We start from the raw sequence: 144,179 nt of genomic DNA on the forward strand, positions 1-144,179 counted from the left end.
CTTCTTTTCGTTCTTGAGAAGCTTCAGTTTGAAGACTGCCTCCTCAAAAAGTATAGAATAACAAAAAGGCGAGAAGAGAAGCACAATCGGATTTCAATGGAATGCCGAATGTCTTGAAATAAGTTCTACAGAACATTGCAAAATGTTTTAAATGCAACATGAAGCATCTTCACGATGTCTGTTTCAGAGAACTTTTTGTTATATTGGAAATTATAAGTTTCCCGTCTTAAAACAGGATATTTTAGACTGTGTGTAATGAAGCAAAGTTGTACTTATTCTTTCAATCTGTCGATAACTTAGAAATTAGAAATACTTGTGTAATTGGTTACAATGTCAAAATAAAAACAAAATATAACAGGTTGTAGGATTTTTTTCTAAGAATCAACATCTCATTTTAACCGAGCATAGAGTATGTAGTTCATTGTTATTCTTGGCTTATTGATAAAATAGATGTTGGTAACCAACAAAACGATTCGGCAGACCAAGCAATATAATGTTTTGTTCATGTAAGATGAGTGTAATTAAGGCCTATAATCAATAAAATTAGTTCAAGTTCATATCTGTATCTTGTCGTTTAACTACATCTTGATATTGCAGTTTTAACGTCTGTGAATCTAAACTAATGAAATTGAGAATGGAAATGGGGAATGCGTCAAAGAGACAACAACCCTACCAAAGAGCAGAAAACAGCCGAAGGCCACCAATGGGTCTTCAACACAGCGAGAAAATCCCGAACCCGGTGAATACATTTCACAAATAATTAAATAAGCAAATAAAAAAATTATAAGAATATTCGCCTTTTATTTTATTTTCCAACACCTATACCTATACCCCCGCCTACTTTGAGGGCCGTGTAGTAACAATAATCTAAGTTCACTCCTGTTCCACTGATGGTAGTATGTGATGGCGAGTTATGGACGAAAATATGTTGCTTTGTTGGGTAAAGAAATTGCTGTTCCTTAAACTCCATACCATCTACACGTTGACAACCATGTGTATATTTCAATAGATAGAATGGCTTGGCTGTTGGCAAGTATATTGGATTTAAATATGAACCATCCGATCTGTAAAATTTCAAAAAAAATTACTCTAAAACTTTCTAAAATTACAGAATGATTGTTGTGCTTTTAATTGGTTGACATGAACTATAATATGAGAGGAAACGATAATTGTGAAAATGATTACTATTTTAAAAGTTTTGAATACTCAAGTTTATTGAGTACAATCTGTATCTACTATTTCCAGGTACAAAAGATTTCTGTTAGGCATAATAGTGTTAAAATGAAAAAGACTTGGAACAAAAAACATCAACAGCAATAGCTATCTATGGTCAACCAAGTATGGTTGACTTTAACCCTTAGCTTTGATAGAAATAACAAAATATATAACTATCAAACATATAGATAGCAATCTATATCCAGTAATTCAGATCAGCAGCGAGTCAAAGACCATTAGTCAGAACAATGATCGAAATGAAACAAGCAATTTTTGTAGAATTATACAGTCAGAATTAAATAAGTTTGCCGTTCATTGTAAAAATCCATGTCAACATATATTTTTTTTTACATTTTAAATGTCCTCATAATGTAGTACAATAACATACACGCTGGGACTATTAGTACAATAGTCCCAGATACACGGTACAAATGTTACTGTTAATGTGATTTGTAACTATCTGTAATTGTTCACATACCCCTGTTGGAGTCTTGAGAAATTAATAGTTTCAAAGTTTCTCACAAATAACAATGCTTTAAATTGGTCAACATACTATTGAGTGAGGAACATGTTCATGCGAGTTTTCCCGGTCTAGCTCCTTGTAAACAAACATGTATTTTGAAAAATTTTGCTCAACGACAGTATCAAATCATACAAGTTTTTTTTTTATGAATATCGATTTTTTTTTCGTGTGTTTATGAATGAATATTTCAAAATTTTAGGTAATGATAATTTCTCTTCTAAATATAACTGCTCAATTTTTTAAAATGTTTATTATTATATATTAACAATAGCTAATAAAGAGTTCATGGTTGACCCAATAGAAAAACAACCTTAACAAATGAATTCATCTCGAATGAGTCAAAGTATATCTTGTGCACTTTTCCCTGTTCTTTTCATGTCTTTATAAATCATTGGATGCTCCACACTTTTGGTGCATATGTCTTCCCAAACATATGGTCCCGAGCGTACCTGACGACCGTTATTGCAGAAGCGAATATAGCGCATTATGAAAACAGGATCATACGTTGAATTTCAACAACATACTGTATTTTATTTGTTCTATTGGCAACATGTCTTTAAACCTATAATATGAACATTTAAAAACCATTTATATTTACCTGCAGCAATACTTGAATTGAGGACCAGTTTTATATTCTACATGTGGAGTAACACCAACGGTTGCAGGATGAACTCTGTCCTGATATCTGATGGAAGATGAAGTAAACCCTGTTCAAATGTAAAAAACGGATTTTAACCCACAAACGAATTATGGAGCAAGGAAATTAAGACAAATTGGGGGTCAACGTTAAAGTCTGTTTACATACAAATTGCATATAATATAATTATTGTCATTTAGTTTGAGGCTTTACAAAATTGACTGAAAACTAAACTATTGAAGAATTTTTTGTTGATTTAAAAACAAATCAGTTTGAATGTATGATTATAAATTAGAGAGAAACACTGCATTTCTCGTCATATTAAAATTATTTCAAACATTACCTTTATATCCTTACGATTAATATACATGATTAAAGTTAGTGTTGGAAAAGAGAGGCGAAAGATACCAAAGGAACATTCAAACTCATCAGTCGAAAATAAATATACAACGCCATGGCAAAAAAGAAAACAAAAAACAAAAGAAAAACAACAGTACACAAAACACAACATAGAAAACAAAAAACTGAGCATGAACACGATCCCACTAAAACCCAGGGGTGATCTCAGGTGCCTCGGAAAGGGGAAAACCTGTTTTCCCCTTGAATACAAGCAACCATGCTATAGGGAGACATCGAAACGACATAGTACTACTGGAACAACTGTTTATGAGCATTTTGCATTCTTTCCGATGATTGTGTTAATGTATGGAACAAATGGATTGAATTTACGCTATTTCAAATTCGGTCGAATTTATCCCGGAAGAGCTTTCCTTTGACTTCAGGTGAGATTTTAATGTCTGTATTATGTAAGGTCACTAGAGCACGTCATTAGGATGAATCGAGATCCGATGTATCTAAATTTAAAGAACACATCACAACAAAAACAGAATCTTTTTTCTTTATGGCTCAAGTGGACGTTTGCAATGTTCTAGACTGAGTTGCTAAACACGTTAGATAAAGTTATCCGGTAGATAAACAGCTTATCCAGAGGTTAAGTTTTAGCCTATGGTTAATTCTTATTGCTCAAAACTTAACTATTGATTAAATCTCTTTACCTACATGATAAATATAAACGACAAAATCAACCATCTTACTTATCATTCATTGGATAAATACAACAGTGGCTGCAAGATTTGTCTAATATGTTTGCAGAGACATGACAAACAAAGAGTTAATCGCCATTAAGACCTAAATTATGATGACAGGGAATTTAGTATTAGATTTAGATTTTTTAAAGAGAGTGTGGAATATATAAAAAAATATCATTGAATCAGACTTGTGCAGACCAACGTTGAGGCGGTATGCTATAAGTCCAAGTGCAAAAGGCTTTACGGTATTATGCAACTGCTACTCCAATGGGCTACTACATATCTAGTGTGTCTAGGGCAGTCAGAGATGTCTCCAGCTCCTTTTGAAAAATTGGTTGCAATTCCTTTAAATGACCTTCCACTAACGTTAAATGACCTTCCACTAACGAGGGAAAAAAACAGAATTAAACAGGGTTTTACGAGGTAGCAAATTTTTCTGGTGTTATTGGAACAATTGAAGGCACTCATATCAAATTTCAATCAGCACCTGGTGGAAATTAAATATACTTATATCAATAGAAAAGGGATACATTCCATCAACGTTCAAGCTGTTAATGATAACCCAGATAATTTGTTTCAAAATTATAATTGACAGTGGGTTGGTTTCTGTGGATAAAATGTATTCCTCATTACTGAACTGTGATAGGGAATATGTTCACTTACACATCTTTTTATATACCTGCTTTCCATGTACATGTATACATAGTGATAGGAAAGGCCGTTCTTATGTCCCATAATTTGTTTCCGCAACTAACCCTGAAACGCTTGACAGAATTGTGAATCTTAATCACATAATATACTTTTGTACCTCTTTTTTTCATTTCTTTGAATGATTTAGGATTTACTTTAGGTTGACATAGACATAGCCATGTCTGCACACTATGGTTCACATTTGGGTGAACCCTTTTAGTATCCGCAATTCCTCATCATCCCCTTATTACAATGTATTAAAAACCTCCTCATAATCTTGACCATGTAATGCTTTTATGTACCTCATATTTTATTTATTGATCAGAATCATGTTTGAGGTTGTCATTGCTTTATTTAGGAGATGTCCATTTTGTATCCCCAACTCCTACTAAACCCCTTATTACAGTTTATTGAAACCATTTCACAATATTATCCATATATACAGTTTTTGCGTTTTCCTTAAGCAAACCATGTTCACGCTACAGTACACATTTTTATTCTGCTCTTCTCCTAAACCCCTATTCAGAATTTGATGAAATTCCTCAGAATCTTTGCCATATAATGCGAAAATACACCAGCCTTTTTGTTCTTCGTTTCAATTATTTTTTGGTTTTCCTTTTCCACAGTATGGACATTTCAAAGGTCGGTATTTTTTTAGCTTTTGCATACATTACCTCCAGTTATTCTTATCATGTGTAGTATGTTTGATGGACAGATTACTTCATTATTTCCCCCTTATACTTCTTGTTTAACGTTAAATATGAACGATTTAAAAGTCACAGATGCGTTTTGTATGACAGTGAAAGATTCAAAGAATTTTTGTATTGCAGTGAACTGTTTAAACTATTTTGGTAAATGCCCATCTTAACTTACCAGTAGGACAATCAGAATCTTGCTGAAATAAACAATAGTCTCCCTTACTCCATATTAACTCATCTTGTGATTCAGTTCGTTCCTTGGCACAGTAATTCAGCGTAAAGGAGGTTTGTTCAACGTCGCCTGTATGAATATTTCTTAGATTCAAAAATGTATGCTAAACATATTACTATTTTGAAATCTTCTTACATCATACATACACTTCTAAAGTAAAAATCAAATAAAGAGTATATAAGTACTAAATATAACGACAAAATCCAAAACACTAAAATATTGAATGTAGGCAACAATCTCAACAAAAAGACTGTCAGTTGGAAAGTTCCACATTTCAAAAATGTCTACTTTATTCTATTAGTTGTTGGAATCAGTGTGGTTCTTTATAAATATGATTTCCACGAGATATGAAAATAGTATTTGGTATTTGTAATCACCTCGTTCAACACAGAAGTACTTTTTTTTGGTGGGGGGGGGGGGGGGGGGGCGATAGTGATGACAATATAAATTTCAGGAATTGTAGTCGATGACATTAAAGTAATCTTTGCGAATTGGATATCTTTAGATAAAAATATATTCTTTAGGGTGCATTTAAATCGGATATCTAACAATATGTTCTGCTGGTTCGAATTGCATTTAAAAGAAAAATCCCAAAAATACTAAACTCCGAGGAAAATTCAAAACGGAAAGTCCGTAATCAAATGGCAAAATCAAAAGCTCAAACACATCAAACGAATGGATAACAACTGTCATATTCCTGACTTAGTACAGGCATTTTCTTATGTAGAAAATGGTGGATTAAACCTGGTTATTTACTTAGCTAAGCCTTTCACTTGTATGACAGTCGCATAAAATTCCATTATATTGACAACGATGTGTAAACAAAACAAACAGACATAATAGGTAAAAATGTCAAAAATAGGGGTACAGCAGTCAACATTGTGTTATAACTTAATCACTATAAAAACAAACAAATATGTAAACAAACATTTTACCATGGCACAATAACAATGACGGAATGTATAAGTACAGAGCCACGTCATTTGTAATAAAGAAACACATAAGGCATATATAAGACAAAGCATATTAGCAAAAATGAAAACAAGAATACAAAAATTATCATAGAACAATAACACAATGACGGGAAGTATAAGTACAGAGCCACGTCATATGTAAAATTATATGAGACGATAACATACTTCTTTATGACTCCACTTAAAGATTAATTCTGTTTTTCACTTTCACTGTCAGTAATGATACATTGAAAAATATATTTTTTTCTCAACTATCTGATAACCTAATTTTATTCTTATCAAAATATATATTAAAATATATACCAACCTTCAAACGAGCTCATTGCTGACATCTGTGCACCCGTCATATTTACCATGATTCGGCCTTCTGACCATTTGAAAAGTCCAGGACACCCTGAGGTTGGTTTTTGAAGTGAGTAAGTTCCTTTTGGCCAAAGAAGTGGTATCTCTAACCTGCCATCTGAATGTTTAGACAAAAATTTTATCATAATGTGTAGAATAGCCATCTATTACAAAGGTTTTTATGGGAATAGGAAATACTGGGAACTCTTTAAGTTGTAGTGAAGCCAACAACATAATAATCAGTGTGGTATATATTTTAACATTAATTCATTCTTAGAATAAAAACAATAGCGGAAAATTTGTAGAAGCAAAAAGGGTAAAAATTATTGTTATCAAAATGAGTCAACTGTGGAATTCGACTTGTCCACACAGTTCCTCTCGTACTTAATAAGAAAAAGATCTTGGGGCCACTTTCCATGGCTAAATCTTAGTTTAGAACGTGATTACAATTTATTTTATTAATTAGAATACCTTGTACATCAAAATCTCACTTGACTAGGAACAGACGAGCATGAGTGACAGGAAATATCGAATCTCGAACAAAGATCACGTATGAGACAAAATAGTGATACAATAACGAAAACAGATATTTGCATACATACCAGGAGGCAGTTTTGCACTTTTACGGTAAGGATAAAATTTTAAAGCTGTGACCATATTTGCCTGCCATTTTGGCAACAAAGACATAGCCTACAAAAAATATGGTCAAAATTACAAATACCTTGTTTGTAAGTAAAAACAAATTACAATAGTTTGCCTACACTTACTGATAATTTGATCACTTTTAAAAATCGACTATTATATTATTTGTTTGTGCGTTTCTCTGTTATGAATGTTCTTGCGTGTGTTTGTGCTGTGTTTCTGTCACGTAGTGTTGTCATTTTAGCGATAATTTTTAACATTGTCATAAATCGAGAGTTGCGGCTAGCCATTAAACCAGGTTCAACCCATGAGTTTTTTTTAAATGTCCTATACCAAGTCAGGAATATGGCAGTTGTTATCAAATAGTTCGTTTTCATGTGTGTTGATGTTTGTTTTTGTTGCACTTCGGCGTTCCGGTTGTTCCTTTGTTTTCCTCTTATATTTGATGTGTTTCCCTTGGTTTTGGTTTCTCTCAATCGATTTATGACGTTTTAACACCGGTATACTTCTGTTGCCTTTATTGAAGGGAAACTTTATTCGTTGGTAAGCATTGATTTTTCTACCACTTATTGCATTTATAAACTCAATTTGGCGATATTACACACTAGGTCAATTGGAAAGCTATGTAATCAAACAACAACGTTATCTCCAAAATAAGGTATAGACAGTTTATGAGAATTTATTTTTCTTTATCGAAAAAACTTTTTGTGTCAGCTGTGATATGGTGTCCTAACGGTATATTTACTAACATCATTTCCACAAACACCTTGTGAAATGTAGTATGACATGTAAAACCAGTATTTAGAATCTAACATGCTGTCAATTGTAACCATACTCATCTCAACCTCGTCATTATACATTGGATTACCCACACCAAAAGCGTCGTGGTATTGACCTTAAAATATACACAGATATGCCAAGATTATCACATAGATACAAGTATTGAACATAATTATACAATGTAAAATTAACTATTTACAATGTTTCTTTTTCGTGATATCTGCTAATTAGAAACATTTACAAATGTTTGTCATTGCAGACTCTTTGTGTGAATGATTGTGGAGATAATGAATCGTGTTTGTAAAATGTTTTAGTTTTAATTAGCAATCGCCTATTCTGCAATGACTCTCATTGAAGATTAACTTTCTTTTTCGATATCAATGCAGCAACAAATATCTGTATTTCAAAATATATTGGACAAACGTGTTCAACAAGATACAAGTCAAGACCCGAAAGAAATGTAAATATACAAAAATATATACAAAATTTCAAATTAAGTCAAACGCTTCAAGCGACTTCTGGAATACTTTTCAACTTTGCACAATATTTTTCATAAATCAAGATTTTCGCCCTAATGGAGCAAACAAATCATTGCAGATTCCTCAATTGGGAGATATATCGATGCTTATCTTTAATTTAATATGTTATCATTTAAAGAAATAAAAGAAGAATGTGTCTGAGGACACGAATGGCCTTGCTCCAACTTTGTCATTTTCCAAGTTAAAAAGATACATAACTCTTGAACGATAAATGACTCACTGCCCAAATTCAAACCTTGTCTGTGTGTTGTTGTTTTTACCATTGTGTATATGTTTCACGAAATTTGGATGAGGAAAACCTAAGACAGAGTTATAAAGGAGCATATCTCTTGAACAGTAAATGACTCACTGCACAAACTCAAACTCTGTCTGTGAGTCTTGGTTCTTAACATTACGTATGCATTATAAAATTTGCACGAGGCAAACTAAAGTTAGTGTGCGGACAAAAAACTGGGACGGACGGACGGAAAGACGGGCATAAGGTAACACTTAATGCCCCCGTTGCCTACGGATGGTTCATAAAAATTTAACACTGATTTAACGTCGGATTTCATTGTTAATATACGTTTGCATGGTTAGACATGAAATTGTCGTATATAAAATGTATAAAACGTTCGGCGTTTTATTCTGGCTTAGTATGTTTAAATATTTATCAAGACGTTCACACACAGACCCATTTTATGCAACTAAGTTAACCGTCAATAGTATTTTAATTTTACAATTAAAAAAATGTTGGAATTCTATATACACGGCAATATTTTTTGGGGAAAAATTATGTTTAGTTTGCTTAATTTGATGTCAGTCCTACTCAGTTTCGACTTACACATGGACACCATAATGAAAGAATAAATGTAAGGAAATGATACACAAGTTATAACATATAAAATCAATTAATCATTATGATTACCAATTAAATATCTATATTCTGGTCTATATTTGAACATATTTAAGTTTACAGTTAACACGTCGAGGGTTCCATTTGTACTTCGTAAAACATCTTGCGACACCTAAAATATAGAGTTTGTAAAACTTAAAAAAACAAGAAGGTATCATATGGGAGTACAATGGACAAAAATACAAGGTACGGGTAAGTTTTTAGTCATGTATATAAATCCTTGGTCACGAGAGTTCGTGTTGTTTCTTATTTATCTTTACTGTTGAAAATATCTTTTGGTTGTACAAGTCTTTGTTTACTCCTTGTTTTTTATTGTTATTGTCTTCATCACTCGAAATCATGTTACTCTTAATCAACATACTAAACATTCATATATATCTAAATAAATTATATACATAACTAGCAATAAAAATCGCAAGTCAATGACCAGCTGAAAGAACTAGAAAACCACTCTCCACAAAGACACATTGACAACTAAACACTGAACAGCCAGTTTAAAATTTCAGAAAAGTTCATCTTAATATATATACAACAAGAGTGCACACGCTGAAATGTCTCGCCTTCTTTACTAATCATTGATATTATGTTGATAGTCCTAAATATAAAGCTTTATTACAACTGCCACATAAACTTAACATTAACCAAGTAAACTAAACATTGACCAATGAACCATGAAAATGAGGTCAAGGTCAGATAAACCATGCAAGGCAGGCATGTACAGCTAACAAATCTTCCATACAACAAATATAGTTGACCTATTGCTTATAGTTTAAGAAAAACAGACCAAAACACAAAAACTTAACACTGAGCAATGAACCTTGAAAATGAGGTCAAGGTCAAATAAAATCTGCGTGACTGACATATAGATCATAAAATATTTCCATACACCAAATATAGTTGAAATATTGCATATATAGTATTAGAAAAAAAGACCAAAACTCAAAAACTTAACTTTTGACCACTGAACCATGAAAATGAGGTCAAGGTCAGATGACACCTGCCAGCTAGACATGTACACCTTACAATCATTCCATACACCAAATATAGTAGACCTATTGCATACAGTATAAGAAAAACAGACCAAAACACAAAACTTAACTATAACCACTGAACCATGAAAATGGGGTCAAGGTCAGATGACACCTGCCAGCTAGACATGTACACCTTACAATCATTCCATACACCACATATAGTTGACCTATAACTTATAGTATCTGAGAAGAGGACCAAAAAAGAGCAACTTAACATTGACCAATGAACCATGAAAATGAGGTCAAGGACAAATGACACCTGCCAGACAGACATGTACACCTTACAATCATTCCATACACCAAATATAGTTGACCTATTGCTTATAGTATTAGAAAAACAGACCAAAACACAAAAACTTAACATTGACCAATGAACCATGAAAATGAGGTCAAGGACAAATGACACCTGCCAGTCAGACATGTACACCTTACAATCATTCCATACACCAAATATAGTTGACCTATTGCTTATAGTATTAGAAAAACAGACCAAAACACAAAAACTTAACATTGACCAATGAACCATGAAAATAGGTCAAGGACAAATGACACCTGCCAGACAGACATGTACACCTTACAATCATTCCATACACCAAATATAGTTGACCAATGGCTTATAGTATTAGAAAAACAGACCAAAACACAAAAACTTCACATTGACCAATGAACCGTGAAAATGAGGTCAAGGTCAGATGAAACCTGCCAGACTGACATGTATCCCTTATAATCATTCCATACACCACATATAGCTGACCTACTGCTTGTAGTATCTGAGAAACGGACCTAATCACGTAACTTTAACCTTGATCACTGATCCATGAAATGAGGCTGAGGTTAGGTGAACCCTGTCTGATGGACATGTAGACGTTGCAAGGAACCCATATACCAAATATAGTTATCCTATTACTCATAATAAGTGAGAAATTTACATAACAAAAAAAAATAAACTTTTTTTTCAAGCAGTCGCTGAACCATGAAAATAAGGTCAAGGACATTGGACATATGACAGACGGAAAGTTCGTAACATAAGGTATCTGCATACAAAGTATGAAGCATCCAGGTCTTCTACCTTCTGAAATATAAAGCTTTATACAAATAGTTTACGCCGCCGTCGCCGCCGCCGCCGCCGCCGGATAGTAATACCTATGTCTCACTTTCTGCGACTTTCGTCGCAGGCGAGACAAAAATCGATATTCCAAGTCTAAGACATCCATTTTATATCAATCAATATCTAAAAATACCACATTTTCAATACTAAATCAACAACAACATGCACACATATCACCTTAAATTAGGATAGAGCGAAGCAGTCCACAGCTTTTTAGACAGCTCAAACTTGTTGTTATTTTACTTTTACAAAGGTCTCCATCGTTAATTGATTTGGGCATTCCTGATGATGGTGAATCTAGTACAGCGCTTCAGACGTACAATAGAGTTATATTAATTTACAAGCAGTGGGTTAATACCACAGTTGATGGACTGTTCGTCCCTGAGGGTATCATAAACTCAGTAGCCAGTGCTTGAAATAAAAACTTTTCTTAAATTTTCCGATGATACCTTAAGAAATTTTAAAGACACTTAGATTCAAACTTCCTCAAGCAAAGTTGACTTTAGAGGAACTTGACTAATGTTTTATGTTCTTGTTGGTCATAAAGCCCTTCGCGTGCTTAGGACTTGTACATCCTTGGCTTGAAAATATTTGGATTTGAGCGTTCCTGAAGAAGGTAAATCATGAAAAGCTCTTCCGTCGCATGAAATTTTGATTGTTATTTTCATTTTACTTATTAGACTTATATTGATTTATGACTTTATGATGGGAGCATGTATACTTCACCAAGAACTTTTTCCTCTGAAACTTTTATCGTGATGTCCTATTTTAGCTTATACGCTTTGTATATATGCCATTTTGTTTTATCCAGTCATCTGGCGGACATTCATTTTAACAACTGCTGTCTTCTTTTCATTAACGTGCCTCCACTAATCAGGAATCTCAAAATCTATGTTTTGATTTTGTTTGTCTTGAAACAATTTAGTGTTGATGTCTAAAATCGTCTATATTGAATTCAGTCACAAACCCTCTAGTCTTGGCTGGATTCAGATTTTTGCACGCAGATTGCGGTTAGTTCATCCTTTAAAATCGTCATTGTCTACTTTTCTAGTGAAATTTCGTACGGTCGATTGATTTCTTACTGTCGTCTTCCAATTATTCATATTAATCATGATAAAAACTACACTATAAAAATAAGTGGTATGCAATGATAGCCAGTGAGACAACTATCCACCAAATTTCAAATGAAGTGGATGTAAGCAGTTAGCTAGTCTGGTGTAAAAACATTAAGTAGAGGAACAAAATGTTAATTCTTTTGATTAATCAATTGTATTTAAAAAAAGCCTTTGAACTGCGAATTTTCCTTTAAACAAAACATAAATATTTCCTGTTGCAAGAAATTAACTATTGAAGAGTCTTTAAATTAATCATTCTTCCGGATTTAGATTTTTACACATACGTCACTATTGACGAACGTTAATCCAGACACATGTGTCATTTTTATTGTTAACCCGAATAATATAGCACATATGCAATAATTTTCTAGTGGTTTGTTACCTGATAGTGTTTGTAGATACTGATATAATTGTTTGTTCCTTTGATTGGGCTATTCCAGAAATATTCTGTCCCCCCCCTATGGAAGACATAAGATGTAAAAAAAAAAATCCATGGAAATATTTTTCACCATTACCAAAATTTTCTGGAATTCCAGATTTTAAACGCATTAAAAAACTTAAATATACTGGAATTTTTTTCATGATGCTGTCAATTTGTCTGGAAATTTTTGTGTAAAGATTAGAAGCAATACCTATGGAAGACATCGATATTATTTCTTTTGTCTGGAATTTATCTGTGTTTTTCTAAATGTGCCAAAAAAACTGGAATTTCATACTTAGTATGTAACATATATGCAGCCATAACCAAAAGAAGTGTGTTTAAAAGTTAAGCGCAAACAAATCCCCGACTAGAAGAACTGTTAGCCAATATGTTTACCAGTGTATATAAATTCTTGTCATTGCAGACAAATACACCACTATCCCAGGAGAATTTGGATCCAGCGCACAAGTTTTTTTTAACCTCGCTGCATATATTTTCTATAAATATATACATGTATATATCTGTCCCAAGTCAGAAGCCTGTAATTTAAGTGGTTGTCACTTATTACTTTATTTCATATTTGTTTTTCATTTATTGTTTTGTATATCAATTTGGCCATTAGTTTTTCTCGTCTGTATTGTTTCACACTGAGTCATTTTCAGGCCCATTCTAGCTTACTATGCTGTGTGAGCCTAGGCTCCATGTTGAAGGTTGTACTTATAGGTTTCATATAACAAGTGAGAATTGAAATTATATCGCTTGATTTCAACTGGAGTTATTTAATTTCAATATAATAATAAACTAGCCTGTGGCGAGTTTATTATTAGTAATTAAATTAAATAACAAGAGTTGATATCAAGCGATATCCAATTTTCTCAAGTTGTTAAACCTATTTCTCTTATGGTCAACACTCTCAAAGTGTAAAATTAAAAATATGTAGTTTTACATTATTACAAATTTTTAATGTTAATTAGGTGAAAATGTCTAAACAATGGGATTAAAAGCACAAACAGCAAGTTAATAGCTGGTTAGAATGCATATGGGAAAATTAATAGAGAGATAATTGATTTGACCACTATTGGATACATTTACAACTGTTGTTATAACCACATCAAAAGATTCTGACCTCTGATTTGTTTCAGACACTTGTGATATAAATAGGCAAGTTGAAAACTTGACCTTCATCTAAATTTCCAGATTTTATCATATATAATGAAGCTTGAAATAGTGACCATGGTGACCTTTTTAGCAGCTCATCCCTGCCACTAAATAAATAGTAATTGAAATTGGATTTCCTGTTTGAAAATGCAAATTATTGCTAAAGTTCACTTATGAATGCAATAATCATTCCATAAATCTTCAAAGATGAACCCTTCGAAAAATACTGGTGTTTTAGATATGAAATGCTTTTGAAAGAATACTGAAAAATTCCAATATCTTCATAAAAACTCAAACCACCCAATTTTTAAAAGAAAAAGAACAAAGTTGAAAATAGATGTAATCATGGAAATGTATCATTCATTACATATTATCATTCTCAAGCAGAAAAACTTCAAAAAGTATTCAGGAAATACTGGCATCTTTTTAAAACAGATTCTACAATAGATGCCAGATCCCATAAAAACCTATCAATAGGATTCAAAAGAAATAGAACATTGGTGAATTAGTGAAATGAGCTATAAAATTATTTGTATGAACATCACAGTTCCTATAAAATATTTTACTGTGCAGAACTAATTAATGACCATCATCATGTAAACCACACAAGTAAACTGATATTCTTAGGACAAAATTCTTACCATGAAACACTTAATTCAACATTAAATTCTATTGAAATAGGTTGAAATAGTTAGAAAATCAAAAAATCAAAATTCAAATTTAAATTAACAAATCAAAAAACTATAATTATTATTATTATTATTATACAGTATTTATAACAGCGATTTATATAATATTAAAATTACCCTAAGCGCTTTACAACATATATCATTTCACATATATAAGTATTAACAATAAAATATGAAAGCCCATGTTATAAAATCCTAAACAAACAGATTTTGAAAATATTGCATATAAAACTATACTATGAAATTTACTGATAAACAATAAAATTTATATAAAATGGGCATGGTAAAATTACCATAATAATAAATAAAAAAAGATATTAAATTTTTTTTAATAACTTTAAACAGTAATAAAAAAGAAATAAATGAAAAACAAAAACAAAAGGGGTGGTCTCTGATGAAGGTTTCCCTTTAATTATAAATACAATTCCGGAAAAAACCAAAACATTGCTACATAGCACAGTATCCATGAAAGGCCAGAGATATGATTTGCACCAAAATGTGTGGATATTGGATCAAATTCTATGAAATTATCCCTAATCACAGAAAATGATACTTGGATGTTTAAGACACCCCCCACCCCCCTAAATACACGTCTGCATATGACCGTGTTTATCTCTTCAATTTAAATTGTTGCAAGATATGTTTTTATCAATCAAAATTTGTTCAGGGTTCTATTTCTTGATTTACAAGAATGCTTCTGTCTAAGTTTTGTAAAATTCCACAAAGGTTTGACAAAAGTTATTCAAAATCTTTCACTTACCTAAATGTTGACTGTAATAATATTTATTAGTAAATTATGGAAGAATGGGTGGAAAATTCAAAATTTTACTCTTCATGTCGGGTATTTATCAAGTATGAAGAAACTAATCATCAGTAATATACAGAAGAGATAACAAAAAAAACCCAACTATTTTTTTCTTAATTGCAATGTTTTTGTCAAGAAGATATGATCGAAACTTTTGTCCTTGTTCTTGAAATTCTATAGTTATTGATGTCTTAATACTTTAACCCAATACTATATCTAAATAATAACTTCAAAAATGCCATTTATCTGTAAAATATAAAAAATTAAACAAATATTTTAAAATTTTACTCTTGATCTTGAAGAAGCTATTTATATCATTCCAGGGGCCTTAGTGCCCAAGAGGTCTTAGTATTCTAACTGCTGTATATTTAGCCTGTCAACTATGAGGTTTTGAATCCCGCACATGGCAGGTGCCCTCAACTCCAATCCTTATTGACTATGATTGTTAGTTTTCCTACCGAATGTCATGGTTCCGTCTAAAATGGAAGTGGCCGCATTTGTGTTCAGTCTCAATATTTAGATGTATGTTGTATTTGATGATAATACATAACATATATAAAGGGTTGAGAATGAACAGGAATGCGGCCACTTTCATTTTTAACTAAAAAACATCTGAAAAGTGACACTTTATGGCATATTTGATAGATTTTTCATATATATAAGCTTGAATTTTGCCGTCTTTAATGACTTAATCAGTTGAAATCTTTCATTAATCAGTTGAAATCTTTCACATCAACTAATTGAATCGACTGAAGAAGACACTTATGTGTTTAAAAAGTGCCCAAAATCTTTCATCAGATGTACCTGAAATTTGAGGCCAAAATTGGCCCTTACTGGAACTTCTCCTTTAAATGTTGATGACACTAGAGAGAAGGATTGCAATGTCTAGCTTGGGGAACTCTAGTTGCAGGCTTGACAAATAGTAAATTGTAAAACAGGATGACTTAAGAATGTCAGTTTTTTTGTGTAATGAATTTTTATAAACTTTTTAAATTTCAAAACTCATATCAAATTTTACATCATTGTTAAGAGAATACATTTTCAGATTATTCAATTGGTAGGAGAGCATTGCATTCAATATCCTCTAAAGTTTCATTCCAGTACACAATAAAAATATTTTTGAAAATAGGTTAATTCTTCAAACATCAGTCATTTCTTATTTTTTTATTTTTCTTATCTTAGTAAGTTATATGCTTTCATATGAAAATAAAACACTAAACACAAATAATCAATTTATAAAAGTTCACATTGCCTTGCATTAATTTAAAAAAAAAAAGGGGGGATCTTCTGTGTGTAAATTCAAAAGTCAATAGACAGTTTGCATTTGATTCTGATCATGCTGATAGCAATCTATTTATGTGTAACAGTATTTTGCAATCCATAGTAGAGTCATAGTACACAGTTGGTCATTTCTGGTCATTCATCTACAATATTGTGGTAATTAGACAATTTCCTGCTGTGAAGACAAACAAGTGTGTTTGAATAAAGGATGTATCAATTAGCTGTTTATTGGTAAATGTTCTGGCTATTTAGAAGTAACCCAAAATCTGGCATTTGTTTATGATATAGGACAAACCCTAAATTTCATTCTAAAATTTAGGAGATGTCAAATTGCACAATTTATTGGTGTTAATTAATGGTGAAAAATACAGATTAAATTCTAAATATATAATTAGGTTGAAATTATCATCTACTTGATTACATCATAAGTCTGAAACTAATCAGATGTCAGTATTTATTTTTGATGTGTTTAAAAAGGTCATTTAAAGGCATCAAATATTTGTCAAACCAAATTTTCTTTGTTTTTATCTTCCCATGTGATATAATTTTCCACTGAGTGATGCTAATCATAGATGCTATTAATCCAATCATTTTGAAATTTGCACCTGATTAACATTCAACAGTTTTGTATACATGAAACAATTCAAGATAAAAATCGTAAGTTGCACATCTGTAAATAAAGACAATGCAATTTCCCATAGGAACCCCCTTTACAGCTCAAACTGTGCCACTTTCACTATGAAGTTTTGTAACAAAAATTATATCCTAGAATGGAAAGTTGTTGATATGCACAACTATTTTATTCAAAAGTCTAACCATAGGGATCTGCGGCATATTTTCAACATTTACATGTCCAGAACTTCTAAGAGTTTGAACTTATACTTATAAAATTCACTACTGCTCCCCCCTTTCCCTTCATTTTGGGTCTTCCTCAGAATTCAAGTTGGCCGCTACCTATAAATATCTACCTATACTGGTAACATTCCCAAGTTATGTCTCTATGTCAGAGATAAAACATATAGATCATATCTAGGAACTAGTACATATACAAAACAAAATATCTATGAATATGATATACAAATGTATCCCCCAAAAGAGGCAGTCTGTGAAACAGCTGCTTTTACAAAGTGCAACCTACAAAATGAAATTCCATAGTATCAATATCTTTTATTCTCTAAACTTCTAATGCTGTATCAGACTTTTGTCCCCCTCCCCAGAAATGTACATATACATAGGGAATAAATCAGAACTCTTGTGTTTTAAACCTGGAAATTATGGGTCACAAAATATTTCTGTTCTGGAAAATCTTAATGACTACCAGTAAAAATTATATGGAAATTATTCGTCCCTTTTGAAAATACATGGAATTTCATGTGCACTAACAGACAAAAAGTTTGGAATTTTTTGGTCCAGACAGAAAATTTGTTTGGAATTTTAGAAAATATCAAGAAAAAAAAATCTGGAATTCCAATGTCTTCCATAGGGGGGGACAGACTATTTCTGGAATAGCCCATTTTGTAGTGTCTGCTGGTATCAACGACTGAAACTTTGTGATCTAATGTGCGAAGTATCAAACATATCGTCTTCTAGGAAGACAATCAGAAACGGTCTGTTGGCGACTTAGACTTAATTTTGAATGTTGCTTTATATACAAATATATTATAAACGGAAAAGCAACTAGCCTTTTTCTGCAACTCTGTTTATCTATGATAATTATGGAAATAAAGTCACACAACTTACATTTGCCAGAAGGTAACTAAAGTATTTGTCCAGGGTTGTCAGATATCTATATGTAATCTTCTTTCCTACTTCTACTTCTGTTATCATGTGCTGTTATATAATTTTTTTAATGAAATATGATTAAGAATTCTCAACTTCAAACAATTACAAAAGGAATAAGGGCTTAATTAAACAAGTATGTACCTCACAATATTATGGTGAAACCATGAATATCGAATTGAGCTCAACAATTTGATTGCTGATTTTGCAAATTTATGTCGATCCATCAACGGAATTTAAACTCAAGCTGTTAACGGATAGCAGTCTTCCAGTGCCTTTTACCATTCAATTCGATCAACTGGGTTGTTCCAAAGTATAGCTTTTTCAGTCGGATGATGCCTAACCTCGTCTGTCTATTCTGCGATTGTAAGGATATACAATGTCACGTCTGTTCAATGCATCTTTCCTTTTTACTTGCGTGAACTCTATGATATTTCTCGATTGATAGCTCAGATAATATAGATGCACACAGCCAGTCTCATTATAAGTACGTCTTACGTCATACCTTATTCCACACAATGTAATCAAAGTGCTTGTGAGCACTGAAGAGTAATTGTTTGCATTTTGCAATTTTGTGAATTTAAAAAAAAAATTATTAAAGAGAGGGACGAGAGATACCAGAGGGACAGTCAAACTCATAGATCGAAAACAAACTGACAACGCCATAACCAAAAATAAAAAGACAAACAGACAAATAATAGTACAGATGACACAACATAGAAAACTAAAGACTAAGCAACACGAACCCCACCAAAAACTGGGGGTGATCTCAGGTGCTCCGGAAGGGTAAGCAGATCCTGCTCCACATGTGGCACCCGTCGTGTGGCTTATGTTATTACAAATCCGGTAAATAGTCTAATTCGATAAGTTACATTCGTGAAAAAGGAAGGGTATTGTAGTTACGATATAAGGAACATATCCGATATCATCTGTGAAACGGTTATTCCATAACGGTCATCCGTAAAATTTACGAAGGGATGATTTCAACTTCACCATTTGGAACTCTTGGTTTAATAGCTTCCTTGTGAGCAGCAATCCTCTATCAAGGAAATCATGATAGGAAACACAAGCCCGGGAATATCGTATCATTTGGGAGCTGTATACTCCGTATGCAGGCGCTGCTGGAATGTTGCTACATAGAAATGGAAAGTTCACAATTGGGAAGCTGAAATCATCTCTTTTGTCATAAAGTTTTGTTTTCAACCGACCTTCATTGTCAATTTCTAGATGTAAGTCAAGATATGAGGCAGACTTAACTGTATCTGTAGTATCCTTTATCTCTAGTTCGATGGGATAGATTCGTTCAACATAGTTACCAAATTTTGTATTATTTAGTGAGAGAACATGATCTATATAGCGGAACGTAAAGTTAAAGGATATTGCTAACTTCTTATCTTTCTTCCTAAGAAGTTCCTGTATGAAGTCAGCCTCATTATAATTAAGAAACAAGTCGGCAAGAAGAGGGGCACAATTGGTTCCTATTGGAATTCCGACAGTCTGTTGAAAAACACGTCCTCCAAACGTAACAAATATGTTGTCAATCAAGAAATCAAGCATCTTGATAATGTCAATTTCAGAGAATTTTTTATTCAATCAGAGTGATTCTTTACACAGTAGGATTTATCCCTCCCCAAGACAAGATACTTGTATCTACGTTCACAATTCTTTTTAATGAAACAAAGTAATACCAACTCTTTCAATTTGTCTTTTATTTTGGAATGGGGAATACTTGTGTAAAGTGTAGAAAAGTCAAATGTTTTAATACTATTGCAAGATGAGAGAGTCTTAGATTGTATGTACTCTAAAAGATCTTTGGAATTTTTTAGTATCCACATCTGATTCACACCACCTCTAGAATAGGCAGTTTCACAATAACTTTGGAGCCCGGCTTTAATTGCTGATAAAATAGATGTTAATAATTCAGAAAGATGTTTCGTGGAGCACTTGGAAGACCCAGGAATATACCGTTGTTTGTAAGGACACTTATGTAGTTTAGGTATCCAATACAGTACGTAGCGTGGATATTGATAGGGCCATTTAGTTTCTTAATTCGGATTTGTATCAACGACCTCACAGCCTTAATCTATTCGGAAAGAGTATCTACGTCTTCTTTCTCGTGTTTAGCCCATTGCCTGGCATAATCCTCGACTGACTGAATGCATCAGTTTTTTGAAGTTGTATTTCCAATTGATGGATTTAGGATCACGATATTTCGGACCTTTGGATAACAAATTTCGCAGGGAAGTGTTATTGACAATGTTGAGGTCTCCGGTAATAACGTGGCCAGCCGGATTATATGTGAATTGGGAACTAGCAAAGGTGCAATCAGGAGGTTTAGACTTGAAGTCGTCAATGTTGAGATCCTGCAAAACGTGTTTGTAATTGAAAATTTTAGTTGCAATTGGTTTGGTATAGGTATAAGAAATTATTGGTACAGACTGATCTTTAAAATAAGGAGGTATTTTCGACTGAACTTATCTGTGATGAAGGATATTGCCTAAGTTGACGCCATCGAGACCTTTGTTGTTTGAAAGGGGTAATGAATACAGTTTCGTGCGAATGTGATGAATACCTAACGGCTTTTGTATAAATAGCAACAAGTCATTAATAGAGACATCATGCAAAGTAGGTAATGTATAATGACGATGACCATGACTGCGTCTACGTCGAGGAGAAGAGTTTTATAGCTAAACAAATTATAAATTTGAGTTGGAGGTATCTTCATAATTGTGCAATATGCAGTTGAAACTATTTCTATACCAGATTCATATTACGTAATTTTGTTTTAAAAAAAGTTTTCTTCACAAGTACGGTAATTCAAATACACATCACATTGTAAGTTGAATATCTAAGTAGAACATATTATTTATAGATTACATGAAATTGACTAGGATATATAAGAATGATCACTTCACTGCACTATATTGTTTGAACTAGAAGTGATAAACCACGCAAGATATAGATATCAAGTCAGTACCATCAGATTTCTATTTAAAAGGCCGTTGGTATTAAATGCAACAGACTAATCAGAATTCTGATAAGAAGGACATTGGTATTAAACGCGACAGTTTTTATGAGAATTTTGTTAAGAAGGGTATTGGTTTAAGATGCGACATTCTTATCAGATTTCTGTTATGGAGGCATTATTATTAGATGCGAAAGTTCTATTTAAATCATGTAAAGGACACTCAGAACATTGACATGTTTTTCAACAGATTTTCAGATAAGACATGTTTGCCTACTTTTATCAGAATTTTAGTGAGTGCCTGCGTCTTATATATCCCAGTGAACTTGAGATTATGGATACTACCGAAACTAGAAGCTCTGCTTCTTATCTTGACCTTTTACTCAATATCGACACAGTAGGACGACTTCAAACTAGAATGTTGTTTTCAACTATCCAATCGTCAACTCCCATTTCTCATAAGTTACGCATACTCTACTTGATCATGTATCGTGTATATTGACACTTTTTTTTTTATCTCATTAACAGCGGTGTGCTCTTGACAAAAACTCATCCAACATGGTTTTAAGGAAAACGACTGAAATCGACACTACATACGTTGTACGGTCATCATCACGAATTGGTCGCCTGATACGATGCGACTCCGTAGAGACATGGTTTCACGGTCCTATATCTATAAATAACATTATGGTCGTCTGATATGTAAACTTCGATTGTGTCCTGTTCCCGATTGTGAAAATTTGACTGAGTGCAAATTCACATGGCAGGTGATGCATGTATAGCACGAGACGCTTACTATGTCCATACACCCGGTCTCGCTCCTCTTGGAGTTCGTGCGATTCCCTCGATCAGTATTTGTTTACATTGATTTGTGACTTTTTAATTGATTTATTAGATTTGAACATTGGTAATCTAAAAAACTGTTACATCTAATCCAATGTAAATTATTCTCGACTTGAGTCTTTTCGAAATGTTGTCCATATTATAACAATGGTGTGAAAGTTGAAAGTGAAATTCAATACATTTCAAAGACTTACCGTTCCCCATTCTTCAATGAACCTTAAGTAATTTGGTAACTGATATTTTTCAGGCAGTGAACATACAGAAGCTGCAAACTCACGAGTGACTGACAGATGATCGGATTGGGCAAGATGAGAACGCAAACGCGCGTGACCCATGTCGCACATTGTTGTATAGTCCTGGTACATATAGTTCAATGGTTGTGTTAGTTGGTGTGAAGCTGTGTTATATCCTAAGGAAGAAAACATTAATTAAACACGTTCGTTTTATTTTAAAATTTTTAAAAGAATAAAGACTATATAATTATATATACATGCAGATAGTCCGCATTATATAACTGTCAATATTGCTTTAACAAAATATGTGTCGTATTGAGTAATTGAAACATATGTCTGGTTAATATATGATAAAAGCTTATTTCGTTTCATTTGGATTGAGTACTTGGTATTGATACTTAGATATATATTATTGAAATAATTCCCGAATTCTCAGAGGGAGAATCACATACAGACCGACGTAAAAAATATATTTAAGATAAGTAGCAAACTTGTACTTAAAATTAGATAAAAGTAAATTCTGTCTTGTTTATATATTTTCATATTTTCTTTTTTAGTTCATAAGAATCGAGAACTTGACATTGAAATTAAGACATATATTCTTGAAGAAATAAGGCAATTATCGGGATAGATGTGGATCCAGATTGTATATTGAAGATAAGTTACAAACCTGTACTTAAAGTAAAAGCATATGGTTTCAGTGCAGCATCCGTAGGACCTAAAATAAGCATTATATGATAAAAGCATTAATATATCAATCAAACACACCGAATTTTGAATATTTAGTACTTAAACACGTTCTCATTTACTATCCTTGATTGGAGCACTCCCAATAAAGTTTTTTAAGCTACAAAATCTAAAGGGCATTAAAATAAAAGTAATTGTAATAAATGGTGCTTAAAGTCATATGAAACGATTGACTGGTGAAAAATAATGTTAATCCAATTCTTGAACCAATGCATGCATATATCATAAACTTAGTCTTTTGTGCACGATTTTATCATTTTTCACGTATCCACATCGTATTATCGTAAAAAAAAAATATTTCACTTGGTCAGTGTTGTTGTGAAAATATGGCAGCTAATTAATGGTCGTGTTTTGAAACCGAAGTTTACCGATTGTCACCTTTGTAAACCATCAACAAAGAAGCATGAATATTCAGGTAAGCATGTGTATAACATGTACAATAAGATAGAGTTTATTTGGATGACGGAGCGATGTTTACGTTTGTTGACTCTCTCTGCCAATTTGGTTTTCCTCATCGCACTTGCGTAATTGCGATCTCCGAATTTTTACGAGAAAGGTCACGCTGAGGGAACTGCATACGGAAAGCTTGTCGGCGAATTGTTGGCTGGAAGCAAACAATTAAAAAAAAAGTCTTCTTAATTTGGACAAATTCAAGAATTTTCTTCAGAAAAAAGTTTATGTATATAAGTTTTATAATAAAAACTAGCCATTTAGTAATAAAAAAACATACGCATATTTTTTTTTAAATTTGAAGTTTCATATGACTTTAAATGATAGCTAGGAAACAGTTTACTAAAAGACTGTTAGTTTTAAGTATAATGAAAAGAAGTAAGAAAATATCTCAATTTTTCAAAAGCTAAAAATCAAATTTGTTTTATTTTCAAATAAACGCATTTAAATGTTTGATAGTCTATATGATATTAACAGGCTTTTGAACTTCTTACCAGAAGTAGTGATTGCTCCGAACAATCTATTTTGATATTGCTTTGGATTATATATAAGGTTGTAGGAATGAGAAGATTGGCACGAATCTCTGTGTTCTATTTCTATCTGTACTGGATTATTTCCAGGGCTCACTGTCAGAATTTTTTGAGTTAATTTAAGTCCTGGGTCATCTCCTAAACTTGTCCATGACTCGCCGTCTGGGTTGCCCTAAAAATATACACAATGATGCAACTTCAGATTTGTATCAAACTTTTGTATTTAAAGATGGATGCCACATATTCAGCGTTTGATATTTTTTCGTTTAGGGAGACAAAATGACGTGTAAATGGACTCGGTTTTTTTAATATATTATATGTCATATCGTGAAATCCTGACGTAATTCTTTTTAGGAACAAACGGAGAAATACGATGATTTTATACTTCTGAAAAACAATTTAACGTTCAGCAAAATAAACTTTTATTGGAGCGTAAAAAACTTTTCAAATTCTGAAAAAAAATATATACTTCGCCTGTTGGATATTGTTATAATTTTTTCTATTATTAAAACCGGATAACGAAATGGATACAAGTGGATCCAGAGACAAGAAATCAATGTTAAATTAAGAATATTAGATCATTAGAGCGCCGTATTCTTATACATTTCGTAAATGGGGAAAACACAATTTGTTTCAGATGTCTTTGATGGTTTTACATTTTTACTTCGACAAGCTGTAATTTCGAATTCATTGAAAAGCAAGGGTGACAGGGATAAAGATATATGGTTAAATCGATCTCTCCTGTTCGACCCTAAAATGCCAGTTCAGCTGTGAAGAGTATATAAATTTGCAATCGTCCAGTCAGAAAAAGACCGTTAAATCTGAATCCCATATCGGGAAAGTGCAAGCTCTCTACACATTTTTGAGGGGTCCGTAGATGACCTGTTGCGAAATGTATCATGTGTATGGCGCTATTGAATTTCTTTTTTAAATTTCAAGTCAAAACTATTGTTAATCTCAGAAAGCTAAAATCATCATGGATTTTAAGCACCTACAGGGATATATTTATGAGGACAAAATAGAATAAATTAAACACACTCATACACAAATACATACCTTATATTTATTTGCGTACGTAAATTTTGCTTACACCTGGAACTTCTTTTTAATACCTTTTCGATATTCCAAAAATTGACGGTATGCCTTGCATGTGGATATGTGAGATAATACACAGAAAACAAACAAAACTTCATAACTACCAAATATATATTAATAATATTTTTTTTCTAATCATTATTACCTTTAATAAATCGTACCCTGCTCCTATAAAATGGATAACTTGCGGATGATGAACCGGAAACTGAGGAAGCATGGGATATCTACCACCACCACCTCCTTGAGTAACAACGGTCTGTTGATTATTGGTTCCATTATTAGTACTGTTTCCGGTAAATATTGATTGCGAAGGAAATTGGGAGGACACAAGACCAAAGTATGCGACCAACAGCAATGCCGGAACATTCATTTTCTTGAAATATATATATATAATAGTGATTTTAGATAATTTGTATACAAGTTGTAAACAAAACCCTAGAATCATTAAGGACGGCGTAATCTTTAACAATTTGGAAGAAATCATTGATTTTATTTATAATGTACAAATTAGGTTTTAGTGAAAATGAAATAGAACGGCATTTTCGAAGATCATAAGTTTTTTATACCTAAAACGAACTACGACAATATCAAAATGAAATCGTCTAAAAAGAAAATTGCACATTAAATGTATTCAAGTTGACACAATTATCAAAATGTATTGAATGATTCTTCAGGTAGTCTTTTGGTTTTTTTTTAAAGGGGTCACAGTGTAAAAGAGTACATTTCCCCCAAACAAATTTACAGGAAAAATGTAGTCTATATCAAAATATAAATAATTTTGTCGAGGATTGATACAAAAAATCATAATTGTTATCTTACCTGAACCATAGTGACTATAACAGCAAGACAAAACTAGCCAAAGTGAACTAGCTGTCTGATAAGGTGAAACGTGACAAATCGTCAGATAGAATTCTTGAACCATGATTGAAAAGGTCGAAAACGCGATTTAAAACTTTCTACAGATATATTTCACAATCGAAAGTTCCAGGTCATTTAATTGATTGCGTAGCATAGAAAGGAAAATGTGAATCAAAACTGATTTGATACTAAATTTATTCCTGCTTTTTTTTTCAACAAAACCACCATTTGGTAAAACAAAAAAAACCATCCTATTACATCCAGTAGGATAATGTGAGTTATGTGGTTTAAAAATAGTATTTTTATAGATAATGTTCTATCAACTCTCGATTTTCCTTTCAAAAGAAGGTCAATGTACTTTTATAATTATGTATGTGTACGTCTAAACAGTAAAAACTCTACGACAGTTCTATCCATTGGATCACCAGTGAAGGTGATACACGGCTGAAAACACATATTATATTCATAATTACTCTAAATATCAGCACAACAATGTTAAATCTGCAAATTTGCAAATTCAAAATTTTGTTCTTCCCTCGCCGGGATTCGAACTCATGCTATTGGGATATCGAGACAACACCGCCTGCACTATGTCCAGCGCTCTAGACCACTCGGCCAAATAGACTGAACTAAAAATTCAGCTTTCGGTGGCCAGTGTTACCTTTCCTCGTCAGTAGAATCTAGAGTTGTAACACAGTGCATGATATATTAGGCATTTAGATGGAATTGATTGCAGATTAGCTAAATTATCTGTCCTAAAGGATCGTAAGATGCAGTCACAGAAATAATTATTTGATAAGTACGTCTAACTCTACGACAGATCCATCCATTGGATCACCAGTGAAGGTGATACACGACTGAAAACACATATTATATATGTATATAAACACATATTATATATATATATATATATATATATATATATATATATATATATATATATATATATATATAAACGCCTCAAAAGTGTACAAAACAACACCAATAATAAAAAAAGGAAACTTTAAATGTAATTATCTATAAATATTTCGGATAACAGATAGCCTTCATCAGTATGATTATGATGTTAAATGAATCATATCAGTCTATTCTGATTTAACTATAACAATCTTGAATTTTATACATTAAATCCGAACACAAAAATGCTTGTACATTTCTAAAATTTCAAAGTTGACGTAGGTTATATAGGTATTTACAACACAGACTGCATAGATATGCTTCTAATAAAAATAGTAATGGGCGATATGAACTTGTACATTTCTAAAATTTTAAAGGTGATATATATCAAAAATATGCATTATATATATCACAGGAAGAACACATTAGTCGTTTCGTCTTTTGCCGTGGTGTTGTCAGTTTCTATTTCACTTATAAGTTTTTGGATATCTCCTCGGTATCTGCTGCTTCTATTTCATACGTCTAGTCTTCATTGCAAAAAATTAGCGAAGACTTGCAACAAATTTTATGAAACACTGTATGTCAAAGGATTTGATAATCAAACATATAAAGTAGGCAAGCATTATATCAAGATGTTTGGACTTATTAAAAGTAAGATTGAAATGCCCGGTGATGAAAATTGATAAACTGCAATTATAAATTTTCCAATACAATCCTACCTGAAATGAAAGTCGTATAAAAATAATTCGAAATGTTCTTATGAATAATGTCCATAACTAGGAAAATAAATAAGCGAATACATTTGAAATACGTTTTTACAATTTTAACTGCATCGGCATAGTATGGGATTGTTTTGTTAGGTGTATTCACATCATGTATAGTCTTTTCCAACTAAAGTAATCATCCTGACCAATATGTATACTGAAATGATTGCCGAAACATTCAAAATATAAAACATTTAGTAATTCTTAAAAAAAGGGGTTCAAACTAAATTACTGGGTAAAAATAAAGTGGTAGGGCCATTTTCCGCATTTATTGGTTGCACTCGCAGGATCAAAAATCTAAAATTTGTCAAATCCTTCATAATTTAGTTGGTAAAGAGTCTATACTAATACTAATAGTTGATGTTTATTTTTTATTACATATTTCAGAAGAGAAAAAAAAGCCATTCAGTACTACATGTTGCTATTAGAGCATTTCGATACAAAATTGCAAATTAACATATTTTGTAAAACTTTAATTGCATCGAAGGATGCCTTGAAATGTGACCAAAATGAAATATTTTGTATCCGAAAGACAATTTATAACTTTACTTCCAGCATGCTTTGGCTTTGGTGACGAATGTTCATCTTACCTACTCAAAATTTGCCAATCTCTGTCACAATTTGCGGTTTTTGGATAGTACGCACATGGAGCTTTGTATTGTTACGTATAACGATTGTAAGACTTTTTGAAAATTGCTTTGGTATGAAATACGTTCAGGTGAACTTGAACTTGACCCTACCTTTTTAATTGAACTGTTATGGCTTCTCTTTGGGATCCTTTTGTAAATCTTTTAAGTTGCCGTAGCTTATCTTGATGAATACATATCTGTTTTCATTTCTTAACCTTTGGCTACTAGTTTAATGCAATTCGGTATACGTTTAATGTTTAATGTTATAAATAGTGCGGAAGGATGTTGGAACGATACCGGGTCGGGTCAAACCAAAAGACTTTAACGTTGGTAATTGCTGCTTCTCTGCTAATTATTATTATAATATAATTATATTAAGGAGTAAGAACAAAGCAAAGACTTGTCTGCCCCAATTAAGAATCGGACACGTCTTCCTGTGGACTGTTACATGCACCTTGTGAACTAGCACGTAAATAAATGTTGTTCAGCGAATCGGTCTTGTGCAAAACAGATTATTTTTCTCATGTCGCCTTATTTGTTCTCGTCTTGAATATGCATTTTTAAAATTTGCCACTGGACGTTAAACAGCCAACCATCATTATCATAATAACCTTATAGTTGTACACAGTATCATATAAATATTATTAATACAATTTGGAAACAATTTTAAATTTCAATTACTAAGCTTAACAATGTAATTATGTTTGGTAATGCTAGATAGAATGGCTCCAGAGAGCGTGTTTTATTATTTTATGGTAAATTTGTCCATTCTGTCAACATCAACCAAATATCAATTATGGTTTTCTTACAAAATTTTGATATTTATTTGTTAGAAAACTTCGTCAGTTGTGTGTAAACCTTATTTAAAAAAAAACCGTATATGCACCTTTAATGCTTACCCACAATATTCCTTTAACGTTCAGTAATGGTCACAAAAAGTGAAAATCAAGACCATCTTGGAACAGTTGAGCTTACTTGGAACAGTTGAGCTTATTTTTTTTATATTAAAACGAGCCAGAATTTCTCTCCAGGCACTCAACAAGTTTATATAAAAATAAGAAAATTTGTGCTGTTATTGCCAATGAGACAAATATCCACCAAAGTTAAAATGAAGTGGATGTAAGCGATGAAAGGCAACCGTATGGCCTTCAACAACGGGGAGAAAAACCCATACCGTATAGTTGGCTATAATAGGCCCAAACATGAAAAATTATACAATTCAATTAAGCCTCAGGCCTAATTTATGACAAAACAATTTACGAAAACCATGCAAATATGACAGACATGAACCAACGACAACCACTGAAATACAGGCTCCCAACATGGGACAGGCACATGTAGAATGTGGCGGGGTTCACCATAAATGCCCAAAGGATCGCAGATTACGCTTCTTTTGAACTTACCAAAAATGAGAAGCTTTTCAGTATAAAATCTATGCTGTTCAGATTATCAAAGAAAATGCAACTAAAGCAAAGATGGCACAACATATGTATTTTTGCAACAACCTAAATTTAAAATATAAAATATAGCTCCTTTTGGGTACCAATTAAGACAACAAAGTAAGAGGGGACTCTGCTATATCAAAATCGCAAATGATCATCATTCACGAAGTTGAGGAAACGGGTACGTTGGAATGGATGATCTCGCGGAATTTTATGACATTTTGCATAACTACAGCATGAGCGACTGCACGTGAACATCGACACTTTCTGAGATTTAGAAGATAAAATGTTCGGAAAATAGTACAAATGTACAGAATACAAGTAAGAATCGTAAAACAGTTCAGCAATTGTGATTTAAAACTTGTTTTTTTTCTTGAAATCCTGTCCTACGAATTTTCTTTAAAAATGATGTTATTGCTACTGGAATTTCCGTTTCATTGATATAAAATTTACAGGTCACCGCATTCGTTTTTTGAAAATGAATACTGGTAGTTGAATCTTTTATAAAGCATCGAAAAATCGCCTAAAAGGCAAAAAGAAAGATGAAGTAGCTGGTTATGTTATTTTTCGACGTTTAAAGATATTACAGAGACTTGGATGATTTATACAGCAAAAAAACGAATTCGGTGACCCCCTTTAACTTTCAAATTTATAAAACAGAAATTTAAGTGGCAATAACTTATCAATTTTAGAGAAAATTCGTAGGACAAGTTTTGAGAAAAGGTAATTTAAAGTCAATGTTTTCAATATTTTTCTATATTTACGTACATCCAAGAGTTCCAAATGGTGAAGTTGAAGTCATCCCTTCGTAAATTTTACGGACGCCATCACGAGTTGGTTGACCGTTATGGAATAACCGTTTCACAGATGATATCGGAAATGTTCTTTATGTCGTAACTACAATACCCCGGCTCCTTTTCACGAATGTGACTTACCGAATTAGACTATTTACCGGATTTGTAATAACATAAGCAACACGACGGGTGCCACATGTGGAGCAGGATCTGCTTACCCTTCCGGAGCACCTGAGATCACCCCCAGTTTTTGGTGGGGTTCGTGTTGCTTAGTCTTTGGTTTTCTATGTTGTGTCATCTGTACTATTATTTGTCTGTTTGTCTTTTTATTTTTGGCCATGGCGTTGTCAGTTTGTTTTCGATCTATGAGTTTGACTGTCCCTCTGGTATCTTTCGTCCCTCTTCTATACATTTGTACTCCTTTCTACAAAATATATTCAATTTGCTATATACTAGTATCCGAAAGTATATTATTTTCCGATATTCATATGCAGTTCCACATGATTAAATTGTTTGTAAATTTTCCCTGTATCTATTATAGTTTCTACAAAAACACAAAAAAAATGAATAAAATAATTCGCCTATAATGGGTCAATTGACTGAAGTCCATGTACTTACTTGTAGATCATATTTTGTTGAAAAGACTTTTACTATGGAAAGATTTTCTTGATCTACTATATTAGTTTTCTAAAAAAAAATGCAAACAGGCAAAAAATCATCATTTAAAGGCAATAACTCTATAAGGGGTCATTTGACGATTTCTGCCAAATTGACTTATTTGTAGATCTTACATTTTAATTCTTTAAATTTCTCTTTAACTATTAATGTTTTCAACATAATAACAGAAATGTCATAAGGAACATGCAGGTAAATTTTGGTATAATTTGGCCTAGTAGTTCCAGAGGAAAAGATTTTTTTTAAAGTTTACAACAAAATTTAGTGAAATATGTCTTTCAAGGGCAATAACTCCTTTAGGGGTCATTTGACGATTTCTGCCAAGTTGACTTATATGTAGATATTATTGTTCTGGACATTTTCAGTTAAAATTTCTATCTGATATAGTTTTCAAGATAATAACAAAAACTGCAAATTTTGCAAAACAAATGACATTTCAGGGGCAATAACTCAAAAAAGGGTTGTCTAAATTCCGCAGGAGATAGGCCTTGACCTACTGACCAATATCACCCATGTCAGATTTGCATTAACTGCTTAGTTTTTGAGATATTAGCCGAAAACTTGGGAATTTACCAAAATTTGACATTTTAGGGGCAATAACTTCAAAATGAATAAACACTGGACACTTTTAATTTGCAAAACACTCATTTGCAAATCCGCCGCCGCCTCTCCTTAGAGCTACAGTGTCGTGTATATAACCAAAATGTGCGGAATTACATGGGATTCAATAAATTCATTGCTTTTCTGCTGTTATTATTATATCTATTTTGTAATTTGATTTAGAAAAACATGGGATTTTCAATATCCCATGGGATAAGGCAAATCCCATGGGATTGACCATTATCCCATGGGATTTTGGTTAAATCCCATAGGATTTTTTTGGGTCCCATGGGATAATTGTAGTCCCATGGGATATTTGTTGTCCCATGGGACAAAAAAAATCCCATGGGACTATAATTATCCCATGGGATTTTTAATATCCCATGGGACAAAATAAAATCCTATGATTCAAATTATAAATATACAGTAAATAAATGTGTATGTTACAATGAATTCTGTTTGGTAGTAAATTGTTTTAAGATGAATCTTTTTAGTTGAATATCTTTTTTTTTCTTGGAAATGTTAATACAATTATATTGTTCTATAACTGTTCAAAACTAAACTTTTAAACAACAAAGCAGATAATGTAAGTATCAATATATATTTATTTATGAATTCTAGAATACTTTTTTGAAACACAATTTTTTCCCATTTGAAATCAATGAAAACTCTTTTAATAGGCTTAACATACTAGTAGCTTTTTACATAAATCTATTTTTTTTCAGGATATCCCTCCACCCAAAAAATTAATAGTTTCTTATCATCCAGCATTGTGTGATTGTAATGTATAGTCCACTTTTTTGCCATTCAGCACAGAACATTGTCATTATTGTGGTTTTAATATCTTTAGATATTTAATAGAACTTCAATTCATTGGCTGAGTGATGAAAATAATAACTGATCTGACTTTTGTCTTTGAATTTATTTTGGTCTTGTTTCTGTGTTTTCTCCTTTTATTCTCAGTGATGAATTTCAATCCTTCTGAAAAAGAACCAATAAAATCCGAAGTTATGGATAATAAAAAATTGTTTGCATACATGTAGCAAGAACATATGATTTTCAATAAAAATAGCTATGCGGTATGGATTTTACTGATTGTTGAAGGTTGTCCAGTGTCATCAGTTGCTAACCTCCTACATCCTTTGGTCTCTGATGGAAAGTTGTCAAATTAGCAATATACCACATCTTCCTATTCTAATTAAGGAATGACTGTAATATTTTTTCTGTCTATGAAGAAATAACATAAAATGTGGTGCACACTGAATAACCCTCGTAGCGAGTTATTCTAAAGTGTGCACCACATTTTTTATGTTTTTTCGAATAGACAGAAAAAATATTACAGTCATTTCTTATAATTTAATTCTAAATTCCATTTTAAACCGCCCGAGTAAACCATGAAAAAACGTTGATGACGTCACGGTCACATGACAAAATTATGTCTATGAGCTGATAAACAAAACAACGTCAGCCAATTAGAAGACGCGTTACATCCAAAATTAAATTATTATTATATAACAATCAATTTATGTATTCTTCTTTATAACATTTGGGTATTTTCCCCAGTTATATATATATAGATCAATGTTAAAACTTTAGGCAATTACAATAAAATTCCATTTTTCACAAGAATTTGCAATATATTATACAGAAAGCCAACAATAGAAACAGCACTTCTTTAAGCTTCTGAAGTTCTGAAAGAGTTCCACTTGTGTTTTATTTCAATTAGAAAATACATTGAACTCTTTGGACATGTTGGAAATTATAACATTGATACAAAAAATTATATTGTTTTTTTTTTCTTATTTTTGTGTTGTTCGGTTGCTGTCTCATTTTTATATATGGTTATACATATATCCTAAATCTTCTTTTTTATATACTTAATCATTAATACACAATGTAGTAAAAATGGGATATTTTTTATTTTGATAATCTCAAAACATTATTATTCTATCAAATAACTTATTTCCAAGTTCACAAAACACCAATGTGTCAGATATTAATTTTAAGACATGTATAAACATGATCAACAAGCAGTTGAAACAAGGAATTATTTGGATCTGGAATAATTTTGAATTCTGGAAAATTGATGAGTAATTTATAACAGAAACTAAATAGGGTTAGCCATGCACGCATGGCTAAGGGGGGTTAGTTAGTTCATACTGAAAAGATAGTGAAATTAAAATTAACCTTAGCCATGTGCGCATGGCTAACCCTATTTAGTTGGGTTAGTTTTCATCATACATTTCTAATCAATTTTCCAGAAGTCATAATTATTCCAGATTCAAATAATTCCTTGTTTTGACAGGATGTCATGCAAAAATCTCACTAATATTAAACTTTCACAAAAACTCCATACTCAGCGAGTACTATTAAAGTTCTTAGTACAGGACAAATTCCTAGTACAGGACACAATGCCTGGCAAACACTAGCATGTGTCAATGTCTAGTCAATCATGTAATCAGGCTCAAAATCTTAGTTTGGCACTGAATTTAAAAATTCACCACATAATGCACATGTGTATGAAATTCAACTTCATGGTAAGCTATGTACCTTAACCTAAAACTTTAACCTAAGAATGTACTATAATTTCACATTATGACATTTCTATGTTCAGTGATCCATAAAATCAGGGTAAAAACAGTAAATGTGGTGTTTAATGTATACACAAGAGTGCACATGCTGAAATGTTGCGCCTTCTTTACTAATCATTGATATCATGTTGATAGTCCTAAATATAAAGCTTTACTACAACTATCACATAAACTCAACATGATCCAAGAAAATGAATTCAAGGTCATATAAACCTGACAAGAAATATATGCACACCTTACAATCATTCAAATTACTAAACAGTCAGGGGCATTACTTAAATAAGTAACAATTAAAATTACCTATACAAGTAATGTTGAAAACGAGGCTATTTTAAATATTACTTATATAAGTAACTTTTCTGAATATTATTTTTATAGGTGTCCAATTATACAGATTTTAGTAGCTTTAACAAATTTTCACAGTCATCTGGTTATTTTTCCCATGAAATATAAAATCTAATCCTTCTGAAACACAAATTAACTTTCTGACGCACTTATCTTTCATACTGACGCTTCTGGGTCAAAGATTGGTCTCATGGGACTATTAAATTATCATTTTCCTCCAAAATCTTGAAGGTAGACTGATATAAATAGATAGATACTTGTGAATTAATTAAGACTTGAAGTTATTTATAACTTGTAACCAAAATCAATTACATATGTTCCTTTAATAAGTGTTATTACTATTTTTTTCAAAAATGTATAAAATAACTTATTCAAGTAATATTTTTGTCATTATTTTTAAAGTAACCCTTTATCTCTATACTCCTCTCAAATCTAATAAATTCTTTATTTTATGATATAAAATGATGTAAAAATTCATGAAAACTACATTTAGTCTATGCTTCTATTGAAATTTAAAATAACTCTATTAAGTAATTTTATTATTTTTAAAAACAAAAATTACTTATATAAGTAACTTAAAAAAAATAACTTGTTTAAGTAACGCCCCTGACTGCTAAATACAGTTGAACTACCGGTATTGCTTATAGTTTCTAAGAAGCAGACTTAACCAAGAAAACTAAACATTGACCAATGAACCATGGAAATGAGGTGAAGATCAGATGAACCATGCCAGGCAGACATGTACAGCTTACAATCCTTCCATACAACACATATAGTTGACCTATTGCTTATAGATTAAGAAAAACAGACCAAAACACAAAAACTTAACACTGAGCAATGAACCGTGAAAATAAGGTCAAGGTCAAATTAAACCTGCAGGACTGACATGTACATCATAAAATGTTTCCATACACCAAATATAGTTGACCTATTGCATTTAGTATTAGAAAAAAAGACCAAAACTCAAAAATTTAACTTTGACTACTGAACCATGAAAATGAGGTTATGGTCAGATGACACCTGCCAGCTAGACATGTACACCTTACAATCATTCCATACACCAAATATAGTAGACCTATTGCATACAGTTTAAGAAAAAACAGACCAAAACACAAAAACTTAACTATAACCAATGAACCATGAAAATGAGGTCAAGGTCAGATGACACCTGCCAGTTGGTCATGTACACCTTACAGTCCTTCCATACACCGAATATACTAGACCTATTGCTTATAGTATCTGAGATATGGACTTGACCACCAAAACTTAACCTTAAATATAAAAAAGAAGATGTGGTATGATTGCCAATGAGACAACAACTCTCCACAAGAGACCAAATGACACAGAAATTAACAACTATAGGTCACCGCATGGCCTTCAACAATGAGCAAAGCCCATACCGCACAGTCAGCTATAAAAGGCCCCGAAATGACAATGTAAAACAATTCAAACGAAAAACTAACGGCTTATTTATGTACAAAAAATGAACGAAAAACAAATATGTAACACATAAACAAACGACAACCACTGATTTACAGGCTCCTGACTTGGGACAGGCACATACATACAGAATGTGGCGGGGTTAAACATGTTAGCGGGATCCAAACCCTCCCCCTAACCTGGGACAGTGGTGTAACAGTACAACATAAGAACGAACAATAATAAAATGCTCCGCTGAGGCGCAGCTTGATACGACCGCAGAGGTCGAACCCTGAACAGTTGGGGCAAGTATGGACACAACATTCAAGCTTGATACAGCTCTGAATTTGGATTGTGATTAAATATTTGACACAGAATGAATGTGGTCTAAGAAGTTAAAAAATTTTAATTTACCTATTCAAACCATATCATTATTATTTGCTTTTATATATAAATCAGAAATAACCAATTTAAAATGGAAAATTTTAAAGAAAAAAAAAAGGAAAAAAAATCCCCCCCCCAAAATTTTTTGAACCCCCTTATGATTCATCACCCCAAAACTCAATAACAGCCTTCCCTTTGTGGTATGGTACCTTGTAGTACAATTTCAGAAAGATCCATACACTTACACTTAAGTTATTGTCATGAAACTAGAAAAATGCTTGTTTTTTGGCCCCTAATTCCTAAAATTTTGAGGCAATTACCCCCCAAAATCAATCCCAGCATTCCCTTCGTGATATGGAACCTTGTGGTACAATGTCAGAGAGATCCATACACTAACACACAAGTTATGTCTGGAAGTTACAAAAATGCTTATTTTTGGCCCCTAATTCCTTAACTGTTGGTACCATAACCCCCAAAATCAATCCCAACCTTTCTTTTGTGGTATTGAACCTAATGGTAAAATTTCATAGAGATCCATTCACTTAAACTAAAGTTAGAGTGCAAAAACCAATGTGTCTTCGGACGACAACGATGCCAACGTCATACCAATATACGACCGCAAAATTTTTATTGTGGTCGTATAAAAATCAGTTGAAAGAGGCTTAACTCATCAGATGGATAAAAATACAAATACTACAAATACAAGTGGACGTGGCCGGGTACTTGTACATCCGAACAACAAAAAGACACTAAGTACAGATCTGAGAGTACTCGCAGTTACTGACAGCTAGTACAAAGCCACTAACAACTAATAAAAAAAATCATGCATCTAAGACTAAGTTCTTGTTCACTGATCTATGAAATGAGGTCTAGGTCAAGTGAAAACTCTCTGACGAGCATGAGGACCTTGCAAGGTACGCACATACCAAATATAGTTATCCTATTACTCATAATATGAGAGAAATTAACATTACAAAAAATCTGAACTTTTTTTTCAAGTAGTCACTGAACCATGAAAATGAGGTCAAGGACAATGGACATGTTTCAGACAGAATTTGTATCATGAGGCATCTATATACAAAGTATGAAGCATCCAGGTCTTCCACCTTCTAAAATATAAAGCTTTTTGGAAGTTAGCTAACGCCCACGGGGGGGGTCTCAACATGGGATTTTGGGTACAGTTGTGCAGCTGGAATTTAAAAAACACCCCCAATTCATATATTGAATAATTGTGAAATCCCTACCTATACATATATTTCACAGCGAAATCATAACCCATTAAGTGAAGATCGTTGCACAACAAACTGAAAAATTATGACCCATTGATATATTTCCTCGGTAAAATTGCACCCCATTGATATATTTGATGCATCAAAAAAGGGACCCTTCCAGCGGCACATATGTATATACCTTAATATAGGAAGAGCCCCCCCCCCCGTGCTAACCCCACCGCCGTAGCCGCCACCGGATCACTATCCCTATGTCGAGCTTTCTGCGACAAAAGTTGCAGGCTCGACAAAAATACATGAACATTTTAAAGTACTAAATTTTGAGTATATACATGTAAAACCACAAGTTACTAACTGAAGTTCATGGTGAACTGTAACCAACTGGAGGCTGTGTCGCTCACCTTGGTTTATGTGCATATTAAACAAAGGACACAGATGGATTCATGACAAAATTGTGTTTTGGTGATGATGTGTTTGTAGATCTTACTTTACTGAACATTCTTGCTCCTTACTATTTTCTCTATCTTTAATGAACTTGGCCCGCTAGTGACAGTGGAAAATATTTTGTAAAAATTTACAAAAATTTACAAAATTTATGAAAATTGTAAAAAATTGACTATAAAGGGCAATAACTCCTTAAGGGGTCAATTGACAATTTTGGTCATGTTGACTTATTTGTAGATCTAACTTTGCTGTACATTATTGCTGTTTACAGTTTATCTCTATCTATATTAATATTCAAGATAATAACCAAAAGCTGCAAAATTTTCCTAAAATTACCAATTCAGGGGCAGCAACCCAACAACGTGTTGCCTGATTGGTCTGTAAATTTCAGGGCAGATAGATCTTGACCTAATGAACAATTTTATCCTCATCAGATTTGCTCTAAATGCTTTGGTTTCAGAGATATGAGCCAAAAACTGCATTTTACCCTAGGCCGGCCTATGTACTAATTTTTTAGCCATGTCAGCCATCTTGGTTCGCGGGCGGAGTCATCGGACACATTTTTAAAACTAAATACCCTAATGATGATTGTGGACAAGTTTGGTTAAATTTGTCTTAGAAGTTTCAGAGGAGAAGATTTTTGTAAAAGATTACAAAAATTTACGAAAAATGGTTAAAAATTTACTATAAAGAGCAATAACTCCTTAAGGGGTCAACTGACCATTTTGATCAAGTTGACTTATTTGTAGATCTTACATTGCTGAACATTATTGCTGTTTACAGTTTATCTCTATCTATAATAATATTCAAGATAATAACCAAAAACGGCAAAATTTCCTTAAAATTACCAATTCAGGGGCAGCAACCCAACGACGGTAGATCTTGACCTGATAAACAATTTTACCCCATGTCAGATTTACTCTAAATGCTTTGGTTTCAGAGATATAAGCCAAAATCTATATTTTACCCCTATGTTCTATTTTTAGCCATGGCGGCCATCTTGGTTGGTTGGCTGGGTCACCGGACACATTTTTTAAACTAGATACCCTAATAATGATTGTGGCCAAGTTTGGTCAAATTTGGCCCAGTAGTTTCAGAGGAGAAGATTTTTGTAAAAGTAAACGAAGACGGACGACGACGACGGACGACGGACGCCAATTGATGAGAAAAGCTCACTTGGCCCTTTGGGCCAGGTGAGCTAAAAACTTTAAGTGAATACAATTTAGAGAAAGACAGATGGATGCACAAACACTATCATAACAGAGCATAAAACTTACCAAACAAGATGTTTTACATTTATCCTTCAGAAGCAGGAAAACTGAAGTGTTTCTTTTCTTTCTCTGCCCTCCATGATATAAACTCCAAATTCATTCATGCAAAATATGAAAATCTGCAAAAGTAGGACCTTGTACCGCAGCTTATCCACATTTTGACTTTTGAACTGCATTGTTCTTTTCATCTTGCTGGCAACCTAAACATAAAAAAAAATGATAAACACATAATTCTGGATTAACTTTGTGTATTTATTTTTGTTGGTACAAACAATTTTTTCCAACTTTAAACTAAATCTGCCTCTGCTTTAAAAAACAACTGAAAACCATGTATTTATCTTAATTGAAAACAATTTCTTGAGTTTTTCTCATTTGTATCACCCTGTTATTATATATAAATTTTATTTTTGTCCCTTTTTAAAAATAGGAATGGTTTAAATTCCTCAATAATCATGATAATCTAGTCAGTCAATTAAAAATGTATGAATAAATTATTCAACCTGTATACTATTAATATCAATATATTTCATTTTTGATAAAAACTAGGCTCTGTGTTGAAGACCATACCTTGACCTACAATGGTTTACTTTTATAAATTGTGTGACTTGGATGGAGAGTTGTCTCATTGGCACTCATACCACATCTTCCTATATCTACAAACAGATTCTATGGGCGAGCAGACATTATACCATGGAGGTGGTTTTAAAAAAAGCATACGACTTAGATGTACCATAAGCATGGAAAAACAATTCAGCAGTCAGTTTCACAAAAAAACTTACAAATAATATTGATAGTAATTAAGTCATGTACAATACAGTATACTTACGATAAATTGTAAGTTTTTTTTTTTGTAAAACCGACTCAAGAATACTTATAATCAATCTTAGTTGTAAGTATTAAGTATTATTCATATTTTGGATAATTTGTTGGTTTATTTTATGAATATACAGGTGGCAGATCCAGAACTTTTCATAAGGGAGGGCCGGCTCCAGTCATGCTTCAGTGATCCCTATATAATCAACCAAATTTTTCCCAAGAAAGCCCTCCCCCCCCCCCCTCCCCCCCGGATCAGCCTATGATATATGTTTATATATCTCTCTGATATGCCATTTCAAATCAAATGTGTATTAAATAAAACTTTACACTAGAAAAGTAATGGATAGTTACTCATTTGGGAAACTTACAAGTTCACAGCATGCCGGTGCCTGTGACTGTGTTCAAAGTGGTGGGTTTTCACCCTCGTTGTATTGCGGAATAACGATTTAGGCAAATTGAGAAAAACATCATGTCTGTGGTTGATAATAGTGTGTTTTCTATACCTTCTTATTTAATATTTTTCCAATTTTGAGTACTGACGGCAAGTGTTGTGACCAATGTCTTGAGACCAATGTGCTATTTACAAGTGCGATCGAGAAATGCAGGGGAAAGAAACTTATCAATTGTGTTTATTCTTAAGACAAAACTGAGCCGCCGTAAAAATGAACCGTGTCGAGGAGGTTACTGACACGTAATAGGGCAGAGACATATTTACACATATGTGTATATATGTCTCTGTAATAGGGTCATCCCTCGAGAACATTAACTATAGTACATTGATAGTTTACTATGCAGTCATGCAGTATCCAGAAAAAAAAACCGTATGGATGCTTAGTGGTTTCGGCTGACTACTAATACGTGCACTTTGTCTAAAAAATATCCCGGCAGCGTTAAAGTTAAGCTTTCGGTAGTTTATTTTATCCTATTTCTGTCTAAATACATTATTTATCACAAAACAAAAACTTGCTAAATATTTTTTTATGAAGTCCTCACCAGTTGCGGACCCAACAAATGTCATAAGGAGGCACTAACTGTCATGCATAAAGAGGGGGCCCGCTTCAGTGATTCTCTAAATAATCAACCATTTTTTTTTCAAAAAAGGGGCGGTCCCCCATGCCCTCACCTTAATCCACCTCTAAACCCTTCCCACTTCGTATCCTTGAATTCAGATTCAAGATCTCTCTGACTAAAGTAAGTAAGTAAGTCACATTTGCTTATATCAGGTTTTTGAATTGAACTGGCGGATAGTTGTTTCATTACCAATCGTACCACACCTCCTTATTTGTATATATACGAAAGCTTTATTCATATTTTTTGGTGTATTGATGAATGTGTAAAGATGCAGCAATTGTAATACATTTTAAAATACAGCACAAGAGATGCAGATTATATAAAACCAATCTCACTATACAAATCCTTGATAAGACTTATAAGTCGAAGACATACTGACAAACGCCATGGCAAAAACTTAAAAACGACCAAATGACGTACAACAGTCTATAAAACTTGACTATAGCATTTAAAACACATAAGAAGCACCCAGACAGCCAAACAGAAATTAAAAGAATAAATAATTTGTTAAGATTTTCAACTAGGCCTACAGCTATATTTTCTTATCGTGTAACAGTAGGCTAAACATAGGTTCTGGTATTATGTGATAAGTCATTTTTTCATGCAGACCTAGTTTTATTGATACCTTGAACTTAAAGTGGTTTTATGCATATCAGCCCAGATTGTGTGTGTAATTTTATTGAACAATTCAACAATACACGTTCTAAACAGGTTAAATTCAATTTAAAAATTTACAAATTCAGATCTACTGGCATTCAACACCCAATTACTTACTTGCTGTATATTGCTAACTTTGATTGTATATTGTCAATCCCTCCACATCGTGAATACGCCATGCGAGGTGTTGGATAAGTTTGATACAGGGTGGCGGCTTCGAAGCGTAGAAAAAAATCCAGGTGAATGAAAGTGTAAAATTTTGTTGTTGAAAGTTTAAGTACTAAATTCCTAAATTTGTACTTTACTCCGTTCTACGGGTAACATGGTTGTTTGATATGAAAATAGGATAAAAAGCATCCGGAAAAATTAATTATCACGTTATAAGTATTCGTAAATGGATATGAAAAAACTTAACAAGGAATAAGTATTGGTAAACGGACAGAAAGTCGCAGGACAAAGGTTTAAATTAATTATTTTACAATTGTTTAAATATATGAGAGAAAGTTCTTGACGAATTGATTTTATTTATAGATAAATGTATTTAGTTGAGGAAATGATTAATTCGCCTTCAAATAGTTTTTTTTATCAATAACTTATAAAAAGGAGATATTTTTGACAGCATGACTTCAGTTAATTACCAAACCACTTTGGCAGATTGTTTTCTTAACAATCATTGTTCATATTAATATTCAAAAATAAATTTTGTTTACAACTCCGTTTACTTTTAAAAATGTTTCAGAAAATACTGAAACGTTTTTAAAATTAAGTTTATTCAAAGAAAAAAATATCCCAAAACTGAATCGTGACTTTTTACTTGTTACTTTTTGTTGTACGTTCTAAGTGTCAATCCTAGCAAACACAAATTAGGAAATAAAATCGATTACAATGTAATTTTATAGAAGGAAAAAGGGGGGTTAATGAACAAATTATTACTATACACTCACATACTTCTAAAAAGATTTGCATATGTAAGCTGTCTATAGATAATGTTAAATTATTTCAGGAGTTTCAATTAATTTAGGAGAAAAAAGTTTTAGTTTTCAACGCCTACTACTACAAAAAATAGTGATTCTTTTTGTAGATTTGGTACTTCAGTTTCGACTCAAAATTTCCTATTGTAATTGTTAGATGCCAAATATTTAGGAGAAGATTGTATTTGTACTTTATGTAATTGTGGTGATATTGGCGACGCGATTCATTATATTATAGCAAGGATTTGTAAAAATCCTTGATTATAGAATGTTCGGCAATAGACGAAAATAGACAAACCCTATTTAAACGGGGTTTTGATCTCCAAGGACACCACATTTTACATCGAATAAGATCTATATTTGTTAACGTTTTCACATGAAATAACTTGAATTGAAAATTTCCCGACTATGTGAAGATTTCTTATATTTCTAAATGGCTTCAATTATTACATACAAAACGAAAAATTTATTTAACTTTTTTTGTAAAAACAATATTCATGTATTTTTATAATTTTTCCAAGGAAACGTGTTTTTTTTTTTGTTGTTTGCAAAGTTTACTTGTATGTGTTTATAACCATCACCAATCAGTCCTAATTATCAAAGATCAAATGTCGTAATCAAAATGATGATTGGTATTGAATATGATCATCGGTCATGCATGACGTATCCCAAATAACTTCTTTAATGTTGGTTTGATTTTATCAAAACCAAAATTATAAGATCAAATATTAAATTACCCTCAACGCTCACTATAACATATATACATGTCCTGAGTGACTTTTTATGTCCTGTCTGCACTCAGGAGGTCCTGAGCGGTTTTAAGACGTACCGTTAAATTATAGGCATATATTTGAACTGAGACTACTATAGTAGTCTCAGATTTGAAGCTGTTCTTAATTATGTACATTATCTATACGTATACATGTATCAGACAAAAAGCCTTTCCAATGAACTTAGTTCTAGTTATCTTAGTTCCTAGTCAAAGGCACTTGTCTCAGAAAAAAAATTTCCTATATACTTTTAATGTTATATTAAGCAGGGACTTTCTATACTAAGTTTGTATAGAAAGTCCCTGTATTAAGGTATATAGGAAACAAAATTCTGAGACAAGTGCCTGTGGTCCTAGTGTGAAATAAATCCAATGGGAATTGGCCTTTTTAAACACATCTATATATACGTTTTCTCAAGGGTTTGTACATGTAAAGTGAAATTATGTTTACTCAATGCGTAGTTACATAAGTTTATTTGCTACTTTTTTCTTCTTTATTTTATATAAAATGATTTTTTTTTTTTAATTTTAACATTTTTTTCTTCGAAAGAATTGTAGTGTTGCAATAGGGAATGGACACAGATACTTAACAACATTTAACGAAAAAAAATTTGTGTAATGTCATCAATCTGTATTACACATAGACAGGATGTTCTCTTGAAAACTATGATATTTCTAATAGGTTATACACACCCCAGGGTACACGCACTGTCGTAATGGAAAATTACTGCATGCTTTAATTACCTGTAATCAGCCATTCAACAAATCAGTTGACTGACCATGTCATTACAGTTTAAAAGTTTTTCCTCAGATCAAAACGGAATATTCATTTTAACTTTAAAATTTAAAACTTTAAAAAGTATACTTTGATATAATTATGACGTAAAAGAATTTAACAATTTAATAATCGGATTTTTCCAAAGATTAAGATACAATTATATTTATTATTCTGGGACTGACAGATATATCACAGGCACTTGTCTCAGAATTTTTTTCCTATATACTTTTATTAAAGTATATAGGATTTTTTTTTCTGAGACAAGTGCCTGTGAGATATATACATGCATAAGTCCCAGACATATATAATTGTAAATCAAAATGATTTACATAATTACTGGGAAATAATATAATGTTTCAGTTATGTTGATGTCACAAATACACATGAATTATTTGATGATGCATGCTGGAATTTCTTATCTAACTGCATGACGGTGACCACAAACATATATATATATCCATTTACTGATTCTATAATTTATTGAGAAAAAAAATCAGAAGGGAAGTCAGAGGGAAGTGAAACAAATATTTAAAGCTTTTATTAAAAATTGTTGGGAAAACAATAAAATACGACACTGAGTTTTGAAAAAAAAGTTTATGATTGGTCTTAATTTTTTTTTTAATAAAGATAGAAACAATTTTTTGTCCAAAGAAAAAAAAAACAATGCCCCCTTTTTAGCCAAACCGACACACGCCGATGAATGAAGAATTCCAAGTAGGGTCACAAGGTCACATTTTAAAACTTTTTCAGTCGCCCAGTCTCAAAAAGCAATTTTGACTGACATTGTTTTTAGTCGAATTATGTTTTTGCAGGTCAGGTTGCAAAGTGGCAGGTCGGATTTGACAATGTCAAGTTGACAACGGCCCTAAAAAATATCCGAAAAAACGTTGAATCAAACGATATGAACCTACTCAGTTTTATATTATAAGACTGACACACACCAGTGTGCTAACTGTGCTGGGTGAGGTGCTGTAACTTGATATACATGTATCATTAAGTTACAGAACTATTAGGATTTGCCTGCCTTTTTACAGGGACTTTCTATACTAACTGTTAGTATAGACTGCCCCTGGCTTGAAAGTATGGTTCTCTGCTCATCAACGGGTGCGTGATTAGCAAATCAAATATCTTGTAGCAGTAAAATACCTCCGGGGGGGGGGGGAGGGGCACTTCAATACTTAATTGATAGGGGGTGTCGCTGGGGTTCTGTTACCCCACCCTTTTCATATAATTTAGATCTTAAAAATGTATACCTTTTCATATATTGCGTGGGTAAAATTGTAACCTTTTCCCATATTGGTTGGTTTTCGTGGGGTGTGTTGGAAAAGTGGAATATTCAAGGCTAAGATTCTGTATGTAATGTTTACTTACGGCGAGACTTTCGGCTGTGAAAAAATGACAGGGCTTTTCATATACAAGTAATTGGAACTTTATCGACCTTATCATATATTTCTGATAGTTTTCCCCACCTATTCCCATATTTTCAAGCTGGAAAAAGTGACCTATTCCAGCGGCACGTCCTATCACCTTGTATATAGGAAGTGCCCCCCCCCCCCCACGAGTAAAATACACAAATGTATAATACCTTAATTCAGGAGCACAGTCTGTCTTTACCGTAAATAACTTCGAGATTAATATGTAAGTTTACTTTGCTAATCGATGTTCCTGTAATTCAGATTTAAATTTATTTGTGAGACCCCCGTCACTATTTATATTCACTCAAAGAAAGGGGTTCTCCGTTACTGGGAAAATCCAAGGACGTATTGTGTTAGTTATACGTCCTTGGAAAATCTTATCTGATTCAGGATCAATTTATCGGTTACACTCCCCTATCACCAGTGATTCTTTGTGAACTGCATTCTGAAAAAGGTATACTGTTGACTATCAATTTGCATGATTAGTTACAGATGTCGACTCGGACTACTGCAAAAGACAATAATTAAGTTCACTGATTTAGATTGAATAGTGGTTCGGTTAATCCCCTCTTCCCCAAACAAGTAAGAATTAGGTTACATCTTTTGGTAGTCCAAATAATTATGACGTCTAGCAAGGATTTGTATATTTTTAATTTTTTTATGTCCACGCCGTAGCGGTGGGGGCATTAAGTTTTACCCTTGTCCGTCTGTACGTACATACGTCCGTACGTCTCAAAATTGGTTTCCGTTCTCTAACTTGAGTTTGCCTCAACCAATTGTTAAAGTTAACTTATACACAATGCTTATTACCACAAAAAACAGATCAAGTTTGAATTTTGGTGGTGTCACTTTAACCGTTCTAGAGTTATGCCCCTTTATAAATGGAAAAATTTCAAAATTTTTAGTTTCTGTTCTCTAACTTAAGTTTGCCTCAACCAAATGTTATAAAACTTATACACAATGCTTATTACCACAAAACACAGATCAAGGTTGAATTTTGGTGGCGTCACTTTAACTGTTCTAGAGTTATGCCCCTTTATAAATGGAAAAATTGCAAAATTTTTATTTTCTTCTAAATATCGAGTAATTTTTAAAATTGAAATTATCTTCCTTTGTCCATTATTATAGTTGAATCAACTACAATCAATGCTTTATACAATGCAATGTTTAATTTTGACTTCCACTGATAAAACACAGATCAAGTTGAATTTGGGTAGTGTCACTTTAACCATTATTGAGTTATGCCCCTTTATAAATTGAAAGATTGCAAATTTTTAGTTTCCATTCTGTAACTTAAGTTTGCCCCAACCAAACATTATGAAACCTATACCCAATATTCATTACCACAAAACTAAGATCAAGTACAAATTTTTTGTTTCCGTTTTCTAACTTTAGTTTGCCTCAACCAAATGTTATGAAACTTATACACAATGCTTATTACTACATAATACAGATTAAGTACGAAATTTGGTGGCGACACTTTTACTATTCTTGAGTAATGTCCCTTTATAAACATAAAAATTGCTGAATTTTTCGTTTCCGTTCTCTAACTTTAGTTTGTCTCAACCAAATGTTATAAAACTTATACACAACCGTTCTAGAGTTATGCGTGTTTACAAATAGAAAAATTGCTGAAATTTTAGTTTCTGTTCTCTACTTAAGTTAGCCTCAACCAAATGTTATGAGACTTACACACAATGCTTATTACCACAAAACTCAGATCAAGTTCAAATTTGGGTACCGTTCTTCAGTTATGTCCCTTTATATTTTTCTATCTATCTATCTTCATATTTCCGCACTCAGTCACAACTTTGACTATTACGTGCCCAGAAAAAAGTTAAAATAGCTTTGCAAGACGTCATAGTTATTTGGACTAATCTTTTGGCAAATATGGTCATACCACAGGGGTTTGTTACAATTTGCCGGCTTTTCTATCCTTACGAACCCTGAAAAACTTACCAGGTCAGGTGATAAACAATCTGTCTCCCCTTTTTATCCCACCGGAAAATCAAAAGGTTGTCTCCTTACACCTACATGACAAAAACATATACAAATATGGTATCATTGCCAATGTGACGGCTCTTCACAGAAACTAAAAACGTAGAAGTTAACAACTATATAGGTCACCGTACAGATTTCAACAATGGGCTAAAAAGCCAAACTGCGTAATAAGCTACAAAAGGCTAAAATAGATAGGCAATATCTGACAAGGGTAGAAATGTTCAGAATGTTGAAAAAAAAATCTACTGTCCATTTGCATCAAAACTGGCAGCTGACTCATAGGAGTTGTTGCCTTAAATACAGATTTTAACCATTTTTTTTTTTCTTCATATTTCTTGAATTTGCCTTTTTATCTCGAAAACTGTAATAATTAAAGAGAAACTTAAATCTTATTAAAAAGTTATTGCTTTTCAATGATGATTTTGATCCAGTTTTTGCAAAAACTTGGAAACTTTAAATCTTGGGTAAACTCCTTATATTATACTGCCTGGTCTCGTGGTAGCGTGTTCACCTCACGTGCAGAAGGTTGTTTATTTTGAACCCAACCGGATAAAACCAAAGACTTTAAAGTTGGTATTTGCTGCTTCTCCCCTAAGCACGCAGTATTATTAAGGAGTAAGAGCAAATACTGGTTTGTTCAGAGTCAGAATAATGTGTCAAGGTAAGGTGACATGTCTCTCTGAGGACTAGTGTAAGAGATAAATTGTCTGGTCAGACAAATATAACTGGTATAAAAAGTCCATGGATACAGAATTTACTAGTATATTTAGTCTGATGTCAGTAATTTATGTCCCCAGACTAATTTTCCTAGTCCATGACATCACTATTCCTAGGTAAAAATGTCCAGTTTTTCTAATACTGTATGCAACATGTCAACTATATTTGGTGTATGAAAATTTTTAAGGATGTACATGTTAGTCTGGCATGTTTTATTCGACCTTGACCTCATTTTTATGGTTCATTGCTCAGTGTTATTTTTTTGTTTTTTGGTCAGTTTTTCTATTTTCTTATTTTCAAATTAGCAATAGGTCAACTATATTTGGTGTATGGAATGATTGTAAGGTGCATATGTCTGACTGAGAAGTTTCATCTTACCTTGACTTTATTTTCATAGTACATTGGACAATGTTTAGTTTTTGTGTTTTTTTTCGGATACTGTAAGCAATAACATGAATAAGGCCCCTATATTTGGTGAATGGAATGATTGTGAGATGCACATGTCTGTCTGGCATGTTTTATATGACCTTGACCTCATTTTCATGTTTCATTGGTCAATGAAAAGTTTGCATTGTTTTGTCAGTTTATCATATGCTTTTAGCAACAGGTAAATTATATTTGGCGGATGTAACGATTGTAAGGTGTGCATGTCTGTCTGGCAGATTCATATAACCATGATCGCATTTTATGGTTTTTTGGTCAATGCTAAGTTTTCTTGTTTTTTTATACGACCGCAAAATTTTTTGCGGTCATATATTGGTATGACATTGGCGTTGTCTTCATCCGAAGACACATTGGTTTTCGCACTCTAACTTTAGTTTAAGTGAATGGATCTCTATGAAATTTTACCATAAGGATTGATTTTGGGGGTTATGGTACCAACAGTTAAGGAATTAGGGGCCAAAAAGGGGCCAAAAATAAGCATTTTTGTAACTTCCAGACATAACTTGTGTGTTAGTGTATGGATCTCTCTGACATTGTACCACAAGGTTCCATATCACAAAGGGAAGGCTGGGATTGATTTTGGGGGGTAATTGCCTCAAAATTTTAGGAATTAGGGGCCAAAAAAGGGGCAAAAAACAAGCATTTTTCTAGTTTCATGACAATAACTTGTGTGTAAGTGTATGGATCTTTCTGAAATTGTACTACAAGGTTCCATATCACAAAGGGAAAGCTGGAATTGAGTTTGGGGGTAATTGCCCAAAACGTTTAGGAATAAGGGGCCAAAAAGGGACAAAAAATAAGCATTTTTCTAGTTTCCAGACAATAACTTGTGTTCAAGTGTAAGGATCTCTCTGAAATTGTACTGCAAGGTACCATACCACAAAGGGAAGGCTGGGATTGATTTTGGGGCAATTGCGGTAAAATTTTAGGAATTAGGGGCCAAAAAATGGGCAAAAAACAAGAATTTTTCTAGTTTCATGACAATAACTTGTGTGTAAGTGTATGGATCATTCTGAAATTGTACTACAAGGTTCCATATCACAAAGGGAAAGCTGGAATTGAGTTTGGGGGTAATTGCCCAAAATGTTTATTAAAAAGGGGCCAAAAATAAGCATTTTTCTAGTTTCCAGACAATAACTTGTGTTCAAGTGTATGGATCTCTCTGAAATTGTACTGCAAGGTACCATATCACAAAGGGAAGGCTGGGATTGATTTTGGGGGTAATTGCCTCAAAATTTTATGAATAAGGGACCAAAAAGGGGCAAAAAACAAGCATTTTTCTAGTTTCAGGACAATAACTTGTGTGTAAGTGTATGGATCTTTATGAAATTGTACTACAAGGTTTCATATCATAAAGGGAAAGCTGGGTTTGAGTTTGGGGGTAATTGCCCTAAACGTTTCGGAATTTGGGGCCAAAAAGGGGCCAAAAAAACGAGCATTTTTCTAGTTTCCAGACAATAACTTGTGTATAAGTGTATGGATCTCTCTGAAATTGTACTGCAAGGTACCATACCACAAAGGGAAGGCTGGGATTGAGTTTGGGGTGATGAATCATAAGGGGGTTCAAAAAATTTGGGGGGGGGGGATTTTTTTTCCCCTTTTTTCCTTTTTTTTTTCTTTAAATTTTCCATTTTAAATTGGTTATTTCTGATTTATATATAAAAGCAAATAATAATGATATGGTTTGAATAGGTAAATTAAAATTTTTTAAGTTCTTAGACCACATTCATTCTGTGTCAGAAACCTATGCTGTGTCAAATATTTAATCACAATCCAAATTCAGTGCTGTATCAAGCTTGAATGTTGTGTCCATACTTGCCCCAACTGTTCAGGGTTCGACCTCTGCGGTCGTATCAAGCTGCGCCCAGCGGAGCATTTTATTCATTTTATCAGATATTATAAGCATATGTCTACTTGTTGGTGTATGGAATGACTGCAATGTGTCATATAAAAATAAGAAGATGTCTGTCTGCCAAGTTTAATATTACTGTGACCTCATTTTCATAGAATATTGATAATATCAAGAAAAAAATGATGAGCAAGACAAGATACAAATGATCCAAAATTGTCAGTTGCCTACTCATTATGTAATAGTAGTTATTGTCATTAAATGATAATGTTTACCCTTTTATGTGTAGGGCAAGGACATTAAAGATAAAGGGAAACTATAAACAAAAGAAATTATCAACAAAAATAGATTTACAGACGTCAACAAAGCCTAAATTGTAAGTCCACTTCTATAAAAGTTATTGCCCTTGAATAATGATTATTATGAAAATAAGATGTGGTATGATAAATGAGAAAACTATCCACCAGAGTTCAATTAAGTGGATGTAAGCAATGTAATTACTTATTAGAGGCTAATGATGACCTGTAAATAATGACAGGAAAAATATGGCAGGGTTGATATAAAAATAAGAAGCGGTACGATTGCCAATGAGACTTTTCTCCAATAGAGATCAAATGACATTAAATTTAACAAAATTAGTTCACTGTACAGCCTTCGACAATGAGCAAACCCTATACTGCATAGTAATCCATAAAAGGCCATGAAATAACAAATGTAAAACAATTCAATAAGGGCATGGCGTCATTTAAAAAGGGCATGGTGTCTATCCATGCTAAACATGCTTGGGTGAAACACCACAAAGGTGAAAGCTAAGTGCCTTATTTTTGCACAAAACAATAAACATAAAACAAATATGATATATAGCAACAATTGACAACCACTGAATAATAGACCCCTGACTTGGGACAGACACTTACAAAATGTGGCATGGTTTAACATGTTTGCTGGCGCCAAATCCTCCTCTAATTAAGGACAGTGGTGTAAGTGTCAGTTCAATATAAAAACTATAAAATCAGTTGTAAAGGGTTTTTTTTCTGCTCTTGGGTCAGGTTATTTTGATACATTCCCGTTTTCATTCTCAATTTTATTAACTCATTAGAATGCAACAAAGCAGAAAAACAGCTACCAAAAACACAGACCGGATGTGGCTGGAAATTTATTCTTTCCCTTTAACAAAAAAGACTCAACATACAGATCTATTAGTACTCACAGTTACTGACCGCTAATTCAAAGCAAATATCAACTAATAAAATAAACATTTAGTGAGCACCCAACCCACCCCTAACCTTGGACAGTGGTTTTAATAACAGCACAACATTTGAACAAACTGTAAACATTTGTTGCAATTGGCTTAACTCAAAAGACTGCAACAAGGCACAAAAAACAACTAATATGAAAACCATAGACACAAAGCACTGAAATAAGAGTTCTTACAATTTTAAATATTCAAATGAAATTTTTATCAAAATGTACATAAACATGATAAAATAGCCATTTTATTGCTGTATTTCTCTTCATTTATAATTTTTGAGTTTTGTGTATTTGTAGGTCAGACATCTTGGTTTTCATGATCATCATTCAACAGTTCAATACTGAACAGCAAACTTAAAGTTGATATTTTTCTACATAGTGTGACTTTTTTATTAATTTGAAATGGAATGTGTTTTTTTCCTACATAAGAAAGAGGAAATTTCAACATAATGACTATAAACAAAAAGGAGTCATATCATCATGATCATAGATGCTCAAGAACTTAATCATGTAAATGCAACAACGTAATTATCAATTGAAAGAAGGGAGGAATGAAAAAATATATTAGTATTTTGTTGTCCAAATGAACTTGCTTTGTCCACTCATTTAAATCGCTCCATCCAATAAAGATGTACGGAGGAAGATTTTTGAAGAACAGATTGCAAAAATGTTTTGTCTAAGAATTGTAGGAATATTCTAGTGGATGAAATAATTTATTTACTTGACTCTTATATAGTGGACTGAATAATTGTTCATAGCAAGCTGAAACAAGAAAACTAAAACTTAACAGGAAAAGTGTTTATTTTATAAATTTACAAATATAAATGTAATATTATGAACAGCACAAAGGAATAAGATTCAAATCGTTTGCATATTCATGTATTGCAATGGAACTATAACAAAGAAAACTTTACCTCATGAAAAGAGTAAACTATTAACTGTGCTTTGTCAATTTATTCAGTCAGAATATGAAATATTTTTTTCAGTTCTATTTTTCATAATAAAACAAAGAAGACAAAGATTTCAAATCAATATTTTTTTCTTTTATTAAGACGTCATCATTTTATTTCAGTTAAAGGATTTTATTTTTTTACTTTAAATATTATTATATTTCCAAAATAATAATAATCTTTATTGTCATATAAACAAATTAAAAACATGTTTGTGACAAAATGAAAAAAAACCAAAATACACTCATATATATATTATAAACTTTTTACTTCCAAACAGAATTCATTTTAACATACGCATTACTGTATATTTATAATTTGAATTCCATAGGATTATATTTTGTCCCATGGGATATTAAAAATCCCATGGGATAGTAAAAATCCCATGGGATAATTATAGTCCCATGGGACAACAAATATCCCATGGGACTACAATTATCCCATGGGACCCAAAAAAATCCTATGGGATTTAACCAAAATCCCATGGGATAATGGTCAATCCCATGGGATTTGCCTTATCCCATGGGATATTGAAAATCCCATGGGATTTGCCTTATCCCATGGGATATTGAAAATCCCATGTTTTTCTAAATCAAATTACAAAATATATATAATAATAACAGCAGAAAAGCAATGAAATTATTGAATCCCATGTAATTCCGCACATTTTGGTTATTTACATGACACTGTAGGTCTAAGGAGAGGCGGCGGCGGATTTGCAAATGAGTGTTTTGCAAATTAAAAGTGTCCAGTGTTAATAGCTCGATTTTTCATCGGTCAGAGACTCAACGGATGGGTTGCAATACTCATGATGCTTTGTTAGTCGTGTATTTTTTTTAAATTTTAGTTCATTATATGTTTTTGAGTTTAGTGTGACGTCCATTTTCACTGAACTAGTACACATTTTGTTTAGGGTCAGCTGAAGCCCACCTCTGGATGCGGAATTTCTTGCTGTGTTGAAGACCCATTGGTGGCCTTCGGCTGTTTTCTGCCCTTTGGTCGGGTTGTTGTCTCTTTGACACATTCTCCACTTCCATTCTCAATTTTATTCATATGGTTTCTTATTTGAAAGGCCATATAGAATCATGTGCAAAACAGTGTAGCCGAGACCATTGATTGGCGCGCTAAAATATCCCATTGACTGGGTCAGATTAGGTGAACGTTCGTCTGTAACGCCCACAACTCACGACGTATTGTTTATAGACATTTAAACTGTGGGGTCACCAAAGGGTCTCAACGCCTAAATAAAATAATTCAAAAAACTAATCAGGAATAACCTTTGTGTTTTGATTTATATTGAATACTTAAACGTTCTTTACTTGTGTTTTTGTTATGTTTTGATAATGAATTTTTATGATATCGGACGTTCTTTCAGCAAAAAAGGATTTAACTGGCTTTAAAAGTTACAATGGATGTGTTGATTATTATCTTTTTTTCGGACGTCAAAGCGATTTAACAATTGCGGTTGTCCAATTATGTCATCTTTTAACTTTTATCTGGTCAAAATTTTATTTTAGAACGAATGCATGATCAACTTTAAAAAGTGTGCAAACACAAAACATATAGACAAAATATACTTCTTTCCTGTCTTTTTCGTACTTGCAAGTTATTAGACAGTAAAAAGGCTATTTGGATCAAGCCTTGTGAAATTTGCATTTACGTTTTTGAATAGGTACACTGAAATGCAGTCAAGTTTAGCGATTGATAATTCATTGATAACATTCTGGCGTATCACAAACAACTTGTAACGTCTCATTTCATTGGCCGAAAGATTTAAATACAACAACAATTGTAGTGTGCACGTGAATTGACACAGGTGACCGACAATGGAATGTACTACGTTACTACGAACGTAAAAAACAATGATTTTTCGGGTCGAAATAATTAAATAAGTATTTTGTGAATTTCAAATAGTGTGGTCGAAATATTATACTAAAAATTTGTGTTAAGTAATATTCTTTATGCATGCAGCACTTGTACCGCACTATGAAAAATATAAGGATAAAATAAAATACATGTGCCGCTTTTATACGGATGAATGTATGAACCACTTTAATTTCTTTCATATTGACGCTAGGTTATTATCCTGACAATGTCGTAGTTACTTATAATAAGGATCTCATAATACTGATCCGTTTCAAATTTATGATGGGTTGCACATTCCTCTTTTATTGTTTTCATGCTATAAAACGAAAATAAAGTAGCTAAGCGTTTGGTCATTCAGAAATGACGTGTCATAAACGAGCAAATTGTCCCCGAAAGATCGTATCATGTGTGCACGTGAATATAGATGGACTATGCAATGTACTATCATGGTCACCACGAAATTCAAATGAATTCAGTGAAGGCATGTTGGTGTAAAAAGGTTTGAAATGTTTCATCGGCGAAGATTTTATTTTGCATGTGTGGAACTAAAAAATAAATAAATACTTGTGAGAAATGTCGTAGTTTATAAGGAACTATATAAATGTACTGTTTTCGATTTTAATTGGTTGAAAATTTATCCTTTAATTTCATACCGTAAGAATAGAGCTTTGCATAACATTGTTGAACTATCCGCCAAAGTAACGTGTGGCATGCGTGCGTATTAAAATGAAATACAAAAATGGAGTCACCTTTTATCAATACATTTAGTGAATAACCACACTGTTTAAAACTGATTGTTTTCTATGCCACTATTTAAATATTTACAATATATAATTTTCAACCGAGGATAGCAAAACAGTTAATTATAAATTAAGAAAGTATATCGCTGGAGTTTATAAAGTACCTTTCCTTCCACTGTGCCATGGTTTGCCATCTCCATTTTTTCTCTAAACAAAGCATGGCTGGTTACATGTTCTGAATTTACTTAGAATTTCGGGTTTTTTTTTCAAAATCAAGTAAACTAAATCAGAAAAAAAATCACACTATCCTAAAACTTATGAAAGAATATGAATAATGAACATGACAGTTTATAACACAAACCCATTTACTATAAAAATCGAGCAATATCTTTAGTATGTAATTTGGTTATTTTTATAGTTAAGTACGGTTTCATTTCAAGTAAAACGTTAATTCATCAAGTCCATTGAATAAAAGATAAGGCAGGGCGAGCAACTTGACAAAAAAAAGGCAGGATGACGATTAATGTAAAAAAAATCAGGATAAACTAATAAATATAGTCAGGACCTAACAGACTGAAAAATATAAAGACAGGACAGAGATAACAACTAAAAAAAATGCAGGACAAAATGTTTCATCCAAGTCCCCCACCCCCAATCAAAATAAAATGGTAGCTCCCTTAATCCAGAACCAATTGAGAGGAGACAGTTGAATTAAATATTTCGACGTGACTGTTAAGATTAAAGTTTAAAATTTTACATGCACATGTATAAAAGCTAGAATTGCCATGGGATAATCAAGAACACAATCATGTACGTGAATACGACGTTGGAAGTTTTTTAACGACCTTGACCGGCTACGTGAATACTGATCAGTCCATTCATCTTTATAGTACGCGTGTTCTATTTTCGCAGGTGTGAGGTCGAAGGTTTGAATTGACCAATGAAAACGATCGTTCCTTAACGAGTTAATCTAATAAAGTTTGTTTGACTGATTATGTTGCACGACCTTTCGCTAAGCTTGGCCGCAGTTCAGTATAAAATGTATAGTTTGATGATCTTTTCTGCTAACTACTATACTTGTGAAAAACCCTTGGCAACAGAAACATATTCAGCTTTTTTTTTAATCGACCCAATTTACATAGTAAAGGACGACTTCGTACATTTTATGATCGCAAATAAAATATGTATATAATATACTGTGCACTGTAGTTCGTATATATACTGAGACCCTTTGGCAACCCCACAGTTTAAATGTTTATATAAATACGTGAGTTGTGGGCGTTACAGACGAACGTTCAACTAATCTGACCCAGTCAATGGGATATTTTAGCGCGCCAATCAATGGTCTCGGCTACACTGTTTTGCACATGATTCTAAATAGAAGTGAAACTTTTTTGATATTCCTTATGGTACAAAAAATGTACATCCATTTGAATGTAGATCTGGCAGCAAGACAAAGTGTTTCCAGTATATATAATATCCCCAACTTTGCAGAGAGTTATAACTATTATAAACATATAGTAGACCTTTTACAATTCTTGTTGAACATGTTGAAGACAAAATTGTAAATTATACAGGTTTTTGTTGTTTTTGTTGAAGTCTTCATAAAACAACATCTTTAAACAAAATAAACTAATTTGTATCTGAAAGACAATATGTATAAATTTAATTCTGTTTTAGTTATAAAGAATGTCGTTCTAATGTGTTGTGTGGATAATTACCAAAATTTTGCCGAAGTCTCAAAATTACAGGTTTTATTCATCCATAGCAATGTATAAAATTGATAAAATTTGAAACTACACAAAAAAGTCATATGATATCTCTATATTAAAATGTGAATTTAAGTAAGATGGAAGGACTCCTAGCAAATGGTCCCTGTATAAACAAATCAAGGGAAATTAGTTCTACTGCTTTGTAAGTAGACTACCTCCTCCTTTGTCTTCTGATGGTTAGTTGTCTCATTGGCAATCATATCTCACCTCCTTATTTTTTTATACCAATCAACATTTGAAAGAGCAATCCAATAACAATATTATGAATAAATGAAAATATATTTACTTCATACATTAAAATAACACATTAGTTTATAACTAGTTTTCATACTTGGTAGATGGTATGAATACATTAGACACTTTAACATAACTATGTTCTTTTTCATCAGTTTTGCCATTTTCTGTTGAGTTGGATGTGATATCCTTATTATCAACTTCATCATCTTTAATTCCAACAACTACTTCATATGTATTTGATTCTTCAGATGATACTTGGTAAAGAGTTCCAGATTTAGGGTCAAGGTATTGAAAAGTGGTTTCACTATTTTGCATGTCACTATACACTTCTAATGGAAGTTCTACTTTAGATTCTTCTGTGTTTTGGTCTACATATATATATATTTCATTTTCAGTATTTGAGCTTTCCTGTGCAGACTGATGAGTTGGACTGACAGCAATTTCTCCTGATTCTTTATCTACATCATTTACGACGACTTCATCATCAACAGTCCTGAAGATAGTCGAACATGGAGGATTACTTCGTGTTCGCATAACAGATGGACTTTCATTTAATTCTGAGTTATTTTGTTTCACATTTTCAATTTGTTTGCTCTCTTGAATAATTCTACCTAAATCTTTAATCTGATTGGTTGATATTTCTGTTTGAATGTCAGTTTGTGCAGCATATGATTGCACTGGTGTAGATTTCATTATTTCTTCTTCTATATGTTCACCAAAATTCTCACTTTCAGTCTCGGTACATAAAATAAGTTTGTTGATCAGGACTGATTGTTTTTCATTACCAGGGTGTTTATTCTTGAAGTGTCTGTTCAACTGTTTCTTTTTTTCATAAGCATTGGGACATTCATTACATTTAAAAGGGAGATTTTTGTTATGAGTTTCCAAATGTTTCTTCAGCTCATAAGAAAAGGCAAATTTCTTATCACATACTGTACAAATGTGTGGTTTGTCTTTAACATGTGAGGACTGAATGTGTCTTGACAACTCATATCTTTCATAAAATGTTTTTGGGCAACTGTTGCATTGGAACACTTGCCCTGAATGGAACCTTGCTTTATGTCTTTTGAGATAATCATTTCTAGAAAAGTTCTCTGTACATTCATCACATTTATATGGTTTCTCGTTAGTATGTATATGCCTGTGTAAATTTAAACTATAATTATTACGGAATCTCTTCCCACAATCATCACACTTTATTGGTTTATTTTCTTCCTCCTCGTGAATTTGCCTGTGAGTTGTTAATTGCTGCAATGTTGCAAATTTCTCTCCACATAAATTACATCTGTGTGGTTTATCTCCCTTGTGTATTTCTAAATGTTTCAGTAAATAGAGTTCCTGTTCAAAATTCATGCAACAAAAATCACAGATAAAGGGATATCTAGCATGAACCGAAGAATGGGAGTCTCTTTCAGTTTCAGGTAAAATTTTCTTACATCTGTCACACTGAAATGAAACCACTTGTTTTATCTCAAACTTGTCTTTATTATATAATTTTTGCAATTTTTCAGGATTACGTTTTGTTGATGAAGTCCAATCTAGGTTATGTGTTCTGTAATGTTCTTTTAAGGATTCTTCTGCTACAAAGCATTGATTGCATACAGCACATACATTTTCTGTATGAGGGGATATCTGAGCATCCAACTGGGTATCTGATTTTTCTTCCATAAACTCAGTTTCACTGCCTATTCTTCTGTTTCTCTCTTCTGTTATTTCTCCTGCCAGATCTACTCCATCGTTGTGTTTCATTTCTTTTTCTTGTTCCCTGATCTTGTCCTTATGTTTAGTCATGATATGTGTACGTAAGCTAGATATCCAACTAAACTCAACTTTACACACTCTACATTTATAAGGTTTTTTATCACTGTGGACAACCTTGTGACGTTTCAGAAGGTATTCATGAAGGAATGGTTTATTACAAATCTTGCAATAAAAGACATCTTCACCTCGATGTTCTTTGAGATGTATCAAGAGTTGTGATTTGCTACTAAAGCTATTACTACACTGATCACAAAGGAACTGACTCATAGCAGACTTTACTGGCATGCCTAAACAGTTGTGGTTCTTTAATAGTGATTCTTTGATGAATGTTTTTAAGCATTTCTCACATTGTATTCTTTTTGATTTATCATGTGATAAAAGATGACACTTATAATTTTCTTTTAAATGAAACCCCTTCCTACAAATATCACACTCAAATTCTTTCTTTACAGCATGTTTTTTTACATGTTTTCTGTAATAGTAAATGACAGCAAATGATCTGTTACAGTGTTCACATTTATAGGGCTTATTGTCACTATGAATTCTCATATGTATATCCAGCTTACTTTTACGGAAAAACTTCTTTTTACAGATAGAACATTCAAACTCTTTCTTTCCAGTGTGAGTCAAGATATGATTTTTCAAAACCGATTTTTCACGAAATGCTTTCTTACAGATATTACATACAAAAGGCTTAGTATTTGTGTGAATCCTCATATGAGATCTTAGTTTAGTTCCAACATAGAACTTCTGACTACATATGTGACATGAAAATCTTCTATCATTGTTATGGATTCGTTTATGAGCTGATAAGTTACAACTTTTCTTAAACGATGCTGAACATATGTCACATCTGTATTTTCTCTCTTTGTCTGTCAAATTCTTTTCGTCGCTTACTTTTGTTCGCAATATCTTGTTTGCAGCTTTAAGCATTTCATGATACTCATCTGCTTTCAGTTTATCTTTGTCCAAACTACCAGCTATAAAATTTTTATTCAACAAATCATTCACACCTGGTGTCTCTTCTTTACTTGTATTAGCATCACTAACCAGTGGCATACTGTAAGTATTTTTCTTAGAAGGAATGTCTGAAAGATTGTCTGCTTTGATGCTTGAATGAACGAAATACTTTATATTTCCTATTGTATCATGTTCATTTGTTGAAGTTAATATCTCTGTGCTTGGTAAATTAGCATCTTCTGATTGTTCTACAAGAATGAATTTCAGAGGAGCACCATTGACTTTTATTTCCCCTTCTTCATTTGACAGTAAATGATCTAATGTATTTATACCTTTTCCATGATTCCTTAAGGTCTCTATAAGTTTTTCAAGATTTAATGTAGGTTGTTGTTGTTTTGTGTATGTTTGTGTATTAGTTTGAACATTTTTCATTATTTGAGAGTTGTTTTCTTGTTTCAAATGCTGTTGGGATATGCCAACTCCAGTAACAGTTTCTTGTAGAAAATGAACAGCTTGTTCAAGTTTATTTTCCTCTTCTCTGTATTGTTCTTCTGGTTTAACAATGTTTTCTTCAAATGGTATTACAACTTGAGTTATGTTTTCTGCAATAAACTGTTTGTTTTGAATGGGTGTAGTTTGAAATGAATTGTTTGGTTCCGAAAAGGTTTCTGATGAAATGATATTCTGAACATTAGAAAGAATTGTTTGATTGCCCAAATATTGATCAGGTATTAGAGTGTTTTCTAAATTTGTTGCATCTATTGATTCAGCAATAAACATTCCTTCTTCTTGTACAATATCATTGGCTTGTGATTGATTGAATAGTGAAATATTCCTTAAGTGTTTGCTATCTGTTTTAGCTTTCTTAGGGATCACGTTCTTGTGTTTCCCAGCAGTATGAATTACCTTTTTCATTTTGGAGTAGGTTTTTGATAAAATTTCCCAGCTTGCTTCTTCTACTGGTTGCTCAGCAAATTTACTTGGGGTAATGACCTTTGTCCATCGCAATAAGTTCTTTGAATTAATAGTAAAGTCATTTTTCTTTAAGCTTTCCATTTTCATTAACTGTTCTGTATTTATGTTAGAAATATCTTGCACTGAAGGGTATTGACCACTGCCATCATTGTCTTGTGGCAGTTTAAGCAGACCATACAGCCCATCATCATCATCTTCTTCTTCTTCTTCTTCATAATGTGCATTGACTAATTCTGTTTGACACTCAATCTCCCTTTGTTCCGAGTATGTTGGTTTTGAATGGTTTTCTTCACTCATTTCTTCATCTGTCAAAAAGATATAAAATGTGTTTTAAGTAATTATAATCTCAAACCAAAGACATACTTTCATGACAACATAATACATCTATATTTAAATAAACTGTCAACATAGAGAAATGTCTCGACTTCTTGTTATTTTGATAGTAAAATGCAAATGTTGAAATTAAAATAGCAATACTTTTACATGGAAGATATGCAAAATATTCAAAGTCTATAAACCATGACTGAAGGTACAAGGCCAAATAATCTCTATGGAAATGAGATGTGCAAATGATAATACACATGCATACCAAATATCATTGGCCTATCACTAGTGGTTCCCCATAAACTGACCTAATCACAAACTAATACAATGTACACTAAACAAAGGTTTCAAAGTCAACAGACCATGACTGAGGGGCGGGGCCAAATAATCTCCATGGAAATGAGATGTGCCAATGACAATACAACTGTGTACCAAATATCATTGACCTATCACTAGTGGTTCCCTATAAACTGTCCTAATCACAAACAATTGCATGTAAACTAAGCAAAAATTTCAACAGACCTTGACTGACAATGACTGAGGGGGTTGGACCAAATAATCTCCATGGAAATATGATGTGCCAATGCAATATCATTTGCTCCCTTAAATAGACCCAGTAACAAAGTTAAAAAAATAAATGTGGATAGTGGACACATGTGGACACAGATGATGCCCCCGCTTGCATATCATATAGTTATAAAGGGACATAACTGAAGAACGGTAAAAGTTACGCTACCCAAATTTGAACTTGATCTGAGTTTTGTGGTAATAAGCATTGTGTGTAAGTCTCATAACATTTAAGTTAGAGAACGGAAACCAATTTTGGGACGTACGTACGTACAGACGGACAAGGGTAAAACTTAATGCCCCCACCGCTACGGCAGGGGCATAAAAATTGTTGACACTGCTGTTGGAAACAACAGTCCCAAGTCTCAATTTTGTGACTTCTTGAAGTCCATGCTAAATGAAACTTTATTGTTTGCTTAGTTAAGAAATGCTTTCAATGAGATTGGCAAATAATTGGTGCATAAACTCAGAATGATGTCAAATTAAACAGTTAGAATGTATATTTGGAAAAATTTCCTAGTGTCCCCAAAAATATTTTTATATAGTCCATAGTAAAAGCACAAACAATTTTGAATGGAAAGATTTGATTGGATGCCAAAGATCTTACATGCTGCAAAAAATAATTTTATTACAGTTGTGTGAATGATCTGATTTAAATCAGTTTGTCATTCTGTATGACTAGTACTAATACTTTCAAAATTAAGTTGTACTAAATGTGATTCTAAAAATAAATTATACCAATAAATAAATGGTTTTGAAAACTTAAAATGTACCACTTTATTACAAAAGTGTGAAAATTCATTCAAACCTCATTATTAAAACGGAAAAACAGGAATTTTACTTTTACAAAATTTACTTCTGGATACTATCTTATGATCATAAACAACATAAACAAGCTTCTGCCAAGTTTGGTAGAAACCCAGGATAGTTTAAGAAACCACAGAGTGAATATTTGTGGACGCCACCGACAACTACGCTGACGGAATGTAGGATTGCTATGTCTCGCTTTTTCGACTAAAGTCGAAGGCTCAACAATAAGGAGTCTAGTTAAAGGGAGATAACTTAATTTATCTAAAAATACTACTATACATTGAACAATAAAATTCCCTGTCCAGATATAAGAAGATAAAATCAAAGATATCAATGCACAGTACAGTTAGTAACAGTACATTATTCACCATTAATAAATCAAACCTTTTGAAGAAACCATCACATTTAAGTTTTTTCAGGAATTTGTAATCATATAATTCTGTGAAAGACTTGGACGTTGAAATAATTAAGTATTAAGTGGCAATCTGTGTAAGAATCAGGCAGTGATAAAAACATGACAAACAAAAACTCGCTCAAGTTCACATTAATTTAAGTAAAAATGTATAATGGTGCAAGAATATAACATTCGTTTCCTTTTCCTGTTCTGGTATTTCAAGATATAATTTGGTTGAAATGCACTAGAAATTAATGATTAAGGAGAGCTAACCAAATAATTTGCTATCATTCTAACCAAAAGTTATCTAGCAATTTCTTGAATTACCAGACACACAGAAAAGAAGGACCTACCATTTCTATCTCAGGATTAGGGTGTCTTCAAAATAGGATGTTTAGGTCAGTGGGTTTTTTTTCGGCCATGTTTTGAAATTCTTCTAAATTACCTGATTCTTACAAAGACTGGCACTTAAACATTTTATGCTTTATATCTTCAAGCCAATAACGTGTGTAATCGTATCTACATTCCTATATGTGATAATGGAATATTCAGCATGCAGTTAACAGATGCAGATCCAGGATTTTGAAACAGTGGGGGGACAACAAACTACATTTTGTAGGTTATGTTTGGAGTAGCTAGGACATGTAAAAAGTGTATGCATTTACCATAGCTCCATAAAACACCCCCTTAATCAAAATCTGGTAAATAAGTTTTAGCATGAGTGGTGAACTATTAATTTCATGTATATCAACTTATACTAAGAGCACTCCATCATTTTATGAGGGTGTAGATGGGGTTTACAGAATAGAGAATAATGGGCAAAAAATATAAAGAATAGAGAAAAATGGACCAAAAAAATAAAGAATAGAGATAAAGAGGTGCTAATATAAAAAAAAATAGAGAATAATGGGCAAAAAGTATAAAGAACAGAGAAAAATGGCCTAAAAGAATACAAAATTGAAGGACCCCGATCCAGACCCTCTTCGGTATATGTGTAAGAATTATGGGTGCTTGAAAGCGAAGCTCCTGCTAGAGGAGGAAGTTACATACTAGGTAAGGTATCAACAAGTTATAAGACATAACTGATTCTTACAAAATTTATTTTAAATGTTTCTAGGCTTGTAAAACATTCTGACATTCATGACAAAATTGACATTATTTTAGAAAACATTTTTATCTGGATCATATAAATTTCCAGATGATATCGGAATATCAAACAGAGTTGTCCCTCTTTTACTGGCTATAGTATCCCCCCCCCTTTTTTTTTGAATAATCTGTATGAACGGTTTGCATCCATATGATGTATCTACCTATCGCTTATACGTTGTTTTTCGCGATTTTTACTGATTTATATGCTTTTAATCGGGCATGTAATAATGAATAAAATGGATATGTGTTTGTTCCCTGATAGTGATACAGGGCAAGATTTTTTTCACATTCGTATGCATCAAAACGAAAGTTCTATATTGAATTGGTCTATGTTGCTTGTTTCCTCAACTTTGAAAACGCTGTTAAGTTGTATTATTATATAAAGAAAATGCATTAATTACGAACACAAAAATTATCCTACGACCAAACACGTCAGCCTTGTCGTTCAAAATTATCTCCCTTTGCTTTCCTCCTGACTTACTTTTGCCTTTCGTGTGCAGTATTTAAAGCAATCGACGAAGCATCGACGTAAGTATATTATAAGACGTAATGTATGTTAATGGGATACTTACTCCAGTGGAATAAGAGTCTTGTAACAGCGAATAATCTACACATGTAAGATTGACAGTATTTCGCAAAGTAAAAGTAAACGCTTTTCCGGTTTCACAATGAACAACATCCGGATGTATTTTTATATTGTGCCCAGGCAGTTCTTGAACTGTCGAATGATTTATGAGAGTCTGAATTGCCTTCATCTCTTTATTCTTTATTTTGTATGACATTTTTCTCTATTTTTGTTCAATTTTGCTATTTTTCTCTCACATGGTATTCTTTACATTTCAGCACCCCATTATTCTCTATTCTTTATTTATTTTTAGCCTATTCTTCTCTATCATCTTTATTTCGTTTTGCATCCTTTATTCTGCACCTTTTGTCCATTATTCTCTATTCTGTAAGCCCCATCCAGACCTACATTTATATATACAAGTTCTAAGGGAAATATAATGAAAGACAACACATATAAAAAGTTCCCCGTCCACAAATCCGAACGGTTACACAGAATCGTGTCCATGAACTAGATTCCTTAATAATATCTGGGACCAATATCTAAATATATTTATGTATTAGACCCAAATAAAATAAGTTCCAAATGCAATATATATTCTGGAATATTCTGGAAAAAAATATTACAGCATTTGATCCTTACGGAATAAACCATTTAAGATGCATCATCTCTACACTACAAAGCATGCAAAGCGTAACAGTTTATAAGTAGTAGTTCACAAAATAAAATCTCATATATGCATTTGATACGGTACATTTATAATGATATCTTTTAGATTCCATTTTTTGAAAATCTATAGAGCAGAGAATGTCGATTTTTTTTATCAATTTAATATGTAGGTTCATTTTTTTGTCCTCTTACGTAAAACCATCGATATAATAAAAACTTCTTCAGAACTTATGTAGGATGTAGTTGCCAGCAAAAAAGAAGCCAAGGTAAAGTGTTTCATTTTCTTCACAAATACTTCGAAATGACAATAAACATTGAAAATAGTTATAATTGTGTAAATGCTTTATTTATTTATTACTTTTACCCGGTTTCAACTTATAAAACTTATGAAGCCAGAGGCGGATTTTTATATCTATTTCTTTTCTCAGTTTTTCAAGTGCCACAGCTAACGTTGCTATGGTCTCCAGCCTTTTCAAAATCCTTGATCCGCAACTGGAAGTTAATTAATAATATATTTTAAATCTACCATGCATGCAAACCTATTTTACGACTTCTTTGGACTTCTATGATAAATATTGTGTCTGGTCTTTCCTGTTTATAGATATAAGAAGATGTGGTATGAGTGCCAGGCGCGTAGCAACCCGTACGCAAAAACGCAGTTGCGTACACATCGAAAATTTTACAAAAATACAAATATGGTAAATCTAGTAAAAATAAAACTAAAGTAATAAATTAAATTAAAAACTATTTTACAAATTAAACATGTTAATAATCACTTTGTAGCTATATTCCATTCCTGAAATTACTTTTCATTTACGAAACCAGCATCATGATTATATGTTGCTGATGCAAACAATTAAAATGGTCCTCGAGGTGTCAGAAAACAATTCTATGCCTCCTGACCCAGTCCTGACATCTTTTCTGAAGATTTCAAAATAACTGGCGAAATAAAATATGACGTTATAAAGAGACCATGAACACCGATTCATTCTCATGGTTTTCCTGTGAGGTATGTATAGTCTTAATTACATACGTCGTCATAACAGATTTTTTTAAACAGTCCAGTCAGACTTAAGTTTAACAGGGTTGGTAAAGGGTAATTTTCGTGCATCGTGCTTGCCGTTTTTTTTAAATTTAAATTGACGATCAACGAGTTTTTACTTTTTTTATTTGTACGTTCAGTTGTGCAAGACGGGTGTCTCGTTCAAAGTGTTCCCCTAACTTAGTTATACGTGCTTCGAGATTAAAAGTGCTTATTTTCCATGCTTCGAGATTTAAAGTCCTTGTTTTTCCGTGCTTGGTAAAATTAAAAGACTATCGTTTTGGAAGTTAATAAAAAGAAATCGGAAATAATTTGATCATTTTCCTTATAGATTTCGGGACTTAAAACGTAAACATTATATATTTGCCAGTTAAAGGTTTCCAACCTATGACATGCGTTCGTTATATAGTACTTTTTTTATCAACGTTCATGGACGAAATTATTTCACGTTCACTGTGAAATTGTTTTTACTTCTTTGTATTTAACGTTTTTTCCATGCAAATACCACCCTTTACCACCCCTTTTTCCTTAACTAACTAGCAACGAATATCAATTTTAATTTAATTTAATCAAGCTCAACCCACTACACATTAGAAAATCCAAATTCCTAAGCCAACAGTACTTTTGTTTTTCTCTAATCAATATTCATTTTTTTTTTCAAAAGTTGACTTGTTACTCATGAAAATAAGATTTCGGTGAGGTCATTTTAAGTCCCAGGAAATTGCGAGAATGCAGGATTTTACCATTTACCCAGAGCTTCTGGGGGCCTTCAGCGCCCCCCAAACCCCTTACAGTTTCACTTCCTCCTCCGGCATTGAGTACACATCATATTGGCCTAGCTACACCCCTGTACAATGTGTAAATGTTACCCTTTTCATGTGTTATATAAATAACGTTTCCTAGCTAATAATTAAACTGCTACTATTTTATATAGAAAAGAACATAATTATCTATATATACATATATTCGATATATATACATTACAACATTTACCCTGTTTAAACAGGAGGCAAACAATTTGCAGAAATTTAACTTAATGCATTACATAAAATGTTCTTGAAAAAAATTGCGGAAATGTAATATAAATTTATATAAAGTAATGCTGATATGTGCATGGAAGCGTAAAACGCCGGCATTTGGAATATGCCCACTTAGTCCCATGACACATATTCCAAAAACCGGACTCTTAAAAAACAGTATTTATATATTTATTTAATGCACTTCATTATATCTTAAATTATAGGTTGCTGAGGTCCACAGAGCAGCATATCTTTTTTTAACCAAATGGCAACTGCCCCTTCTAGTAGTATATTTAAAATATCTATAGGGGATATTAAGGAGGATACCGTCTCATCCTGCTCTGCGGTAGTTTTTGATTGGGACAATACTTTGAAGCAGTACAATCCCGAAAGACGTACCTTACAGACTGGAGTTGACAAGAATATACTCCTAAAGTGGAAAAATGACTTAAAATGCCAATTATTTATTATAAGTGCGATCAGACCATCAAAGATGAATATGGAAACAATTCTTATTGAAGTAGAAAGACTTGGACTAACTGATGTTTTTATTGAAAAGTCAGACGACTTTCAAATTGTGCCGAACAAATATGCAAGGAAAGGAAACGTTATCATTTGTGGATATGACAAAGCAGAAACATTTTTGGATATATTTTATGACAGGAAGGATTTTACAGATGTAGATAAAGGTGATATGTTAGATTCAGGACCGCGTGGAAACATAAATGTAGAAAGTGACATCAATGACATTGAAACAGATGGTCACGTGATAGTGGATACCATGGCTTCAACTAGGACAGACACGCCAGTTATATTCTTTGACGACGAAGAGGTCAATATAAATAACTTTTCACAATTAGTGAAGAACAGTGTTTGTTATAATGTTATTTAAATTATTCTAAAAACTTTTATCAAATTATTGGATAGATGATTATTTTTACTCTTTTCATGTTTTTTTCATTACCTTTTAAACGTGTTACCCATTGATATATTTATTAAAGTCTACCTCAGTTGCTTTGTTTAGAACAAACTACGTGTATTTAATATAAGGAACATTTTATTGGGCATGTGGGAGTCTGGATGTATTTTGTTCCTGTATGTGCCAAGCGTTGTTTTCTATCATTTGCATATATTGAATGTAATGACTGATGATATGATAAAAAGACCAGACCCATCATACATAGGAAAAAACGGAAAAAAATATCGACTGAAGATAATAGCTTCGCACTGTGATGCGAAGTAATACATTTTGTGCGTCCGAAGCGGTTTCTGTATTTACCTTACAATCTGGAACACTCAACCTTAATATTTAAAAGCCAGGGATGTATTAATAAATAGAAACGTTAGGAGCTATATGACCGAAAGGACCTAAAAGATAAGACAAATTTATCTAAAGTTAACTTAGCATGAGAGAATTCAACCTTAATTTCTAAATATTTTTTAGTTTGTCATCAGAGATTTAAACAAAAAATGTTAAACATCATGTCAGTACATAAGCAGACTACTGAGCTGATGATTCTCTCGGAGAATAACGGTTAACCAGCAGTGGTATCGACCCAGCGCTAAAACATGAAAATAACACTATATAAAGATAAGGAGATATGGTATGATTGCCAATGAGACAACTATCCACCAAAGTGCAAAAGAAGTGGATGTAAGCAATTATGGGCAAACGTACGGCCTTCAACAAGAAGAAAAACCCATACCGTATAGTCGGCTATTAAAGGCACCGACATGAAAAATATGAAACAATTCAATTGAGAAAACTAACGACCTAATTCATAACAAAACAATTCACGAAAAACAAATATGACAGACATGAACCAACGACAACCACTGAACCACAGGCTCCTGACTTGGGATAGGCAAATAAAGAATATGGCTGGGTTTAACATGTTTGTGAGCGCTCAACCCCCTCCCCTAACCTGGGAAAGTGGTGTTACAACACAAGATAAGAACAAAACTATAAAAATCAGTTGAAAAGGGCTAAACTCATCAAATCGATACAAAGCAGAAAAACATCAAAACAAAAAATTACACAGACCGGACGTCGCAGAGTATTTATACATCCCTCATCCCTAACAACAAAAAAGACACACAGTACATATATGAGAGTACTCGCAGTTACTGAAAGCCAATAAAAACTGATAAAGAAAAATCATGTATCTAAGACTAAAATATCAATCAGTACACATCCAACATCCACTGGATTTTGTGTAAAGTCGCCATTAACAGTCAGAGAAAAACATGACATCGTGCAATGCCAAAATATAGGTATCGACAGATTGTAGTACCGTGAAAGTGCTTTTAATAGGCTGAAGCAGCTATTCGCATATCGGGCGACGCAGGGGACAATTACCATGTTGGGGCACCTTTATTTGTCTCATCTTGGTCGATTTTTAAGATTTTACTTATATGCATCGCATATACAATAGAAATGAATCGCCCTACAGTGAAAATGAAAGTCTAGTATCATTATTCGACAGTAAACATGAATCGCATAACGAAAACAGCATAGTGGAATTTGATTCAATATCAACAAGCTGAATAACAAAACATGTTTTAAGTTAAACAACATTATTAATTATGTTTAACTTGTGAGGTACATTTTTCTGCAAATGAAACTTAACTGCTACTTTAAAATCTCTTGCACGCTCTGTTCGTGAACTATTCTTAATATTTATCTATTTGTGTATCAATTTTGCACCTGGATGGCTGTAGGCGCGATGAAAACCCATCCGCATCTCATACCTATATCATGAATTCATAAAAACCGTACACATTATATATTATTTCTTATTTTATTCAAAAATCTTGAATTTGTCGTCTGTTTATTTATCTAATGATGCATTAAATCATCCAATTATAAAGATCCAAGGATTCTTTTGGGCAGTGAAGAGGAAAATATTCATATACATTTGCATCCCAACTAGACTTGAATTTGTATGGCGAAACCCATGCTATAGAGAGGGAATCTGCTTGGCTGTGCATAATATATAAATTCGATGCAACTTTTCTGTCCCTATCCAACATACCTTCATTTCAAGCAACAGTAAAAATTCCTCTCCTTTCTCTGGTTAATCTATTGCAGAGATTAGCTCTTTGATTTATTATCAATTTGTTCTCGTCTTAAATATGCTTGAAATATTTGCTACTGAATGCAAACAAACAACAATCAGCCAATAAAAAACATGCTTATTTTTCTCTGCTTGATATAACAAACTTCTGTTTTGAATCTAGATTTTCTAAAATTTCGTTTCTAAACTTTTTTCTATTGTATAAAGTACAATTTGTACTTCTGTCATTATGACAAGAAGATCATAAAATTACACTACATAGTGAGTACATACTTTACGTAGTTTCACTAAAAATAATACAAACTTACAGCTCGTTTTGGAGGATAAACAAAATTTTACCAAATAATTAATCATTTTCTTTGCAATATATTGTGTTTTTGGTCAAATGCATCTCAATGATAAGTATTTTTTTTTTCAATAAATTACCTGAAACTGAACAGACCATTTGTTGAATTTTGTTTCAAAATTTCAGTCATTTTACAAAATGAATAGGTATTTTTAGTCATTTTATATAATGCCTGTCAAGATTAGGCATTTTATAAATTGCCTGAAAATTCAGTCGTTTTACAAAATGCCTAAATTAAGAAAACGTCTGTAACATATCTATGGAAGAATTTAATAAAAGTTTTAAGTAATTTGTGGTTACGAAGTCCCTGACTTAATAATTTACCAGGAATACATAGATTACGCTCATTTAAATCCAAAACGTCACTCGAGATCCAGATACGTGCACAGCGAACGAGTTGTGATACATAAACACCGTAAGACGGTGCCTGTATCGTATAAACCTGAGGTTACGATGGTGCTTGAGTTTTTGATAAATAAAAATGAAGGTTCATAGTAGGAAAATTGAATTCATCTCTTTTGTTGTAAAGTTGAGTCCTCAACCAACCTTCACTGCTGATTGGACACTGGATGATGTTTTACGGAACGTTGAAGTGAGAGACTAAAAAAAGATAAATGGACCAAAAGTAAAATCAATATTTATACTTAAAGAGTCTGATTCTGTATAATTAATCTATTGCTGCCAAATTTAAATGTCTAAATTAAGATGAATACATGGACTTATCTCCAATGAATAATGATTTTCGGGGTTTTATATTCATCAGTTCAATACTTAATTTCGGATAACCCAGAAGATGTATTGCCGACTCACTAGGTCATACCATAGAAACACTGAAATTATCGCTAATAAAGGTAAATTCCATGTTATATATATAGTAGCTTGACATGCAGAATTAATATCGTTTTATTCAAAATAGATTGATGTAGGTGGTAACATACATAAAATTTAATATCAGTATATTTCGACCAAAAGGTCAGATATTTATTCAAGCTTAGTTATAATATAAAAATCCGCATACATTATTCAAATCCTGTCAATTTGTCGACATTATTATTCGACCATTGTATCTATAAGGCGACATTATGACATTATTAAACCATGAACAAAAATTAAGCAAATCGGATTTAGTTTGACAGATGTTGTGACAGAAGGAAAAGAAAACTACAGGGTAATACAGTGTAATATGGACTTTAGAGATGCAGGGATTTTTGTAAGTACCTACTATTTATATTTTTTTTTCATTTATTTGTACATAGTTTACATGCAGTCAATGCTAGAAAGCTTGGTTGTGATGATCAAATGCAATAAACCCTCTATAATTAAATGCACTAAAAGTTTTAATTGCGTAGAATATGTTGATGAAAAATGACACTTTGTTAATTTCGTAAGGCCAAAGCGCTTTTCTGGATTTCCCACCACCTGGAACGCTCAAAACAATATAACATTTGAAACCCAGGGATTTATAAATACGTTAAAACGTTAGGAGCTATATGAGGGGTAGGATTGGACCAGAAGGGGGTCTATATTTCTGTATGCTGTAACTTTTTAGGTCATTTTTCTCTATTCCGTAAAAAATATGCCAATTCTGTAAAATTCTTGTGTTTGGGTTCTTCCTATGCAAATTTCCTGTTATACCATAATTTTTACATGATAGTTCTTCTTCTTGTCTGTATCAACCTACATTAGATTGTAATTATTGACAAGTGATGGTTGCTTGTGTGTACTCTGGGAGATGTGCCTTGATAAAACTAACCCTCAACTCGACGGCACACTCAGAATGTTATAAAGGGGAAACAGTATTTATACCGCAGAGCGGAGCGAGTCAACAGTTTTTGGGGTGATTTTATGCTAAAAAATGATATAGCGGCTTTTTCAGTCATAACTGGCGGGTGTTGGCCTACTTGTATATTTGTATATTTGTTCTGAAAATAGAATTCTCTGAAATATCTCAAGATATCATGAAATCGAGTTATGGAGGTCATGAACTAGATTTTATCCGTGATAGCCTAACTGTCCTAAAAAATATCTATTGTTTGGGAAAAGATTTAAAGGTATTTAACAGTTATTAGTAGTGAAAAAAATGTTATGCACCATCATTTATCAGACACGAATTTGGTAAAAATTATTGCATTTAAGGAGATTCTGAAATATTTCAGGACTTCCATAATGCAAATTCAGGATATCCATACATTATTGATGACCTCCCAAAATTTGATTTCAAGATATCCTGAAAGATTAAAGAACCTCCACAATTGGATTCAGGAATAATGGAGTTTTTTAATCGAATTCCAGAGGTCCTGAAATATTGTAGGATATCATGAAATCGAATTATGGAGATCCTGAAATCGAATCATGGAGGTTCTGAAACATTTCAGGATATTGTCTTTGATTTTGGAGTACATTTTGTTATTTGCAACAACAAATTAGGATCTTCTATTTTGGTTAAATCCGTGTCTCATAATTATAATGATAGAGAGACAGAACTTACCAAAGGGGTATTATATTCATAAGATGAAACAAACTGACAATGTCATGGCATGAAAACGAAAAACAACCAAAAGACAAACAAGTTTACAAAAAAACAAAAGAAAACTAAGAACATTACTGAGCAACACAAAACCCAACAAAAACTGGGGGTGATCTCATGTGCTCCGAGAGAGAGGATAAACAGTCTTTCTTTCGTATCATTTTATAACATTTAAAATACTCCAAAAAGAGTCAGTCAAAAGCAATTGAAGTTATATAACGAAAAAGATCAAACCCGGGGACAATTAAAAAGAACAATGTCAAACAAGGGACAAATTAACGGTAATGACTAGAAACCTAAATTAGACTTACAAGACTTAGTGATAACATTTTATATGGGGTATATGATGTCATAAATACTTTATACGACTTCTACACTAACATTTATTCAAATAGAAAACTCTTGAAAAACAATTTTTCTCACAAGTATACTTATTTATCAGAATTATAGCCTTAAAGAAATCAACTGCATATACTCTAATTTTTCTTTTACAGTACATTTTATACCCCCACCCCTGTTTCAATTTTTAAAGAATTTGAAAACAAGACTTTAATTATTGCCAGCTTACCCTATGTGCATGTTTTCTGACATGAAATGTCTAGAACCTGTTTGAAACTATTCTGATAAAATATTGAAAGCATTTCAGAATACTATAAAGGTAAAGTTTAGTAGCTAATCATTCTAACATTCAAGATTATATAATATCCAATTCTGCCTCTGTCTCCAGTCCACATCTTACTGTATACCTATTTGTCAAAAAAAATTCACAATTTCTGCCTCAAATGGTCAGTTAAGAAATCTTGTCACAACAATATCATCTCTAACCATGTATCTAACATAGTTTAGCTAGTATATGAACTAGAAGTGTTTAAACAAAGCCATATCTGCAAAAGTTGTATGTATGAAGTTACCAGTCTGATGTATGAATTCATTAAAAGTTTTATAGAACTGACAGCTAACATCTGTTGTTTGCATAACTTCAAAGCAGAGTTATTGTTTTCTACGCAAAAGACCTTTAAAATAATAAAAGCAAAGCATTTACAGGTTAAATTATCTGTTTTATAATCCAGGTGGTAGACATTTTTCTCTGTTTTTTTGCCACTGGGGCCTCAAATTTGCTAAATTATTCTGCTGTTTCTGCAAATAGGGAATATTTAGTACATATTTAAGATAGAACATACTATTGTTAGTTTTATTGAGGTATTTTTGTATTTCTAGTTTTAATTCTTTTATGCCGCGGTCACAAAAAAGCACATTCAGGTGTTACGGCTTACTTTTGGGTTATCGACAGGATGAAGATACCCCAACAACAGTATTCATCAAGGATCTATGAGTTTCAATGACTGTGAAGAGTAAATATAAGCACTTCTAAACCATTTAAATTACAAATATGCATATATTATGAATTTATTTTGCATTCAGGGCTTTAAGTAAATTATGCATACTGTAAACTGTGAATTTATGCCGAGTCGTCATAGTTAAGGCCCAGGTTTTCTCAATCTTCATGAAATATTTATAAAACTTTATATTTGAGTTAATTTCATTCAAATCTCTGAGATAAACGAGATTTGGTGAAATTCTATATGTTCTCTTATTTCACCCAATATAGGTAGCACTTCTGTAAATATGGACAATGCAATTTCCCATAGGAACTCCCTTTGCGGTTAAAACTGTGCCACTTTTACTATGAAGTTTCGTAAAAAATTATATCCTAGAACGGAAAGTTGATATGCACTACTATTTTTTTTCAAAGGTCAAAACATAGGGCTGTGCGTCATATTTTCAACATTTATATGCCCCGAACTTCAAGGAGTTTAAACTTATACTAAAATTCTGTTCTACCCCTACCTTCACTTTGGGTCTACCTCAGATTTCAATTTTCGCCGCTACCATGTGTTTTTATACTGGTAACATTCCCAAGTGACGTCTCTATGAGATGAAACATAGAGATCATAACTGGGAACCAGTACGTAAACAAAACAAAATAATTATGAATATTATATATCTCCCCAAACTGAGAGGCGTGGCTTGTGAAACAGCTGTATTTACAAAGTGCAACCTACAGATACGATCAGATACCTATATCAGCGTTTTACTTTTGTTGCAAAATATCAAAATATTACATCCCTCCCCACCCCACCCCAAAAACAAAATCAGAGACAATATCATCCGTCAATGAGCATCCGTCTTCCAGCTATTCCAATAAATTTTCATTTAAGATTGTAAAAATGTATAATGAATTGTTGATCTTACAAATATGACTCCAGTATGCTGAAAATGGTTATGCTAGATCTTTTAATGCCACAGTAAGTGAGGGATTTTGCGGGGGTTTTTTTTTTGCTTTTTTATTTATTGAAAAACTGACGGAGGAACATGCCAACGAAAGAGACATTTTGTCTGCAATTCCCATCTATTGCAGTGCTTTTTGATGTCAATGGTTATCCTGGTCTGAACGCAGTCACACACTGTTTTATCCGTGTTGTAAAATGTAATCATTGCTGACACAATGCAGGAGAAGGATGTAGGGAAAATGATACTTCGAGATTTTTTTTAACTTGTGTTTTCGCGGAATAATTATCGATTCTTATGAAAGTATATAATTGGCATAGCTAAGATCAATGAAACAGTTCCGATTACGATCATTTCGACAAATCACACAAGGTCATTTTTGCCTGTGGAATGATTGTAGTCAAAACTAGATTTATTAAATGTAAGCATATCAAACTAAGGTGGTATGATTGCGTATGAGATAATATCAATAAAAACCGAAGGACAAAGATGTGGCACACTATAATGCTTCTTTTATCTTTTTTAATTTCCTTGTTTTTCTTCAATGCCCAAATGTTAAATTGGCAGTGACTCTAGAGGAGATAATGAAAAACCATTGATTCGATCACGGCAGGTCGAAAAAAGCTGAAAAAACATCGCATGTAACAACCAAGGACTTCCACAATATCATATTCATAAAAGTCATGCAACATCTACATGAAATATTTGCCACTGGACCTGAAGCAAACAATACTCAATTATTCGTCATTTTTCATTACAGCACAATGACTGTGTAGGTACAGATAATATCTTTGGTAAGCTTGCTTGCTATCTGAACAATGAAATCATTATTAACTAAGGTACTACCTTCCATTGGGTGGAGTCAATTTCTATAGTATTATAGTTAAGTAGAGAGCCAATCAAAAGTAAGGACAGTGAAACACATTGTGAAATGAGTCGAGTTTTCTACTTTTCTTAAGTTTATATCCCTATTCTCTGTTATTTTCCATTATCTTCTGAAATTTTGTTTTGAAGATGAATGATTTAACATATTTGTACCAAACATTTAAAATTTTACTCTTGGTTTATAAATACCATTGAAAGTACAACATCTAACAAAAGATAAATTTTGCAAGAAGAAAATGAGCCACTCGTTCTCATGTTGAGATGGAATATGTCCGTCATTTGATTTTATGAGGTAAACAATAGAAACCCTTTAAATATCTTCTCATGACAAGAACGAAAAGTGGCGAAACTGAACTTCCAACAACGAGCGATGATTTCTAATCATATAATACTTTTGCAATGGATTTTTTTTAAATACAAGTGTGGGGAAGTTCTCAAACCTCTTTCCCAACTTAGTTTATTTTGGCACCTTCTGGAGGAATGAAAAAAAGTGCACTGCTAAATCCAGTTAAGTTTTAAATTTTCTAAAACATACAATGCATTAGAAGTTTATTTATCTAGGGCATGCTATGCCTTAAAACTTTTCCAGATGCGCAGGTTTGTCTGTACTCAGAGTAAATTTTGAAGTGAAAATGCAGCCATTTTAGCCAAAGGGTCCACATGAACCTTAAATCACTGCATAGTATTCAATTAACATATATGTGTATACTTGAGCTTTCCCGTATGAAATTATAAGGCGTATTACGCCTGGAAATAAGGCGGAAACCAGGCGTAAGTGGTACTTACGTGTCTAGATCCAGGCGTAAGGGAGCAGGAAACGTAAATTTGTAGTCCTTACGGGCGTAGAAAAAAGTGGTAAACCTGGCGTAAATTGAAATAAGCAAGGCGTAAATTTTCTTACGGGCGTAAAACTGTTGGTATGGCGTAAATCATAATACCCATAATGCTTTGTTTAAAGGATCATGGGAATTTTTTTCAAAATTTGGCTCTTTGGTTTTAGTTTGCAAGAGTTGGACTTATGGCAGCTTCATATGTTCAGGGATAATTAGCTTGTTTTGTGCTTTTTGAAAGAATTTGAAATTGGAAATGTGGAATCAAATTGATTAATAAAATTGTGAAAAAATGGAAAGTAAAACATGGTAAATAATAATTATGTGAGTATATTACCTAAGTTATTAAGTTTAAAGTTCTAACAGTAATTTTGCAATCCCAAAACCTTTATCCTTGGATAATAACATTAAAATCTTTTACATGAAGTTAAATTGCAGTATTATCATTATATTTTAAAGGACATTAATTTATAAAAAACTTAGTTAATTAAAATGCTTAAGTTTTATTTCAAGAAAAATTAATTGTCATAATTCTTTTTTAAACTTTAAACTTATTTGAGCCAGTGGCAGTGTCTGTCTAAAATGTATTCATTTATTTATTAGCTTCTTCAATGGTTAATATTTCCAGTTTTATGTCAAACAATGAGAAATTAAAGCAACAGTACGGAAGTTTGTATTAAATACACAGCTAGGGTAATACACTGATTTGAAATAAGTGTAGTATTATGTAAGGATATTACGCCTGGTTTATTTATTGACCAGGCGTACTCATTTGCATATTACGCCTGGTTTTCTCTGGACCAGGCGTACTCATTTAAATATTACGCCTAATTTTACGCCTGGTTTCCGCCTCAGTTACGCTTGGTTTCCGCCTGGTTTACGCCTGGTTGAAGCCTGGACATGCATTCCTAAACACTGCAATGACGCCCGGATAAAGTATGATTTTTACGCCTGGTTTCCGTGTCATATACGGGCGTCACAGTTCGTACAGGTTAGAATGATCGAAAATGGAAGAAAACAAAAATGAATTGCAAAATGTTTACATTTGTTTTTTTATATAAGGCTTAATTTTATCTAATTCTGATGTATATCTAAAATTTGTTGTTTACTTAAGACTTAGAATAATTCTATTCTGAGTATAATTGAATTAATACATGTAATTCGAAAAGCAAAGTAAAATATCAATTTCAGAATGTCAAATACTACAGAGTTTTCAAGAACCAAAACTTTAATTTATAATTTCAGCTATTGACTTTATGAGGCTCATCTTTTTGCGTATAAATTGAAAAAAATGACAAATTAAGCAGGCAACAAAGTGTGTCTTTCAGATGAAGAACAGCAATAAAAGCACTGTTCCTTTGCCTTTGGTATTGCCAATTGCATGTAAGGATTTTGTGTTGAGGGTTAATAATGTATTATACACCATGTTCCTTCTTTTCCAGTCGATAATTATTCAGATTTGAGGAATAAGATACATATAAATTGAAGTTTGTTCGTTTTGTTTTACATTGAATAATTCATGTGCTATGGGAGCAGTTTGGGCCATATATGATTGACTAATTTAGCCAGTCAAACATACGTATTATCTTTCGATCTCGAGAGGAATGGACATGGGGTCTGTATTTTGATTAGGTTGTTTTACGTTATTTAAAAGTGTGCACCACATTTATGAGGTTATTTCGAATAGACAAAAAAACTATTACAGTCTTTCATTATAATTTAATTCTAAATTCCATTTCTAAGGAGTAAATCATGAAAATACGTGGATGACGTCACGGTCACATGATAAACTTATGTCTATGAGCTAATAGACAAAAAACTTTCAGACAATCAGAAGACGTGTTACATCCAACATTAAATTATTGCTAAATAAAGTAATTAGTTCCAATCGAAATTGTCTTCAGAAAAAAAAAACCTAAGGTTTCGCCTGATCGTACTTCTTTCTGTCGTCTATAGAACAAAATTTTAAAATTGATCAAATTTCAAGATTTGAACAATTTCATAATTCCGGGCATAACATAATTTCAAACTTTCAAGTCAAAAGAACAGAAAAAAAAGGTTTCCAGGAAACTGAAAAAAAAAACCCAACATTTAAACTGGTTTTTTTTCTTTCGCACGTTGCCAAGCTATTTTGTACATGCGATCATTTTTCTAATCGTTGTTTTATTTTCAACAATAGAGAATTTAAGATTTAAATAGTAGTTTTTTTCCGTTTATCATGATTTTTAAAGGAAACTTTTATTACATTTTAAATGAAAATTGTGTAAATGATTATTCATTAACTAGTCTTTTTTTAATTTGTATTGATGGTCTAATGCCTCATTTACATATGTCCTACATATCTTGATCATATATTTAGAAAGATAAATTGCATCCGAGATCGCACTATGTATTAAATCGACTAATTTTATCATTTTTTACTGTCCCCCTTTATTTATCGATGGGCATTCCACTCCCTTTCGTAAATACTAAATTGAATATGATGTACATGCACGAAGAAGTTTGTCTGACGTGAAAATACGTAGTCAAATATCCTACGGCTTCATTTACAAACACAGTGCACTGATTCTTTATAATACCTGGTAAAAGTATTATAAAGAATCAGTGCACTGTGTTTGAAAATTGTTTTCGAAGAAAGACCAATATTACAATAAAAAACATATTTAGAGTACGTCGACATTCCGCTGCATGATAATTTATTTTATGAGAAGTCCTAGTAATGGACTTCTGCTAGTATCCAACCAACTGTTCTATCGCACATAGATTGATATACGGTGATGCTTGAAACATTGTAATTTACAAAACAAGTTGCTTTTTAAAAAAAAAAAGACAATACGTGAACCTTAGAACTTTTTTATTCTTATTATTAATTCAACTGAATAAGAAATTATATATCAGTGTTATCTTGGCCATGTGTGTGGAGGATAATATTTTCTTTTTATTGTAAATCTTTACAATTTTGGCATGTTGAGAGAAGTGTTAAATATAAAGCAAGGAGAGAAAAAAAAAGATTCCCAGACGTATAATTTCTTAAAGAATAATAATAATTCAAAACATGGAGGACACATGTACCTCCTTCCAAAAATTCATAAAATTAATCTAGAAATAAGTAATGAGGCATTGCGAACTGGTCAGCTAGCAGGACACATTAATGTTCGTTACCGACCAATCATGAATAAGTGTAACTCTCCCGCGAGAGATATACTTACTTGATTTAATTATAAATATAAAAAAGAAGATGTGGTATGATTGCCAATGAGACGACTCTCCACAAGAGACCAAATGACACAGAAATTAACAACTATAGGTTACCGTACGGCCTTCAACAATGAGCAAAGCCCATACCGCATAGTCAGCAATAAAAGGCCCCGAAATGACAAATGTAAAACAATTCAAACGAGAAAACTAACGGCCTAATTTATGTACAAAAAATGGACGAAAAACAAATATGTAACACATCAACAAACGACAACCACTGAATTACAGGCTCCTGACTTGGGACAGGCACATACATACAGAATGTGGCGGGTTTAAACATGTAAGCGGGATCCCAACCCTCCCCCTAACCTGGGACATTGGTGTAACAGTACAAAATAAGAACGATCTATAAAAATCAGTTGAAAAAAGCTTAACTCATCAGATGGATACAAACAGAAATACTACACAGATCTGCATATGTCTGCCCTATTCATTAAAATCTTAGATAAGTTCCAATGGAGAGAAAACATCCTACAAATTACACTGTCAATAGGGATGACGGTTTTATGGTCTTCACAGGCAAATTAGAGCAAGGTGAAGATTTCTTTAACCTTGCAAACGAAATTGACTATCTACTTAAGTTCTGATATGAGGTGTCGACATCTAGTATGGCCTATTTAGAGGGTGGTAAAGGGTTATTTTCGTGCAACTTTTTGGCCTTTTTATTTCACGTGTTTCCGTGTTTCGACGTTTTATTTCTCGTTTTCTCGTGTTTGGTTCGATGTGCGTGCTTCGTGTTTTGCAATAATTATTTTCTGTGTTTCGTGTCGGTACTCTTATTTTCTCGTGCTTGTCCCGCATTTGATTAAAAAGTAAACCGGGACTAATTCAAAGTCAGCCCAAATATTGTTTTAAATTATAAACTAATTAACTGGTCCCAAGATATTTATTAATAGCCTATTGTATTATATAATAAATCGGATGCAACTAACGGACGCTAAAAGGTGACCACATGCAGGGTCGCCATGTCCATTTATAATGACTGCATGATCCCCAAGAACGGATGAGTAATAACGTTTGGTACTTTTTTCCTTAATATTTACGATTTTATTCCTTGGCTTCGTTTTTCCAGAGTTTTTTTTCCGTGCAACGTTTTTGCGATTTGTTATTTCACGTGTTTCCGTGTTCAGACCCTCCCTTTTACCAGATGTTTGATACCATGGGTCGTTATAATTAAATCTTGACCATTTAACTTTCACTTGTTTATCAAACGGTACAACTGTCAACTTTGCTCAAGTCAGTAAAACCTTGCAATGCATAAAATGTAGCTTTACAATAAATATACATGTTTGAAAAGGATCTATAGATTGTTTATCTTATATCAGATAAGTGAATTAGCGATCTTCGAAAATTCTTTATTGCCAAGTTTTAAATCATCTTAGATACACAGCATGGAGGTTGCAGGAAGCTAATCCAGATAAGATGAATAGGTGTTCCGAATTAACAATAATTTAGCTTCCGAATATTCCTCCATAGACTATATTTCTAACTAATAAATATGCGTGAACCCTCAGGGGTGACATTGCCATGGTATAGGACACTGTTGTTATCTGTATATATATCTGTATATCAACATCAAAGAGTAATGTACTTTATTGTCGGAGTTGTGGAATACTGATTCAAAATAATGTTGATTTCGACAATGAGCTTTGTTACAGCGGAGAAAAAGTTGAGTGTTTTTTGTATATGATGTGGAAATAACGTTATCTGTGCACTCGACATTGTGTGATATGAAACGCCGTATCTGTCTTATATGCTTAATTTTATGCTAGTATTATGATACTTTGTCATTTATTTATATGATGATACTTTGTCATTTATTTATATGATGATACTTTGTCATTATATATATATATATATATAACTGCTGATACTTTGTCATTATATATACATATATGCTGATACTTTGTCATTATATGATAATACTTTGTCATTATATATGTGCTGATATGGAACGCCATAGCTGTCTTATGTGTCTTTTTTATTGCTTTTCTATTATACGATGGTGGTTTTCTATTATACGAAGGTGCTTTTCTATTATACGAAGGTGCTTTTCTATTATACGAAGGTGCTTTTCTATTATACGAAGGTGGTTTTCTATTATACGAAGGTGGTTTTCTATTATACGAAGGTGCTTTTCTATTATACGATGGTGCTTTTCTATTATACGAAGGTGGTTTTCTATTATACGAAGGTGCTTTTCTATTATACGATGGCGCTTTTCTCTTATACGAAGGTGCTTTTCTATTATACGATGGTGCTTTTTTATTATAATAAGGTGCTTTTTTATTATGTGATGGTGGTTCCCGTGATTAACCGGAAGTGTGGAGTTTATTTGAAAAAAGGGACGGACCAATTGCTAATGAAATATGAAAAAAAAATTAAATCAAGAAAATCAATTAAGTCTTTAAAAGTTTTTAGGGATTATTATATTTGAAACAAAGAAAATAATTAAACATAAATGATTTATATAAGTGAATTTGTCAATATACCGGAATTCTACCACCTGCTAAACCGGCATTGTTTTAGACGATACATATTGAAAAATGGCGGGATCTACGAGCATGTTGTTAGATTTTGGATATCAGGCTATACTATGGAAATTCAATGTACCATTTCAATTTTCTATAAAGGTATTTTACCTCAAATAACATTGATTTGTGTCAAAAACCTGTGTTATGTCAACCTTTAATATTGTGTCCCGGGATTGACCTATGAGCTCGTATCAGACTGTGCTGGGCGAAGCACTTTGTTTGTATTGTATTTACTTTCAATGCATCAGAGTTTGATTAGAGTTAATGACAGTTGAACAAGAGCTACTTGTTGTATTAAAAAATATGTTGTTCAAATATTAAAATGAAATAGTTAGTTCAACATTTTAAGTAGATTTTGTATCGCTTAATGGAGTCAAAAAGCGAGACATAGGTATGCTGTTTCCGGCGGCGTCAACAATGTATTAGTTTGTGATTAGGTCTAGTTTATGGTGAAGCACTAGTGATAAGTTAAAGATATTTGGTATGCAGTTGTATTAGTATTGACACATCTCATTACCATGGAGATTATTGGCCATGCCCCCTCAGTTATGGTCTATTGACTCTGAAATTATTCCTAAGAATCATGTATTAGTTTGTGATTAGGTCAATTATTGGGGGAACCAATAGTGGTAAGTTAATGATACTTGGTAAGCAGTTGTATAAGCATTGGCATATCGTATTTCCATGGAGATTATTTTGCCCGTCCCCTCAGTCATTGTCTATTGACTGAATTTTTCGTTTAGTTTTTATGGAGCCTGTGACTTTTGTCACAGAAAGCTCGACATATGGATAGTGATCCGGCGGCGTTAGCTAACTTCTTAAAAGCTTTATATTTTAGGTGGAAGACCTGGATTGTTCATACTTTGTATATAGATGCTCAATGATATTAAGTTTCCGTCTGTCACATGGCCAATGTCCTTGACCCCATTTTCATGTTTCAGTGACTGCTTGAAAAAAAAGTTATGATTTTTTGTAATGTTAATTTCTCTCATATTATGAGTAATAGGATAACTTTATTTGGTATGTGCGTACCTTGTAAGGTCCTCATGCCAGTCAGACAGTTTTCACTTGACCTCAACCTCATTTCATGGATCAGTGAACAAGGTTAAGTTTTGGTGTTGAAGTCTTTATCACAGATACTTTAAGCAGTAGGTCCAGTATTTTTGGCGTATGAAATGATTGTAAGGTGTACATGTCCATCTGGCAGGTGTCATCTGACCTTGACCTCATTTTCATGGTTCAGTGGTTTTAATTAAGCTTTTGTGTTTTGGTTATTTTTTCGTATACTATAAGCAATAGGTCAACTATATTTAGTGTATGGAATAATTGTAAGGTGTACATTTATTTCTTGTTTGGTTTATATTACCTTGACCTGATTTTTATACTCATGTTTATGTGATAGTTAGGCTTTCTATTTAGGACTATCAACATATTATCAATGTTAAGTAAAGAAGGCGAGACATTTCAGTGTGTGTACTCTTGTCATGTATTAGTTTGTGATTAGGTCAGTTTATGGGGAACCACTAATGGTAAGTTAATGATAATAGGTATGCAGTTGTATAAGCATTGGCATATGTCATTTCCATGGAGATTATTTGGTCCCGCCCCCTCAGTCATGGTCTATTGACTTTGAATTTTTTGCTTAATAGACCAGTTTCACATAAGCGACTTATCAACCCTGATCTCGAAATCATATGCGCGTTTTAGTTTAAATCCCGCGATAATTAACGATATCATACGTGACGGGGGGGCTATCCAATTTATTCTTATATTTGGCAACACAATAATAAATACCGATAATACACATCTCTCTCTCTCTCTTGGTGTGTGCTGGAGGCAGGGAGCGCACCTAAGCATGTAAACAGCGGAGGTTAGTACAGTGCAGAGAAATGTCAATTGTTTAACTTTCCAAATACGTCTTGTTATCAAAAAGTGAAAATTAATGACCATATTATAATTAATGCCACCCAGACGAAAGAAACGAAAACGTAAAAGCAGTACACCAAAGAAACTGGAACATACAAGTATTAATTTGTGCGAAAGCCTACATTTTGACCCGGAAAATATGGCGGACAGTAGTAACATAAGTAACAATGAAAACAGTGATCAACATGAACAAAATGAACAAAATGAACAAAATGACTCTGTAGATATACATTGTGATCCCGTAGATCTAACTAGTAGTTCACAGAAAAAACAAATTAATACAGTCAATCAAAACCAACATGCAGCAATGCAACAAGATACATCACCTCCACCGATGCCGCCACCCCCCTTTTTCTTAAACCAATCAATGAAGCCGCCTCCACTAAATCAACAAATGCTCGGATTTCCAACAGCAGCACCAGCCCCACCTTGGGTATACCAAATCCTTATGATGTTAAACAATATCTCAAATTCTTTAAGTGGTATGTCAACCGAGGTGAAAAGCCTATCTGTGCGTGTAACTTAGCTCGAAAACTCTATGGATAATTTCTCCAAAGATACGGTAGAAAATGTTAAGACGGTTAATTCAAAAATTGAAGATTTGAAACGTGAAAACGATGCAATAAAGATAGAAAATAAAAAACTTTTTGACACAATTACAGATCTTCGATGTCGTGGATACATTGACAATTTATTGTTTCACGGAATTCCTGAGACCAAGGATGATACGTCCGAAAATTGTATTGATATTGTAGCGAGTATTTGTGATGACAAACTAGAATTAAATGATATTAAACATACAATTACAAAAGCACATCGTCTTGGACAGAAGAACGCGGGACAGTCAAGACCTATCATTGTTCGATTTAAGGACTCAAATTCACGTAGTCAAGTTCGGTCGAATAGTTACAAGTTGAAAAATACTAATATTGGAATTAGCCAACAGTACCCAAAAGACGTAAACGACCGCCGGAAACGCCTTGTACCGATTTATAAGGAAGCGAAATTGCAAAAAAAGAAAGCCGCCCTTATTAATGATAAACTTTACATTGACGGGGAAAGAGTTTTTGCGGAAGAAACCGTGAATGACATCGGGGGCAACACTGAAGTCAAAGGCGTATGGAACTAGGAACGACTAGAGAATGACAAAACTGTTTCCTCCACCAAAATCTTATCTTGGAACATAAACGGTGGTCTAGGTGAAAAACTTGAAAACGAACAATTTGTTAACTTTCTGAATACATATGATATAGTGTTTTTAAGTGAATGTTGGGTGAAGAAACAATTCAATTTTACTATGGACCAATTCAGTTGTCCAGTAATTGTACCGCGTATGCGTTCGAAAAGTACTCAAGGTGGCGGAATGGTTTTCCTGTATAAGAAACATTTAGAACTGAAAATCTCTGTATGTGAAATTATACAAGACTCTATAATAGTTATTAAAATCGACAAATCAATTTTTTTGAAAAATGATGAAGATAGATACCTAGTATTTGTATATATTCCGCCGTATAAATCGATTTTCTACAAACAGTACGATGTAAATGATTTGTTTGAAGATCTTGAATCCGTCTTAGAAAATTACTCAACAAAAGGAATAAGTTTTATTTGTGGGGACACTAATAGTCGGACAAGCACTTATGACGATTACATAAAAGAAGACAACTTGCCGGATTCTCTTGTTGACCTTACCTCATATTCAGCCGATTCACAACTTTCCCTTAGAGTAAATCCTGACTTGAAAATTAACACATGGGGTTTAAAATTACTTTCTTTGTGCAGATCATCTGGATTTCGAATTGTTAATGGACGCCATAGCGAAGGCTACGCAAACGGTTATACATACTGTGGTGCGAACGGAACTAGTGTCAATGACTATCTTATTACACAGGAACAAAATTTTGAATTGATTCGTAAGTTTATTGTATGTAGTTTTACGACATTTTCGGACCATGCTCCACTACACTTCGAATTTGACTCCGTACAAGCAACAACAGTAAATAACAGATATAATTGTATACCAGAAAATGAAGTATTAACAGTGATTAAGTGGAAAGACGAAAATAAATCCGAGATTCGTGACGCTTTCCGTGTGAATCATGATCTACTTAACTCGTGCTTTGAAAATCGTGACTTATCATCCGATGCCGATATAGACAAATGTGTAGAAAGTTTTTCGGAAGCGGTTGTGGTTATTGCTGAACCTTTTTGTAAAGTTACCACAAGACATAAATCTGAACACAAAAACGCAAAGCTGAATTTTGATAAACCGTGGTTTTCAGATGAGTTGAAAACTTTACGTCGAAATTACATCAGGGCATTGAATGCGTTTAACAGCAACAGTTCTACATATAATCATAAAACATTAAATGAGTGCAAGAAAACATACAAATTAAAGGAACGTTATCTGAAACGCCAATACATGAAACAAGAAGGTGACATGCTTAGTGTAATCCGCAAAACAAACCCAAAATTATTTTATGCAAAGTTTAAGCCAAAAAAGAAAACACTTAAAAGTAATCTGAAATTAGACGATTTCTATAAGCACTTCAAAAATCTTGGATTGGAAATGAATTTAGATTCGGACAATGAATCAACTGAAGAAAGTAATTGTTGTGTTTTCGATGAACTAGATGCTGAAATAACAAACAATGAAGTTGAGAAGGTTATTAATTTATTGAAGCGAAGTAAAAGCCATGGTCTTGACCTCTTGCTTAACGAATATTTCATCGAACTTTGCGACTTTTTGCTTCCATTTATAGTAGAGTTATTTAACGCTGTTCTCGAGAATGGACACTTTCCAAAGTCTTGGTGCGAAGCAATAGTCATACCGGTTTATAAAAATAAAGGGAACATAAATTTTACTAATAATTACAGAGGAATAAGCCTCTTGAGCAATTTAGCCAAATTGTTTACAGCTGTTTTAAACCAAAGACTGCTAAAGTGGGCATGTGAAAACGACATTATCAGCCACGCACAATTTGGATTTAGACAGAGTCATGGCACGGCTGATGCAATTTTTGTATTGCATTCTCTTATGAATAGGACTTTATCTGACAAGAAACGACCATACTGCTGTTTTGTGGACTACAAGTGTGCGTTTGATAGTATAAATCGTACAAAACTATGGATGAAGCTTTCACGTGTAGGAATCCGTGGAAAGTTATTGACAGTTGTGCGCTCTATGTACGAAGTAACAAAGTCTTGTGTTCGTTTTAACGGTTCGTACTCTGAATTTTTTTAATGTCAAATCGGTTTACCACAAGGCGAGGTTTTATCGCCTATATTCTTCTCCTTATATGTGAATGACTGTGAAATGTCCTTTTTAATCGATGGATGCATTCCGCTTGAGATGCGAGATTTAAGTCTTTTTCTTCTAATGTATGCGAATGATATGGTGCTATTTTCGGAAACCGTTCAAGGTCTGCAGTCAATGCTGAATTCATTAAAACTATACACCGTGAAAAACGATTTAACAGTTAACATTGACAAAACTAAGGTAGTTGTGTTTCGAAACGGAGGTGTAATTAAGGATTGTGAGAGATGGTTCTACAATAATGAGAGTTTAGAGACGGTCAATGACTTTTGTTACTTAGGAATTAATTTAAAATTCAATGGAAAATTTCTATTTACACAGAAGAAGTTGGCTGAACAAGGTCGAAAATCAATGTTTGCCATGTTATCTACGTCAAGAAATTACCATTTAAATACTCAAACTCTCCTGTCTCTATTTGATGTGTACGTAGGTAGTGTAATTTCTTATGCATGCGAAGTCTGGGGATTTTATAAAGGTGATGGTGTCGAAAAAGTCCACTTGCATTTTTGCAAAAGACAACTTGGTGTTAAACAATCTACAAATTCTGCGATGATATACATGGAACTAGGAAGACTTCCAATGATCGTTAAATGGAAAATCCAAATTTTTAAATATTGGTTCGAAATTCTGTCAACAGATAACTGTATTTTAAGCTCCGTATATAAAGAAATGTGTATCGATATTGATCGAAAACGTTCAAAATTTGTAAATTGGGCAACGTTAATCAGAGATGAACTGAACAATATTGGACTTGGAGATATGTGGATTAAACAATGAGAACTCGTATTTGAGATTGATTTCCCTCTAATTAAACAACGACTTTTAGATATTAAAAAACAGGAGATGTATTCGTTACTTGATAGCAGTAGCAAGTGTCGTATCTATAAATACATTATAAACAGTTTTCATTTACAATTTTATTTGACAAAATATATTCCTGTTGTGTACCGAAGAGCTCTTTTAAAAATAAGACTTTCTTCGCATTCATTAGCAGTAGAAACTGGACGCTACCAAAGTATTGAGTTGTCACGTCGTATATGTACAATTTGCTGTCAGTGTATTGAAGACGAATTCCATTTCATCTTAGTGTGTCCGAAATATAAGGAACTTAGAGTAAAATTCATTAAGAAATATTACTGGTCTAGACCAAGTGTGTTTAAATTTATTGAACTTTTAAGTTTAAAGAACATCAAACAGTTAACCAATTTAGGAAAATACATTTTTACTGCATTTAAAATTAGAGACAATATTACATGAACATTCTCTGTCTGTTTACTTGTGTACTTTGTGTGAAAATTTGTATTGACACCGATGAACTGTAAAGTTCAAGGTAATAAAGAATAGAAAAGGTAAACAGATGATACCACTGAGTACACTGTATGTTTTTCACGGGAAACGTATAGCTATTATGTATTGTACATGTACAGGGATTTTAAACGTGTAGAAAGACATTCGCATTAGATTTTTGTAACAAATGATGTAGTTTTTTTCAATATTAATTCTTTTTATACAGATGTCATTACTTAAATTGATTAATCAGCATGCGTTCATGTATACATTTACTTCCTCATAACATATTGTATTTCAACGCTCTAACATTTTGAGTGTCTCTAAGAACAGGTACTAGTAATTCAATTATATATTCTTTAGAACATGTATTTGGTTTTATAATTAGAAAATGTGGACATATCCTTCGGACGTAGTACTAGTAAAATCCTTGTTATGTAAAAATTATCTGTTTACTTATTCTGATTAATAATGAAAGAATTTACAATAAGATATCATTATCAGTTATTGAATATCCTGCTTTACCATAAAATAAGATCAAATTGCTGAATGACCCCCTCCTGAATTATTAAAATATATCTAGTTGCATAAACCGTAATATCTCAGTGTAAATTAGGTACATGTATCTTATAAACAGAAATAGGGTTTACATTTTTAACATCTATATTAGGGGATGACCATTTGATTTTCGGGGGGGGGGGGGGGTATTTTAGACAAATGACAAATGAATATCCTGTCCTAGTAAGAGCTGAAAATAAATACCCACGGCAAGTTGAAAAAGAAAAATCTTCATCACAAAATGCAGGAAATAATTGAGAACAAAAGTTAAATAAATTTTCGCGCAGCCAAAAGAAAAAATAGAATGCGTAGCAACTGGGACATTAAATCGTGGTTGACAGTATAATATTCCCAGGTAGCAAAACAGATGACGATGAATATTCAATTCGAAAAAATCCTTCTGGCTTCCGTCACAATATCAAATGGTCGTCCCCTTTTCAGCAACTGTATGTAGAAAAGGGTACGTTATTATCAAATGTCACCTGGTGAGATTGTACAAGGTAAAACTAGGATTCCACATGGCTAAGGTGTTAATTGACTTCTTAATTTATCAGTGACCTAATATATTGATATGAAGTGACCCCCGCTTATTTTTCTAATTTATTCTTCCCGCTAAGTGAACGACCTCAGCGGGAATCCAAGCATTTCTTCGGGACAATTAAATTAAGGTACAAAGTCAGGCGGCATATTAGATCGTCGATTACTAAAACCTACAACACAACAGTAGTCCGTTTAAAAATCTTTTAATGTGTCATTGTTAATAAAGTTGTCTCGTCAATATATATTTTGATTCAAAAGATGCTCGTGTACATATAAACGCAAACACTTAATCAGGTGATTGTTTTCCCAGGTCTGCATGGTCACTGCTCTGCATCAACCGTATGCCCCCAGTCGATGAATTCTCGGGAATTATCGCATGAGTTCATAGTTTGGCTAATTAGGTTAGACATGCGCAGTTAAATGTGAAACTGGTGTATTAAATGTATTTGTTTGTGATAAGGTCAGTTTATGGGGAACCACTAGTGATAAGTTAATGACAATTGGTATGCAGTTGTATAAGCACTGGCATATGTCATTTCCATGGAGATTATTTAGCCCCGCCCCTCTGTCATGGTCTATTGACTTAAACTTTTGCTTAGTTTTCATGCATTAGTTTGTTATTAGGTTGGTTTATCGGGAACCACTAGTGGTAGGTCAATGATATTTGGTATGCAGTTGTCATAACATTTGTACATCTCATTACCACAAAGATTATTTGACCTTGCCCCCTCAGTTATGGTTCATTGACTTTGAAATTTTGCTTAGTTTACATGTATTAGTTTGTGTTTAAGTTTGTTTAAGGGGAATTATGATAAGTCAATGGTATTTGGTATTAGCATTGGCACATCTCATGGGCCTTTTTGAATCAACTTGTAGTTTGCCACAGAAACATTTTCCAATCCTTTGTCAGACCTAACTTTATCGGGTATCCCATACTTTGCAACACCGGAGAAGAAACAACCCTAAACTGTTCTTGATGTGTTGTTGTCGGTACATTTTAAAAATGTTATCAATCGACTTAACTCGTCAATGCCACCTACAATAACAAATTTCCACCGGACAAGTTTATGATGTGTATCTTTGTGCCAGAGGTGATTTGGACCCATTACATTGTAAACACACCTATGAAGCCTACCAGTACGTCTCGCCTGTACACCGGCGGTATCTAATCGATGCATACACTCCCTCAGTCTCCATCTCTGTACTCTTATGCCTTTTAATAGAAGCATCTGTTGCAATAGTGTTTCGCCACATAATGGAAACTCTTTTATTATTTGTCCAAGTGTTAAGTCTAAATCACTGTCATCAATTTGTGTAAAATTCATTTTGCTTAATCCGAACTGTGACATTCTTCGGTAAATGGTGCTTTCAGACACGGACAACAATTTAGAAATGTCTGATATTTTAAATCCATTTTTTAGAACAGACTTTGGAATATCAAATTTCGAAGGGCCGCATTCAGAGTTTATTTTATTAGGGGCAGACGTTCGCCAGTCTTCACGCTTAACCACAAGTCCTACGGCATTGGCTTGTAAAATTGCTTTCAGACTTGTACAATTCTTCTCTACAAGCCAACAGAATCCAACTAAAATTTAAAAAAAATTGAGCTACTGGCTTGTGGACTCAAAAGTTAAGCGTGAAGGCTGCGTTCCATATTTTACACATTCAGTTCTTAACTTCATCATATCTGCCCTTCTAGTTACACCTAATATTTCCATTTCATGTGTCAAAAGCCTACATACAATGTCTGGAGTGATTTTCTCTCTCTCAAAGTTTGGAAATGCTTGCTGCAAGTTTAATTTCTGTAAAACGTTTAACATTTTAGTATTCACAGCCATGGCCGCCATGTTGGTTCGGTGAGATTCAAATACACGCCACGCTTCCGATTAATCACGGGAACCACCATCACATAATAAAAAAGCACCTTATTATAATAAAAAAGCACCATCGTATAATAGAAAAGCACCTTCGTATAATACAAAAGCAACATCGTATAATACAAAAGCACCATCGTATAATAGAAAAGCACCTTCGTATAATAGAAAACCACTTTCGTATAATAGAAAAGCACCATCGTATAATAGAAAAGCACCTTCGTATAATAGAAAACCACCTTCGTATAATAGAAAAGCACCTTCGTATAATAGAAAACCACCATCGTATAATAGAAAAGCACCTTCGTATAATAGAAAAGCACCATCGTATAATAGAAAAGCACCTTCGTATAATAGAAAACCACCTTCGTATAATAGAAAAGCACCATCGTATAATAGAAAAGCACCTTGGTTTAATAGAAAAGCAATAAAAAAGACACATAAGACAGCTATGGCGTTCCATATGCTGATACTTTGTTTGTCGTTATATGAGGATACTTTGTCATCTCATGCTGGTACTTTGTCATTATATCATAATACTATGTAATTATATGTGTGCTGATACTTTACCATTATAATTTTTATGATGATATTTTGTCATTATATGATGATACTTTGTCATTATATGCTGATACTTTGTCATTATATGCTGATACTTTGTCGTTATATGATGATGATTTGACATTGTATGCTGATAGTTCGTCATTATATGATGATAGTTCGTTATATGATGATACTTTGTCATTATATGCTGATACTTTGTCATTATATGCATTATATGCTGATAGTTCTTCATCATGTGCTGATAGTTCGTCATTATATCCTGATGGTTGATCATTATATGATGATAGTTCTTTATATGATGATACTTTGTCATTATATGCTGATAATTTGTCATTTATTTAATTGATGATAGTTCTTCATTAGATACTGATAGTTCGTCATTATCCTGATGGTTCATCATTATATGATGATAGTTCGTTATATGATGATACTTTGTCATTATATGCTGAAAGTTTGTCATTATATGATGATACTTTGTCATTATGTGCTGATAGTTCGTTCGTCATTATATGATGATAGTTCTTTATATGCTGATACTTTGTCGTTATATGATGATGATTTGACATTGTATGCTGATAGTTCGTCATTATATGATGATAGTTCGTTATATGATGATACTTTGTCATTATATGCTGATACTTTGTCATTATATGCATTATATGCTGATAGTTCTTCATCATGTGCTGATAGTTCGTCATTATATCCTGATGGTTGATCATTATATGATGATAGTTCTTTATATGATGATACTTTGTCATTATATGCTGATAATTTGTCATTTATTTAATTGATGATAGTTCTTCATTAGATACTGATAGTTCGTCATTATCCTGATGGTTCATCATTATATGATGATAGTTCGTTATATGATGATACTTTGTCATTATATGCTGAAAGTTTGTCATTATATGCTGAAAGTTTGTCATTATATGATGATACTTTGTCATTATGTGCTGATAGTTCGTTCGTCATTATATGATGATAAGTCCTGATATGATGATACTTCGTCATTATATGCTGATAGTTTGTCATTATATGGTGATACTTTGTAATTATATACTGATACTTTGTCATTATATGCTGATGGTTCATCATTATATGATGATAGTTCTTTATATGATGATACTTTGTCAGTATATGCTGATAGTTTCGTTCGTCATTATATGCTGATAGTTTCGTTCGTCATTATATGCTGATAATTCGTCATTATATTTTGATAGTTCGTCATTACCTGCTGACAGTTCGTCATTATATCCTTATGGTTCGTCATTACATGTATATGATGATAGTTCTTTATGTGATTGTACTTTGTCATTATATGCTGATACTTTGTCATTTCGACTAAGTCCAAAACTGACTTATAGGTGATGTCAGGTGGTAAAAAATTGGTACCTTATTTGTGTAATCAAATCCTCCTGTAATAAGGCAAAACACGTAGAGCACTTTTTTACACTCTTAAAAGAGAGGCGAAAGACGCCAAAAGAACATTCAAACTCATAAGTTGAAAATAAACTGACAACGTCATGGCATAAAAAGAAATAAGACAAAAAAGACAAACAACAGTACACAAAACACAACATAGAAAACTAAAGACTGAGAAACATGAACCCCACCATAAATTGGGGGTGATCTCAGGTGTTCTTGTGGGGTAAGCAGATCCTCCTCCACATGTGGCACCCGTCGTTTTGATCATGTAAGTACAAACAAACCCGGTTATATGTCTTATTCGATAAGTCACATTCGGGGAAAAGAGGACGGGAATGTGATTACGACAATTAGAATATATCCGTCGTCATCTGTGGAACTCTTGGTCTAATAGCTTCCTTGTAAGTATTAAATGAGCTGCGTCGGACAAAAATCGACCTTATGCAAATGAATATCAGTACAGTTGTTAACCCATTTCGTATTGGAAAAATCTCTATGCAAAATCTGTAACTGTTTGAAAATTGGATAGATATAAGAACTCCATGAAACAGACCAAAATTCGTTTTTTTTCTTATTTGAATGTTCCAAAATCAATCAGTCTTACACATGTACATGTATACGTGCACTTGCATAAGGTCGATTTCTATCCGACTCCGCTCAAATGTTGTATTCATTTTGCTTGCAGAGTTTTTGGTTTGATAAAAAAAATTGCCAAAGGTAGAGGAGATATTATTCATGGAGGGATGAACACTAGTGTCCCTAAATTATGCAGGTATCGTGGTGTAGTGTCGATGTCATATATATTCACAGTATATATAAACATATGCTATAGGTGTACGAAATAAACTCCATGTTGCCTCTTATTTACACAGTTCTACCATTGTGCCTTGAAGATATATTATTTTACAGACAGTATGTGCGACAGTCTCATCTATCGATTATTAAATTTTTCTCGTTAAAATATCACGAGAGGGGGTTCTAGAAATTATCGCTATTTGGTATATTTTTTCTTTGATCTCTTTTTGTGGCAATTTTTCATATCATGCTACTCGCTTTATATAAAAAAAACTATTGCTAGAAATTAAGGGAGCATATATCGTTGTCAATGTCAACATAAACGACGTCTTGGGCAAAATACCGACAAACAGATTATCAAGCTGAGAAACACCCTCTCGTTTGAAAAACCATCGATAATCTATAACAGTTTTTTCTCTCTTTAGGCAGGTGGACATTATTTATATACTGTAGAAGATATACAGTATATAACAAGTTAACGAGCAAAGAATTTAAGGGTCAGTTCGTTGATCTCCGTTTAAGAACAAACCTTCCAGTAATTTTTACCGGTAAACATACATGGAGTTATGTACATTTGTACCCAATAAATCAAAACTATGTCACTTAACACTTGTTCTTAATGGTGACCAATTAGTAATTAATTTGAATATGTACTTGGGACATATAGTTTGTAGGTGTTGACCAATCAAACTCTATTTATAAACAAACAAGAACATAAAAATAAAGTTAGTCTGTAAGACATATTATTATTTTTATAAAGATCTCGATATTACGTTGATATTTATGTAATACAGCCGCCATTATAACTGACGTACATTTTTTTGTTCAAGGCGTACTTTTGCTCTCATCAATGCTCTAACCGTGTCACAACAATTCAATGTTTGTGAGGTCAGCGGTTTCTAGATGTGTAATACCTAAATGAAAGTGTGGTAATAATATATTCAACTTTATAATTCCTTGCGTTCGCTTTGCTTTCAATGTCGACAGACCATAGACATTAGCGTCATCCTTTTTATCCCATTCAACTTTCTGTAGTCAACAATCTAAAGTTGTCAATAAAATTATAATAAAAAAACAAAAAAAAACAACATTTTTACAAGATTTTCTTTTTATTGATTTACCTTTATCAGTACCGTTCTAGCCCAAAACTTTGAAAGCCAAGGGTATACGACTATACTTGAAAACGTGAAAAGCTATATGATCAAAAATGACATAAAAGATAGCATATTTGCCCGAGGAAGTTTGAATACAACTGTATGATTCATTAGTCCCTTTGGATATATAACAAATGTTAGTAAATTTTAAGTAGTCAGTTTAAGGTAGACGTTTTTATCAGTCTTTTTGGTAAGTTTAATTTATTGTAATTCAGTTTATATACTAGTATGTCAATATTTTCTAATAACTGAAAATGATTTTTGCTCCCCATGTAGATGTTTAAAAAGTGTGGGACATCAACTTTGATGACCATACACAGCTTGTTCTCAAATTAATCAAATTTATTTATATAATGTAAATAAGAAGATGTGGTATGAGTGCCAATGAGACAACTCTCCATCCAAGTCACAATGTATAACAAGTAAAAAAAATGTAGGTCAAAGTACGGTCTTCAACGTGGAGCCTTGGAAGCAGAAATATTAAGACTCGTGCCAGTATTTGTTTTTAAATTGATATATATATCCTTTAAAATTTAAACTGTAAACCGTAACTCGAAAACAGACAACACTATGACCAAAAGCAAAACTTGAGAACGAATTCAAAACACCAAATATTAGCCATACGAACCTCACCCACTCTGATTGGTAAGTAGTTTATCTGATCCGCTAGTGTTACTCATAGCAAATACACATTCTGTAACTCGGTCTTATCATAATTTATAATCCGAAGTCTTTTGGTAAGGTTGATTTATTTGAAGAAATCAGGTGTAATAGAAATAGCGATAAAGCATAATACTTGTATGTATTTAATACTTTTGGATACATAACAACAAATTAGGGGGTCAGTGCAAGCATAAAGAATACTAGTAATCAAGTGTTTAATGAAACCTTAATAAACGATAATCATGTGATGACAATCTGTGCCGGACCATTTACCACTAAATGACGCCTTAATAAACGATAATCATGTGATGACCAGCTACCACATTAATGTCATTAACAACTGTAGTTTGACTGTTCACTAATGGAAAATATTATTATCTTACAGATTTGGCCATTATCTTCTGATTACTAAATAAAGGTAAGTCTTTTTCACATCGTAAGAAGAAAGAACATATTAAGAATAAAAATTATATAATATAAATGTATAATTCAGACCGATGATAATTATTATCTTCGTAGGTTATTTAATTTTATGAAAATTATGAGTGCTGGCTTCATATAACCCTTTCCTAACATGTCGTTTGTTTTGTACCAAAACACATAGGCTGATTTATTTTAATCTTTTCTTTTGATCTTATGTTATAAAGTATATCTTACTAATAATCATCAAGCTGTTGAACTCTTGAATCTATTGGAAACAAAATCCCTGATTTGCATTAATTATATATTGGATATATCCGAAAAATGACTTTGCATGATAAAATCAGAATGAAATCATATTGATATAATTGTTGTAGCATGATAAAATTGGAATGAAATAATATTGATATTGTAGCATGATACCGGTATTTTATATACAGATGTCTACCCAGATTATTTAAGCCTCACTCAAACCAAACTAGTTCTCAAAACGTCCGAACCAGTCCTTAAAAAAACGCAAAACTGGTTGTGGTCTGACTAGAACGTATAGCTTTGGCCGTGCAGTGTCTATACAATACGACCCAAGTTTTCTCTTAAACAGTTCTCGTCCTTGCTTGACTGCTAAAAAAACCAGCACGTTTTTGCCAGTCTTCATTCTCTTTCGCCGCTTTTTATATATTTTTCAGTTGTACTGGTTATTTTATAACTTGTGTTTTTTTTAATAATGATACTGCATATGGTGATATGCTGTATGATTGTCTGATATTCCGTTTGATACATATGATGATATGTTGATATTCGTCTTCATTGTTATAAGCTGAAGTACAGCATGAACATAAATATATATGTTTATATATTATATATTTCATTTCCTTAGTACGTTCCAAGTACGGCAATTCCGTTCATAGTACGTTCCAAGTACTGCAAACCCGTTCACAGTACGTACAAAGAACGGCAATTCCGTTCATAACTACGTTCCAAGTACGGCAAATCCGTTCATAGAACGTTTCAAGTACGGCAATTATGTTCATAGTACGTTCCAAGTACGGCAATTCCGTTCATAGTGGGCTCGAAAATTTTGAGCAGACTAAAAGGTTCTTGAGCACAATTCCCGATCAAAACCGTCCAGGAAGTTCGTAAAGAGACCGTTAACAGTTGCTAATACGCCCATTCCGTTTGCGACTGTTTAAGACCGTTCGGCTACATTTGTCAGAACGTAGTTAGAACGAGTTTGGTGTGACGGATGCATTAGATGCAAGTATGGTACTATTTTTTTTATAACAGGTTAAAACTCAGAACTACTTATCTAATTATTTGCAATTAGAAATGCAATGACAATGTAGAAATGAGATGGTGTTTCTTTTCATGCGACCACAATTGTTTGTCGTCGTTTGATAAATTAGAATAAGATGACAAATTGCATGAAACCTGTCTATTGTCAAAAACTTTTTCACCTCTAGATGTCTTTTGATTATTTTTTTTTAAAGAGGAAGGGCCAATCTACCCTGATTTTTTTATACACCAGGCCCATGTTTGATAAAAAAAAGTATTTCAATCTTTGCATTAATTCATAATATCACATCCCTATGAGTGCACTTAAAGGGCATATGATACATTTACAGGGGAGGTAATGGCGTTGCTAACGTAAAATGTAATTTTTCGCGACAAATCGGGAAAAGATGCATTTTTTCGAGTGACTTTTTATCATTAGCTGGAAAACGAGTTCATGGACCCCTCTATTTTTAAATTGACATTTGATTTGATACGGTATGAAGATTATTTATTCAAATTTTTATGGAAAAAATCACCGATGATATTTTTCCAAATAGATACATATGCAACCGTTTTTTTTCTAAATTAATTATTTCCGAATAATTGTTACACAAATTAAAAAATAATTTTGTAAAGAAGATATTCCAAATCGTTTTACAAAAATCCTTATTTGTTTATCTTTTGAAACAGTTGAGTATGGCTGTCAAAAAGATAGAAATGTCCAAGAAATCGAAAATTTAAGTAAGATTAATGTTTAAAATATCGAACCCATTTATCTCTTAACTTAGCACATGAAGGTATACTTTTTGTTGATTTTCAAGATTTATTATAACGCAACGCTCAGACACATATATGTATAACATGAGGTAAATATACAATAATAAACACGAATTATAATATGTTGCATATTTGAATTGACCAGGTGAAAAATAGCTTGTACACAAATTTTCGTAAACAAATCACAATGGGATCAAAACTGTATCGTATGCCCTTAAGGTTCTTACAAAATAATAACTTATTGCAAAACTGATAACCAATTTATAAATGCCTGGGGAGAGATCAACCCAGCAAATTTTGACAGATTTTGGCGAATTTTGAGTATTTAACCCTTAAAATGATAAGAAAGACATCGTTGACCAAAATTAAAATTCCGTCGGAAGAAAAGCTATTTATTGCTTTTCGGATATAAAGTTACTCGTTTTGGTTAGCGACGTCCTTCAATGCAAAATTTGACAAAAACTTGTAAAATTTGTACTTTTGTATCAACATGCCTTCAAAAGCAACATGTAGCGCTGAATAGCATTTTGAGTTTATAGAAATGTGCAAAATTGTCAAAAAATATTTCAAGTATATGATAAAGACTCTGTACTATTCCATTTCCAATAGGATTTGACAAATTTAAGATATTGAACCCTTGCGTTAAACATATACTTAGCATTTATTGCAAACTTTTTGCAGAGTGCCATTGTTGTAGCTTTTTACATATTCATTAATTTTTGCTAACATCACTTTATTTGGTTTAACTATTTAATCGTCACATTTTTCATCTTTGATTTAAATTATTCTTTGGTGTAAATTTTACAAACATATGTGAATTTCGAAAGAGAGACAACCCTTAAAAATTGTTTGACACTGCTTAAATACTGAGAGAACGATATATTTATATTATCGACTACACAAAGAAATGTACACTCCAGAAGAAAGAGCCCACGGACCATCACTATCAAGAACAATTAATAATAGGAAAGTATGGTTTGTTTAAAATTTTGGTATAAACCAATCTCGAAGTTTTTTTTACAAATGGAATACACCAGTTGACCCGATGTTAATCAGCGTGGTAATTAGGAGATGGACGGGAAAATGCACGAATTCGAAAGCCGTCTAAGAAGATTACCTTTAGGAAGTCTAATATCATGGATTTAAAAGGAGAACGGTCACGTTAACATTAAATTTAGTAAAAGGTAGTCCAAGACATCATCATTTCGAAACTGAAACCCGGTTTATCATTACAATAAAAAAAAAAACCTAGAATGATTGATAGGTATGATAAGTTATTCCAAATTTATTACCGGTGCCAACATTTTCTTTTATGAAATTGGTTGAAAAATTGGCGGTGAAACTTTTGTTAAAAAAGTCAAATTGTTTTTAAACATCTTTTTTCCAAGGATTTCAGCAAAAATTAAAATAGATGTGTAGATATCATATGCTGTTCCAAATCGATCCCCAGTGTAAAATTTCCTGTTAAGTGATATTGTAAAACTTAATTTGTGGTAACAAAATTACAAAATTTAAGAAGCATCTTTTTGCGCTTGAATTCAACAAAAATTGATATTACGGTATAAAATGCTATTTCAAATTGATTCCTGGTGTCAAATTTGCATTAAAAATTTAGGTTTTTTTTAAAGGATCTCAAATTTTGAAAAACATTTTTTTGTAAAAGGATTTCAACGAAAGATAAGTTTAAAAGTTGAATGTGCTACTCAAAAAATGATTTCAGGGGTCAAACAATATCCATTGACCACCATTTTCGAACAGGCTGCATAAATTCATATTGCTCGAATTTTACCGAAACTTTATATCTACGCTGTAATTATCCCTTTTATCGTAAAATTTAGTTTCAAGCGACTCGAATTGTCAAACAAATTCTCTATGTTCTCAAAATCATCAGCGACATAAATAGTGAAATATGGGTAGTGCATCAAACTAAATAAAACAAAGTAACAAAAAAATAAAACAATTTAGTATTTTACTTAAGCTATAAATCCAATCGACCTTGATCCTTATCGACGAAAGGTTTATTACATTTTGTGTTAATGTCGCTCCTCTCCTCTCTTTCCTGATATTTTTTTCTCTCGATTGACCACTCCGCCACCGTAATCAGAGACAAGACAAGTTGTGAACCTATTTCATAGATACTACAAAAGGTCATCCATATACATAACATTCTGCTTGCGCAAAAACTATAATAAATACATGTTAAAGACAACTATTGACGTAGCTCATAACTAGTTTCGGACATGTCTTTTGAGTACTCATACCCTTATTTTTTTTATGTCTCACGCAGTGAATAATGAAGTCAAAGAGTAAAACGCCTTTCTCTTGTTTCTGGAGCTCGTACAAATAAGTTATATATTCAAAACAAGTATCAAATATGAACTAATCCATTCTGTTATGTCTGTCTATATATGTGGTAAATATATCAAGTTTGCAATGGTCGTTTATAAGACAGGACGCATATATTGTAATTTAATTATACAAAACATCTTGAAGCTGTTAAATGGTCTTCGGAAACAGACATGTTTCTTACTTCATGACAAGCTCTTAATCACACACGCAATGTAGCGAATACATTTAAATGGAGACTACCAACGATATCAGTCATCATAGATATCTGTAAAGTGCAACACACAATATCTGAAAAGAGCAACACACAATATTTGTAAAGTGCAACACAAAATATCATTAAGAAATAAGACATGCAACCACTAACGAGCTCCATTAATTTGAACAGGTACGTATACATATGGAAGGGTTAAACTGACCCGTCCATCTATTAAAACATGCAGAACAACAAAAGGTACCAAGTAAAAATTACAGAAAGCTTTTTGGTATGTATGTACATCAGGTCAATTTTGGTCAAATATCTCTTCACTTGTTTCGATACTTATACACCCTTGGCTTCAAATATTTGGCTTTGAGCTTTCCCGATGAAAGTAAATCCAGCAAAAGCACTTTTGACGCATACAGTTCATAAAGTGTTTTTTTTTATCTTCATTGTCGAGCCTTCGACTTTTGTCGAAAAAGCGAGACATAGCGATCCTACATTCCGTCGGCGTCGTCGGCATCGTCGTCGTCGTCGTCGGCGGCGGCGTCCACAAATATTCACTCTGTGGTTAAAGTTTTTGAATTTTTAATAACTTTCTTAAACATCCTGGATTTCTACCAAACTTGGACAGAAACTTGTTTATGATCACAAGATTATATTCAAAAGTAAATTTTGTAAAAAAAAAATTCCATTTTTTCCGTATTTTACTTATAAATGGACTTAGTTTTTCTGCCAGGAAACATTACATTTTCCTGTGGTTAAAGTTTTTGAAATTTTAATAACTTTCTTAAACTATCCTGGATTTCTACCAAACTTGGAAAGAAGCTTGTTTATGATCATAAGATAGCATCCAGAAGTAAATTTTGTAAAAAAAAAAATCCATTTTTTTCCGTATTTTACTTATAAATGGACTTAGTTTTTCTGCCAGTTAACATTACATTCACTCTGTGGTTAAAGTTTTTAAAATTTTAACAACTTTCTTAAACTATCCTGGATTTGTACCACACTTGGACAGAAGCTTGTTTATGATTAAAAGCTAGTATCTAGAAGGAAATTTTGTTCCATTTTTTCCGTATTTTACTTATAAATGGACTGAGTTTTTCTTCCAGTCAACATTACATACAGTCTGCAGTTTAAGTTTTTAAAACATTTATTAGATTCATAAATTATCCTGGATTTTTACCAAACTTGGACAGAAGCTACTTACAATCAAAAGATAGTATAGAGAGGAATATTTTTATTAATTTTTTTCCTCATTTTTGTTGAGCCTGCGATTAACAGCAAAAGTAGGCGAGACACTGGGTTCCGCGGAACCCTTACGAATTTTTTTTAAATAGAATGGTGTATTTTACTGTAGTTACTTGTATAAAATATAAAAATATATTGAAATGAGACTTTTAATAATAAAGTTACTTTGGTTATACTTTTTTTTGTCGTTTTTGGTTAATAAGCTCTTCATATTTTAATAAGCTTTGGATTTTCAATTATTTTGGCCTCGTGCATCACTGAAGAGACATTTATTGTCGAAATGCGCATCTGGTGTAAAAAAAAAATTGATAATGTTATTACACAACATAGTTTCGATAGCATTTATAATTAAACATAAACATAATGAATCCAATCAAACACTGATTAATTGTTTAAATGCTGAGATTGTATTTTCTGCTTGTCTAAACAGTGGTTGAATTTTTTCATTGACTGCTTTTATAATGGTTTTGCTGTACACATCTATTGTGAATCTGGCTTTGCAACTTTTTTTTATACATATATACGATTTGGATCCATTTTTCAATACATTAGATATCTTTTATGTATGGTCATAAAAAATGCAGTCGTATTTCCTCCTCTATTTATCTTCGAATGAGTTATGTCAATCTTGTCACCTCGGACATATGAACACTGTACAATTGTTTACCCATCAGTGACTCTCAGTTTTGCATGAGAAATGAAGATGAACTCACTTGCTTATCCAGGGGGATACCCTACAAAACTTCTCGTATACATGATACAATTTATATTAAAACGTTCATATTTGACCTGAATTATGAAGCAGTATTTATTTTTTTTAGCGCAAATAAAATATAGCCTTGTGGCTCAAATAAAATACTGCATGTCTCAAAAATTGAGCAAATGCAATGCGCCCATATCCATTCTTTCCCAAAATAGCGGAAAATACCCCAAAAATATTTTCTTTCAGCCAAAGAAACAAAAACAAACCTCATTTTTGGTATTGTTGGCCACACATTGATACTATTAATAAGAACTCAATTCATGCAATTGATCTTTTTATATAATTTAAATCTGTTTTTTAACAGTGTGTGTGTTTTTCATTGGATTCCTCGCGAACATAAATTTTCTTTTTATATATTCAGTTTTCGCGCTGGAGTTTCGCTTATCAGATTAGGTTGGCTAAAATCGACAGACTCCCTATAGTAACCTTTTTCTCTTTTTTAAATGTGTTTCAATTTCATGCAAATTTTGTACAGTCTATTTTGCAAGAAATTTAGGAAATGTGAAGATGAATGTTTATTTTTCAGATAACCTATATACATATATATAAAAGAAACCTACGCGTATATTTAGCTGAGTCCGGATTAACTGTTTTTGATCTGGAATCAATAAAGGTAAATGAACTTTAGATTTCCCAGCATCCATATAGATAACAATACTTAAAAAGTGTTAAGAGACTATAAAATACGCTGGAATTTGACATTACGTGCTATTTGAGTTCCGAAACATTAATTTTAACAATAGGCATGTTGACCTGTTTGTATGCACTTTGATCTTTTAAAAACTATAAATTGTACGACGCTGAATTAAGATGTAATAAAACATATTTGGAATGTATATATAGTATTTACACGGAGAGTATCTAACTATATCAGAAATAATTTCACTGGAAGTTCTCATTCATTGTTTTTAAGACAAGACGAAGGAAAGACTTACAAGTATTATTTGAATTTTAATTTTCGTTGCACTCTGTACGAGGAGTCAATCTTGCTTACATTTGTAGTTGTAAACAATAGTAATTGAGGTAAATACCTCGAATATTATTCCACGCTATGATGCATTAAATAATATGAAAGGATTGTTCATATATACTATACGCACTATTTATGATATTATTATAGCATTAATAACATAAAATGTCATTTTCATGTGTTTAGAATGACAGTACAGTATGAGCATTCATACACGTGTAAAGAATTTAGTGTTACTGGGAAATAGACATCAAAAAGTGGCCATTCTTTGTTCTTTTTGTATTGCTGGGATTATCATTTTATCAACAAATCATGGTAAGTAGAATCTTGCGAATTTATACTTTTATGTTTTTAATATATCTTTATGACACATCTTATTGTTTTTTATTTAATTGTTTTAACTCACCTGGTAGCCTGAATAAGCTACCGTTGGTTCATGTCTTTCATATTTGTTTTTCGCAAATTGTTTTGTCATAAGTTAGACCGTTATTTTCCGCGTTTGAATTATTTCACAATTTTTCATTTGGGGGCCTTTTTTAAAGCTTTACGGCCCCGGGATTTATGACTGGTAGGCCCCCTACCAACACATCTCATTTAATGTTGAGTTGGTGCTAAACATGGCGGCATTGATAGCGCTTAGTCATACCAAGTAGAAAGTAAAAGCAAATATAATTTCCATGTAAAGAACATCTGTTTCTTGAAAAGCCTTCATCGTGTACGTCTATAACAAATTGTTTCGACTCTTTAATAAGTGTTAAATATACGGGTGGAAAAGCTGCAATATTTTTCAGATTGTAGAAGAGAAAGGATATTGACGGATAAACTCCTCCAATGAATTTCTATCTGATTAAAATTCAGATCTATTCTTAACTCGCTTACTCATAACGAAATTACACATATATAATACTTTAGATTGATTGTCGTAAAATTGATATTCATATCTTTTTATTTATTTTGATCAGCTCTTACTCTTGAGATTCACGTTTTGGTAGCTGAAAAAAAACTATAATGATTAGACCCCCCCCCCCCCTCCCCCCCCACCGGGAAGACCCCCCTCTTTTATGATGCATTGATGAAATTTATACTTCATCAATATCTGTGACGTACAGCGTTGTAAATATTTCCCTTGAATGTCATCAGTGGTATGTTTTATTGCAATCATGGACAAGGAAACGTTTGTAATTGCTAGCGGTATAATAACCTTTTGTGTTGTAAATTGGCCTTTTTGTATATTCGTTTATGTTATATTTCATAGTGGTCATTTATTGTATTTGTTGAGGGAAAAGTTGTACATACACAATACCCTTTCAGTCGTCGGCTAGTTAAGAATTTTGAAAGCATTAAATCGAAAGTCCTAAATTTCCGTAAAACATCCTTTTCTAGCTCACCTGGCTCAAAGCCTGATCAGCAAGACAAGATCTACGAATAAGTAGGCATTGTCGAAATCATCATTCGACTCCTAATTGGAGTAAATGCCCTTTGATGACGATTTTTACCAATTTTTTGCGTTCGCCTTATATCTTAAAAATTATAATAGATAGATAGAAACTTAAAGAAGGAAACAAGATCAGCAAGACGAGATCCACAAACTAGTCAAATTTTGCCGATATAGTTAGTAGACTGTCACTCTTCATAAGAGTGATTGTCCCTAAATGAGAATTTTTTTACCCTCTTTTGTGTTTTGTGCAATATGTGTAGTACCATCATCTACGCATTGCAGAGACATGGAATACGTTTTATCGATTCAAAATTATCTCCAAAAGAAAACGTTTTAACTTTTTTACTTAAGATAAAATTGAGCAGTTATAAAAAGTCAACAAAGATGGCTTATCATTTTCTACGCCATACGCACATTTCGACTGTTTTCTCCCATGAAGAACTGAAATTTCACATCATCAATGTACGACTCGTATTCGCTCTAAGTAATGCATTTGTTGTTGAAAATTCTTTCTGGGCAAGATTTTATTGGATACATATTTTTTGTTGAGCGGCAAGTGTCATTTGAGACTTGTTTTGATTTTTGATACAATTTTTTGTTGAGCGGCACATGTCATTTGAGTTTTGTTTTGATTTTGGATACAATTTTTTGTTGCGCGACAAATATCATTCGAAACTTGTTTTGATTTATGAAGTTAAAATATTTAAGGTTAACAGTACTATAGAGGACAAAGGCAACAGGTTGAAGTAATTACAACTGTACTAAAATCTATAAATGACTTCACGAAGACCCACACCAATGAGGAGAGCCTTCTGTTTCCCTCAAACGTTTCAGCAGCATGAGCATTAATTATAACTGTGTTAAAATAATCTACTGTCAGTTTTATGATGGGAAACTATTTATATCCAACATGAATGAAATTTTCTACCAAATATTTTAGCATAGATGATTTAAATTGTGTAAGGAATTTACAGCAGTAGTTATTTTACACATAAAACCTGCCACATATAAGTTAGAGGTTGTATGTTATAACCTTTAAGATGAGAGTTAAATGGCTATTAGGCTGTTTTTCATGCTTGACATGTATTAAAATGCCACTATAAATTGGAAGTTCAGCAAAAGAATGCTTAAGTATCAAGGGTGTTGAGGGATAAAATACTATTTCCAGATATAAAGAATTCGTTGATCGTAAAGGTGGTCATCTTAAAAATGAATATTGATGTTTGCAGGATGTTATATAATGCGATTAGTAGACTACAGTTATCCGTGCATGTAATAGAATATTCAATAAAACAATGCATACTTGTATTAAGATATGTTTCATAACTTCCGAAATTCTTCAGATTTTTCTTGATGATACATAACACTTATATATAAAAATAGGAAGATGTATTGGTGTTATTTCCTTCCGTTTTCATATAACTTGTCTTTGAAAACATTATGCCATTTTTTATGAAATCAAATCGTTGAAAATTTCCTAGCAGTAGTTAGAGAACTTTAGGTAAAGGCGGTTATTTAGACTTGTACATCAATGACATACGCCTTCTCTTTTTCGAATTTACACAACCCCCCTACACACCACCTTATGTTGTCAACGTCCAGACTTTCCGTATATAAATATAAATGCATATATATTATATATATATAAAGTGCCTAGAAAATCAACCTAACAATGTTAGAGTAGATCTGATTCTTTACCGCCTCCCCTAGCGGGGCTAGATATATATGAATATAAAGTTACTTCATCACTCCTCCCAAATCAGAACATGGGTATAGCGTTAAATGGCCGAATAAGATTTCTACCTGTCCTGATAGAATATAGATGTAACAATTTTGTTTATCATTGAAACTAAAGGGGTTCTTTTTGCTGATTTGACCCTCTGAAATGAGCATTTCAAATGTTTATTCCTGATTTAGACTAAACACTATCATCATATATATGAGGAAGACAATTAAAGTACAGCTTGGTAACAATAACAAATATAAGACTCAAATATGATATGTTTAATGCTATGTTTGATCGGTTACATCACCAATATAAATAAACATTTTCATTAATTAATAATAATAAAAAAATACTTAAAATGTGTTCTTAGTCCACATGTTTTTGTGTCATAATGATATATACACACCAACGCTTACCGCTTAGCTGGGATAGTCATAAGACAGCTTCGATTAGACAACTCATACATGTCGTAAGACAGTCCAAAGATATGTCATAGGACAAATCTTATAGCAGCTTCGGCGGCCCATGCATGATTAGGACTTATTAGGCCGTTGCATGGTTTTCCTGTTTGAATGGTACTACACTAGTCATTTTTGGGGCCCTTTATAGCTTGCTGTTTGGTGTGAGCCAAGGCTCCGTGTTGAAGGCCGTACTTTGACCTATAATGGTTTACTTTTACAAATTGTGACTTGGATGGGGAGTTGTCTCATTGGCACTCATACCACATCTTCTTACAATGTATATCAATTATTTAGTACAGCTTTGAAAACCAGTCTAAGAAGTATCATAGGATGATCTCATACTAGTAATAGTTATAAAGTAGGTCTTACAATACAATGTATGTCTTAGTGTACTCTCGAAAACCAGGACATAAATTTAGTACGTCAGACATGCGTTTTGTCTACTGTTGCTTAAATCATATCAGTTGGAAGGCCAAATAATTACAAAATATAAATTGCGAGTTGTTTTGTAGGAAATTAGATTTCACTCGTTTCAGTACTTCACGCTTTGGTTTACGTGGTCTAAACTTTGGCTTATTTACTGAGATGATGTATTAATGCATGCCAAGTAGAAAAGACAGCTTAATGGTCAATTTATTTCATATTTACGTCGGAAAAACATATATTAAACTTTGATTTATATTTGTCGTAAAATAACTTTGTAAATTCTTTACACAACCTAAATCATCTCCGTCTGTTTATTTGAAACAAAAATCATTCCTTTATGATTAACCTTCCATAAAAAAGTAAACACAACGAACTTTCCAATTTTAAATGCTGGAAATTTGTAGGAAAAATCCAAACGTACAATGTGAGGTTCGAACTTAAGAACACAGCTCACTCCTGGTATGTGCACACTTTCAATCTTTTTATATTCTGATATTATTCATCATCTATTATAAAGTTGATAATTCAAACTTTTGATTCAAACCGTATTGCACATCTTGAAGTAACGTATTATTGTTTATATCCTACTGTCTTTACGTCTATAAAAGAAGCAGATCTTTGGATGTCTCTTAAATTCATTTACAGTGTGTCAATACTCGACGTAAGTCATCATCGAAGAGCCTATATTGATCTGTATATGAGTTATTTTCATGTTGTTGTTCGATTGCTGTATCGTTGATTTATATAACATATCTCCTTTCATGGTGTTTTAAAAATTTCTCTCTCAATGAAATTAAACAATTTTTTAAAATCAAAAAATGATATAATATACACAAATGTTTAAATGCACCTGCTTTTTATGTTAGAAAGAAGAGATTTTAAGGGCCACTTTGACCCTATAATCGAAGTATTTATACAAAATCATGTGTTTTTTGTAAAAATTATGGTTTTTTGTCGAGCCTGCGACTTTTGGTCGCAGAAAGCTCGATATAGGGATAGTGATCCGGCGGCGGCGGCGGCGTTAGCTAACTTCTTAAAAGCTTTATATTTCAGAAGGTGGAAGACCTGGATGCTTCATACTTTGTATATGGATGCCTCATGTTACGAAGTTTCCGTCAGTCACATATCCAATGTCCTTGACCTCATTTTCATGGTTCAGTGACTACTTGAAAAAAAAGTTAACATTTTTTGTAATGTTAAATTCTCTCTTATTATAAGTAGTAGGATAACTATATTTGGTATGTGCGTACCTTGCAAGGTCCTCATGCCCGTCAGACAGTTTTCACTTGACCTCGACCTCATTTCATGGATCAGTGAACAAGGTTAAGTTTTGGTGGTCAAGTCCATATCTTAGATACTATAAGCAATAGGTCTAGTATATTCGGTGTATGGAAGGACTGTAAGGTGTACATGTCCAACTGGCAGGTGTCATCTGACCTTGACCTCATTTTCATGGTTCAGTGGTTATAGTTAAGTTTTTGTGTTTTTGTCTGTTTTTCTTATACTGTATGCAATAGGTCTACTATATTTGGTGTATGGAATGATTGTAAGGTGTACATGTCTAGCTGGCAGGTGTCATCTGACCTTGACCTTGTTTTCATGGTTCAGTGGTCAAAGTTAAGTTTTTGAGTTTTGGTCTTTTTTTCTAATACTATATGCCATAGGTCAACTATATTTGGTGTATGGAAATATTTTATGATCTATATGTCAGTCACGCAGGTTTTATATGACCTTGACCTCATTTTCACGGTTTATTGATCAGTGTTAAGTTTTTGTGTTTTGGTCTGTTTTTCTTAAACTATAAGCAATAGGTCAACTATATTTGTTATATGGAAGAATTGTTAACTGTACATGTCTGCCTGGCACGGTTCATCTGACCTTGACCTCATTTTCATGGTTCATTGGTCAATGTTTAGTTTTCTTGGTTAATGTTAAGTTTATGTGACAGTTGTAATAAAGCTTTATATTTAGGACTATCAACATAATATTAATGATTAGTAAAGAAGGCGAGACATTTCAGTGTGTGCACTCTTGTTATTTAATTTTGTTCGAATTTCAGTATACGGTTTGATATAAATATTCAACAGTACTGAAAGGATGAAAGCTGACACAAAATCTATCTTTTTAATCTGTCCGAATAAGAGGTAACGATAGTTCACCGGAAATACACTTATAATCTGTAAACCATGATTTCCAAAGGGAGCGAGACCGTGTCGACATGGTCAGTGTCTCCTGTTATGCGTCGTTGGTATCTAGATTCAGTCAAAATGTCAAGATAAGGAATAGGACACAATCGATAAAGCGGTATACGCATAGTTTTGACAATCATTTATAAGTTGGGAAAACCATGAAAAACAAATTTATACATATCTGCACTAGAGTTCTTCTTCACACAGACAAATAATGTGGTAAAATATTTATGTTGGTTCTTGTATGCTTTCCGTATTTGGAGGTGAAAAAAATCAAATGAAAAAAAATTGAAAAACAACACGTTTAATAATTTCATGCGTCCGAAGCGCTTTTCTTGATTTACCTTCATCAGGAACGCTCAAAGCCAAACATTTGAAATCCGAGGATGTATAAGTACTGAAACCGTTGAAGAGCTATATGACAAAAATACCTAAAATAAATATCCAAATTCATCTAAAGTCAACTTTGCCTGAGGGAGTTGAAATCTTAGTTTCTTAATAATTTAAAAATTTAAAAACGGACAATTTTAGAAAAGTTAGTTAAATCATGTCAGTACCGAAGTACCGACTACTGAGCTGATGATACCCTCGGGGACTGATAGTCCACCAGCGATATATGAGGTGACTGACTACTTAGACCACTGGGGCACAGAGGACCCTTGCAATTAAGGAGGAATAGTTTGTTGAAATTTGTTGTTATCAAATGAAGTTTACATTTGTAAAAAGCACTTGTAATGAACGAAATAATAACGTCGTCCCAAATCAGGAACCTTTAGCCTTTGTTAATCTTGTGTTTTTTAAAAAAAAAAGGTTCATTTGTATGTTTCGGAGTTTATTGTGGCGTCCACTTAGCTGAGCAAGTATACATTTTTGTTATGTTCCAGCTGAATCCCGCTTCCGGATGAGGGATTTTTCCCGCTGCGTTGAAGACCCATTAATGGCCTTGGGCGGTTTTCTGCTCTTTGATCGAGTTGTTGTCTCTTTCACACATTCGCCGTTTCCATTCTTTATTCTATTAAATACATGTAATCATATTGAAATGAATAAAAACCAAAAGGAACGTTTGCAAAAATGTACAAACGCACAACAACGCAATAGAAGTATAATACACAGAATCCTGCAAAATAGATAATAACTATCTCGTCTTGTTTCAGTTCAACAAATGCGTTATCTACAGAGCAGTCACATTGAAAGTTACATCAAATATGACGTAAAAGACCTTGAATCTAGAAGCCTTCACTCAGCAGTTGATGTTGAAACATATAATGAAAATAATTTACAAAAGTTAAGTGAATCTACAAATCCAGGGCCTACTATAGAGAAATCCACAACTTCATTCATATCAAAGAGATCGAAACTGTTAAACTTTTCTCCGGAATATAGAAACTCAAATGGACATTTTATTAACTTTCAAGATATTGTTAATTCAAATATTGACATAATGTTGAATAAGAAAGAAAGAATTCCTTTACTAGATAACACATCAAATTACAGACCAGGACAACGCTTGACTAATAATCATCCAGAGGAAGAAAGAAGTATAAAAGAAACAAATGAATTCCAAAAGCATTCTTCTAACATTTCGTCAATTCTAAAGAAAAGTAATAGTTCAAATCAAACTCTAGTTTTATTGGTAACATACTTGCGAAGTGGATCAACCTTCACTGCAGACCTCATTCAACAAGCATCAGATATGTTCTATATATATGAACCATTAAAACCTTATGTGAAAGGTCAGCATTATTTTACAATAGACTCAGTTTGCCACACGATCAACGGAACATGCAGGTATTTATTGTATTATTTAATATTTTACTGGTAATGTTTAATATCACTTATGACATCATTCGAAATTAAGGTTTCTTTCTTAAGGGAATTAACGAACATTTTGTAAAATATTTGATTTATTTTTTTGTGAAAGGGAAGACAACTGTAATATCGATAGAAAATGTTTCGTCGGACTTAATAGACTTAATTGTGTCGCCAAGAAAAACTAGTAAGGTGAAAAATCAGTCGCGCATTCAAACATCTTTATCTTTAGAACTCAAAGCATTTGTTTCTCGTTTTTTAGCAACTCACAAACAAAATATTTTTTCCCCCACCAATTATCAATCCTTACCGTAAAGTTCCTTCGACTATCCGACATGTAGATATTCCAAAATTTAATTTAAATGTGTAATATTTGCTGTCAGATTGAAACCAAAACAGAAATATATGAATTAAATCAATAAAAAATGTTTTAAATTACTATTTTCAAATGTTTTACTGGTTTGTCTTTTATATTTATTTATTTATTTATATATAGCTAAAATTATGTTTGAACTTTTTTAACTTCTATGATCTTCTATTGCAAACGCAGTAATGTGAAGATTGCAAAAAAAAGTTATCCTATAGTCGACAATAGTAGCCTGTTACGAGATACGGACCATACAAAGTTGATTTTTAGAACGAAACCTTGCTTAAATATTAGGACAGTATTTTTTAGTTCCAAAAATATAGGTTCCCGTTGCTTTTCTTAATGAAATGTGTACTTATCTCCCTTGTCATTCAATTCTGCACTTAAAACACGTGTCCCATCACAGCGTAACAATGACTTCTCAGTTCCGTTAGGGCTTCGGAAAATATATTATTTTGCATATAATACAGAAATGCACGAAGTGTGTAGTAATAAAAAATACCGGCTGAACACATCGACTATGCAATCAGGATAAGCAATACTCTTAATTCTGAATACCATGTTTTGCGCCCATAACATTTAATGGTTGATTGTAACCTGAATGAACATTAGTATTTGATATTATAATGGTTTTATACTATAATTATGACGTAGGAACTATTGAACAAGTAACATACTTTGACTCCATTAAAATTGACATTTTATAATGTAGTACGTCTAAATAGGTCTGAATTACCAATCGTGAATTGTAAAAATGTTTAACAACAATATTTTCCTGATCAATACTTATATTCTACAAGTCGAAAAACAAACGATATATAAACTGAATATACGAAAAAACCTTAATTTTATAAAAAAAAAAAAAAAAATGGGAGAGATGACACCAAGGATGATAACAAAAACCATAACTTATCATGATAGCGTGTGTTAAATTTTTTGATAGGATGAATGTTACCTTACTATTAAGGACCCTTAGTTCTATAGCTTCACTGTAAGTCTATATAGCATTGTAGTCATTGTCCTTTAATGACGATTTTGTCCCCAATTTTGCCTTTTATCATGAAAACTGTAATAGATAGATAGAAACTTTATATAGCACAAATGATCAACAAGACAAGATCTACAAATAAGATATGAATGGTTAAAATCTTCAGTCAACTCGTTATTGGAGTTATTGCCCTTTAATGATATTTTTTTTTACATTTTTTTGCATTTTTTGCCTTATATTATCTTGAAAACTATGATAGATAAATAGAAACTTTAGAAAGAAAAAATTAGCAGCAGGATAATATCTACAATTATGTCACATGACTGAAATTGCGAGTTTAACTCTTAATAGAGTTGTTCCCCTTTAATGATTAATTTTACTAAAAAGTGACCATTGTTAAAGATGCAGGTGAGCGACACAGGCTTTTTAGAGCCCGTCTAGTTTAAAATTATGCCAGCGCTCTAAAAAGTTGGGGCGACTTTATTGAAATCGCATTGTCCGTCCAGCCGTTCGTCTGGTTGTCCAATGCATGTTTTCCCAGAAACTACTGAATAAAATAACTCATATTTAGTGTTGAGTTGTAAAGTGTGTACTTTTTGATCTGTCGACACCTACTTCCTGTTTTTCGATAGTTTAACTTACGATTGGGGTATGCTTAGCACGTCAACATGTGCATCTTTGTGTAATTTGCTTTTCAAGGTGACACGACTTTTTATATCAAACTTGATAGAGACTTCACTATTTATGTACCACCTTTGATAAGTATTTAGTATGACGATAAATTTTCACTTCTGTACTCTTACTCTGAACAACAAATTTGTTAATTTTGTAAAAATGTTTACTTCCGTACTCCTAACAACAAAATTATTATATTTAAATTTACCAGTGTACGTTGTTTTATTTAACGCCATTTTGTCCCAGGTTAGAGTTGTCTTATTGACACTCTTCCTACATCTTTTTTTATTACTAAACGTCTTTGTTATATAGGCACCTATGTTTTAATTTTGTATTTACTAGAAAATGCCCGCGAAAACAAAAGAGTTTTAAATTTCGCGGGCAGTACGTCGACTGAGCATGCGCGAAAGCGTATAAGACACGGATCGATAAACGTCTCCGAATTTCGATATTTTCTAAAAAATTGGCGTTTTCTATTGAAAAAAGATTGTTTCAAAGACAAATTTAGGAAGTACAAAGCACTACATTTATACGTCATATCACAAATATTTCCGACTTTGTATGGTTTCAGAGGAGTTGCGGCTCAATGAAATCGGTCTCTTCCATTAGTAGTATAGATATTGTGTCATAGATCAAACTTATTCGTTCAGTGTATGTTTACTTGTTTTTGTTTAAATGTCTTTTTGATCGAGTTAAGTTATTTCAATTGATATTTTATAGTGTGTCTTTTTATGTTGTAATGTTACACTACTGTCTCAGTTAAGAATGAAGGTTGGCGCTTGTCAAAACGTTTAAACCCGCTGCATTTTTATGCACTGTCCTTAGTCAGGAGCCTGTTGTTCAGTGGTTGTCGTTTGTTGGTGTGGTTCATAGGAGTTTCTCGTTTTTTATATAAATTAGGCCGTTGGTTTTCCTGTTTGAATTGTTTTACACTAGTCATTTTGGGGCCCTTTATAGCTTGCTGTTTGGTGTAAGCCAATGCTCCTTGTTGAAGGCCGTACTTTGACCTATAATTAGTAACTTCTTATACATTGTGACTTGGATGGAGAGTTGTCTCATGGTCTCATACCACATCTCCTAATTTTTATTGATAGAGTAGGTTCAAACCTGTACATACGTTTAGTTTTTGGAAAGTTTGCTATAGCTTGCTATAGCAATATACTTTCCTATGGCATCGGCCTCAAACCGGAAGTTGGACAGACTATCTTATTATGTCTACTCCTAGATAATGTAGTACTAGTGTTTGAATACTTATTCTAGGAAGATGCTTTTGAAATTTTGAGTTACTTCTATTTTGATAAGCTTACAGCTTGAATAAAAATGGACTGCATGTTCACCGACAATTCAAATGAATTTAACTTCATTTTGAAAATGGGAATCACAAACACTACTTCGCGGAATTGCCCTGCGCGGAAGATAATATCACATTAACACGAGACAGCAGTTTCTACGCTTAATTCATTGAAAATTGAAACGGCCTGATATTTATTTCGAGGTGTGTGGTTTTTTTTTTTACATTTATTCATGAAATTAAAGAATTCTTATTGTTGAGAATATCGTAATCTTTTCAATTTTTACGTTTGTAAATGGTACTAGGTGTGACCTATATAAATTATGCATACTTTGAACTGTCAGCCATTTTGTATGTTTATGTTACCTGTATGCTTTCCTACGGGATTCCCCAGACATGCGTGAGATTCATATATGTGAACCTCCCGACGGGATTACAATAATCCCGGAATAATTTCAGAAGTCTCCTCCCGTCCTCCGGTTGAAGCGAAAATAAATACCCTGTTTAAAATATTTCATGAAAGAACATTTTCCGGCGCTATTTATTACTACCATATTTACAAATGTTTATTAAAGACGTAAACGCCCGAGTGTATCGAAAGTATCCTAATATCTCGGCCCATAACAAACTCGGACTATAACAAACTCGGCCTCTAACATAATCGGCCTCACAAAATCGGACTAAAACAAAATTCGTATATATTTTTTTTTATATTAAGTAATTTTTTTAAAAAGTCAGAAAAAACCGTAAACCACACAATCACCTAATCGTAGTCTGAGTTTGTTCAATATATTTCTGCATATAAATAATGGTAGGCCGAGTTTGTTCTAGTCCGAGTTTGTTATAGTCCGAGTTTGTGATAGGCCGATTTTGTTTTAGTCCGAGTTATCCAGCAGCGTAATTGATGCAACATGTTTATATTTTGCCCAGGCCGGCGGCTATAAATTAACAAGTGATAATAGTTAGATTGAACAATGAACAGGTGACCGGATATTAAATACTCGATAATCATATTGCTTCTGTCTATGTCACACGCCAAGGATGAGTAAAGGTAAATACCGGCTTGATAGAAAAGTGCATTGTTTTTGTCAAAATATCAATCGGAAGGTTTTGATGCCAAAAAACATTTATAAACTTTCAATTCAGCAAAGAAATACTAGCTTTTTAACATTCCAATGCGGATTTAAGGACTAAGTGGATCCAAACTGACAGCAGAAAAACATTGACTCAACGACAGTTCACACTTGTCACAGCCTCCTAATTATAAGTGTTAGGATTAACAACTACACAAATTGTTACAAAGATAAGGATAACTTTGGTACAGTCAAGTGTATTAAAAGCAACCAAGTCAGCTACTACTTCTTAGAATAACCCAGTGTGCCAAGACAAGTGCTGTAGAAATTATTAAATAACATGTGTCCATGTAATATAGACAGTGCTTTACCTTGGACTATTATACTATTAGTCCCATTTATACTATTAGTATATTAGTCCCAGGCTTTACCTAATATATTTTAAAGTGTTTAAAACAATGAGTCTTAAGTTTTCCAGCAAAATGACTTTCTTAATGCTAAAATACCATACACAACTTTGATTATTGTGTGTTTGTTTACTTATCACGTTATAAATATGTATAGCAAATCATTTTTTATATACATGTACATGTACCTATGCTTATGACATTGCACACTAATAAAACGGATGGATGCATGAATAAAACACTATAGTTAAATTTTCTCTAATTTAAGTATTCGAAGAAAAGGTTAAATCATAGAATCTGAAATGATTATGATAGTGGACTTTATCCAATTTGTGCCCGTTTCATAAAGTTTGTGCTTTAAACTGGGTTATCAAACTCAGTAGGCAGTTGCATCATGGTTTTTGGACATGTCATATCCCAAAGTCTGATCAATTTTACCTTGACTTTGTCCTTTGATACCTATGGTAGTAAAACCTTGTGCAATTCGTGTCTGGGTCATATCTTTTGTACCTTAAAATGCTGTTGCATTTTGGGCTTAGGGTGTATCATATACCACTGACCTTTTTCAATTAACCCCTATGATAGTTAAACAGTGTCTGGTTTGTGTTTGGTGCATACGTTTTGAACTGAAGCACTTTATTTGACAAAACTTTGTACGCAGAAGCATCCTACTGACCTTGACATTCAATTTCAGAATTTACAGTATGAACCTCACACTTTGTTCCTGTGTCAGTAGGATTCTTTAAGATTGACCTATAATTAACAATGTGTCAACTCAACACAGAGGCAAAGATTATATCAAATGAATGGCTGAACACCAAAAATCTCAAAATGTCATTGCCTTAATGCTGAATTTCACAGCAGCAACTAAAATGTATTACATGGTTATAAAATAAAGTACCTCTAGGAATCTAGTGTATATTAATTTTTTATTCCTGTCCACAAATTGCCATTGTTGATTAAAGCTTTTCATATAAATTAACTTTCATTACAGTTGCATTGATTTAAGTTTGCTGTCTTATTTAAATTAAGAGTTTTGGTATTTTTTGCGAATGAACCAGCTATCCAAAAGAGTTCAAAGGAGGAAGATATATAAACAATTATAGGTCACCATACGGTCGTCAACAATGAGAAAAACTCATACCATATACATGTAGTAAGCTATAAAAGGCCCTGATATACAAAATGTGGAACAATTCAAACAAGAAAACTAACTGCTTAATTAATAATAATACAATTTACTAAAAACAAATATGAAGGACCTAAATCAATAAAAAATACAAAAATTACGGGCCCTTTACATGGGATGGGCCGTGACAGAAAGAAATTTACAGAGCTTTCTGTATATTTGATTATTTTAAATCTACAGTTTAAGGTTGCAATAGAAGTAATCAAACTTTTACATGACAAACATATGAAAAAAAGTGATTTTTGATAATTGCTGATGAGACAAAGGTTTCGGAAAAACATCAAAGCTATTTCAAATAATACACATCTACCGTTGCAAACTTTCCATAGGTGCTATCCAGCACTTTGATTACCAGTATTCAGTTGTTTAACTTTCTGCATGCATGAATGTATCCATGATTTATAAAGCAAAATATCAAGTCAAAATAAACTTATGTGTGTCATGTTTAAACGTAGGCCTTTTCATATGTTTTAGGAAACAGAAGGGAAGGCGAGAGAACATCGACAATATTTTAGACGACTTAGCCAAATTTTATAAATGCGATTTGCTTCATGTGCCAATTTCTTACTTCCGCTTCTCAAACAAGAGTACAACAATGCATCAGTTTGACCATTGCAGACATTATAATACACAATATAATTGTCTTTTAGAATTCCAGGATAAATGCAGAAAATCCGTAAGAATGATTAAAACCATTAGAATGAATATGAAAGTAGCAGAAAAGCTAATAGAAGAATTTCCGCAGTTGAAGATTATACATTTAATTCGTGATCCTAGAGGTTCTTATCAATCAAGGAAAAATGGATACTTCTTAAAGAATCAAAATGACCTAGATGCGATTACGCGAAGTAATTGTGATAATTTAAAGTCAGATCTCAAAATTGGATCCCGATTAAAAGCAATTTATCCCAATAGAATAAAAACAATATTGTACGAAACAGTGGCAGAACAACCATTAAAAGCAGCAAGGAGTCTTTTCCGATTTTTAGGATTAACTGAACCAGCAAATTTTGAATCATGGCTAGGGAGTCATACAAAGGCAGGCTATAGTAATGGATATTATGACACCGTCAGAAGAAATTCAACAACAACAGCTAATTTATGGAGAAAATATATCAATTTAAAAGTTGTTAAATCATTTGACAAAAATTGCAAAAAGGTTTATAAGATATTAGGTTTAAAAGAATTGCCTAATTATTCAACATTACATAATACATTCATATCATCTAGATACAAAAGTCCAGTTTTCGGTGAATATTTGGAATAAAAAAAAACATTCACTTTCGCAATATCTAAAATAATTTCCTGATCTGTTTGACAGGGTCAACTGAACAGAAATATTAATATTATGTTTCTTTTATACTGATAGGATACATATCACAGACCCACAAAATTCGTTTTGTATTGCATTGTTTTAGTGGGTTACATTTCCTTGATCATTCAATGAAATAAAACACCGTTCATAATGCCAATTATGACTCCCGTGTATGACCAGACAGCGAGACGACACGAGAAGTGAAAAAGTCGGATTACTAGCTATCCTCAATGATCTGGAATTTCCTATCAATGTATGAACGCAGTCATATACGTTCGTTACAGAGTCCTATGGATCGGGAATGGTCCGTAGAGATCGGCCAAATACTCCCGATAGTTAGGTGCGTTCCGTATCATTCGAGAAACGCGGCCGATTTTGTCTAGTAAGGTTCCATGCAATTTGTACATATCATTTCAGTCATTGATTTTGGTAATTATGATAAAATTAACAAGAAAGTAGAAAATCCTTCCATTGATATACTCATTAAGGCCCATACTCAGTATTTCAGAAAGGGTGCGGAAAAATCGTTGTAGAGAGCGACCTCCGATTGAAAAAAATCATTAAGACCCATACTCAGGATTTCAAATAGGGTGCGGTAAAACATCGTTGTATAGGCAGTACTTCGTTGCCGTTGACCTGAATTTATACTTTATTTCAACAAATTCTCTTGACAGACACTGATAAAAACAACACAAACGGAGGATTGTGTATTTTGCAAATCCTTGCAATTACTTGGTAAGACAAATGTCTAAATTTAGGCTTAGATATGATCTAGTTTTCTTGGAAAAGCTAAAATACCGAAATCTGAGTATAACCATGCATAAACATGTACTCAACTAAAACTGGTGTAATAAAAAAAAAAGCAATGAAAGACACGCTCAGTAAGAAATTTGCATTTTATAGGAATCGCAGCTGCAATTTTCAAATGTCCTGAATGACCATGAATTGTGTAAAAAATTGCTTAAGATTTTTGTTTATCTTAACGTACAAGATAATATATCGGAGAAAAATATAACTTCAGTGTTTTGATTGCGAATTGAAGTGGGCTTAACGTTTTTGTTAGGTTCTATTTAATTGCAATTTAAATATAAATTCAGTTACTTTTGATAGTGCTATGGATATATGCATGACAGAATTATTTACTTAATGAGTATAGTAGTCAGCCTTCATGTCCATAACCTGATATCAAAATGAAACCAGTAATTTGCTGGCCGGTAATTCCATCAGTCACATATCATTTCTATCCATTCGACATGTCAGATCGTTGAAATTAATGGAGTTGACTGTAATATTCATAGATGAATGTAGTTTGATTCATATCTGAATCCTAATAATTATGTACTGTCTAGTTTAGATTTTGTTTATATAACTGTTCTTTTTAATAAATAAACAAACAAATAAATTGGTTTTGATCAATTGCCCACGAAAAAAATGTTTAAAAAACTAACAGTTTTGACTGACAATCAGTTATGGCATATTTTAATTGTAAGAACTATTGCACTTTTTGTAGCTATGCATAAATATGGTGCGGCAGGTTTGAATAAGGAAAAAATACATTATTGATACATTTTCACAGAAACAGTGATATTTATGTTTATTTAAAGCACACTTTAGTGATTTTGGTTGGGTAAATCTGAAACAACAACACATGTTTAAGATACCATAACATATCACTAAGAATTAAAATAGAATAGTACTCATATCTTAGAAATAAGAAGATGTGGTATGAGTGCCAATGAGACAACTCTCCATCCAAGTCATAATGTGTAAAAAGTAAACAATTATAACTCCAAGTACGGCCTTCAACACGGAGCCTTGGCTCACACCGAACAGCAAGCTATAAAGGGCCCCAAAAAAACTAGTGTAAAACAATTCAAACAAGAAAACCAACGGTCTAATCTATATAAAAAACGAGAAACGAGAAACACTTATGAACCACATTAACAAACGACAACCACCGAACAACAGGTCCATGAGTTAGGGCAGGTGCAAACAAATGCAGCGGGTTTAAACGTTTTAACAGGCGCCAACCTTCACCCTCACCTGAAATAGTAGTGTAACATTACAACATAGAAAAACACACTACAAAATATCAATTGAAATGGCTTAACTCAATCAAAAAGACATGTTAACAAAAACAAGTAAACATACACTGAACGAATAAATTTCTTCTATGACACAATATAAATAAAAAAGGGGAGATGTAAAACAATGTCAAAAAGACAACTATAACCTTGGACAAAATGGCGTTAAATAAAATAACGTACACAGGTACATTTAGATATAATAGTTTTGTTGTTAGTACGGAAATATTTTTTACAAAATAAATAAATTTGTTGTTCATAGTACGAGAACAGAAGTGAAAACTTATCGTCATACTAAATACTTGTCAAAGGGGGTACATATTAAAAATAGTGAGACGAGATATAACACAAAATAAGTAAACATTGAAAAAAAAAAAAAAAAAACAGTCAAAGAAGACATGACTTGCGCAATGCCAAAATGATTGTTTACATTAATTTTTGTCTGGTACGATTTGAATCTTTCGCATACGAGTTATTAAACATGTATTTTCCGAAATTTAAAAAAAAAAATCAATTGGTTTTTGCATCATGCATGTTCTGAACTATAATATCTTTAATTTTTTGTTTTACCAACGGTTGATAACAATATATGTCCCATCCAATATCTTTGATATCTAAAAGATAATTAGTTACTTATTCTCAGGTTTAGGTTGAAACGGCCGTTATTTGATTTACAGATATGTAAAACAAATGAAACATTTTCAATTTTCAGCCATTTTTATCCATATGATAAATACAGTAACCCAAAAATTTATCAACGAATTTACCATTCCAAATTTGATATGTTTTTTTTTAAATATTCACGTAATTTGTTGATTTTACAATTCTTCTAATCTATAACTTCCTTTCTTTCATACATAAAACACCAAACTATTAGTTTCATGGCCAGATGATATCAAACTGAATTATCAATCATAACATGTGATTTGGTAAATCGATTAGACCAGAAAAATAGGAGTCCTCACTCAATTACTGGTGACTCTCTTCTAACGCTTACTCCATGCCCCCATTCCCGCGATTTCGTCAAAATAAAAGACTTTCAACTTGGTATTTTGCTGCGGAATTTATTACAAAAGAGTCACAATGGACTAAATATAAAGCAATTTGGCAACAGTGACGACGCGACAGGTGTCCAACAAAGTGATAGGCTTTCTCAGTAGGCAGTTGCATCATGGTTTTTGGACATGTCATATCCCAAAGTCTGATCAATTTTACCTTGACTTTGTCCTTTGATACCTATGGTAGTAAAACCTTGTGCAATTCGTGTCTGGGTCATATCTTTTGTACCTTAAAATGCTGTTGCATTTTGGGCTTAGGGTGTATCATATACCACTGACCTTTTTCAATTAACCCCTATGATAGTTAAACAGTGTCTGGTTTGTGTTTGGTGCATACGTTTTGAACTGAAGCACTTTATTTGACAAAACTTTGTACGCAGAAGCATCCTACTGACCTTGACATTCAATTTCAGAATTTACAGTATGAACGTCACACTTTGTTCCTGTGTCAGTAGGATTCTTTAAGATTGACCTATAATTAACAATGTGTCAACTCAACACAGAGGCAAAGATTATATCAAATGAATGGCTGAACACCAAAAATCTCAAAATGTCATTGCCTTAATGCTGAATTTCACAGCAGCAACTAAAATGTATTACATGGTTATAAAATAAAGTACCTCTAGGAATCTAGTGTATATTATTTTTTTATTCCTGTCCACAAATTGCCATTGTTGATTAAAGCTTTTCATATAAATTAACTTTCATTACAGTTGCATTGATTTAAGTTTGCTGTCTTATTTAAATTAAGAGTTTTGGTATTTTTTGCGAATGAACCAGCTATCCAAAAGAGTTCAAAGGAGGAAGATATATAAACAATTATAGGTCACCATACGGTCGTCAACAATGAGAAAAACTCATACCATATACATGTAGTAAGCTATAAAAGGCCCTGATATACAAAATGTGGAACAATTCAAACAAGAAAACTAACTGCTTAATTAATAATAATACAATTTACTAAAAACAAATATGAAGGACCTAAATCAATAAAAAATACAAAAATTACGGGCCCTTTACATGGGATGGGCCGTGACAGAAAGAAATTTACAGAGCTTTCTGTATATTTGATTATTTTAAATCTACAGTTTAAGGTTGCAATAGAAGTAATCAAACTTTTACATGACAAACATATGAAAAAAAGTGATTTTTGATAATTGCTGATGAGACAAAGGTTTCGGAAAAACATCAAAGCTATTTCAAATAATACACATCTACCGTTGCAAACTTTCCATAGGTGCTATCCAGCACTTTGATTACCAGTATTCAGTTGTTTAACTTTCTGCATGCATGAATGTATCCATGATTTATAAAGCAAAATATCAAGTCAAAGTAAACTTATGTGTGTCATGTTTAAACGTAGGCCTTTTCATATGTTTTAGGAAACAGAAGGGAAGGCGAGAGAACATCGACAATATTTTAGACGACTTAGCCAAATTTTATAAATGCGATTTGCTTCATGTGCCAATTTCTTACTTCCGCTTCTCAAACAAGAGTACAACAATGCATCAGTTTGACCATTGCAGACATTATAATACACAATATAATTGTCTTTTAGAATTCCAGGATAAATGCAGAAAATCCGTAAGAATGATTAAAACCATTAGAATGAATATGAAAGTAGCAGAAAAGCTAATAGAAGAATTTCCGCAGTTGAAGATTATACATTTAATTCGTGATCCTAGAGGTTCTTATCAATCAAGGAAAAATGGATACTTCTTAAAGAATCAAAATGACCTAGATGCGATTACGCGAAGTAATTGTGATAATTTAAAGTCAGATCTCAAAATTGGATCCCGATTAAAAGCAATTTATCCCAATAGAATAAAAACAATATTGTACGAAACAGTGGCAGAACAACCATTAAAAGCAGCAAGGAGTCTTTTCCGATTTTTAGGATTAACTGAACCAGCAAATTTTGAATCATGGCTAGGGAGTCATACAAAGGCAGGCTATAGTAATGGATATTATGACACCGTCAGAAGAAATTCAACAACAACAGCTAATTTATGGAGAAAATATATCAATTTAAAAGTTGTTAAATCATTTGACAAAAATTGCAAAAAGGTTTATAAGATATTAGGTTTAAAAGAATTGCCTAATTATTCAACATTACATAATACATTCATATCATCTAGATACAAAAGTCCAGTTTTCGGTGAATATTTGGAATAAAAAAAAACATTCACTTTCGCAATATCTAAAATAATTTCCTGATCTGTTTGACAGGGTCAACTGAACAGAAATATTAATATTATGTTTCTTTTATACTGATAGGATACATATCACAGACCCACAAAATTCGTTTTGTATTGCATTGTTTTAGTGGGTTACATTTCCTTGATCATTCAATGAAATAAAACACCGTTCATAATGCCAATTATGACTCCCGTGTATGATCAGACAGCGAGACGACACGAGAAGTGAAAAAGTCGGATTACTAGCTATCCTCAATGATCTGGAATTTCCTATCAATGTATGAACGCAGTCATATACGTTCGTTACAGAGTCCTATGGATCGGGAATGGTCCGTAGAGATCGGCCAAATACTCCCGATAGTTAGGTGCGTTCCGTATCATTCGAGAAACGCGGCCGATTTTGTCTAGTAAGGTTCCATGCAATTTGTACATATCATTTCAGTCATTGATTTTGGTAATTATGATAAAATTAACAAGAAAGTAGAAAATCCTTCCATTGATATACTCATCAAGGCCCATACTCAGTATTTCAGAAAGGGTGCGGAAAAATCGTTGTAGAGAGCGACCTCCGATTGAAAAAAATCATTAAGACCCATACTCAGGATTTCAAATAGGGTGCGGTAAAACATCGTTGTATAGGCAGTACTTCGTTGCCGTTGACCTGAATTTATACTTTATTTCAACAAATTCTCTTGACAGACACTGATAAAAACAACACAAACGGAGGATTGTGTATTTTGCAAATCCTTGCAATTACTTGGTAAGACAAATGTCTAAATTTAGGCTTAGATATGATCTAGTTTTCTTGGAAAAGCTAAAATACCGAAATCTGAGTATAACCATGCATAAACATGTACTCAACTAAAACTGGTGTAATAAAAAAAAAAGCAATGAAAGACACGCTCAGTAAGAAATTTGCATTTTATAGGAATCGCAGCTGCAATTTTCAAATGTCCTGAATGACCATGAATTGTGTAAAAAATTGCTTAAGATTTTTGTTTATCTTAACGTACAAGATAATATATCGGAGAAAAATATAACTTCAGTGTTTTGATTGCGAATTGAAGTGGGCTTAACGTTTTTGTTAGGTTCTATTTAATTGCAATTTAAATATAAATTCAGTCACTTTTGATAGTGCTATGGATATATGCATGACAGAATTATTTACTTAATGAGTATAGTAGTCAGCCTTCATGTCCATAACCTGATATCAAAATGAAACCAGTAATTTGCTGGCCGGTAATTCCATCAGTCACATATCATTTCTATCCATTCGACATGTCAGATCGTTGAAATTAATGGAGTTGACTGTAATATTCATAGATGAATGTAGTTTGATTCATATCTGAATCCTAATAATTATGTACTGTCTAGTTTAGATTTTGTTTATATAACTGTTCTTTTTAATAAATAAACAAACACATAAATTGGTTTTGATCAATTGCCCACGAAAAAAATGTTTAAAAAACTAACAGTTTTGACTGACAATCGGTTATGGCATATTTTAATTGTAAGAACTATTGCACTTTTTGTAGCTATGCATAAAGATGGTGCTGCAGGTTTGAATAAGGAAAAAATACATTATTTATACATTTTCACAGAAACAGTGATATTTATGTTTATTTAAAGCACACTTTAGTGATTTTGGTTGGGTAAATCTGAAACAACAACACATGTTTAAGATACCATAACATATCACTAAGAATTAAAATAGAATAGTACTCATATCTTAGAAATAAGAAGATGTGGTATGAGTGCCAATGAGACAACTCTCCATCCAAGTCATAATGTGTAAAAAGTAAACAATTATAACTCCAAGTACGGCCTTCAACACGGAGCCTTGGCTCACACCGAACAGCAAGCTATAAAGGGCCCCAAAAAAACTAGTGTAAAACAATTCAAACAAGAAAACCAACGGTCTAATCTATATAAAAAACGAGAAACGAGAAACACTTATGAACCACATTAACAAACGACAACCACCGAACAACAGGTCCATGAGTTAGGGCAGGTGCAAACAAATGCAGCGGGTTTAAACGTTTTAACAGGCGCCAACCTTCACCCTCACCTGAAATAGTAGTGTAACATTACAACATAGAAAAACACACTACAAAATATCAATTGAAATGGCTTAACTCAATCAAAAAGACATGTTAACAAAAACAAGTAAACATACACTGAACGAATAAATTTCTTCTATGACACAATATAAATAAAAAAGGGGAGATGTAAAACAATGTCAAAAAGACAACTATAACCTTGGACAAAATGGCGTTAAATAAAATAACGTACACAGGTACATTTAGATATAATAGTTTTGTTGTTAGTACGGAAATATTTTTTACAAAATAAATAAATTTGTTGTTCATAGTACGAGAACAGAAGTGAAAACTTATCGTCATACTAAATACTTGTCAAAGGGGGTACATATTAAAAATAGTGAGACGAGATATAACACAAAATAAGTAAACATTGAAAAACAAAAAAAAAAACAGTCAAAGAAGACATGACTTGCGCAATGCCAAAATGATTGTTTACATTAATTTTTGTCTGGTACGATTTGAATCTTTCGCATACGAGTTATTAAACATGTATTTTCCGAAATTTAAAAAAAAAAAATCAATTGGTTTTTGCATCATGCATGTTCTGAACTATAATATCTTTATTTTTTTGTTTTACCAACGGTTGATAACAATATATGTCCCATACAATATCTTTGATATCTAAAAGATAATTAGTTACTTATTCTCAGGTTTAGGTTGAAACGGCCGTTATTTGATTTACAGATATGTAAAACAAATGAAACATTTTCAATTTTCAGCCATTTTTATCCATATGATAAATACAGTAACCCAAAAATTTATCAACGAATTTACCAATCCAAATTTGATATGTTTTTTTTTAAATATTCACGTAATTTGTTGATTTTACAATTCTTCTAATTTATAACTTCCTTTCTTTCATACATAAAACACCAAACTATTAGTTTCATGGCCAGATGATATCAAACTGAATTATCAATCATAACATGTGATTTGGTAAATCGATTAGACCAGAAAAATAGGAGTCCTCACTCAATTACTGGTGACTCTCTTCTAACGCTTACTCCATGCCCCCATTCCCGCGATTTCGTCAAAATAAAAGACTTTGAACTTGGTATTTTGCTGCGGAATTTATTACAAGAGAGTCACAATGGACTAAATATAAAGCAATTTGGCAACAGTGACGACGCGACAGCTGTCCAACAAAGCGATAGGCTTTCACAGACTTCAGAAAAGTTAGACTTCGATTATGCTTCATTTATTAAATTTAACTTTCCAAAGAGTCTTTACGGTTTTTCTTCTTTTTAATTTCAAGCAGCTTGAACGTAAGTGCACGTTGTGATGTCTTATTCTGAGAATGATAATCGCCATTGTATATCAGTAATTTGAAGAAGTAGCAATGAATACAGTGGAGATCACTTCTAACCTCTCATTAGAACTGTCAGAAAAATCTGTCATAGAACTGTTCTAAACTGTCCTAGAACAGTTCTACCTAGAACAGTTCTACCCTAGAACTGTTCTAAGTAGAACTGTCAGAATCCGTTCTAGGTAGAACTGACCAAATCAGTTCTAGGTAGAACTGTCAGGATCAGTTCTAGGGTAGAACTGTCTAAAACTGTTCTAGGTAGAACTGTCCAAATCAGTTCTAACCGTAGAACTGTCAACAGAACTGACTAAATCAGTTCTAACCGTAGAACTGTCAGCAGAACTGTCTAAAACTGTTCTAGCCGTAGAACTGACCAAACCTGTCAGGATTGTAGAACAGTTCTAAATGACGTCACTGCAGTTAGGGCATCTCACTGGTCACCATTCAGTGTTATTATTATCGTTGATAAAGCCACACGCAAAATGCCTCCTGTCAAAGTATTTCAATGTATTTGAGACAGCGAATAGTTAATCTTCACCAAAGTGGAAAATCGTATGTGAAGATTTACAGTATTTTATCCGACATAGAGGGAGTTGTGATATAAGTCTTTAAGTTTTATCAACGTTTTCCATGATGAAGTTTTTAAATCGTCGTTTTTCGTAAACAGTGATGTAGGTGAAGTTAAACTATTGTTTTTCGTGAACAGTTTTGTTGTATTTCCTGTGAACTGCGATCAGCTAATTTAACATTTCGTAAACTCTGATGAAACATCCCTCTTCCCTACATTACCCCCTCACAGATAGTTTGGGTGGGATGGGGCTGAGATTACTATAACACATAGTATATTATTGTTATAGTTATCTCAGACCTGATAAAATAACTAACTCTACACAAGAAAGGGTTAAAAAATAAAATAATTATGAAGAATGTAAACAAACTGTGACCTCGATCAAAACGGTAGCAAGCTTATTGTCAAAAAGCATGTTCCATCCACAAAAATACGTGCACCCCTTTCCCGTCAGAATATCGCCAGTCGTTTATTATAAACTCTAAATAATGAAGTTTGGTATTTTCTTTACCTGTAAGGACAAATATTTCATAAAATTATTTGTTTTGCCACTCGCCTCCATCGACATCCATCGTAACAAAATTTCCGCTACAAAAGCGACCGAGGAAACGGTTATGGACATTTTCCGTAACGATAAAGGTTAAAACAGTGCTGTGATGAGAATTTTTTAATATATATCATATTCTTTTGACTTATTTATATTTATATTTAAAACAAAAAGTTCTTTAAACTGTTCTATGGATAGAACTGACTAAATCAATTCTAGCCGTAGAACTGACCAAATCAGTTCTAATCGTAGAACTGTTCTAGTCGTAGAACTGTTCTAGCCGTAGAACTGTTCTAGTCGTAGAACTGTTCTAGCCGTAGAACTGTTCTAGCCGTAGAACTGTTCTAGTCGTAGAACTGACCAAAGATTTGGTCAGTTCTAGGTAGAACTGTCCAAAACTGTTCTAGGGTAGAACTGTCAGGATTAGTTCTAGGCAGAACTAAACAAAACAGTTCTAGGTTAGAACTGTTCTAGCTAGAACTGTCTAAAAGGTGTCAGGATGACAGTTCTACATACTGTCCTAGAAAAGTTCTCCTGACAGATTCTGACAGATTTAATGAGAGGTAAGAAGTGATCTCCACTGTACATGACGATCCCTCCAGATAAATTTGTTTTTGTTCCTTGTGTTCTTTTTTTGGCTCTACATTTTCATCAACATAGTCCTGAAACCAACTCATCCCAACTATACCTTTGCCCATATCACACGCATTCTCTAATTCACATTTCAATCTCGTGTACTCTTCCACTCATTCACTTACTCTACAGATCTCTCCCACCACTAACTAATTATATATACCGCCACCACTATTTTTCACTCTCTAGTTCTATTAATTTCTCTCATACTATCATTTCCCTCCTCTCTCTCTCTCTCCCTCTCTCCCTCTCTCCTTCTCGTGTACAATGTTTCTTCCTCCTTCTTTCACGCTCCAATTTATTTCTATTTGATACCTTTTTCCTCTTACTGCATCTGATATGCTTCCTTAATATATACACACGCAGTCAAAGCTTATTTGACGAAAATAATCAAAATTATACTAAACCAAAGCGAACCACAAAGTTGGGTATGGTACAGACTGTACTACAGGCACAAATACATCAACTTATATGCATAAGAGCATGTTTATCCTTCTTTTTCTTTGAAGTAACCCAGTTTTAACATGTACAAATATTCTAAATCGCACAATTTAAAAAAAAATGTTACCGCTCGCTCCACTTGTAGAGCACCCGCCTCAACAAAACTCATTTTCAAGAAATAAATACAATCAAAAAAATTTCGCTCGCTCGCCCCATATTTTTTGGAGCTTTTGTCCGAAGAACTAAAAATCAAATTGGTGTGGCCTAATGCACATGCTGTCTCGTCTGGTGCACAACACTTAAAAGCTTGAGGAGTGGACGAATTTACATCTCCAGCGCTGGAATTTATATTTACCAACGCTGGACTTTACATCTACAGCGCTGGACTTTATATCTCCAGTGCTGGACTTTACATATACAGCGCTGGATTTTAGATCTAGAGTGCTGGACTTTACATCTACAGCGCTGGAGTTTACATCTACAGCGCTTGACATTGAATCTACAGCACTAGGCTTTACAACTCCAGCGCTATATCTTTAATACATAAACAGCACTAGACTTAACATTTGCAGCACTGGAGTTTACATCTTTAGCGCTGGATTTTACATCTACAGCGCTGGACTTGAGATATGAAGTGATGGACTTTACATCTCATGCGCTGAACTTTCCACTACTCACTGGGCTTAACATCTCTAACGCTTAACTGCGAATCTACAACGCTATACTTTACATATTCATCGTATTTCTAAATAAAAACACAACTCTTTATCCGTATGAGGCTCCATATAATCCACGCGTTACAACGTGGGCTTTGAAAGAAATATACCATTAATGGGAATCCGTAGTACATGAATGGGTATAATATATAACGTCATCGCCTTAAAATAGAATTTTTTATCACATAAATGAAGGCAACAGTAGTATACCACTATTCGAAATTCATAAGTCAATTGAGAAAAAAAAAATCCGGGTTACAAACTAAAACTGATGGAAACACATTTTAGAAGATATGCTGCCGTTGGAAGTGTTGTTCATCCCATAACTTTGTAATACATGTGTAGATAGGCATCGCAACAAAGTTGATTATCGTCAGAGATGTTTAAGTTCATATCAAAATGTTTGCATGAATTTTCATTACTACGCAAAATCAAAATTTATTCCGCCGTCACAATGTAATAATATTATATTGTTAACCACAAATAATAGTTCATTTTATCATTCATTAAAGGAGACTTTTAAATCGACATCATCCAAATTAAATAAATATATACGAGATATCATGTATCTACAATTTTCAGCTTCTTTTGGGCTAAACTATTTTATTCATTAAAGACATTTTGCCGTTCCAAGTTTGACCTCAAAGATAATTTGAAAATAAAAAAATAAAACCGATAGTGATACATATATATATATTTCCCTGAAACGACATGACCACTCTGTAACAAACTGGTAATTCTTAATCTTCATAACTTTAAACACATAATTGGTTTGGAAGTTTGGGTGTTCCTCTAAACACCTTCATCGAAACAGGGTAGCAAATCATAATTTTGTAGTAAAGTCGTTTTTACGCCTCCTAAATTAAAATATGATTTATGTAATCTTATTAGTCCTTTGCATAATTTTATTGAAAGGGCTATGGATTTGACATCGTAGTAAAATCTCTAAACATTAAAAGGAGCTAACAATGTTTTATGGCCAATGACGGATTACATAACTTCACTTTTAGCATTGTACAACAACACGCTTTTTCAAAACTGCTAATGGTGTTTTCACACAACATCCGTTGAAAGACGGATTCTGTAAAAACATGGAATAATCATTAGTTGAAATTGTGCTTTAAACTAACTTTCAGTTACTGCAATTAGTCCTTGATCGATACAGTACTGATTGTTTTGTTTATTGTTTTGTGATCAGTATAGTATATACTATATACTAGAAAGTGTCAAGCTCTTTTCAATTGGTTTTCATAGTTAATTGTAATTAATGTTGTAATTTACACTTCTGCCAAATGTCAGGTGAAGGGTTGAGCTTTAACAAATCTGGTTAAACCCACCACATTCTGTATGTGCTTGTCCAAAGTCAGGAGCCAATGTAGTCTGGGGTTGTTGTTTGTTGCCGTTTACCCTAATTGTTTTTCGTTTTATGTTATGTACTAGATATCAGGTCGTTATTTGTCCAATTTCAAATTGACAAGTTTTTTCCATTCAGGGGTATTTCAAATTGCATAGGTTTTCCTGTTTACATCTTCGTGCTGTGTTCTATGATGGATAGTCGTCTCATTGGCAAATAAGCTACATCTTAATATTCTTTAACTTTAGTCTCATTGGTGAACTGTCAAAATGGCTTCTATAAGGAAACAAGGTTTAATCTTCATAAATTTATATGAATGACGAGACCCTTTATAACTATATGCCTGATGTCTTTGATGATTTTTTTGTACACATAATTGGTCTGGAAGTTTGAATGTTCTTCTAGATATCTGATTTTGAATGGCCAAGTTTTCGCCAATCAGGGGTGTTTCATATTACATAAGTTTTCCTGTTTACATCTTCGTTCTGTGTTCTTTGATGGATAGTCGTCCCATAGGCAAAAATACTAAATCTAAATATGCTCATGCTACCGGTGTTACGTTTGGAAAGTCATTCGTTCAAATATATCATTTCAGTGGAATGGCACAAAAACCATTAGACCATCCAAAATTCTTTAGTCAATTTGATGAACTGTCAATCTGGCTTCTCTGAAGAAACTAGGTTAAGTATTTTTAAATTGATAAGAATGATGAAACCCTATATATACTTAATTCTCTTTTTTGCTGGTCGGGTGGTTTGCGTGTTGGCAAATAAGTAACATAATAATATGTAAACTCTATAGACAATGACTTTTTCGTTTTTTCCATAGAAAGTACATGGCTAATCTTAACTAAAAATACCACAAAAATTAATAATAATTTAAACCATTGTTTAAATATTTCTGAAACTGCAAAGCGTCAGCTTCACAAGACTAGTTAAATTTCAAAACAATAACATTTAAGTTTTATAGACTCTATCATGATTTCTGTGTCAAAGATAACCTGGGATATGTTCCAGTTATCGTAACCACAGTCCCGCCCTCTTCATAGATTGTGAAATCTACGAATATGACTTATCAACGAATTTGTACTAGCAATGAGCAATGTTCTTGTCAGTAGCAACACGATCGGTGCCAAATGTGTAGCGTGATCTATTTACCCGTCCGGAGCAACTGAGATCACCCTCTTCCGCTTTTGATGAGGTTCGTATTGCAAAGTCCTTAGGTTTCCATGAAGAGGTAAGTAGGCTGTTGTTTGTATTCTCGTCGTTCATCGTATTTTGCCATGATGCTGTCGGTATCTCTTCGACTTTTGATTCTTCTTTGTTCCTTTGGTTTCTTCTGTCATTTTCAACAAAGGTGTGTTAACTAAGTAGCCTTGTTGTGGCCATCAGAGACAAATATAGGTAGGTTCTTAATGATTAATTTGAAGTTTGATATTATCCAAAACTTTAAAAAGAGAATCCTCGTTTTGTTTTAATAAGCGGTGAGGATGTCAAATATAAAGTGCAGATTCCTTTAAGCCTTGTCTTAAATAATCTTTACATTTTCATTTTATTAAACTACAGGAACAGTCTGAGCTTAGCTTAATAGTAATTTAAGGGCGATATTTTATAAAAATATATAATTTCGTTCTAATTGAACGAACACACGACCACCAGAGGCAATTATTTTTTTTCTTCAAATTTGTCCTCTTTTAAAACATAAATTTTAAGTCTTTTCAAACTTTACAATACCTAAGATTATTTATTAATGCATGGCGATTGTGTCATATACATGATAGCAATGATACCACATAGGCTCACTGTAGTCAGTCGAGAAAACTTGACTCTCCAACCTATTCCGTGAGTGACTGTAAAATTTCTAATTAAACTTAAATACCACGAAATAGGTTTAGAGAGCAGCCATAATTGACAATCGGCACTGATCATGGTAAAAGATAAAAGTTCTGTATAACTTCTATTCAAATAAGAAGATGGGATAATGTTGACAATGAGACAACCATCTAACAGAAACTAAAGGATGAGGATGTTTCCAGATATAGGCCGCTGTAATAAAATAATAAGCGAAAACTAATAACCAGACAGCAACCTACGACAACTAATGAATTACAGGCTCCCAAAATTGTTTGTGAACTGTCAACCCTCCGCGAACCTGGGGCAATGGTGTAACAGCACAACATATAAACAAACTATACAAATTAGTCGAAAAAGGCTTGACTCATCCAATGGATCTATCAGATCGGCACTGAGTTTATAAAAAACCATAACAAAAACATAACAAAAATAAATTATTTACTTAGAATCGATACAAATATTTTAATCAAAACATTCATTGCTGAAGCTATCACTTAGGTCGTCGCTGGTGTCAGCACTACTGCTTCCCATTCCACGACCTCTCCCTCTTGTGTCTTCACATCCCCACCATCTTCCACCTGAATATTAAAAAAATACATTACAATTTACTGATGTTAACATTTTTGGTACGACATGCCTTTTGCAAATGTATCAGATGCTTTATACAGGGAAGTTCGGTTTTGATATACAAAAATGTGTTTTGATCTTTTGCTTTCTGAGTTGTGTTTTTGAGCGCATATAAAGTATATTCAGGAAACATTTGTCATGCGAAACGCGTTTATCATACGATTGAATACAATATGTGAGTCCTACATGCCGTCTGAATTTTCTAATAGTAACTAAAATATTTCTTATGTTTCATGTACCTTAACAAAAATTAAAGTAGAAAGTGTCAAATACATGCACTATAAAGGGGCATCAGCTACGAATTATACAAAAGTTTAAAATATGATTTTGTTTTTATTAAAAACATTTATAAAAGCGGAATATATAAATAATATTTTGCTATTTACAGTCAGTTTAGTTTATTTTCGTCAAAATAAGCTGAAAACCTTATTTCCTTAGGATATATTGTTGAAAAGTAAATGTAGACCCTAAAGCTTAAACAAAATTTTGACAAAGGCAACCTTTCAAGGTAAACAAGTGAACTATACCGTTTATAACAACAATGACTCACGTTATGGTCACTTTGACAACGTCGTCAAAGATATTATCATCCGATGAATACCAGGAGGAATGAAATCGCTAGATATGTTATGTGAAATGTATTATATGCAGTTCTAATCTTATCTACAACAAATGACTACAAGAGACTCATAATACGCAACAAATGTGTTGCCTATCAAAAAGTTCAGTTTTTCATAATACTTACTTCGGTGTATCTGTTATTGTTAGGGTACAACAGTTCATCCCATGTATTCTTAATTGATATTTAGAATATACAGAAGTATGGAGTAAACTGTATGGTGCAAATGATCATCTTATGACAAAGTAACTTACTTTTCTTAAATCTCCTTCTTTGTTTAGGTGGTCCCCGACGTGGTCCATAACGACGACGATATCCTTCTCTTTCTCCTACAAAAATGTTTAATCAATATTTTCGGATGATATATAAAACAGAAAGTTACCACATAGCTTGAAGAAGTTAGACAATGTTAACCGAAACTATCAGCATCTAATCGGGCGCCTTCTTGGATTTCGTTTGGTTAGTATCAAACGGTTTTAAAATATGCAAACGAATAAGATAAATCTTCGTGCACTTGTTTTTTTTTATGTTAATATGCTTAAAATATATTCTAAAAAAATACTACAATGATTGACGGATTAATGAATCAGAGAATCTCACAGTAATTTGTCCAAGGGATATAACTTAAGCAGAAATGGAGCAATAGTTAAAACAGACATTACTGCAAATCAACTAAATTTTACTTTTTTGATAAAAAGTTAGAAAACAATTTGTACAATTAAAAACCAAATATTTCAGAAAAATTCAAGAAATCTCATAGATTGTTAATATCTGGGTAAAGATCGATGCGCAATTCATTTCAGGTAGGCGGTAATGGTAGCCTTTTCCTCAACTCTTCTGCCCATATCGTAAAATTGGATATGTATGATCATGACTCATTTCGAAAGCTGAGACATTTTCACATATGTGGTTAAATTTTCGGGGTACGAAATGAGATTCATTTTCTCGTAATTTAGCACAGAGCGATAATCCTTTTGTGATGCGACTTCTCGAGGTAAAAAATCCCTATTTTCACACAATAAGTTCTTTGAAAATTTAGTTCTTTTCATACGTTTAATAACTCAATAGTTTTTACACCTTTATTCTACGGTCTTCTGCTCTTCAAATCAGCACAAATGGTTAAGCTGAAACACTTGTTAAAAATTGATACATGTCCAATATCACTGCACAGAATTTTTTTGTTAACGCACTACTTTTGGTTCTCACTTTGAGGCGTATTAGGGATATTGACTCCATCTATCAAATTTGATTGTAGCTGCAAGCTAAGAATCTCTCTTTTAATCAATAATATCTTAAATCAACTGAAATTTCAAAGTGCAAATGGGTAGTCATAAGAACACTGGCATGCATTTTGTTCTATATAATCAATTGATTTATTCTTACTATTTCGTAAAAGGAATAACGGAAATCTAGAGTATTATATGTGGCGGTTTTAACCCATTTTTTTATCGACATGTCTATTAGTTGTATACTTTAAAAAAAAGTTTTAGTCATTTTTTTTTATTTTATCTAATAAGTTTTCCCCTAATCTGATTATTTTGCCAATCTGTAATAATATATAAACTTATACTCTGAATTACTATCTTACCTTGTACAGCTACGATCTCCAACAATAAAGCTACAATCAAGATCCCGAATAATATTTGTTTTTTATTCATCCTCTCCTTTAATGTGGTTTTTGTTCAGTTGAGTCTGTTTGCATACTGGAGCAGATAGTTTCGTTTTTCCTTTTTATAGGAAAAAAGCCTTTTTGTTTTGACAAACTGGTTAAATATAGCGTAAACTATTTCCATAATCCTAATATAAATCAAATAAAGATTAGCTGTCAGTCTGTCATGTTTACTCCTTTTCGTACCAGGCTATGCGTTTGACCGAACTGACCAGGTTTTTTTTACAGAAAATCCCTTTATAGTTCCAGAAAAATTTACTCCAAGAGCAAAGAGGTGAAACAACCGAAACATTATACTGACAGTTTTGTAAAGGGACTGTGAAAAGTTGTTTTACGAGACTAAGAAAGGTGGGGATGTAAACAATCTTTGAAAGTATAGCAATGCTCAATTTCTTGTTTCTATACGAAATTAGACAACCATCCACTAAAGTTCAAATGCAGTGGATGTAAGCAGTTATAGGCAACCGTACGGTCTTCAACAATGAGAAAACCCCATACCGTATAGTCGGCTATAAAAGGCCCCGACATGAAAAATATGAAACAATTCAATTGAGAAAACTAACGGCTTAATTTATATATAAAAAAAAACAATTTACGAAAAAAACAAATATGACAGACATGGACAACTACTGAAATACAGGCTCTTGACTTGGGACAGGCACATAAAGAATGTGGTTGGGTTAAACATGTTTGTGTGCGCAACCCTCCCCTAACCTGGGACAGTTACAGCAAAACATAAGAACAAACTATAAAAATCAGTTGAAAAGGGCTCAACTCATCAGATCGATACAAAGCAGAAAAACATCTAACAAAAACACGGACAGAACGTGGCAGGGTATTTATACATCCCTAACAACAACAAAAGACACAAAGTACAGATCTGAGAGTACTTGCAGTTACTGACAGATAGTTCAAAGTCAATAACAACTAATAAAAAAATTATGTATCTTAGACTAAAATATCAATCGGTACACATCCAAGATCCAATGGATTTAGTATAAAGACGGCGTCATTAACAGTCAGAGAAAAACATGACCTTGTTCAATGCCAAAATATAGGTATCGACAGATTGCAGTACCGTGAAAATGCATATGTATATAACAATAATATTTAGTATGGTTTTGATTTACCGATAACAAAATCAATATCTATACCAAAAAAACAAAACACCTTGTCGCTTTTTGGAAATCTGCGCCGGTTGAACTTTTGACGTCATACAACAATCATTTTTCCATTGTGGCGACAGATAATTTCTATTGTGACGTCAACATTTTACGGGAACCTTTGTGATGTACAGTAATGGCGGACAAATAGCGATAAGGTGTATATTCAAAGATCTAATTATTATGTTGAATTGGTATTTCATGGTTATTTTCAGTTACAGGGTTAAACTAACGGTCTGTATTTTTCATGTAAATAATAATATCCATCGCACGTCTCCTTATAGCATATCAAAATCAAGATACCGATGGGGCAATACAAAACATACTGAAAGACAAACAAGTCAACACAACACTAAACACAAAACTCAAGAATGAGCAACATGAACACAACCAAAAACCGGAGGATGAACTCGTGTGTCCTGTGAGGGTAAACAGTTCCTGCTGCATTAATGGCACCTGTCGTGCTTCTCATACAAGTAAAAAGTCGGTAATGAGTCGCATTCGATGATGTCACAATTCAGGAAATGAGAACACTTGCAGTATCACTAATAATAATAATCACTCTCTCTTTCCCCATATCTTAATTTTTGTATGGAGTCATTTCAAATATTGTATTTGTCTAAATAAACATATAGTTTGAAAATTACAATTATAAAATCGTTACTGTTTCCCTTTTTTTTTTAGATTAAAACATATTTGTTGAAATAGACATGCAAATAAATAAATACTTTCCCCTCATTCTAATATGTTTACAACTTACAATGGGGATGGAATAAGATGTTGTTTTTCTTAGCATTCAATTATCTATACTTTTGAAGTGTTTGTTTTAATTATTTAGTTACTTTTTGATGGGTTGTTTTTTATTTGACAGTTGCGCTTCATTTGCTCCTGTTTATATATCAAATGAACATGCATTAATATTACAAATTAAGAATAGGTCTTGACAGATAACTGTAGTTCTAAATTGAATAACAAGCTGCTGAAACTTTGTATTAACTTGTTGTATGTTCTATGACTTCTTTTTTATAAGTTTTGGTACTTTATATTAAATTATTTTATTAATGTTTTAGGGATGAAAGTAATTCAAATGTCTTTTCATATATGCAAAGGAATGCTGAACTATTAAATCTTGTTTTCTTTTGTTCAATGCGTTTGAAAAAATGATAACACAATATATTTAGCACAACGTTTCATATAAATAGTTTAATTTTATATGCCAAATGTATGACAATCATGAGATGATTTAGAATTAAGATTGATAATAAAGCAACTTTGGACACTTTTAAATTAACTTTGTAAATGAAACAAAAAAGATTCTGCTGATGTATGGTCATTTTTTTTCTATCTTGCATTGACGGAGTCAAATAGCGAGACTTAGGTATGATGTTTCCACCGGCGGCGGCGTCAACAATTGAATGAGTATTGGCACATTTCATTTCCATGGAGATTATTTGGTCCCGCCCCCTCAGTCATGGTCTATTGACTTTGAAACTTTTACATTGTTAAAGGGGAACCACTTATGATAGGTCAATTATATTTTGGTATGCAGTTGTATTGGCATTGGCATATCTTAATCAAAACAGAAATTAGTTGACCCTTTATCCTCAGTCATGGTTTATTTTCTTTCAATATTTTGCATATTTGGCATTTCAAAGAATGGCTATTTTTATTTCAACATTTGCATTTTTTAATCAAATTCCATACAGGCGAGACATATCTCTGTGTCACCAGTTTACATTGCATTGAAAATTTAATAAAATTATGTATTTTCTTCCTTGAAAAGTTCTGTTTCGTACACTTTAAGTAGTGTCATTGCTTTTGTGCGATTTTTCGAAATCACTGGCCTAGCTTGTAAACATTTTCTTCTACATGTATGTATCCATAGCAAGTTAACTTCTCCAGCTTAAATTTTACTAATGGTAATCATCTGTAATTCGTCTCATAATTGTTAAAATCATGCATGGGCATTCATATACCTAAGTTTTTTTAACAGCAAGAAATATATAATTTTATTATTTTAACTACTTTTAAATTTGAAACCTTTGCAAACTTGTAACAGCACTGTAAAAAAAGAAGTGACATTTGGTCGGAAACTTTGTTTTGATATTCATGATATTTTGTACTTATTTTCTGATTCATTTGTACACCAAACATTTTTGTACATTTTTCAAAGTTTCAATTGAACCTTTCACCGTATATGAAAATTATATCAATGTTTTGGTGAAAAACTTTTATTTTCTTTCCTTCTTAATATTCAAGTGACTTGCAGATTGCAGCCCGAAAACCACAACCCGCAACCCGCAGCCAGCACCCGCAACCCGCAACCAGCAAAATATACATATTCGGACACTTGTGGCTACGACAAGTGGAATTGTTATAACAACTATTGTATTTTGTTGCTTGCATATGTTTTATATATATTTTTTAAATTGAAGACTCCATTATTACTACCTGATTCAAGTGAAATACGTTAATGAACTTGCCGGTGTACTGTTGATATAACAATAAGAAGATGTGGTATGATTGCCAATGAGACAACGCTCTACCAGAGACCAAATGACGTAGAAGTTGAAAAAAACTACAGGTCAGTGTACGGCCTTCAACAATCTTGTTATATTACATTCTTTTTTTCTTGCTTAACTGTCAACTGTAAATAATTTGTCGTGTTATTTTCATTACAGGTGCTTTTTTTTTGTTTATAACTCAAGGGCGTAGAACAATTTCATTATTCATATGTATATGTGTGGTCATAAACACTGCGTACCAGAATTTTCCAGTATTTACGAGTATTTGCAATTTCGGTTTTTGGCTTGTGATGACCAAAACTTTTGTCAAGGATTTTAAGACAGCAGGGAGGATTAATTATGCATTGTGTATTGTTAAAATAAAAATGAGAAGATGTGGTATGATTGCCAATGAGACAACTCTCCACCAGAGACCAACTGACATAGAAGTTACAACTAAAGGTCAGCGTACGGCCTTCAACAATGAGTAAAACCCATACCTCAGTCAGCTATAATAGGCCCCGAAATGACAAATGTAAAACAATTCACTAGAAAACTAACGGCTTGATTTATGTACAAAACAATGAACGAAAAACAAATATGATATTCATCAACAAACAACAACCATTGAACTGCAGGAAGACCGATATGAAAAAGGGCTTTAAGGGCATACGTTACAGTTTTGATCCCACGGTGATTTTTTTACAAAAATTTGCATACAAGCTATTTTTCACCTAGTCAATGCAAATATGAATGTAATTAAAAATATACCTTCATGTGCTACTTTAAGAGATAAATGGGGTCGAAATTTTAAACATTTTCTCAAAATTTCGTTTTTTTGGAACATTTCTATCCTTTGGATAGACATACCTAACTTTTTTGTTTCAAAAGATAAACACAATAGGATTTTTGTAAAAACATTTGGAAAATCTTTTTTACATAAGTATGCTCTAAATTTGTATAACAATTCTTTGGAAATAATTAATTTTTATCAAAGTTTCAGGATTTTAGGGAAAAAAACGGAATTTTTTGCTGTATACTTATCTAATTTTAAAAAATCTCATCGGTGACTTTTTCATAAAAATTGGTACAAATAATCTTCATACGTAATCAATCCTAATGTCATTTTAAGAAAGAGGGGTCCACGAACT

The 144,179-nt window shown here is 32.8% G+C and overlaps 4 protein-coding genes and 2 long non-coding RNA genes across 8 annotated transcripts; 3 read left to right on the plus strand and 3 right to left on the minus strand.

The window, feature by feature from the left end:
- Positions 1 to 798: 798 nt before the first annotated feature.
- Positions 799 to 26,333, minus strand: LOC127729194 (uncharacterized). Its single transcript, XM_052236882.1, has 13 exons — positions 26,325 to 26,333; positions 25,651 to 25,878; positions 24,375 to 24,582; positions 23,354 to 23,401; positions 22,645 to 22,859; positions 18,604 to 18,693; positions 9,268 to 9,367; positions 7,791 to 7,936; positions 7,002 to 7,089; positions 6,365 to 6,517; positions 5,027 to 5,152; positions 2,337 to 2,445; positions 799 to 1,064 (listed from the first exon to the last, which is right to left on the minus strand). The coding sequence occupies exons 1-13, from the start codon at positions 26,331 to 26,333 to the stop codon at positions 806 to 808; spliced, it is 1,779 nt and encodes a 592-aa protein (XP_052092842.1). The 3' UTR covers positions 799 to 805.
- A 6,378-nt stretch (positions 26,334 to 32,711) lies between these two features.
- Positions 32,712 to 43,102, minus strand: LOC127728176 (uncharacterized). Of its 2 annotated transcripts, none has more exons than XR_007994010.1 (3): positions 42,509 to 43,102; positions 39,854 to 40,047; positions 32,712 to 33,145 (listed from the first exon to the last, which is right to left on the minus strand). It is a non-coding gene; the product is annotated as an uncharacterized LOC127728176 (long non-coding RNA). The 2 variants fall into 2 exon arrangements; XR_007994011.1 differs by lacking the exon at positions 42,509 to 43,102 and adding an exon at positions 41,167 to 41,426.
- Positions 43,103 to 45,913: 2,811 nt separating this feature from the next.
- On the plus strand, positions 45,914 to 53,809 carry LOC127728190 (uncharacterized). The gene is made up of 3 exons (XR_007994029.1): positions 45,914 to 46,906; positions 51,625 to 51,711; positions 52,884 to 53,809. It is a non-coding gene; the product is annotated as an uncharacterized LOC127728190 (long non-coding RNA).
- Positions 53,810 to 58,174: 4,365 nt separating this feature from the next.
- On the minus strand, positions 58,175 to 65,744 carry LOC127728034 (zinc finger protein 91-like). Its single transcript, XM_052235194.1, has 2 exons — positions 65,664 to 65,744; positions 58,175 to 62,152 (listed from the first exon to the last, which is right to left on the minus strand). Exons 1-2 carry the CDS (start codon positions 65,704 to 65,706, stop codon positions 58,233 to 58,235), a joined length of 3,963 nt encoding a protein of 1,320 aa, XP_052091154.1. The 5' UTR covers positions 65,707 to 65,744; the 3' UTR covers positions 58,175 to 58,232.
- LOC127728142 (uncharacterized) lies at positions 64,934 to 69,405 on the plus strand. Its single transcript, XM_052235385.1, has 2 exons — positions 64,934 to 65,619; positions 68,611 to 69,405. Exon 2 carries the CDS (start codon positions 68,652 to 68,654, stop codon positions 69,276 to 69,278), a length of 627 nt encoding a protein of 208 aa, XP_052091345.1. The 5' UTR covers positions 64,934 to 65,619; positions 68,611 to 68,651; the 3' UTR covers positions 69,279 to 69,405.
- A 37,017-nt stretch (positions 69,406 to 106,422) lies between these two features.
- LOC127728082 (carbohydrate sulfotransferase 3-like) lies at positions 106,423 to 128,340 on the plus strand. Of its 2 annotated transcripts, none has more exons than XM_052235290.1 (3): positions 106,423 to 106,547; positions 113,627 to 114,260; positions 126,111 to 128,340. In XM_052235290.1, exons 1-3 carry the CDS (start codon positions 106,433 to 106,435, stop codon positions 126,901 to 126,903), a joined length of 1,542 nt encoding a protein of 513 aa, XP_052091250.1. In that variant the 5' UTR covers positions 106,423 to 106,432; the 3' UTR covers positions 126,904 to 128,340. The 2 variants fall into 2 exon arrangements, with proteins under 2 accessions (XP_052091250.1, XP_052091249.1); XM_052235289.1 differs by lacking the exon at positions 126,111 to 128,340 and adding an exon at positions 120,746 to 122,989.
- The last annotated feature ends 15,839 nt before the right edge of the window (positions 128,341 to 144,179 follow it).

The sequence above is a fragment of the Mytilus californianus genome, unplaced genomic scaffold (assembly GCF_021869535.1).
Source record: "Mytilus californianus isolate M0D057914Y unplaced genomic scaffold, xbMytCali1.0.p SCAF_2, whole genome shotgun sequence".
In the NCBI taxonomy this organism is placed as follows: domain Eukaryota; kingdom Metazoa; phylum Mollusca; class Bivalvia; order Mytilida; family Mytilidae; genus Mytilus; species Mytilus californianus.

Coding starts and splice junctions, on each gene's coding strand:
- LOC127729194 (XM_052236882.1), bottom strand. Junction 7,937..9,267: donor AGAATATAGATATTTAATTG/GTAATCATAATG, acceptor GTATATTTTAAG/GTCAATACCACGACGCTTTT. Junction 2,446..5,026: donor AGATTCTGATTGTCCTACTG/GTAAGTTAAGAT, acceptor ACATTTGAACAG/GGTTTACTTCATCTTCCATC.
- LOC127728034 (XM_052235194.1), bottom strand. CDS start 65,706: ATGTGTAGATTATTCGCTGTTACAAGACTCTTATTCCACTGGA. Junction 62,153..65,663: donor AAGACTCTTATTCCACTGGA/GTAAGTATCCCA, acceptor TCTTTTTGACAG/ATGAAGAAATGAGTGAAGAA.
- LOC127728142 (XM_052235385.1), top strand. CDS start 68,652: ATGGCAACTGCCCCTTCTAGTAGTATATTTAAAATATCTATAGGGGAT.
- LOC127728082 (XM_052235290.1), top strand. CDS start 106,433: ATGAGCATTCATACACGTGTAAAGAATTTAGTGTTACTGGGAAATAGA. Junction 106,548..113,626: donor CATTTTATCAACAAATCATG/GTAAGTAGAATC, acceptor GTCTTGTTTCAG/TTCAACAAATGCGTTATCTA. Junction 114,261..126,110: donor ACGATCAACGGAACATGCAG/GTATTTATTGTA, acceptor CATATGTTTTAG/GAAACAGAAGGGAAGGCGAG.